This window comes from Mya arenaria, chromosome 6, assembly GCF_026914265.1.
Source record: "Mya arenaria isolate MELC-2E11 chromosome 6, ASM2691426v1".
NCBI lineage: Eukaryota > Metazoa > Mollusca > Bivalvia > Myida > Myidae > Mya > Mya arenaria.
In genome coordinates, this window is record NC_069127.1 from 30,370,447 (window position 1) to 30,504,221 (window position 133,775).

Genomic DNA, 133,775 nt, shown 5'->3' on the forward strand with positions numbered 1-133,775 from the left:
ACGGAACGGGTAAGTCCAGTGACTAGTCTTGCAGCCTCATACTGAATTCTTTCTAACATGTCTTTCTCATATTTAGTGCAATTGTCCCAGATTATTGACCCATATTCTAGAATTGGACGAAGGTATAAAAAAAAATATTTGGTTAATAGTGTTCCACTTCAGTTTATATTTAAGTAGTCTCATAGAGCCCAATACTTTGCCTGCGGAATTAATTATAGAGCTAATATGTTCATGCCATTTTCCATTCTCACTAAGTGTTACTCCGAGATGTTTATGGTGTTCAACAAAGTTGAGTTGGCTGTTATTGAAAATAAGAGTTGGACGGTTATCATTGGTTCTTGAGAAGAACATAACTTGCGTTTTAGCAGAGTTAAAAGTTATAAGCCATTGCTCTGCCCAACGATGTATTTTATCAAGATCATGGTTCAATGTACGTTCAATGTAATTAACATCAGTTGAAGTTACAGCTAGCGAGCTATCATCAGCGAAAAGGCGCGTTATACTTAATAACGGATCAGCTATATCGTTAATATATATAAGGAACAATAAAGGGCCTAACACGGACCCTTGGGGGACTCCAGCATTTATTGACATTTTTTGAGAGAATGATGATTTTACAAAAACCCTTTGTGATATACATTGAAGGTAACTTGAAAGCCAATTTAAAACATCACCATTGATACCGTATTGTCTTAATTTAAATAATAAACCTTTATGCCATACTCTATCAAATGCTTTACTAATATCAAAGAATACAATACATGTTGACTTTTTGTCGTCAAACGATTTACAAATTTGATAATACATATCTACGAGCTGGTATATTGTCGAATGTCCTGGTAAAAAGCCTATTATGGATATGTCTATGTATTACTCTTTCCATAACCTTGCCAACACAACTAATTAGGGAAATTGGTCTATAATTTGAGGGCAAATACTTTTCACCTTTTTTGAATAATGGCAATACATGAGCTAACTTCCAATCGCTAGGAAAAGTGGTCTCTACTAACGATTTGTTGAATAATATTGTGAGTGGTTTGCAAATTGTATTTTTTGTTTCTTTTAACATGCGGTGAGATATTTGATCAGGTCCTGTTGCTTTATTTATATCCAGAATACCAAGAATGTCTGTGACTTCTTGTTCATTAATAATAATATTGGTAAAAGAGGAATTGGTTTAAGAGGCAAATGGAGAAAGAGAAGAAGTTGAATCATCAACAGTAGATATTGACGAAAAGTTATTATTAAGAGTAGTTGCTTTATCGGTGTCAGTAAATGAAAATGACTGGTCATTGTTTTGCAGTGGTGGTATATTCTGTCACAGTTTGTATTGCTATTAGTTAAGAGCTTTACGGTCTTCCAATATTGTTTTTGATTGTTGTTTTTGAAATCATTTAAAAACTCCTCAATGTTGTTATAAGAATTTGTTTTAGCGTACTTTTTCATGTTATTAACTTTGTTTCTACAAGTTTTGTATTTATTCCAATTTAATGTATTACCACTTACGGTTGCTACCTTCTTTAGCCTGTCGCGTTGTCTTGAAAACTTTCGAATCTCGTTTGTGTACCATGGTTAGTCGTCGGATCGTATAGTAACTAAATAATTTGGAATACATTGTTTGACTAAGTTTATGAATATTTCTGTAAATTTACGTGTTGCTGTACTTATATCAAGCGGGTGTAAAGAAGACCAACCATAATTATTAATTAGGTCATTTAGTTTAGTAAAATCTGCGCGTTTATAGTTCCAGACTCGCCTTTGGTAAGTATTATTTTCCGGAAAGTTAAAATTAATGTATGCAAAAGTACCTAGATGATCACTGATCGAGTTATTTGAATTAAGTATGCCAGCGTGATGCAGTTTTATGTTATTGCTTATCGCGATTGGGTCCAAAAGTGTTGCAGAGGTATTTGTCACTCGCGTAGGAGCATTTATTATATTTGTCAAATTATTTAAAAGAAGAATATCCTTAAATTTATGATTTGAAGTATTGAGTTGATCTTCATTTATGTCACCTACGATGATGATTTGGTTCGAAATTTCGTAAGCTTTCTCAATGCCTAAATGTAATCTTTCCCACATTTCAGCAGATGTATTGGGTTGGCGGTATACATTACAAATTATATAACTACTTGATCTGTCATAAACTTGCACCCAAATAGATTCTGGTATTATTTTTTCAATATCAAATAATCGTTTCGGTCTGTAGACCGATGACGTATAGATGAGAAGACCGCTTTTCGAAAGACAGTATCAAATCCTTCGAGAGCAATATCTTCGTTTAGAATTTCGTGTGATAAATGCGTTTCCGTAAAGCAAAGTATGTTAAAATCTGACAGATTGTCCCTGACATAATCGATTTTATTACGTATACTACGGATATTTTGATGAAAAGGTGAGAAGCTGAAATTGTTTGTGTCTCCTGGACCGGGGTTTTGTTCAATATCACCAGATATAATAAGCAGCCTGTATAATGCAGTTGAAACAGACAAAACCAAAACGCAAAGAGGGTCGTTTAAATACATCATATCCGCAAAATCGTTATCAATACGATTTGGTATTGACAACGTGCCAAACAAAGCAAATATGCCTGAAAAGGACGCGGGAATATTAACGGCCTGTGTATGCAGCCAGGTGCTCAGGAGTTGTTTTATGAATAATATATAAAATATAAGTTTCAGAACAAGGCTACCCAGCGAATGTACTCGTATACTTGAGGTCGTTGGAAAGCTTTTGAGTATGATTAAATGTTTTAAGCGTGCATAGGTATAAGAGCATTTGTTTTGTTAGTGTTTTTTTTTAAACAGGAAATGTATTGTAGGGCAGTCTAAGACCATTTTTCATCTTAAAGTACAAAATTGGGTGATGTTTGCGTCTACTTTCCGCCAGCGTATTCCAGTTTAGGCCACCATTTATTTACATATTAGTCGATCAATACTACAAAGTTTGGTAGCACCGGTTACAATTTTTGAACAGCTTCTGTGTCATTTTTTAGTTCATAAATACAATTGTCCCAGACAACATTCTAGATAAGAGGTCTAATAAAAGTGATATACATTTTATCTAAGGCTGCATGAGGAATTTCAAACTTAAATCTCCTAAGAATACCAATTCTCTGTCATGCCTTGTTGATGTTTGAAGATATGTTTGATTACCATTTGCCATCTGAAGATAAGGTTACCCTCTGATGTTTATGGGTGTTGATTTAAGTTTTGGGAACATTGTCGAGAAAAAGGTGTGTTTAATTTTGTTTTTGACCTTAACGTGAAGAAAAAATTACAGATTCTGTCTTAGATGGATTGAAAGTAACTAGCCATTTCTTCGACCAAGATGATATTTGTGATAGATCATGGTTAAGGTCGGCTGCAGAAGTTACGGATCATTGACAACAATGTAAAGACTGGTGACATATGCGAATAAGCGGATGTTTGCCTTAATGGAATTGACAATGTCATGAATGAAGATAAAGGAGGGTAAAGGTCCAAGGATAGGTTCTTGAGGAATCTGATTAACAGAATCGCCTTAAAGTTTGATGAAACCAGATTTGAAGGATGCCGGTATTTTCGTCGAGATGACGTAGTTGTAGACGTGATTGTGGATGAAACGCTCCATGAGAGTTTGCCAAGACATCTTAGAAGTGACATTGGTCTATTGCAGGGACTACATGGATCAGTTTTTTTTTAAATTGGGCAGACATTCGCCAACTTTCAAGGAGAAGGGAAGTTTGTCAGCAATTTGTTAAAATTATTCGAGAGCGGTCAAGTTCGTCTTTGCCCTCTTTGATAAATCTAGGACTAATCGAATTAGGACCACTGCCTTTACTAGGATCGATACAGGAAACTGCATCTCGAACGTCCTGACTTGTCAAAAATAATTCTGAGAGGCAAGTGGATTTCTCAAATGTAAGTAGAGGCTGTTGTTGGGTTTCTATGGTTGATTGTTTGCTAAAGTACGAGTTTAGAAGGTCTGCCTTTTCTTCATCGAACTCTGCCTTAGTTGTTCAATCAATAAGAGTTGGTATAAGTGAAGATGTTTGTTTTTTAGTCAGTTGTTTTGTTAGTTTGAACCATTCTTAAGTTTGTATGTTATAAGAATTAATTTTGTTTATTATTTTATGTTCGTATTTATTTTTATTTTTTTCGAATTATGTTGTTTAGTTGCGATAATTTCTGAATTGTTCCCAAGTCAGCGCATTTGTTACGCTTTCTTATTTGTTGTTTTACATCTTTGTTTATCCAAAGGACTTCCCCTTGACGAATAGCAACTTTTTTTTGGAATGCTCTCAGAGGCTGATTGATCGATTTAGTTAGAGAATGTGTCTGCGGTAGATTTTGATTGTTTTCTATGAATGACCAGTCGGTGGATCTGAGTTTATCATTATATTTTTCATAGTCGCCTTTGTTTAAACCACATTTCGCACTGACAGTAAGTCTGCTTAATTAGGAAATGTGATTTTTAAGACAGCAACATGCGGACAGTGAAACCGGACAAGATTTGGAACAAAAGGATTTACTACGAAACTTGAAAGAACTTGATTGGAGTGTTTAATGAACATGAGTTCAATATATAAGTGAACTAGAGTTCTCGGTGAAGTAAGTCGGTGAGTTGATGAGCTGTTCAGGATATGAGGAGTCTATCAATCTACACATTTTATTAGACGGATACAAATAACACCTCGTACTAAATACATGAAAACATCATTCACAAATTATAGCAAAAATATATGGAATGACATTCCTTTACATACACGTTCTTTGAAAACTCTTAAAACGTCCAAAGGAAATTATAAGCTTAATTTATTGTGTGAATGATAAGTTTTTATACATGTTTTTAACATATTTATATATTTAATGTATAGTCATGTCCTTTGAGTGTCTGTCAGTGAATGTTTAAGTATGAATGCATTTATTAACAGAATGTTTAATAGTTTTATATGTAAATGTATCTTTCTAGTTTTAACATTGACAGGTGACTTATTTTCCAGAATAATGTTTTTTCTTTTATTTCGTTACTTTGAAGGCCTTATTGAAAATTAGAATATATGTTCTCATATGTCTAAATGTGTAACCTTCGGTAAATAAAGCTATTATTATTATTATTATTATTATTATTATTATTATTATTATTATTATTATTATTATTAGAATTATTATTAGTATTATTATTGTTATTATTATTAGTTGTATTATTAGAATGAGTATTATTATTATTATTATTATTATTATTATTATTATTATTATTATTATTATTATTATTATTAATGTAAACAACTGTATCTGTATAATTCAATTATGAAATCATTCTCTGATGTAATAGCACATCTGTCTATATAGTTAATAAATATCAATTAATGCAAACAGTACATTTTACAAGAAAATGCAATGAGCGATATGATTATTTATATGTATTGATAGCAACAAACTAATAAATTGTAAGATGTTCGATAAGACTATATAACTTCATTTTCAATATTTCTAGTATCGTTAAAAAGGGGGTAATTTATAAAGTCAATAGAAACACTAGTTTGCTATCGGCGCTGGTGTGAATAGTCTATCCATAACACTTGGTAATCGAAGCGTAAGAATTTTATGTAAACTGCAGAACAGACAGTTACGTCTACTAGTTGAATTTAGATAATTTGCCAATCAACTCGCACCTACGAACTCTGTTGGAGTTATCCTTATTCAGAATGACGCCATTGGATGTCCAGGCAGACTGGACCCGATTGTTCTTCTCAAGACGTCTTGCGTGATAATATACTTCACCGCGTGTTTTGGTAAGTTCCCCGTTGATAAATACGATTCGATTGATTCAGTTGAGAGCGATGAGTGAAGACGACTTGCCTAGCTCGGCAAGCTGCTTGTTGGAAATAGTTGACTGACCAGTGGAGGACGTCACGGAGGATGAATGTGGTTTGCAAAGACGGTGCATGTTGTCAATGTCGTGATGACCGATTATTATGTATTTTCATCAGAACAGGAGAAGAACAGAATATAAATTATTTCACGTAAACTATAAAGTGTTTAATATACATATTGAATATATTACTTTTACAATCATAAAATGAAATGTGAAATATTAAATCGATATCATAATCAATCTAAGGATGAAATGGAATAGTAAATCACAAATCTATAATAATAGTTTACTTTTTATATACAAGTATATGTTGGAACAAATGATATTCAATTGACACTTTCTAACATTAAAACAGACTAACATTGCCTATATATACATAAATGGTAACACATAGTTACAAATGTTAACAATACATACTACTGATTGAGATAAATTTGTGTATCAAGGCTTATAATTATAGATTCATTAATAAAATAGAACGAACTTTAAATGCTTCCGATATATATATTTGCTTAACATAAATGATTGAGATGTGTTCTGTGTATTAAGCAGTTGCTCAAGTTTAAACATACTGGGTCTAATTATATAATAACCTTTAATATAAGTTTGTATTAATTCGACATGAGGTGTACACTTATATATAAAATGAAATTCGTCTTTTATTTCGTTCAAATCACATATTTGACAAAGACGTAAGAGGCGCTCTAAGCTATCATATCTGCCAGAATGAATTTTTAAATTATGCGAACATATACGTTTTTTGTGATAGCGATTCTATGATTTCTTGACACAATATTTTCTAAATAGGATTCAAACTCAAATGCAGTTTTAAGTACTCTATAAACAGTTAAATCACCATTTTCATTAAGAATTCCATTCCATTGTTGTAAATATTCGTCTATCAGACGCTGTTTAAAAATACAAACGAACTGGTTTTCGTTTAGCTGTGTGTCATTACACCATACATAATAAAAGCCATATCGGGTGAGATAGTTCTTAACCCTATTGAAGCAATTATCTTGATTGGTATCAATATCTAACATATCGTCTTCTATGACAGAATGAATAACATTAACACTTTTCTCAAGTTTGAACCAGTATTTTACAATACATACATATCTATTTATATACAATGGGTATCTACCCAATTCACCGTATACAGCAACATTTGAAGACGATTGTCTAACGCCTAGTACGGCTGTGTAAAATTTTAAATGTATCTTCTCTGGCTTGGTCGACTTCATAAATCCCCAAATTACACACCCGTTTGTACTAATAGATGGAACAAAGGCATCAAATAATTGCAAAGCTACCCTAGGTTTATATTCATACTTTTTTAGATTTGATAACAAGATGTTTACTGCTTTCAAACCTTTACCATATAATGTTTGAGTATTAAGGCTAAAATTACCAGTATAATTTAATGGTACTCCTAGATAGTTAAAATAATTTACAATGTCAACATCTTCGTTTGCATACACCCATTTAATATTACGTTTTGTGCCACGTCTTTTAGGAAAAAATACAATTTTTGTTTTTGCAATATTGACTTCTAAAATCCAGGTATTACAATAACTGTATAAACGGTCTAACGACCTTTGTAAGTCTTCCGGGGTTTCACCAAGAGCAACCATATCATCAGCATATAACAGTAAAATCAAACAAATATCACGTAAAGCTAAACCACAATATTTTCTATTTTGTAGATACAATTCTAAGTCGTCCACAAATAATTAAAACATAATCGGGGAAAGTATCTCCCCTTGCCTTAAACCTACCGCAATATCAAAAAATTCTGAATAGCTATTACAGTGTTTTACACAAGACTTAACTGACTGATACATAGTGCGTATTATGCGTAACATTTTACCATCTAAATTGAATTTATACAACTTTAACCATAGCGCATTGAGCTATATGAAATCAAAACAATGTTTCATGTCAATAAAACAGCAATACAAACGTGTATTTAAGTTAACGTATTTTTGCACAATTGACTGAATAATAAACACTGCATCGACTGTAGACCTGCCTCTTTGAAAACCAAACTGTGCATCAGAAATTACATTATTTTCTTCACACCACTTAGTTATCCGCTGATTAAGTACACATGTTAAATGTTTTGCAAAATTGCTTAACAATGTTATGCCTCTATAATTTTTAACATCAGATTTATCACCTTTCTTATGTAATGGTATGATTATACCTTTAGTCCAGGCGACTGGAAAATTCCTGGAGTTTAAAATAATTTTAAAAAATTCTGTAATATATCCACCCAATATGTCACATGCTTCTATAAAATACTCATTTAGCAATATATCTTTTCCAGGTGAGTTATTCTTCTTCAGCAATAAGATAGCTTTACAAACTTCATCGTATGTTATTGGGTGATCTAAGTATCCAAATACAGTACTAAAATTATTGAAATCATGGTTGGTATTAGATTTTTTAGCCTCCTTATTTATAACATGGTTTATATCAGCTCGAAATGATTTTTGAAATCGTCAAAGGGTACATTTATATTCTTTTTACTTGACTTTTGTGAATGAAAATATCTCCAAAAATCTTTAGGTTTTTTACGTTTTAAATTTTCAAACTCTTTACAACGTTTAAATCTAAAAGCTCGGCGTTTCTTTGACACAGTAGTTTTATACACTCGTTTTAATTTACACAGTTCCAATTTGTCTATATCTCTATGTGAATTATTATAAATATGTAAGGCATTTTTGTACAAATTATTAGTTACAATACATTTTTCGAAACATGGAAATTTTATGGTATGCTTAACAAATAAAGGGTCTGCTACCTCACGTACAATATCAGTAAACGTATTTACAATAGGGTCAACATTTTGTACATCACTATTTTGGACTAAATTGTTAAAATCATCAACTTTAGTTATCAAATACATTTATATTCTTTTTACTTGACTTTTGTGAATGAAAATATCTCCAAAAATCTTTAGGTTTTTTACGTTTTAAATTTTCAAACTCTTTACAACGTTTAAATCTAAAAGCTCGGCGTTTCTTTGACACAGTAGTTTTATACACTCGTTTTAATTTACACAGTTCCAATTTGTCTATATCTCTATGTGAATTATTATAAATATGTAAGGCATTTTTGTACAAATTATTAGTTACAATACATTTTTCGAAACATGGAAATTTTATGGTATGCTTAACAAATAAAGGGTCTGCTACCTCACGTACAATATCAGTAAACGTATTTACAATATGGTCAACATTTTGTACATCACTATTTTGGACTAAATTGTTAAAATCATCAACTTTAGTTATCAAATACATTTATATTCTTTTTACTTGACTTTTGTGAATGAAAATATCTCCAAAAATCTTTAGGTTTTTTACGTTTTAAATTTTCAAACTCTTTACAACGTTTAAATCTAAAAGCTCGGCGTTTCTTTGACACAGTAGTTTTATACACTCGTTTTAATTTACACAGTTCCAATTTGTCTATATCTCTATGTGAATTATTATAAATATGTAAGGCATTTTTGTACAAATTATTAGTTACAATACATTTTTCGAAACATGGAAATTTTATGGTATGCTTAACAAATAAAGGGTCTGCTACCTCACGTACAATATCAGTAAACGTATTTACAATAGGGTCAACATTTTGTACATCACTATTTTGGACTAAATTGTTAAAATCATCAACTTTAGTTATCAAATACATTTATATTCTTTTTACTTGACTTTTGTGAATGAAAATATCTCCAAAAATCTTTAGGTTTTTTACGTTTTAAATTTTCAAACTCTTTACAACGTTTAAATCTAAAAGCTCGGCGTTTCTTTGACACAGTAGTTTTATACACTCGTTTTAATTTACACAGTTCCAATTTGTCTATATCTCTATGTGAATTATTATAAATATGTAAGGCATTTTTGTACAAATTATTAGTTACAATACATTTTTCGAAACATGGAAATTTTATGGTATGCTTAACAAATAAAGGGTCTGCTACCTCACGTACAATATCAGTAAACGTATTTACAATAGGGTCAACATTTTGTACATCACTATTTTGGACTAAATTGTTAAAATCATCAACTTTAGTTATCAAATACATATATATTCTTTTTACTTGACTTTTGTGAATGAAAATATCTCCAAAAATCTTTAGGTTTTTTACGTTTTAAATTTTCAAACTCTTTACAACGTTTAAATCTAAAAGCTCGGCGTTTCTTTGACACAGTAGTTTTATACACTCGTTTTAATTTACACAGTTCCAATTTGTCTATATCTCTATGTGAATTATTATAAATATGTAAGGCATTTTTGTACAAATTATTAGTTACAATACATTTTTCGAAACATGGAAATTTTATGGTATGCTTAACAAATAAAGGGTCTGCTACCTCACGTACAATATCAGTAAACGTATTTACAATATGGTCAACATTTTGTACATCACTATTTTGGACTAAATTGTTAAAATCATCAACTTTAGTTATCAAATTATTTCTAAAGGCATCCTTCTCCTCATCATTCCATTTAAAAAATTCACCCAAATATGGTTTTTCTTTAAATACATGTGTGTTACAAACAATATCAGAAGACAATCAAGCATAGTCACTGAAATCATTAAAATGACAAACAGTCAAGTTTTGAACAAAATTTAAGTTATTTTCACACATTCACTTTTTTATTTTGTCACGGTAACATATCGTTACAACAGACATGTAATAACATATACAGGAAATTGGGTAAACAACATGACGGAAAATAACAATTGAGGCAATTTTACCACCGGGTACAGTGACAAATCGCTAACAGGCATGATTAAGGAAATCAATGTAATACAAAGTTGTACAGCTTAAAATTTGGCATGTATACTAACAGATCTGTTGTAAAAACAAGTCCCTTAAACTCGGGATATTTTATGAATGGAAATTCGCCTCGTTTCGTTGGCTAACGGTACAAAAAGCACGTGCAGAAAATTATGAATGGTGTAAGTGGTCTTGGACTACAAATTTAATATGAGATTATTTAGATTTAACTAGTTTCGTTAATTAACAAATAGTCAATAACACGGGAACCTTTGGTATTAAAACATGTATATTTACCTACGCCACAGTAAGAACCAAGGCGGCCAATTACTATCCTTAATGTAGTGGCTTTACATAATTCAAATAATTTGTTACCGTGTGAATAACTGCCCTTGTCCATACAGTATCTTGGTAATGGGATATCGCATACATAATTTTCATCATCAATATCAGGTACATAAGTGTCACATGAAGTTCTGGTATTAGAATATCCAGCAATCATAACAATGCCTAATGAATTATAATGATTTATATCATCACCGAGGTATTCGAAGAGATTACCGTCGATAAAATTTGCGATAGTTGATGAGTGACTCCACATACACACTAATGCAAGATATATATCGTCATCATTATTAAAAAAAAGTAGTTCGAATCCATGCGAGTTGATGCTCCCGTCTGGTTGCTTTGAATGTCCGCATTGCATAGATACCTGTTTTCCTTGTCGCATTTGTCTGTTTCCAATATCAGCGTGCAGCCTTCTTTTGTAATTGACAAGCAAGCTAGAAAATCTTCCGACTCGAAATACTCCCCAGGAGTTTGTGGATTAAACGTAAGGAAACTATCCTGAAAGTACAATCCGTTGTCCAGATAATGGCTGATACCTTGATATAGGTAAGGTGTCAATTTACCATTGTAATCTGAACATTTCTTCTTCGTTTTATCTTTGATGAATATTTCCGGCGGTACACAAAAATCTCGTCCGATCTCAGAAGATTGAGCGTAGTACTTACTACAGTTACTTTGGAGCTTTGATTGCGCACTTCGATCCACACAAACTCCTGAATGTATATCAGTACATTTAGTGCTTGTGTAACCAAGCTGCCTGTTATTCAATTTAGCAACAATGCATCTGTAATTTCCTTCTTTCACATCAAACTGAAATTTGCGGTAAATGGCAACACGATTTGACCCCGGACATTCTAAGTGAGAATGGTCATCAGCCATGCAATAACACTGATCATTATGGAAACTAATGTAATTCATGGATCCACGAGCCAAACACTCTTTCGTACATTGAAACAAGGAGCGTTTTCCTGTCAAATTCAACTTGAAATCCTGTGGTAATTTCGTGGAACAACCGGTCTCTGATATATACGCCCCTAGGTCAGCTTGCCGATGTATCCACAATGCTTCACCATCGTTAAGTCCTAACTTGCTCGCGAGATTACAGTTGTTTACTTTGTAATCCGTAAGTAGAGAAGTTGTCACAATATTACTAAACGCCAGTCCTCCGTGTTGGGAACAGTATTTCCTGGCATACTCAAAGGTACCATGTGTGCTGTTGTTTGCAATTGCTGCTATCACCAAAGGTATGATGATAAATGGAAGAGCCAATATTCCGGTCACATTCATATTTCTGGAAGCAACCAACAACAATGAAGATCAGGAACGTGAATAAATAAGAAGCACCTTTCGATTTAAATGAACTTATACATCAAGGTAAGTTTTATTTAAACAAGGGTGAAGCTAATAGTAAGGATGATTTACAAAATAATATTATAAAAGCTTTCACAAGCAACATAATGTATTATACAGTCAAACAAATGGTGATCACCTCATTATAATTTACCATATCGATAGAGGGGTACAACACGCAAGGAGTTATGACATCATTGTTTATTTCAATATTGCGCTCCAATTGGTTTGGCGGTATGCCATTTAACCAATGATATACGACCTCATTTAAAAACACCAGCTTTTCTTTTATACAAACGTGTGTTGTCGAATACATTTCTTTAATATGCAATGCTGCCAATGTTTAATCGTTATTGGCATTTTTTAAAATGTAAGTATTGATCGCATGTTTTCAAGAGGGCGAATAGGGCAAACGAGCATATGACCAAGAAGCGACTGCGCGTTTCATGAAAGTTGATCGCATACCCTACTGGAGTCATACAGCATAAACGCAAGAAATAATCCAGAATTTAAACGTATTCCAAAACTTCTATTTCAGTAGTACATAATACCTGCATTAGTTTGGATAATATATATATAAGTTGTTCATTTTAGGTACGTATACATCAACAATACATCAAATGTGTTAAGTAGTATGTCAATATTTATCACTAACCGCTTACAAATCGATTTTGAAATATTGTTCTCAAAGCTTAACAGAATAGGAAGAACTAAAGTATCATTAAATAGAAGATAACTATTTGCCTCAATATTAGATGGCGCTTTCTTTCACGCTCCTTGAAACATGGAGTTTTATCAGTGCAATAACAACAGCTTAAAATCAAGTGGTTACACCTCTCTTTTATTCAGAAAGGCTGTATATATTCCATTAACTCCTAAAACTGAATGCTCGAACATTTGCTTTCTTACAAACTCTCTACAGAACGTGAAACGAAAACAAATGCTAGAACATGACATTTTCAAATTATTTGAGTGTGCGACTGTAAAATTCACCCAATAATCAATATCAATACCCGATGTCAACACGTCAAATGTCAGAAATAAAACACTGTCTTCATTCTACAGCTCTAGAAGCGATCAGACTGAACTCTGGCATAAAGATTGGTGGAAAATCAATGTAATTGTATCACGAAACATACGCGATACATCATAAATGGCGACAAGTGTATTGGCCAATGTTTCCATGCCCTGTTACTTTTGAATTTGTTTTGTGCCAGAACTGATGATATTTGTTAACGTAAATTCGTTAATAAAAGTAAATTGGTTAATGCAAATAAAATGTTTCCACTGAAACGCGAGTAAGCAGTAAACTTTAAAAAGAAATAATGGAGAACTGTTTTTCCTCAAACGACACACAACATCGTTGGCGATCAAAACTGTGCTAGAAAAGCACCCAACGGTAAACAAAGGGGAATTCAATATATTTCCGAAAAAAAGCATAAAAAACATATTTTGTGATGGAATATCGTGATCATGGAAAAACTATATTTCACTCTTTGCTTCGCCGCTCGTGGAAATTTATTTTCCAACGATACTCGTAAAATGTAATACGACCCAAAACTAAAAAATATTTATATACATATGATATATAAGTGCAAAGTACAAATTCAGCTTGTGCTAATTCGAATTGTTAAATTGAAATTGTTATGTTAAAAAACATAGCTCGGTATACAGCGTCGTCTGGTTATTTAAGATTGATAGGTTCATACACCTGTTCAGAAATATCATACTGCTTTAAAGTGAAACTGGTCGTAGAACATTTGAAACAATTGCAGTGAGTTTTTACATTTAGTGCAGATAGGTCTGCATTATACCAAACTTTACTTGGATACACAATATGAAATTAAATGGTATTATTTTGACGTATTTGAGGTTCCGTTTAATTCTGAAAAACACTTCCTCTTTAAAGATCCCATCAATCAGTGCAATTGAAATAAAGCAAACTGAAATTAAAACGTTTCAAGAACCTGTACTTCCTAATGAAATTCGTTTCCCGTTATCCGAAGCGCACCCAGAAGGGGCAATGCAATTAATACAAAATCGAGTGTTAATATACGCCACGAGTACCACTGAACTTGAACGTAAAATATAGTGTTATACAAAATCAGTAAAACGCTTAAAATATTCTTATATTTATTAGAGAATGCGTAATATTTAGACAATAATATGATGATTATTGCGATGTAAAATATCGATAAATTGATTAAGTATTCTACAAAAGCTCACCTTCTTCAAAGCCCTCGGGAATCATTTCTCCTGCGAAAAAAAGATATATCTTTATAAGAACAATATTGCATGTTACCATCAAATCAGAAAACAATAATTACATTATTTCGCATTCATTTTTTTTTCTTTTCTTTTTCTAAAGTAGGTTGTTGTTTTCTCTTACTAAATGTCATTTTTGGAAAAGGTCTTAAACAAATATATAGTTTTTTATAATAACTGATAATTTAACTTAATACGAATTATATCGTCAAAGTATATCGTTATTATTATATCGTAGGGTCTCATCTCTTGGTAATTATTATATGTGACACCGGCTTAATACATTTACGTTCATATGGCAGCAGTTTCTGGTTTAAGGAAAAGTTTGACATGACCTGAATTGTTTTGCACGTTATTTTCATTAAGTTGATACTGGTTTCAACTAGATAAGTATGCTTATCTTATTGATACTGGTAGGGCAATGACATCTGTGAAGACATAATAACAACACCACTCCAACCCTCCATCCAATTGAACTCATGGTTTCGCGAGCCATATACGTATTAATGAAGTCATGTACATGGTGTGTAGTTGTATTGTGGTTTTGCGAGTATCTCTATGAGTTGCCTTTCCTTGAACATTGTGCCTCCTAAACAGTTCATCTTTACCGTTTGGTCACTGGGATTTTTACTTTCGTTTCCATTGTACTACTAAAACACTCAATGTAATAATAGCACTTTTGTTCACAATCAGAAGCAGGCAAAGTAAGCAAGCGAGGTGTTATACGACTGTTCGAGTAGCTTTATGACCTTATTGCTGGACATTTCTTCTTCTGATTTGTGACGAAGAACTGACTAGTGTTGTTGCTATAGGGTACATTCAGCCTAAAGGGATTAATGATTAATAAGAAAAGCTTTTAATATTGCACCAATAGACGTTCAGCGAAACCAAACACAGCGCTCCGATTTATTTGTAAAATGATTTAAATTCTGAACAGACTTACCTGGATAAACATTTGTGCTTATGATCTCTTTTATTATAACTGCAAAAAATGGACATCGTTATCCAATTATTCAAAATACATGAACAATCATTAAGTATGGTTTGTTAGCAACAACATAACTCATTAACTACAATAAACTTTGCCGATTTAATGCTAATTATATTGGTATTTTGAAAAAAAATGGCATTCTTTAAATAATGCTGATGCAATATACGAACCAGGACCAAATAAAAAAGATCATATAAGATCTTAAGAGAATAACATGATTTCTGAACAATATAATAATTTGTCAATTATATAATGATCAACCTATCCAAACATATCACTCCGTTTTTAATAATTAACTAAATGTAATAAAAATATTCACATCCGATCTTATTGTGTCTGCGTACTGTAAAAAGTGTCGTCATTCAAAATTAACGAGTAATTTATGATACAACCTTTTATAGGTTAATAAATTAAATAAGACAGTCAACAGGGTTAATTTTAAACTTTTGTATTCAGACATAAACGCCACGGAATATAACTATATCCGTTAGCATTATGCCCAACATCGAAGAAGTTTGGACTAATATAATGAATATAAAACCAAGAACAATTTTTAATTTAGAAACATGGATAACGTTAACAATTTTTTTTCATTAGTTCAAAGAATTTATTTATTATAACTTAACCTTAATAAATGCCATTACTACATGAATTTATAACTAACCGTTTGCTCACCTTCTAAGTGTCGACATTACTTATGTCTGGGTGTCCAGCTACCATGTTCCCTTTGCTTTTACTACGAGTCATTCCTGTTAAATATGTTCACACGCAATTAAAAAAAAATATCATAAATAAATACATATTATAAGATTTGTTGTTCATATGTCACATCAATATATTTACAATAATGATTTGGAAATCTTTAATCCGATTGTGTATTTAAATCATTATGATAAAATGGAGTTCCATTGTATGAACTGTGATTGCCAAAAGGGCGAGATAATCGAGCACCTTATTGCTGGTTGCATGATTGGTGTCGTTTTTTTTAAATTGTATTATTCTTTTCGTTATGAAACGTCGAACAAAGAAGTTGCATACTTGTTGGTGTGTAGGACACCAATGATTTCACAAATAGGCTTGATGCCATCAGCATGAAAGTTTATGTCTGCTTTGAGAAGGAATGCAAACGAATATTCGGATATTCGGATATTTGATCGAACGTTTGGCATTCAAATGTCAAAATCAGTATTCGAATATTTGTTTGTTTTGTTGAATCAATAAACAAATGACAAAGCTTTCACTTGCAGATATATTTGTGTGCATTTTATACGTAGTTTCTTTATTGAGATAAAAGCAAAAACAAAACTGTAATTCGGACCATGAATACTTTTTCATCCTTTTGATGTTCATATTTTTCAAAGTTACCTTATGTGACATTAATCCTAAGTGTTTGACCCATACTCTTATATTCAATACTTGAGCAATAACAAGTAGACACATGTTTTTGTTTAAAATAGGATTCTTTGAATATCGATTCTTAAAAAATCATCCACCCGATAATCGTTTTAGAATACAATATGTATATGTTGGAAGTTTTGAATGATTTGATAAATAACTAGTCTTTTTTCTAATACACAATGAAACCTCTCTCTAAATTCGGTAATACAATTAGTATCATGAACAGAATTGAATTAAAAATGTAAAAACATGTACTCATTAGCAAGCTGTTAAATGTTATCAATGATTTAAATCAATAGATAATAATTAAACACGTTTTGGATTGTTAAAGCAACTTTAACACACAAAAAGGCTTATTTATAGAATTTGCGAACAGACGTATGTGCATATGAAAAATAAACGTATTTAACTATCATTTCTCCCGAGGTCGAAGAAGGTGGAATTAGGAACATAAGACCCTATGCAGACCTGATTTCGAATTAAAATTAACATCTATTGAATGATATTTATCAGTGTAACCTATTTACTTAAAGGCCTAGTTTAAGCCTTCTATAAGTGACCCCACCCCACAAAACCGTGTATCAGATGATCAGATCTCCAATCTGAGTATTCTGCTTTGCATTTTTCGATGTTTCAGTATAAAAATGGACCCTAAATGGCCCTGAGCCAATAAACAAATACACAGGTAATTGGCCCCTACTGTGACACCAGTGCCATTTATAGGAGATGCCCAACAGGGTATTATCATGCCAGACATTCCATAAACTAGGTCTTTAAAATAAGCCCAATGCGGTTCGTAAAAAAGTGTATTAAGTTCGTACTGTGTTCGTAATTCCTACGCGTACCGTGTACTACCCCTATCGCTTCATATTCAAACAGGATTCCAACTTGATTCCATGATGTTTATCACTTGACACAAAAGGATTACTAAACGTAAGATAAATTATCTGTTAAAGGGACTATACACCTGATTAGCACCAACCAAACTTGTTTTCTGTAACGAATCTTGGGACAATTGTTTAATAAAATGTTTTACTCTTTGATATCATAATTGTAAAAAAAAATACCAAAATGTAAATACAATATGGGTCGGAGACCGTGTTTAAACCGGTGTCGCCAAAATTGCAGTCCAGTGCTGTATCCACTGCGCTACGAAGGCTAACCCTAAACGCTTGGAATATTTAAGCTATATACCTAACTTGGTAATATCACGTGATACCATCGACTAGCCAATCACGCATAAGGAATTAATTCTACTAGGTAGACATACCTAGTAATCTTTTCTTATGGAAAAAATATGAAAAAACTGCGAACAATTAATTAATTGTAAACTATGTAGTACTTCAGTTAGTTAGTTTCAATGTATTCTACACATCGATACCAAGTATATGTCAGTTTTCGCTATTTCATCATACGGAGTGCATCCCCTTTATTTCAGTTTCATCAAATTCGCAAAATTATATCAACAACAGGTTCCTTTTCCAAACATAGGGAGCATTCTCAATAGGCAGTATCTACTTAAAGGCGACCATAAATAAATAAATATTAGAATTAATTAAAATGCGCGACTTTTGTATACATGAAATTATTTCTAGATTTATCTTTTATACCAATATCAATCCGGCCTTTTTTAGTACAGTTAACATCCATTTTCTCAAATACTTACTGCTGGTTTTGAACTGTTACTATCTGCACATGAAATAGGATAAATATTTTGATAGAAATATGGTCTGAATATAATGATTTTTACGTTATTATTTCCTGTGAGTTATAGGGATAAATCAGTGAAATAAAAGTGATATTTCGCTCAAACAGTGTTTCAAAGTGTTGTACGTTTTGCCCGCTAGCTCGTACAAAAAACACCCATAGTGCTTGGAAACATTGTGAACGACATCGTTTCCAATAATTTACGTTTGCATACAATTTGGACTTTTCTGAAAATAACCTGTTATTTTATTTTCATGTTAGATATGTGAAAAAAAGGAAGTTTTTTTTTAGTTTAGGATCGCAATAAAATTTCACCTCATTATCACCAACGGTAAATATTTCGTGGTCCAGCCACGGGTAAAATAGAGCTTTTGGTATTAACTGGATAGTGAAACATATGCTATTGTAGCATGTATTTGTCAATATTTCTTTTGAACGTTATGGTAGCTTCTAGCTATTTCATGTATGAACGTTTAAAAAAATAATATGTTGATGGACTTTCAGCAAAAATCATTTTAGGACCTTTTTAGAATGTAGATGTTTATTTTCTATGTGAGTGCAAACTTCTCTGACATGTGGTCGTTGTAAAAAGAGTTCCTGAAAAAAATGATCAGTTTTTTTTTATAAATATTTCACGAGTGCTAGAGGATTTCTAAAAATTAATTCAAATATTCTGTGAGTATTACGTAGCAGTTGTTTTAATAACTATTAAACTGTTGTTATATTTAATTAGTGCATATAAAGTGCTTTCAATATTATATGTGTATTAACTTTTGTAGACATTCAAACAACCAATATCAGTGAAAATATTTTGTTATTTTTTGGACAATTTCTTTTAATTAAGGCATTTGAATTTCACATATTAACTAATATTAAAATACTTTTGTTAAACGGTTAGTAATGTCGTAATATTCTGCTCATTATGTGCATCTTTATTTGTAGATAAAGATATATAATGTTTAAATGATAATCTGTGTCTGACAAAGAATACTTTCACTAAATAACATTCTTGCAGACATCATTTCTTATATGGCGTTTATCTCCAAATCAAACGTCAACGCGCTCAGGGCTGGGACACAATTTGAACGACAAATTATAAAAATATATGTTCTTATTCATTGTCAGACAGCAATATAATTCACCTCATGTCGCCACTCGTGAAATATGATACGATCTTACACTAAAATAAATATTTATCCTTATTTAGTATTATACACTTTTTTTGGTAGTTAATAGAGTTTAATACAGTTGTATCAGTGAACTATTTTTAATATTTCACTGTTTCAAATTGGCGCGATAGTGTTAAAAGTGGTTAAAAGTAAATATTTTTCTCATGGCTACTACACTCGTAAATGTTATTTTTTGGTGCTCACTCAGTGAATTATATTATAGTTTTACACTAAAACAAACAAATATCCTCTATATAATAAGACTTATCTGAGATCCCAGAAATAAAATGTTTTAAGAATGAGCATCACGGTCTTCAAATTGACAAAGTAAACAACACATATCTTTTAATATTTTTTATTTCAATTTACGCTTTAAATCTATCACTCTTCTCCTCAAAGGAAATAAAAAAATTGCAAGATTTAATTTACAATTCAGCTTATCTATTTTGATAAATTATATGTTTCAATTCATGAGATTTAAGTAATATTAAACCTATTTTAGTCAAAATCTATTTTGTTATTGTTTTACATAAAAATAGTAACACCTTGAATTTGGAAATCTAAAAATAGCTGCATGTATTGGTTTTCCCGCTCTGGTTTTCCTGGTGTCTGGTTTCCCTTGATTACACCTTCTGGCTATATAATTCTTATCTTTAGCGTTCAATAAAGTGACCTCATTTGTAAAAATCAAATACCAGCGGTCCAGGATTTAATTATAGTGGGGGTGAAGGTTAAAGGGTATTCCCACAAGAAAAATGTGGCTAAAATTTGTCTAAAACTGTAAATGGTGCATAGCATTTATTTTCCTCAGATATATCGACATTAACGGTTTACTTTAACAAATTAAGGACAGAAGAGGGGCGGGTGCCGGATGTGTCCCTACTTCTTGATCCGCTTTTGAATACATTATCTAGTAAATAGTAACTGAATAGAAACATTGGCAACTTGAAAGAAAGTAAACAATGCAAGTTATCGCGATTTTTATCTAAAAGGCGATGTGTTTTGTTAGTATTTCAATACCCTCATACATTTGAAAATTTAGTAAACTAAAGAAATTGATGTCGCAATATTAGCTTAAACCAACAACTTTGTAATCTGTTCATATTTCCACATGAATCCTTGAACCTGACTAAAAGTTCTGACAGGCAAACTACAAAGTCGTTACAATGGCAACTGGCTTTCGAGAAACATAATTACATTTTACATGAACGTAATAAAAGACCCTACACCTCGAAATATAAAATGAAAATAAATAAACTTATATCATGATTAGTAAGACACTAGATAAACTGCAAATCATATATGAAAACATGACAAAATTATCCATACAAACTGTATCAACAATTCGCAAAAGGGATGTAAGTCGTACTAATTTGCTTAGACGAAAGGGCGCAACTTCATTGTCTATATACTTTCAACAAATAGCTGTTCTTAATAGTTCACTCTCGCTTAACAATAAATACAATGTGTTTGCATCAGTGTACAAGTTAAAACTGCGCTATTTCAATCATTGTAATAAATTATATTCGTATTAGGAAATGTATGAAAATCTGTTCCTAATTGTACACACTTACTTATCAATAAATATGGTGTGTTTGCATCACTGTACAAGTTAAACATGCGTTATTTCAATCATTGTAATACATTCGTAATAAAAACCATGGTTTTGAAACTATTCGATAGTTGAATTTCCAGGTTACGTATTCAGGAAATAACGATATGTATTCGTAAAATAAGTCCCACTTAATTGTTTTGTTATGCCGTGACATTTAATAATTGTTTTCGTATAAGCAAATTATTCATTTTGCTGAGTTATAAAACATTTTCTTCTTTTTCTGCTCAATAAAGAGAATTCTGTAACTACTGACTTGTTTCCGTTAAGTAGCCTCCCTTGACCTCAATACACAATATGCGTCTCGTTCGGTAAGTAAACACGTATCCGCTCCGACCGAAAGTCCCGACGGATACGTATTTACACACGGAACTCGTCGTTATACATGTAACCAGAAAAACGTCCTATCCTAATATCCCTTATATACTAACGGTGATATAACGTCCTGACGAGTTCCTTTAACAACCAGGATCCCATCTGAAACTATTTATAACAAGACTGATATCTTAAACACATTTCATTCATGGGATCCCAGGGTCAACACAGTAGGAGTGATAACAATTTAATGAAGCGCCATGGCTCACGTTTCAAAAAGAGTGTTTTACTTCTTAATACAGGAGGAATATGTATTCATGTACGAATTTACAATGCTAATTTATTTCTATACTTTACGTATGCTTAAAAGAAGAAACGAGAAGTATACACACGCCAAAAAAAAACCGAAATTAAAGCCATACCTAAGCTAAATGATTGTAATAAACAGTAAAAGGGCTTAAGGTAGGCTGACAAGCGAAATAGAGGCTTTTATGATGTGTTCGTTCCTCGGTATTATCTTAGGAACAAAAATGGTATTATACACCAAAGTCTTATCTGTCACACTTATTTTACAGTTTAAGATTTTATTACTGATACTGATACGTAGTTATAATAAGACTTGGCTGGTGACATATAAATGAAATTCACGTAGTCCTTTAAGGGACCTCGTATGCTTTAAACTGCATAGGGGAACTAGTATCGTTCTTACCGACTCGCATTAGTTTATTAAGTTTTCACAGTAAATTTATCATCCTTCACCTACAAAATTCATTTTCCATTCCTAGCAATCTGTTTTGATAAATTATATGTCTCGTTTTATCCGTGTCGAATGTACTTCATTTCATAAGCAAACACACGAGATTCAAGTTTGTTTGTTGTACCTATTGTATGTTTGTTTATGGATATTAAGATGATAATACAAGAAACGTTTACAAAAGATAACGTTTGATTTCACCTTTAAATTGGCTGTACTTCGTATGATGAACTAGCGGGAAAAAAAGAAAATTGTCGAAAACTGACATAAATTTGGTATCGATGTGTACAATGCATTGAAACTTACTAACTGAAGTACCACATAGTCTACAATTAATTTATTTTTCGCAGTTTTTTCATATCTTTCCATTAAAAAAGATTACTAGGTATATCTACCTAGAAGAATTCATTCCTTATGCGTGATTGGCTAGTCGATGTTATCACGTGATATAACCAAGTCAGGTTTATAGCTTAAATATTCCAACCGTTGAGGGGAAGGCTTTGTAGTAAAGTGGATACAACACTGGACTGCAATTTTGGCGACACCGGTTCGAACCCGGTCTCCGACTCGTTTTTATTTTTGCATTTTGGTATTTTTTTTCACAATTATGATATCAAAGAGTAAAACATTTCATTAAATAATTGTCCTGAGATTCGTTACAAAACTTCTGGTGTACAGTCCCTTTAAAGTGATTTCGATATTGAACATTTTAATTTAATGCGAACTATGAATGGAATAGCAGTAGTTAAACATCATCGAAAGCTGAACGTTTACTTTACCAAGGCATATTAATTTGTACTAGAAAAAGTGTAATCGTCGTGAGCGAATTCACGCTTTTACTAAGCTACTGATAATATCATGTGGCAACTGAGAACTTGAAAGGCAACGGAATAATCGGAAGTGTTGTGTAGCCGCAGCTGTAGTTTTGTATTTGATCAAGTCAAGGATAAATGATAAAGCTCAATCTTAACAGATCAGCGGCTAGACGAAATGTTTAAACGAGTCCCATACAATTGTGATCCCACGAGCGATTAAAATTAGCTACATACCAATCTGTTAACACTTATCATTGTAGCCCAAATATAAACTGCGTATTGAATGATAAGATAACAAGCCAGATAGCATACAATAATACTGATATGAAATTTATAACCTAATTTATATCAAAATACCTACCTTTGTAATCCAAATTATTTGTATTAAAATCAAGTTGTTATTCAAACCGTCCATTCCTTTTCCAAAATCAATGTTTTTGTAATGTACGTGTATGTCACAATATAGTCGAACCCCGTTGGCTCAAACTCGCTCAGCTCGAATTCCTCGATGGCCCGAACTGGATGTAAAGGAACTATTTCATTAAACTGAGGGTAAACATTCCCGCTTGGGTCGAAGCTCGAGGTATTTTTGCCGGTTCCTTGCAGCTATGGAGGTTCGACTGTAATCTGGAAAAAAATGTTCATTCCAATGTGATAGTGTCAGTTTGGTGTGTGTGCATATTGTATCTTATGATTTTATTTAAAATTTAAATGGCTGTAAGTTTTGGCAATTCCAAACAATTGGTGTTTGTTTCTTAAAACGTCTGCTGCTTTAATCAGAGCTCGCATCCGCTACAAGTGTTTTTGAAAACATTTTTATCAATTCAATGTATGATATGCAATACTTGTATTTGTATTACAAGTTCCAGTCCTGAGGTAACAACATTGAGAGGCATATTTCTAACTGTATAATTATTTATGAATATGATCGATATGCCTAATTTGCACTGTTACAAAGTCTCTTCAATATTGTAATTCATTGGTGCGGACATTGATAAAATGTATTGCAAAATAGCAACGGTCTTATCTTCAACCGAGCATGGGTAATAATGACCAGTTGATGGCTTGGTAAAAATGAAATTGTAAAACCGAAATATGCATCATTTCATTAGATCATTAAGGCTAAACAAGTTAAACAAAGTTATGCATTAAAATAGGAATAATAATGTTTGCAACAACCTATGTTGTGCCTATTTAATTTACAACCTTAAGATGTTATACGATACAATAGTTAATACCAAGGTGAGGAGCGAAATTTAAAATTGGTTTCTTAGGTTTGGCTAAAGTTAAGGAATCTAAATAAAGAAGAATAGGGCTTATAAGGAAGAAACGTGACGGGTGTACTTGTGAACTCGTTCGAACTGATTGACTTTTTTCGGACACGTATGTGTTACCCAGATTTTTGAATTTTATTCTTACAGACTGTATCAACAATTACCATTGATATGTTGGCGCTTTTCTAATTGTAAAATTTATGGCCAGTGTGCCTATTTATTAAAAAACTACCAACAGTTATACAGGCTAATATTTTGTCATTTGTACAAAATTAATATCCTTTTCTTTTCATCAACCTTGAGTGTTAGCCTTTGTATTAATTAATTTGATAAGTGAATGTTTTAAACTTAAAGTTACAAAATCCTTTTCAAATGAGTATGTGTCCGCACAAAATTGGTTTCTGAGCAAAGAAGAAGTAAAATCGCAGCTATAAAATATGGACGAGTCCCTTTAACCACCGGGTTCCAAACATAACCTTACTATAACTACACGTGTACATGAAAACACACTTCATTCTTTTAAGGGATACCAACTTACCCAATTAAAACTACATCGGTATATCAAGACACTTTTTTCCTGGGATCCCAACTGACAACGATTATAACTACACAGAGAATATAAATGCACTTCATTCATTGGATCACAGTGAGAATACAGTGTTATCGGTTAGAATTGAAAGCACTGAAAGCGTTAAAATACTATAGTCCGACTACAGGGTGATTTTTCTTTTCAAAAAATAATGTTGACAAGAAAATCAAATGGAATCCAAAAAATATTGTGAGTGCCCTTAAATTCTAACCGATAAGAAATTGTCATTGCCTATGGATAGAAAATGTGAATTGATAAATTTTCGATTAAATTAGCTCGTATCGTAACAGTGACAGATTACCCTTTATGTACTAGTCTATAGGAACATTTCTTTTATCTCGAGCGTTTTTAGCTAGGGTGCGGTTTATTGAATAAAACCCACTATTGGCTGAGGACGTTTAACTATGTCTAGTAAGTTATTTTAAGCAGTGTATTTTAGTCAACACGGTCCCCTTTTCAGTATAATTGATTAGAATTATTTATTCCCATCTGATTGTCACCAAGATTTAATTAACTTTCTTCGGATTGCTTTAGAATTCACATAAACGGTGCAATCTTATGACCGTATTTAAACAAAGTTGTCCTTTAATTCGCATTATTTAAAACCGCGTAACACCATACGTCCTATTTTGTAACCCCGGGTGCATTAATTCATTGAACATGATATGACAAAAAATGACCTAACGATATCTGATTTTCGGTACTACCAAAAACCAGAAAATAAAAACAAGAACACAAGACAGGCGACATGTATCACTTTTTAATTAGTGCATAGATTTGAAATAAAGGTTAGGTATGTGTTCATGTATAACATAATATGTATAGGTTTGTAGTGCAAATTTATTTGAAAGGAGCAACTTATCCAGCAAATAACGCTACCACCACTACTACTACTACTACTACTACTACTACTACTACTACTACTACTACTACTACTACTACTACTACTACTACTACTACTACTACTACTACTACTACTACTACTACTACTACTACTACTATATCATGTTTACCAGATTTACTACACTAGTGAGTATTGTTATAGTGAACATGTTGACGAAGCTTCATGTCATTTCAATTCATGGCTTTTCAAAAAAACGTTTGCAAGTCCCCACCGCAGTCGCTCACAATACTACCACGATTCTCTTTTCTTGGAAACTATGATTTGTTGCCAATGCATTTTGCAAATGTGACCTTGGGAGGGATTGTACAGTAATAAGTTGAACATATTATAGTGTTCAGGCTCATACCTCCGCAAAATGGAATACCGGAAAGCTTTATATCCACCCAATGTCAAAAATGTAAATAACAATCGCAATATTTTCATTAAGTACTTAATTGTATTTGTATATACTAAGTGGGTTCTTCAGAAGCTTGTTTAGAGGCATTTCGCGCTCAACATTTAGAAAGTTAGAATTTATTGTCGTCACTTTAAATGTATGGATGTTGTTATTAACCGACCTTTTATTTACAAAACATCAACCTTAAATGATATACAAATAAATATGAATGATAAAGCCATATTTTTGTCGTATAATGAGGCAGTTTGTTAAACGTTTTAAAGACTAAAAACACAAAAATGCTTATATATATATATATGAGACATTCCTTAAATACCTGATATTTATCCTTCAAGTGAATCTATCGCGTGCCAATATCTCAATTTTTTTCTAAGAATAATAAACATCAGAAAATAAATCCGACTATTATAAACTAGTGTAGATGTCATCAAGGTAAAAGCGTCTTTATTGTGATACAACAATTCAGTACTAGTTATCGCAATCAAACATTTTTTTTCTGTTTTGGCAACTGAAGAGCAATTGCATATACTTTAAACATAGTCTATTCAATAACGTCATTGGTGCGGAAGAATCAATATCAAAAGAAGAAGTTTATGAAGGCATTTTTGAATGTATTTATTATATCAGCGGTATAGGATTACAACTGGTTAGGTTATTTGTGCGTTAATAAGGAGGTTTCCTTGTGAATAATGTGTGTTGAATTGATCATTCGACGCTCAGACGATTTAAAATAAACATCGCACTCATAAATTGTTAAATCCTCAGTTCAGCATTTGTGAAATTAATAGTTTTCGATAGATTCATTTATTCATGTAAAAATGTAACTTGAATTCAAGGCAAATGATAAATAATTTATGTTTCGCTTGTAATGGGATGAACTATAAAACATATACAAAAATATCTTCGGTATAGGCTGTCCATGCGTAAAAAATGAGGTTTCTCCGTTGATCATGTATGTTGAATTCTGTTTTTGAACCTCAATACATGGAATTTGTGTTGCATACATAATGATTTAATCCTGCCTCATTAATAAATATTAACGCTTCAACTTAGACCTATTAAGAAAAATAAAATTTCTAAAAAATGATCATTAACCGAATTGATACGATGTATCCACTGGGGACATTTTGTAAATCTCCTATCGTATGATCGCTTTTTCGAATGAAAATTTATTTGTAGTCATAATATATTGTTCGAAACTTAGACCTTTATGTGTCAGTTCAGGCAAAAGTTATATAGTTTTTCAGGTACATCTTTCAATTTAATTTGTGACACTTCAAATTTACTGAAACTCTATCTTACGATATTCTATGGTACGCTTTTTGATAAGATGACCCCGACCATTGCATTATCACGTTAACATCAATTTGTGCCTAGCTAGTCATACTGGTATTCACATCAAAGAAACTCTCAAAACTTATTTATTATATAATTCAATAACGATGATCACGCAATGTTTTTTGCCATATACAGCACTTAAATTCATGTTAATATAATCATAATGATAAATGATTACGGCAATCATTTTCAATAGATATCAAAGCAAACCCGAGTGTAACCAAAACTATCTAGATTATTGTCAGATCATATGCCCATCGAAGTATGAAAAGGCTTATTGTTTATATTAAAGGCCCAAAATGTTTGCACAAAATCAATCCCTTATATACAATTACATTAATATTCAATGCAACTTAAACTTTATCAGCTATTTCAATACGATCACAAAGTTAGCACATCTAAAAAAAATATTTTTGTTGTTTACATCAGTCATGATTAGAAATGATAAAGGTTTTAACATGAATCGTCAGTTTTTACGCGATTGATGTAAAAATAACTTAAAAAAGAACATAATATTTAACTCACTTTAGCATAAACAGCTCGTCGTTAAAAAAACAAAACAAAACAAACAAAAACGCAAACAAAACAGCTTATTCGTCATAGGCAATTATCATATCTAAAATAAAAAGTACTTAACTAAGTGTGTGTATTTGTAAACCTTTTCAGGTACACGTAAGCATTTGATTTTGGTGTCCAATGTTCAATGATGCTTATTTTGAATGCCTGATGCCCCATGTTATCTGGTTCCATTAGAGGGCAATACATAGGTAGAAAATACCTATATGAAAATGTTATACCGTAACTTATATAGACCTCGAAAGTTTGCAAAAAAGGTCATTTTACGTTCGATTTCAGTTGAATCAAAGACCAAACATATAAACAGCATTTTATTCTTTGGGGAGATTTTGGTCATTCATTTCACATAGTAGTAATCATCAAGCAGTACCAGGGGTCATAGTGCATCAACATTTAACATTACGGCCAATTGCTTGTAACAGTGAAATGCTTAATTAACATCGGATACATTAAATGAAAATTATATAAGATACAAGATTAGCGTATATAAAGTCTACCCCAACATAAACTTTTGCAAGAGTTATCTAAAGTCTTCAGACACTACAAATGAGGGTTTACAAAGTGGGTAAGGTATACGGAAATGTAAGCATTGAAAACAGAGGCAAATATAATTTTCTTTCAACATATTTATCATTGCGGATGGTAGTTCAGTGATTTTAACAAAGTTCAAAAGAAGGTCATTTAGCTGACAAGATAAACACCATAATAAACATGTCGCAAAACCAACAGTAAAATATTAAAATATATATATATATATATATATATATATATATATATATATATATATATATATATATATATATATATATATATATATATATATATATATATATATGTATAAACATGTTTACTCTCATAAGGTCAATGTTTCAAGGCTTCAGCCACTATGGTTTGGGAAGTTTATCCCAAAAATCTAAAGAGTGATTGACATAGGAACATGAACAGTTTGTGTTGCCGTACGGTCAAAATCTGTATGATGTTGTATGTTAGGATATGTCTGATCTAGAGCCATTACCGAAGTTAATGATGAATGTCCTCTGAAAAAGGTAACACGTCATTCTCTAGTTGACGATTATATTAAACAAACACACACCATTTAAGACTTAACCATACTTGTTTGTAACATCTACTTGCAAAATGTCAGTCCTTGTTCTAAAAAGCACACTGATTTCGTAAAAATATTTACATGAACTTATTTATCCGATATTTGATTTTTTACAGATGTATTCATTAATGTAGCGTCATTAAATGGTTTCCCGTGTACCACCACTTTACACTGGGCCGATTTCAGATCCAAGAACTCGGTCAAATTTGACAAAAAGCTAGGATGAAGCAGCAGTAGCTCCTTGTATTTCACTCTGTTTGATTTTATAACACTTCCTGTTACTCAATTTGAGACTTTCGACTCATTGCATTGATAGCTTTTAAACACAGTAATATTCAAAAGTATAAGGTGCTGGAAAAAATACATAAATTCTAAGATACTAAATCGAATGAACTCCGGTCCACACAGACAACAACAGAATGTATATAATTATTTAACTTATGCAAATGTGGCTACGTGCGTTAAGATACATAAGTTTATCAAATAAAAATACAATAAACATGTTTTGACCGACTATTTTATTTGGTTTAGTTTACTATAGGTAGTCTACAGTATATCATATTAATGTTTATTGTAACTCGTATATCTTTAAGCGCGTTTGTGTTTCGTGTTAAACTAGCATTCTGCTCTGTCCCCTCTGTTATTATAAATATAATGATCGATTCATACGTAATATGTTGAAAAGGTTTGTGTCAATTGTAGCAATATTTTAAAAAGTATGTGTACTGTGAATCTCGGTTTTATGTTTTTAAGAGTAAAATGATATATCATTTGAAAGATAATGCGTCCAGAAAAAAAAGAATAATTTGTTCACTTGGGAGGAATGACGTAAACAGAAAATATGAAGTTCTGCTGCATGCTAGGATCAAAGTCAAATATAAAGGTTCAGACAATACCGTGTCCAATCATTACGAGATGAAATAATGGAAGAAACGATGAATCATGGTTAAATAACGCTGGTTTGTTGGTACAAAAGACTTGAGAGGTTAGAAATTTCATTAAAGTTATAGGGAAATTGAAATGATTTTTTAAAAAGTTTATGTGCAACATCTCCTCCTAGGGTTACTCATTACATTTATGTAGTTGATTTCCTCTACAATATCGCGGTTTCCCCATAATTATTCGGAGGACACGGCATTATATATGGAAATTATTATCTACCAGCTTTTAAAGTTAAAACAAGCAAAGAACACGACACAAAACGGCAATACAGCGTTCGTCAGTAGGAATTCTCTAATTATTATGATAATGTTTGCTATGAAAACGTGTAAAATTATCATCGAGAATATATCTCTACAACAGACATTTTGTAACGCTGTAAAACGTGCTGGCCAAGGAATCATTAACCTTTAGAAAATAAATACATTTTCTTCAATTCATTTAAAGCTGCACAAATTGAACGTTTTGACAACTTCTTTTATTTGTTGTCTTGGAAAGAGCAATTTTTTAACGTAACTTTTTGCAAACTAATGATAATGGTATATCCGGTTCCGGTTGTAAACAGCAATGTCGGTCATTTTTGCCACGAAGACAGAAATGTAGTTTTTCCTTCAAAACAGCGGTTTGGTTTGATCAAATGTATTACTGAATGCTTCAAAGGAAACTAGTTTACCATTCGAATGAATCTTTAAACATGTTTGACGCCTAAACGGGTAAAATATGAACTGAAAACTGGTTAGCTTTGTGTTCTGCTTTTCAAATGCCGCCAAAAAAGAAGGGTCGTAAACGAAATAAATCTTCTCCAGCTCAAAAACAAATAGTTAAAAAGTACTGTTTCGGTATTCCTGAACCATTAATAAGTGATAGTGAAGCGTCTGATTATTTCGAGGCTGAGGAAGAACTTTTCCTAAAAACCCAACACACCCCACCCACTCCGAAAACACCAACGAACTCCGATATGTCTTTCTCTGACAGCGACCTCGGTGAACTAGCCAACAAATTAGCCCCGATGTTAGCTCCTATGATTGTAGAGCTAATGAAAGATACAATAATAAAAGATATAAAACCTGAAATACATGCACAAGTTCACAAGGAGATTGATAGCCTCAGGGGAGAGGTAGAGACCCTTAAACTAGACAAAACACAGCTTGAAAACAGCCTTCTTGTACATAAGAGGGAGATAGACGATCTTAACCAATATGGCAGGAGAATGTGTCTGGATGTGTCCAATATACCAGGTGACGCCCCTGGTGAGAATTTGGAGCATAAAGTAATTGAGCGGGCAAACAAGGCTGGTGTAGCCTTGACCAGCAATGATATAGACAGGATTCACAGAAAGGGGCGACCAAGAGATATGGTAAACAGGAAAGTTATTATAAAGTTCTCGTCCTCAAAAGCAAGAGATAAACTATACTCAGCAAGAAAAGGTATGGGCCATGGTATTTTTGTGACTGAAAATCTTACACCTCTAAGGGAAAAGCTTGCCTATGAAGCAAGGCAACTTGTACGGCAGAAAGTGTTGGACAAAACCTGGGTAGCCGGCTGCAAGGTCAAGTGCCAGCGGCCAGATCAGCAAAAGATCGAGGTCATCAGGGACATGGCTGATATTCAGTGTCTCAAGGATGGCAAACCTCTACCAGTGCATGAGAATAGCCCCTAGATCTTCATTCCGAATGAATTATATTATAATACAAACTTTGTTTATATATATATATATAAATAGCAGACACTGACCTCCATATTTATACCAATGTTCCTCTTTTATCCATATACTCCGAATAGAATCAATATGAATGATCAACTTTTGATCTCTAAACACATAATTTTCACAGGAGTATTTGGCCTAAGAAATTCATAACTCATGACATGACATAATATGTAATGTACATGTATATGTATGATTTTCCTTCAGCCTTTAATTATTTGCTTTCATCTGTTCTTGATAAAGTTTATCCACAAAATTCACAAAATTTGTTTGTAGATCAATCACTATACAGATTCACGATAAGTCCATCTGCTTAAACATATATGTATATACGTTTAGGATGTTAATAGCTCCAATTTTATGTTTATGTTTTACACTTCTGAACAAATGTCAAAATAATTGTACATTCAGTACTTTCTCGAGTTGCATGTTTTTCTACAGCAAATGTATGAACAGCTAGCTATATTACTGGTTGAAACTGGTGCTTTCACGTTAACTATTTACCATAAGTAAAATGATATATAAGCACATATTCATGTTTATAATAATATGGTATTTCATTTAAATTAATTGCTGATTTGCACTTGAGTAGAATTGACTGAAAGGGTTTACTAATTTAAAACTTAAATTTAGATATTTATCTTTAAACAGTTTTTCCAAATATTTAATTTTTATAGTATATTCTTAATCATTTAAAATGGCAGTTTAGTCCAGTACTATTTATAATGTGAAAGCAGTCAGGTATAACGACACTTAATCAGTATTGGCTTATGTAAACCTAGTCTTCTTTGTGTGCGAAGTTAATGATTGCGCAATACAGTGTTTTTTCTTTATATGAACAATTGATTTTTGTATTCATATTTGATCACCAAAACCGTTGTTTATTTCAAGTGTTTATACCTTTTTAAGATGTTTTCTTTATTTTTTGCCACCATGTATTTCTTTTTTTTCGTTGATAATCTATCCCAGACTTTGTTTCGTTTTGCGCTATGGTCACCGCTTATAATCGTTTCAAATGCATTTACATAGATCCTAATGGGTAACGATATAATGGCTTGGCGGATGGCCATAGGATTTCACTACAGAGGGCTTGTTATAAAAATGCAATTACGTAAATGTTCAACACTTCTGAGCATTATGCTAGATTTTTTCGTATGTACTATACTTTCATTCGTTGTTCTTAACGCAAGGATATTCAAATATAAGCATTTTAATGCTATGATATGTAATCTAGCGGGGGTTTTCTACCTAATATCAACTCATAAAGCGGTACTTGGCATGCTTACCAATTGTATTCATTTTGACTTTCTACACAATTTACAATTTTCAATAGTGCTACAGTTACTGATTTTATTGTGTGGCGATATTGAAAGTAACCCTGGTCCATCAAACACGACGAATGGATGCTTCTCAATCGTGCATCAAACTATTAGAAGTATACGTAACAAAATACAATATATCCAAGACAATTACTCTGATTACGATATTTTGTGTTTTACTGAATCACATCTTACAAACGCGATAGGCGACGATGACGTGTCTATTGAAGGCTATGACATTATATTTCGAAACGACGGTTCAGCTCATTCAGGCGGTATTGTCGTATATTCAAGTGCACAGATATGTCCAAAATTAATTCGCGATTATGAAAATTTACTACCAGAGTCGCTATGTTTAACTGTACGCGATAAATCAGAATTATTCTTTATATGCGTTGTATATAGACCTCCACACTTACCTGTTGAATTTTGGGACAGGTTAAGCGTAGCAGTAGACCACATGAGCGATAAATACGATAAAATTATTCTCCTTGGTGATATAAATGAAGATCAACTTAATTCAAGGAATCACAAATTTAGCGACATTTTAGCAATTAGTAATATGCAAAATATAATCTCTACACCAACTAGGGTGACGGCTACATCCTCTACGCTCCTAGACCCAATTGCCATTTCTGAAACAATATGCCTATTAGACGTCGGCATTTTAAACACCCCTATCGAGATAAGTGATCATTTTGGAGCGTACCTTTTCGTTAAAAGTAGTTTTACTCATGAAAACACTTACACTCGAACTGTTTGGAATTATAAAAGAGGAGATTATCAACTATTTAATCACCTTGTTTTGACAACTGATTGGTCCTTTATTACAAATTCGTCAGTTGATTATGCATGCGAAACTTTTACTACTAAATTTATAGAATTGGCAAGGGTGTGTATTCCATCGAAAGTTGTAACATTCGACCTAATGATAAACCTTGGTTTACTTCAGAAATTCGTGGAATCTTTTGTAAACGCGACAGACAAAAACGTATTGCGATAAATTCCTGCAAGGTCGCTGACTGGAACAAATATAAACAAATACGGAATTCTGCTAATAATATGAAAAAACACGCTAAAGAAATATTCTTTAATAATATTGAAGATAATTTAAGTGATGCAAGCCAAACAAACCCGCGACAATATTGGAAAGTAGTTAAAATGTTGACAAAGAAGGAAAACAATAATACAAACGGTATTCCACCACTTTTAAATACATCAACAAATACACTTATTTCCACAGATTGCGATAAAGCGAATTTACTAAATGATTTCTTTACCTCCGTATCTAATATTGATGAAACTGGGGTCGTTTTACCCCAACTAATACGTAAATGCAATACTTTGCTTGAAGACATTACTGTAACTGAAAATGACGTAAAAGACATATTAAATAATCTGGTGATAAATAAAGCATGTGGACCGGATCTGATAAGTCATAAAATGTTAAAGGAAACGGTTTCCACCGTGTCTTATCCGTTACAATTACTGCTTAACAAATCGCTTCGTGACTGCGTGTATCCTGCTTCTTGGAAGTTGGCCAATGTTACTCCTCTTTTTAGAAAGGGTGATAGATCTCTTCCGTCCAATTACCGCCCAATTTCGTTAATACGCTGTGTAGGCAAGACAATGGAACGTATTGTCTTCAAATATGTTTACATTCATTTACATGCCAATAATCTTATCTATAAATTACAATCTGGGTTTCTACCTGGTCATTCAACGGTTTTTCAGTTGATTGACATATACAATCAAATATGTAAGGCATTTGATGAAAAGAAATCTACATGCATGGTATTCTGTGACATTTCCAAAGCTTTTGACAGAGTCTGGCATACAGGTCTTATTTTTAAAATACAAGAGTATGGCATTGAACACAATGTTAAAGATTGGATTTATCAGTATTTGTCAAGTAGGTCACAAAGAGTTATTGTTGGACAAACGTTTTCTGAAATTCGCAATGTCAATGCTGGTGTACCTCAAGGGTCTGTACTTGGTCCGCAGCTTTTTCTTATTTATGTTAACGATATTGCCGTCTCCCTTGTAAGTACAACGCGACTCTTTGCAGACGATAGCTCTCTAGCCGTTTCTTCGTCAGATACCATCCATATTGAATCTACATTAAATAGCGATCTTAAAAAGATTTCAAATTGGGCAAAACAATGGCTTGTACAGTTCAATCCCCTAAAGACAGAAGTTATGTTTTTTTACGCTGTGCAATCAGACTCTACCAAATATCGTGTTCGAGGGCAACTTGTTGAACTTTGTTCAAAACCATAAACACTTAGGACTTTGGTTTACAGCCAATGGAACATGGCAAGAACATATAAGCCAAATTATTAAATCAGTCTCTAAAGTGCTTGGGTCAATGAGGTTGTTAAAATATAAACTTGGTAGAAAAACGCTTAATCAAATAAACATCTCGTTTATGCGACCTTTGCTTGAATATTCATCTTTAGTTTGGGATAATTGTGCCGTCTATGAGAAGGAATGTTTAGAAAAAATGCAATACGAAGCGGCTAGAGTAGTAACTGGGTTAACCCGATCAGTTTATAATCATAGACTTTTAATTGAAATTGGTTGGATTCCACTAAGTGAGCGCAGGGAAATGCAAAAGTTAATTTTCATGTATCGTCAAAAGTTCGATAGCTTGCCACAGTATCTTCGCGAACAAATACCACAGACAATTGAACAAACAACCAATTATCCGCTTCGAAACAAACATAATTATGTCACCATACCTAGACGTTTAAGTATTTACTCGAAATCACCAATCCCATCTTCCATAGATTTGTGGAACCGGCTTGATGTTCACCTTCGTAACAGTAACACGCTTAACGAATTTAAGGCACGTTTAAAAGATACTTACAAAGGCACAGTTGTTCCGAAATATTATCTTGTCGGGGACAGAATTTCAAATATACACCATACAAGAATCCAAAATGCTTGTAGCAACCTTAATGCACATCTCCACATAAACATTTACTCCTATTTGTGACTGTGGACAAGGCACAGAAGATGCAGAACATTATTTCTTTAAATGTAGTAGATACGTCGAAGAACGCGTGTTATTTTTTCGAAATACTCGAATATTTCATCCTTTAAGTACATCTAAATTATTGTTTGGGATAGAAGATAACACAGTCGATGAAAATAGTGTGCTTTTTATTGAAGTTCTAAAGTACATAAAATTAACGAAACGTTTCTTTTGATATCACCCTCAATCACGATATAAACGGTCTGGGATGTTATTACATTGTATTTTCTTTTGGTGGCAACCAATTCTTTTCTTCTTTTTTCTAAAGTAATTAACATTATCTCTATTGTCTATTTACGTTTAATCATAGATTTAAACGACATTGACGCTATATTGACGCCTGGGAAGGGCTGAAACTAATGTTGTAATAACTTGTAGCCCAACCCATTTGTTCTTTTTGTTTTATTTGATTGTAAATGTACATGTAAATTGTATGCAAAATAATTCTTTACAAAAGAGCAATAAAATATGATTAAACTAAAATTATGACTGGTATACATGCATTTTCGCAAGCATTGGCTCGTTCCAAGACAAAAAATAAAAACGTTGTCAAAACGATCAATCTGTGAAAGTGCAGCTTTAACAATACGAGAGGTGAACAGTTCCTGCGATGCAAATGACGGATACGTCGAGTACAATAACGGTAATATCATACGTTTTGGCATACATACGGCCATATATCCTTGAACAAACATTACGAAATAAAAAATATTTGGATACAATGTACCTAACTGGAAATCAATACCTACATAACTCAAGTTATGAAAGGCTTTTCAAAGGAAGCCCTCTTTCAGTGACGAAATCAATGCTAATGTTAATAGTATACTCAATGTAAATGTTCTTTGATATGGTAACGGACGGTTCGTTTCAATACTTAGTTCGGATTTTAACACTGAACGTGTGACATAAAAAAAATTTAACTGATCAATATCAAAGGAAATGATTTAAAGGAACCATTTTAAAGATTTATTTTTGAAACCTGTAAAAAATAAAGAGTTTTTTCACTTACATTTGTGAACCGACCTGCATTACACAGAATATTTCATATCCAAGTCAAGTCAAGTCAAGTTATATTTATAGAATGTCTTAGTTCACTTTATGTGGCAACATGAGAAACGCATCTTCACATAATGTGAAGCTGACATTTCATTACTTGATCAATATATTACTTCACAGCGAGTTATCAGTTTATTTAAAAACCAGACAGATAAATACAGAATGTTTATTTAACTTAAACAAAAGTGGTTATGTGCGTTAAGATGGATACTTTTGCCAAATAATCAATAAACATAAGCTTTCAGAGATGTTTTGACTGAATATTAAATTTGGTTTAGTTAACAATAGGTTAAATATAGTATATCAAATAAATGTGTATTGTAACTTGTATATCTTAACGCACGTTTGTGTTTTGTATAAAACTAGCATCCTGCTCTGTTCTTTCTGTTATGATCTTAATGCTATGATGTTGAAAATTAAATATGGTATTAAACTGTCATAACTTATAATAAGAAATTAAAATAATATGAAAAGGACTGTGTCGATGCATAAGTTGTAACATTTTTTTAAAAAACACGTTAATCTCGGTCTTATTTCTTATCATTTAAAATGCTTTCAAAAAGGTGAATGTTTGATTACCTGGGATCAATGTCGTAAACAGAAGACATACAGTTCTAATACACGCTAAGATCGAAGACGAAGATAAAGGTTCAGAGAACACCGTGTCCATTTTTAACGAGATAAAGTGATGGAAGAAGCGATGAATTATGGTTGAATAACGCTGTTTTGTGGATTATAAAACCAGAGGCAAGAAATTTCATTTACGTAATGGAGAGATTGAAATGATTATTTAACAAGAAAAGAGGTTACATTTTTTCATATGGTTTCTTATTTCATTTCTGTATTTGATATCATCCTCAATGTCGCCGTTTCCCCCATTTGATTCGAGAAACCTCGACATTATTTACGGAATTTATATATTATTTAGTATAATAAAGGCAACTAACACGACCATAAAACGGCAATACAGTGCTGGTCAGTAGGAATTTTCTAATTTGTCAAGTATTTTGAAACAGTTTGCGTTTGATACTCTATAAACGTGTAAAATTATCATTGAGACAAATCTCTACAGCAAACATTTTGTATCGCTGTAACAGTCTTGTTGGCAAAATAATCATTAACGTTAGAAAATAAATACATTTTCTTAAATTTATTAATCAATATTTATATGAAAAACTACAGAAACAACTCCAGTAGTCGAAATGTTAAACATAAACCCGTTTAATGACACAGGATCAACCGCAATGACATTGAACACAAAACCAAACAATCACAAACCAGAAACATGGTACAACAACACAAAACCCCACAAACAACACACTACCTATATAATATACAAAACTAGGGGTGTTTATCAAGAAGTGAACTTAACAGCAATAGCGATATAAATTAGAGAGAATTCGAGTACAATACTGGTTATATCATATCTTGGCATACAGACGGCCCTTGTCATATATATGATCAAACAAAGACTTCTAAATGGCAATATTTTGAATACAATGAACTTTATGTAAATTAGTACCTACAGAACTCTTAAAAGTTATTGAATGCCTTTTAAAAGAAGTGTTCTTTCAGCGACGATAAGTTGAAAATTATAATCAATGGAGATGCTAATTAATATCGTAACGGAAGGATAGTTTCAATAGTATTTCCTGCTGAAGGCAATGAACGTGTGAAACCAAAAGTAATGAACCTTATCAATATCAAACACAATAATTTAGAGGAACCCTTTTACAGAGTATTTTAGAATTTTGTTGAAAAAAATTAAGATTTATTTTACTTACTTTTGGGAACAAACACCAACCTGCATTAAACTGACGTATATTAATTTGAACAGAATAGTTCATATCCAAGTTAAGTCTACTCAAGTACACTTTATGGAATGTCCCAAGCCACTTTATGAGGCAACATAAGCAATGCATCTACACAAAACAGTATACTTATGGTACACTACAATCGAATTTACGTGATGTGGCAAGGCTTAAAAGGTATAACAGTTACTAACAAATACCTAACATTACAGGTGATGGAAAAAAACAAAAGCAAAAGGAAATATTCAAAAGTTAAACATCCATTTTTATTTTAAAATGTATATGAAGTGAGAAACATTGACAAATATCTGAAACTAGGATAATTCAATTTTCAATAGTATTACCAACGCTTTTCGGGGAAAAAGAAACATTTGTTGTCATATTTTAAGAAAATTGTTAACAAAAGATCTCAAAATTAAAATTAAAATTTTGTTTAATCGTGGTTACAATCATTCATATTTTACACAGTATTATGATAGTTGTTTGTCTGGCACTATTAAACGGGAATAAATCCTTTTAAGGAAATGTCTATAAAGTGTGATTTTTTTTCAACGTAAAAACTTCCATGTTCACGCACACATAGAATCGAATTATTACTTATATTTATGTAACAGCTGTCAAGAGTTGTACACAAATGATAAAACAAGATTTTAACTTCAGCAAAGTTCCTAATGGTTCATAACGCTTGCCGATTAGGTCTATTAATAAAACTTATGTAATTTCTTATACATGGGTCATGTATTTGGCTTTAATTAAAACATTAATTATTGCTCTGTTCTCTTTCACTACACTGACCATTTCATTATCCCGTTGATATCAATCTGGCACTATCACCGTCAATTCCTTCCCAATTATTTATATGAAAGTTTCACAATAATTTACTAGTAAATCCGCAATCCACCAAATAAATCCTCAACATTAATTTAATTTAATTTAGTAACGATCAATAAGAGTAGCAAGATTCGTGCCGAAGGAACTATGTTTACATGTCATAGTATGCTATTGCTAACACAAACTGCTTTCTATTTCTAAACTTTAAATTACAAACTTGAAATCTTTTCCAATATATCGACAAGTAGATTGCAATCATACCATATACATACTAAAATAATAAGATACAAAAAGCCCAATACTCAAGATTGGTTTTTGTAAATAATATAGACCCAAAGATTACATGTCAAGATTAGAACAATACGAATCATAACAGTGTACAAATTGTACGTAATCAAACATACCAGCTACTTTATCATATAGAGACTATAGTTATTCTTCAAAATATAATGTTCTTTATAAGTTATGTTTATTTGTGAACTAAATTAGGTAAACACGAGATTTTCAATGAAATATATATTAGATAAATGATGAACGTATATGGACTAACTAAGATAATATGCTCAATAGTTTAAAACTCGACACATGCATATACTGCAGTGATATGTTTGTTAATGTTAGTTAATTTAAACTTGAGGGTGTTGTTTCATTTAGAATCATAGGCACACATTTTGTACCTGATTTACAACAGTACAGGACTACTTTTGAATATAACTCCGAGTTCTCCGAGGTTTTATGATTAGATGAATGAAGCAGCAGTATGAACAGTATGGTGTATTGAATTATAAATATAGGGTTTGGTTGATAGAGGTTCTCCAGAGTTGAAAGTTTTGCTTACTGTAATCATAAAAGGTGCATTCTGGTGCTCATTTGTATGTACCGAGTATAGAAATGTTAAAAACGTAAGGCTTGTAACGATAATTTAGCTTTTTTTTAAATTTAAGCTTCTAAGCGAAGCTTGAAATTAGTATTATTTAGGATATTAAAAACCGCTGTAAGTCTTAACGTTTTGAAAAAAGCACCAAAACATTACATCTCAAATTTGAATAAATTAAAAAGTTAAGAAAAGGGTAAAATCGGAAAATTTTATAGCTGATCAATAAAATCATTCTTGAAGTGTAAACAATTGCAAATATTCTTTCGGGCAACTGTTTCATATAACTAAAGGGGCTACTCCTTTTATAAAGCTATACTTATACAACAATAATATTTAATAAACAAGTCGGATGTGGATGGCCTTAAACTGCCACAACTTGGTTGTCTGAGACTTTATGTAAATCAATACCTACAGAACTCATAAAATTATTGAATGCCTTTAAAAAGAAGCGTTCTTTCAGTGTTTATAAGGTAAATATTATAATCAATGGAGATGATATTTAATATCGTAACAGAAGGTTAGTTCCAAATGTCCTGATTTTAACACTGAATGTGTGAAACCAAAATTAATGAACCGGATCAATGAACAAGAAAATCATTCAGGGGTACCCTTTTAGAGAATATTTTGTTAGAAAAATCAAGAGTTATTTTACAAACTCTGTGAACAAACACAAACCTGCATTAAACTGACATATATAAATTATATCATGTAAATTAAATCATATATGTCTGAGTACACTTAATGGAATGCCTCAGAACACTTAATGGGGCAACATTTGCAATGCATCAACATAAAACAGTATACAGACAGTACACTTCAATTGAATTCAGTTGTATGGCATTGTTGATCAAGTATAAAAAGAACAAAAACAATACAGGTGAAAAATAATAAACATGGACATATTCTAAATTTAAACATCAATTCATTTTTAATCTGTTTATGAAGTATTAGAAGTGGGAAATATATACTAATATCCAAAACTAAGACGTTTCGATTTTCAATAGTGTTACCAGAGCTTTTCAGGAAAATGGCATTTGCTTTCATATTTCAAGATTATTGTAAATAAAAAAAACTCTAATTTGAATCTTCGATTATGTTTCATCGTGGTTGTCTGCATTAGATGCAAAAATGTTGTCCACATTTCACACGGTGTTTTGTTATATTTGTTTGTCTGTATAAAACGGGAATGAGTCTTTTTAAGGAACTGTATATAAAATGTGATTGTTCTATATAAAAACTCCAATGTACAGGCACGCATAAAGTCGAATAATTACCCAATGTACAGGCACGCATAAAGTCGAATAATTACTGATATATATATATATATATAACCAAATAAAAAAGTAACAATAATAAATTATAAGGGTATTCTTTTCTTTAATAAAGAAAAGAGTTGAACACAAATGTTTGCCGATTAGAAATATTACTCAAATTTATATAATTTCTTATAAGACATGAATTAATAGGCGGCCCTCAAACACACTATTGACCATTTCGTTATCCCGTTTATATCAGTCTGGCACTATCACCGGGTATCAACTCCTTCTTAGTAATTTAGTTTCACAATGAATTAGTTATACATCTTCAATTCACCAAAGATATACTCAAACCTTATTCAAACAAACCTTATTTTAGTAACGATCAATTAACAGTAGCAAGATTCGTGCCGAATGAGTCATGTCAATATGACATATTATGCCAATGCTTAAAATATCAGCTTTCATTTTCTATACCTTTCTATACTTTATATTAGTGTTTGCCCGACATTGTCAGCCGATCAGGGGCGTTAGACTTTTAAATTGTGTTGTATCTTATTTGTGAGGTATCGTTACTAATTTCTGAAGAAGACTCTTAACTGCACATGCGCATATACCGCCCCCCCCCCCCCTACAGTTTGCATATGCCAAGGCGCAATTTCAGTGTCAACAATGATTAAAATGACGTCACAATAGCTTGCATTGATTGACAGGTATTGCAATTTGGGGGAGGCTAACAACGCTGCGCTCCGCTTCCTTAGGTTATTTATTAACGAAGAAATTACTTAATTAATTCTAACATATACATAAAAACAACCCTGAAAGCTAATTCAAAAAAATGTTGGGATGGCAACTTTGTTGAAACTATCGACAAATATGAGTATATTGCATATATACATATCAAGACATTGAACTATTTTAAAGTCTTTCATTTTCTATTCCTATTAAAACAACCCTGAAAGCTTATCCAAAATTTCGACAACTATTTTTATCAAACAATATACATATCAAGACATCATTTCTATAATGAAAGCCCCAATATAACCTGTCTCGATTAATGACAATTTAAATGAATCATAACCTTGTACACATTTTATGTATTCAAAAAGAACTTCTACTTCAAAATATCGAGGCAATTAATACACATTAAAAATTATATTCTTTACGAATTATGTATGTTTGTAAACTTAAATATATAATAACGAGTATTGAATTTTTCACTAAAGTATGGCACGAACATATACTTAAAGTGGCACTCTTATTCAAAATCAATACATACACATGTATAACAAACATTCATTTTGAGTAATAATCCTTTAACTACTTACTAAAAATGCATTTATGGAAAATATTAATTACTGATAACAAGATTGTAACCGTATATTTTATAGCAGAAGGCGTAAAAAATATAAAATGATTGGTGAATACTAAAGGATTTACTGTGATAAACTATCGTCTCATGAGTTGGAAATACAGTGTTTTATGTTCATTTCTTTCAAATTAAACTCGGTATCCTTCATAAGAACCATTGTTGTTGACATTATTTCATCCTTTTTGGAATATTAAAACAATATTATTATTTGTGGTGGATCTTATTTGGGAGTAGGAGTGCATGTTTAAAGTGACACTCTCAAAATCAATAAAAACACATGTATAGCAAACATAAATTTTGAGTGATAAACCTTAACTACTTACTAAATAATGCATTTATGGGAAATATTAAAAACTTATAACAAGATTTTGACTGTATATTCACTAGCTGAATACGCAAAAATATTAAATGTTTGAGGAATGCTGAAAGATTTACTGTGATCTACTATAGTCTCATAAGGTTGATATACCATGTTTTATGCACCTTTCTTTCAAATATAACTCGGTATTTTTCATAAGAACCATTGTTTTCAACCTTTTTGGTATATCAAAACATTTGTATTAATTGCGGTAAATTTATTTTGGAGTAAGAGTGCATCTTTACGGTATCGAATGTAAAAAGATGTATATTTTGAAAGCATTATGGATTATTATTATTTCAGTATCATCTAATAGCACAACATTGGTAAAAAAGGCAAGACGTTAAAGATAAACCTTAACTTATATTGGCATCGGAAACTTACAAAATATGTCAGTTCACTTCCGATTTCAGTTGAAATAAAGAACAAACATGTAAACTGCTATTACCTTTTCGATGAAGATGTGTAGGTCATTGATTTAAAATAGTAGAACAATCAACATACAATATCATTTTAATAACTTCCGAAATTGATATAGGGTCAAAAGACAACCAAATTTAATAGTATCGCCAAAGGTCCACTACACTGAGAAGCTTATTTGTAAATCAGATACCTATAAATAGTAGAAACAAGATGAGCAAATAAGAACAGTCTACAATTATCATGCAAAAATAACACGACCCGACACAAGCCCACACTAAAGAAATGTGTTAGTTAATTTAAACATTATAGTGAGATTTCATAAAGTGTATACATAGGAAGGCGTTAAAGCGTTTCAGTACCCCTAGCGCTCCTCGAATTCTAGATGAACTGACCCTTAAAATGCCTTATGGACTGAAACACAATTATAACTGAATTATAAACAGTAAGGCGTATTAATACTAATAATAAATGGGTTCATAGGGTGTTTCCCTCAACATTTTGCTTATAGTACTCTATTAAATTGTTTAAAACGCTGAAAGACTGCCGATGTGAACATGAGGCAAGCAAACACTAAGTCATTTCAAACGAATACCGATAAGTTGATTTTATGAATTCGCTTAAATGTAGATGTAATACTAGGATTAATGTGATAGTGATAAGCACAAGTATATCGTCCCGACTTAATGAAGTATCCAAATGGCCTGTAAGATTCTTAATTCAAATTTCCTTAGTTCCAACCTCTTTTGGTCAGTTTACTATATATTTGTTTATACTTATATGCTATTTGACACCTTTTATAATATATAGTTTAAGTAAGTGCTTACATGTCTTTATTATGTTTGGGTTTGTTAAACGCAATGTTTTTAAATGCAAATACAATACAAACGTGAGATTCAAGAGAATAATCAAAATGAAACTGTTAATATGCTCTTTCAATGGCTGAATTTGCCTTCAAGAACTTATTCTGTCACATAATTTACATATTGACAGTTGAAATTTTAGTTGAAATGGTGCAATGAAGTTTGATCAATGTGAGATTCAGAATATATTTCCTTTAAAGGGATACATATGTTTTCTAGTTACACCTTTTTGGTTAATAAATGTTTATTTAAATTTGCATGGTGCTGTGGCATCACTAGACAAGATAACGGTTTTAAACTTTCAAACCCGCGACGTCCATTTTGATATTGTATGAGTATCGCATAGCCTGTCCTTAGAGTAATACAGAACTATAAGAAAAAATACAAGGACAAGTTCATATTACTAACTTATAGCCAGGTATATAATAACAAGTAACATTATCTACATCAGCTATTTTCCGACTGCAAAAATAAATGTAAAAAACATAATCTAAGATCTCTTTTACTGTACACAAGATTATTGACTTATTAAATGGGTTAGATAATAACAAGAAACAATGGAACATGAGATAATTTTCAACTGCAAAAAAAGCTTCAAACTGTAATTTTAATATTAAATGCACTAAAGCTTCTGCAAGATTGTTATTTAACTGCTAAACATACAATGCTGGGTTAAATATAATTTTAGCATTACATGCAATATAAAACTTCTGCAAAAGTTCGGCACGTTAATCGTCGAACAATATGGAATTTAAAAGTAGATTATTTTCATAAATACTGTTACTATTCAACATCCTTGTTATGACTTCATCAATATTATTTATTGTGGTAGCGCAATTTTATCATTAAACGTTTTATCTTTAATAAAGTAGATTAAACAACATCATTTGGACCACGTAGTAGAAAATGACCAACAGTAAGTGCTATCTTTTCTTAGTGTTGAGCGCGAAATACCTCTATAATAGTTTCAAAATAACCCACTTTATAAATCCAATTAAAGACTAAACTGAAATTTCGCGGTTATAATATGCTTAATTGATTTTGGGTTGTCAGAGCTCTTTCAAGGGATTTTAAATTTGCGATATCTCCTTTGTTAAACTTCGAAAACGGCAACGCACAAAATCATGATGACCATACGCTCGTTAGGTTTGAAAGAAACAAACAACGAGCTTTTGTCAACGATTACTGAGGGGATGTGCAAACATTTCACTCTGAAATGACAGCATTGTCCACATGTTCATTATGCTAATGAGAACAAGTGTAGTAAATCCGATGCAGATTTATTTTGTTAATAATGAACCATTATAGATTAAGGCAGCATACGAACGTTTCGATGCGCGTACATAGCTCTTGTTTGACATTTTAGTCAGATTTTAAACGGATTTAGCGGACGATGGCGTCTTGCGTAAAAGGTGAATGAGCAGGTGTGTTTTTCGAGTTCTGGTAAACTGCACTGGGTCCGCATACATACCCTAACAACAAGTGACCAAATGTGTTTTTCTTTTATACTACGGAAAGTGGTGCGAGGTTTGGCGAAAGGAGGTCAACACAGAAAATTATACCCACAGTAACACAAGCACTGAACATGGTTAACTTTGAAATATTTATTTTATCTATTTTGCAAAGGAAGCTGTTTAAGTTGACATCAATTACCGTTTAGTCCGCTTACACTGTTGAAACGTGATTGAGGTTAAAAGAACATGTCCAATAGGGTTCCAACACTCAACGTCTTACGCAAGAAGCCTACTCCTACCACAATACCATTCTCAGACCGTCACATGGTTGACCGGATACCCGGAAAAAAACCTTCTTTTTTCATATATGTTTGATTTCTGTTTACAAAGCAGAGTAAGAAGGTTCATGTCAAATATTTCCGGCTACCTCATCAGCATAAAGAAAATCTCAAAAAACGTTGTCCCATCGAGCGTCATTGGGATAATTGAGTTTAAACGCTGCATATGATTATGATTGTGTTGATTACTACAGTGATTAAAACCGTCCACAAGCGTTGTAACCTTAGATAACCATAAATAACCTAACAGTTTACAATGCTTTACAAATATTTAATCTGCTATAAACAAAGGTCAAACAAAAATCTGAGAGATTATGTTTATCTAAGTATACATCGATTTTAAAGCCGATCTACCTCTCAGTATCACAACGGCATTTATGTATTATGAAGTTCAGTTCAGTACACAATACGCAATGAACAATACACATCATGTATCAGCCTATACAGCTGTCGTCGCAAACTTTCTAAAATTAGTGCGTCAAACTGCCTTCAGCATATTTTGGATAGCCCCCAGCATCCCCCATACAGACCGAAGAGATTATAGAAGAACACCGTGCCAAATTATCTTAGCGCCTGCTCATGCAATTCCGGTTAGAAAAACGCCATCTTCCGCCACCGCCATTCGAGATATGTCTGACAGTAACTTGTCAGATCCATTTCATTTACACGTTTAGATGATTTTGTTTTATTCCTATAAACATATCTGGAAACAAGAGCAACGAACGCGCATACAAACCTCAGTCCGTCATAAATGGACAAACATGCTTGCCAGAGTTATAGGACTTACTACACGTGTGCATTATTGTTTATATGCGAGCGATCTTTAATGTCATGTCAGGTTATGGCTTACTAAAGAATGAAATGTTTGTACAACTCCAACGCCGTTGAAAGTTCATCGAATATTCTTTTATTTGAAACCATGGTTTAAGTGCGTATATATTTTGCAAAGTGCTTTAATGAATGAGTACTGAAATCTAAAGCTGAACAATAATGATCGCGCTCGTGCCTCTGTCAATGAGATCCCAAGATATATTTAACCATTTAAAAGAACTCAGGACAACAAAAATCCCATTTAGCGAATTACAACCTAAAACATTCCATCAAAATAGCACAACTTATTATAATGCGAATGTAATATTTAAGTCTCAACTTCCATTCCTTAAATAAACTGCCTTTCGGCAATTGCGAATATATTCCGATGAACGCAACTATTCGAATATTCGGATCTCGAATAATCGCATATTAATATACATGTTTATTGAAAATTGTTTATCTTGTTATTGTTATATTGTGTCAGTCGTGTTAGAAAGTGTTAATACATAATATATTAAATGTATTGTTGGCCTTAGTGTTTCAATTTTACGTTTAAAAGTGTTTTGAAGTGATTGATTTTTCATGCGTTGATTGTGATGTCCTTTGATAAACTGTTTCTGGCTAATGTCGGGTCATTCTATTAACGGAATGCGTGAGCAATTATTACTGTAAGGTTTTCTGAAATGAAATTAAGTATTTTGTAACAATTCATGAATGAAATAATGAACTGTTGGTGTTGAATTAAGTAATGAACAGCGGGATTGTAATTATCGGGATATAAACGCAGTTGGGCTGGTTAAAGTACGCGTAGAATCCTTCGGACTCCACATACTTTAACCAAACCAACTGCCTTAATACTCCGAAAATGACCATCCCGCAATTCATTCCTTAAATACACAATAATAAACATACCTTCACATTTATACCCAATCCTTCCAGTGAACCCATCGTGTGTAACAAATAAATCTTGTAGGAGTAAGCACTAAATTCACGATCTGTATATTGTGTCAATAAAAATTCTTGTTTAAAAGGAAATGTCCATTTTTGCCTCACAATCATAAACGTTACCATACAAGGCATTTTAAATATTAAGTTTCGGTTCAAACAATCTACGTGTTTAACCGAAAGTAATGAACCTGATTAGTGTAAAAAAGAAATGCAATTGTCTGCCCTCATGGAACTCTTTTACATATTTCTTTTTGGAATTTTGATGAAATTTGACCTACTTTTGTGAACATATAGCATCCAGTAGTGAACTGATAGATATCATTTGAACATAATTTTGGGTACCCAAGCCTAAGATAATTCAATTTACAATAATTTAAAATAATTTAAAATAAAATACCTTTTATTGTTTTATCATCGTTACAATCATTAATTAACTTTTTTATGTGATCTTTTGTTCGATGTATGTTTGACCCTATAAAACGTGAACGAGTTATTTTAACGAAATTGAGATTTTTTTTATTTTTATTTTAAGCTTTAATTTACCCTCATATAGTCGAAAATGCACTGTTTTATGGAACAGCAGTCAAGAATTGAAAACAATTTTAAAAAAGAACCGATTTCCACTGAAACCAGTCCCAAATAAGTAATCTATATCTACGCTTCCACTAAGAACTATGAAGTAAAATAACATTTTCTAAAAAGAGTCATTTATTTAAGCTTAACCGAATTAATACGATGTGTCCACTAGGGATATCTTATCTACGCTCGTATCGTACGATCGTTTTTTTCAAATGAACTTTCATGAGCAGTCATAATATATTTTCGAAACTAAGACCATTATTTGTCAGTCCAGGCAAAGGTTATATAGTTTTGCAGGTACACCTTTCAATTCAATTTGTGACACCTAATACAAATTTACTGAAATTCTTCATCTCACGAGTTGTTCTCGTGCGCTTTTTGATTTGATGGCCTGGACCATTGTATTTCCCTACTGACATCAATTTGGCCATAGCTAGTCATACCGCCATTCACACCAAAGAAATTCTTATTGAATACATTTCACTTACAATGATCACGCATTTTAATTTGCTAAAACAGTAATAGACTTCAAGCTAAATGTTAAAAAAATTATATTGCTAATAATTACAGCAATGATTTTCTGTAGATATTAAAGCAAACTCGAGTCTTACCCAATATCAGATATCAAATTCCAGATCCAAAATATTGTCTGCCGATATACACATTTTAAACACTAAAGAGCTTCCTGTTTAAAATATAAGCCCAATGTTTGGCACCAGATCAAATCCAATATACCACTTAATTGACATTTAAATCTGTAGAAGGTAATTCAAAATGACTACGAAATACGCACACCTATATTCTTTATCATTATTCTTTACATGATTGAAAAAGATAATGTGTATTTACATGAGTCGTCAAATTTTACCGATGTATGTAATTAAACTTAAACAAAAAACTTTATTTAAACAGCTCATCATTACAGAACAACCAAAATACTGCTTATTTGTTAGACCAAGGCAATTGGCACATTATAAATTGAAATGTTATTAACCAAGTATATATAATTGTAAACCTTCTCGCTTATATTTTTGAAACAGGCACTTTTTGTGTATGCCACATTAAGGTGTGGCAAATCACTAGGAGTGTTCAAATTAAGATACTGAAAGCTGGAACCCTTCAGCAAATGTTGATATTTGCTCAAATATTGTCTTTGAAGACCGCAATCTTCATACTTTGTTTTTGCGGCATTGGTTATTTGATTTTTCTTGTGATGTTATTGATGTATGGTCAAAATATAAAGTTATATAAACAAGTTATATTGTAGTCCTCGGCATCTAGTGGATCAGGCGGCCTGAAGTCTATGAACAACATAGATTTTTTTTCTATTCAGAAAGTGCAAATTTCGTAATGACTTTCTGTGCGCCAAATTAAAACCACACTTAGATAATACTCTTTGTTTTGTTGCGTTTTGATATTGCATTTTTATCATTCTGGTCGTTAGTAATATCAAACAGGTTAAGAAAGGTCATTTGGATATACTTACAAAAAATATGTTTTCATCACTGAAGCATAATGAGACTTAATATAAACACAATAAGCAATTAAACTTTGGTCCAATAAATCCTGAATATGACAAATATGCTTCATATTTAGAATATGAAAACAAACCAAACACATCTCAGCAAATCTAAGAATACAATTAAACACTACGTACTATTTTTAACTAATTTATTGATATGCGGAAGAAAATACCACACACATACAAACACGCACACGCACACACACACGCGTAGGCACGCACACACGCACATCGTCAAACTCTTAAAAAGCAGTAAGGCTATTACAAAGGCACTATGGTGAAAGCAATGACACATTTTACTTATGGTAAAATAAGGACACTATCTTTCTTTTAACAGCTCAACTTCTTCTTTTGATGCAGAACAGAAATAATCATTCATTGAGAGCAACAGCGGTATGCTCTTTAATGACTTTTTATTTAGCCTAATATGCAAAAGGTGTGACAATTTATTTTATTTTCGGCGCGCTTTTCAAAGACGCCGTAAATACTGAACACTTTCGACCAATTAATAAACTGATAAGCTTGATTATAATTTTCATATTTTATTTCAAGTATGTATTATTCGCATTTTGTCTAAAAGAAGCAATCGGTTCTGATATGTCTTCTTTTATTAGAAACAGGACCGAAAATTGTGTGCAGATTTATGCCTCTCAAAATTGACATATTCACATTTTGTCATTAATATGACATATTAAGTAGATTCTTTAGAAGCTAGAATAGAGGCTTTTCGCGCTCAACATAAAGACAGTTATTATTCAATTTTGGTCGTCAACTATGACTTCGTACCCATGTTTATATTAAACCACCTTCAAAAAACAGAAACAACGTACAACGCTCAATAAAGCGATGACCCAAAACCGAGTATTACATTTTTTACTCGTATAGTGAACCAGCTTGTATAACGTTTTGAAGACTTAAACCAACATAACTAACTAACTATACCTTTATGATACAAATTAAAACATACCTTTATAAATAAATATCTATCCTTCCAGAGAATCTACCGTATTCTACAAATTAATGCTGTAGGAATAAGTTATTCACTTTACAATTGTATGCATACAAACGGTAATGCAAAAGAAGTTTACAATTTGTGCGGAGTGATTTAAAGATACATTTGAATATTATTATTGCAACTCAATACCTATGAATGTATAAAATGCTATTTTGTAATCACCCTTTGTTTGGAATCTGTTTAAATGTAAGTTAATACGGGAAGTAATTTTTGTACTTATATTCAAATGACTTCTCTTAACCTTTTTGCCCTTTTAACCCCAAGGATAACGCTTTTATCGCAAATACAAAATGGAACAAAACCGAAAGTCTAATCCAAATTTAGAGCACACAACGTCATTACCAGATTTGATTTGCATGTCATGTGACTTTCTGAATACCTAAAATTTTATGTGGCTTCATATACTAATGAGTTACATTTTTTGGTTTTAATTTTTTTTCTCCGGTTATGCATCTGAAAACATTAATTCTACTTTATGACATCAAAATTCCAGAAAACAGTACAGTTTAAGTATGGAAAATTTTTGGTTTTAGAGCGGTGTGAACCCACACCGGTAAAGTCAAGAAATAAATAGAAAACAACACCTAAACCGTTAGACCACGAAACCATCCTGAAGTATATGACGATCTTGAAATATTGATAGCGAAAAAGAGCTTTTTACAAAAACAACATTGATTATTTATCATTCGAAAATTCTTGAATCACATTTATTTAAGAAACAGGCCCCAAATTCTCGAAACTTCTTAAGTCTCTTATAACAGGATTAAGCTAAACCCACTGTTTTTGTCTTTCAATATCCTCCTTTAAATGTTTTAATACTTAAGGTTGGAATTATCGTTACGATTATCACAATAAACCATTTTTCATTGATCAAAAAGCAATTTTAGTATGAATTTTGGCTAATTGAACTTAAGCCTGTTAAGCTTAAGAAGTTTTGAGAAATTGGGGCCAGGAATTTAATTTTCTTTTTGTGACATTTCATTTGAAAATGTTCAGTATTTCTCTAGTTATTTCTCCAGTCTATTCCGGCAACTGCTAAGGTTATGTTTGCTAAGCGCTATGTTCCGTCGTCTTATTTACCTCATTATAGAGAGTCAGTAATCAAGATTTGAACTTCGTTGGTATTTCTCATTCATTTCATTTTTATAAAGCATCGTGTGGATCTAGGGATTCTATCATCAGCCATTCAATATAACTCTATCATAGCTTTATACTCACTTTTATTTATTTATCTTATTATATTATCCTATGCTTAAAAGTCTGATTAACAATGAACTATTAAACCGAACTTATTATACCATGATCAATGGCCAAAGAAATGCAATAGTCTGTTTTTAAGGAACTCTTTCACATTTTATTTTAAACTTGTTGAAATTCCTGGAGTAATTTAATTACTTTTGAAAAAAACATCGAGCTTTGAACGTAGATGTTTATTGGAACATAATTTTGTATATCCAAGCCTTAAATAATTCAGTTTTTAAAAGTATTTTAATGTTCTTCTTCACTTTTTAAATTATGTAAACGAAATAATTCTAATTTGAACTATCGATGATGTTTCATCATGGTTACAATCATTTAGTTCATTTTTTCAGATGATCGTTTTTTTCGATGTCTTACCCTATAACACGTGAACGAGTCCCTTTAAGGAACTGTGTAAATGTATAAATATTTATGTAACACCTCCATTCTATCCAAATAGACTTAAATAAGTAGTACTTTATTAAAATTGCTTTTAAGAGCTGAATACAAGTTAAAACACACTCGTTTCATTCAAACAAATGCACAATGATTAATATATTTACGCTGGCTAATTCTATTTACTTAGAACTGTCTATGGAAATAATACAATTCCTACAATATCGGTCATTTATGTAAGCTTAACCGAATTAAAACCTGTACACGTCTTGTCTACTGACCGTTTCACTATTCTCCGTGGTAACTTAGCCCTGCCTTCTCAACATTCATACCAAAGTCAAATAAATAATTTACTGGAAATTCCGTCATTCATACCAATTGAATACTCAGTAACATGCTTATTCACTTAAATTGCATATTGACGGTAGCAAGATTCATGCCTTAGGAGCCAAATTAACATAGTCTGATTGCTTATAATTAAAATCATTTTCTATAGATTTCTATAGATTCTTTGTAAGCAAACTCAAGAGTAATCAACTATATCCAGATCCTAATTATTGTCACACTATATACATATCAAGATATGGAGATATTTAAAAGCCCCATATAATGTAAAGGAGTTGTATACAGTTCCAGTCCAAAGTTTGGCACAAAATCAATACCCGTATACAAGGAAATTGACATTTGAAGCGACTAAAAACTGTCAACAAAAGAGCTTTATATGTACCATGCAGCTGTTAAATGAAAGCAGCAAGAGAAGATCTAATTATTCATGTTAAGTAACTTATACAAAGCATTAACTTCCATGCTTTCTCGAGAAATATATTTTAAAAAGTTATGCAAAAATATTACTTTTTTGCAATTATTAAAACTGTATTGTACAAGAATGATTAACCATTACATTCCAAATTTAGATATTCACTCTCAAAAACAGGAAACTTTAGTCTAGACGCATGCTCAAACATGAGCAAGTACATAAAAATCGGATTTTATAACATATTTAGCCCAAATTAATACATATCAACATTAACAGCAAGAGCGCCACCTGACAACTGCCAACGCTCGTCCGTTGTTGTACAACACATAACACTATATTTTTTTTACAAACTGACATGGAAATATCTTTTTTTCCTCAAGTATGAAACAAGAATAGAGCAACATTTAGACCACTTAGTATTAAGCAACCGAAACTAAATGTTTTCATTTTTATTGTTGAACGCAAGAAACCTCTATACGAGTGTCTAAATAACCCGCGTAGTAAATCCAATAAATGACTGAATGGAAATTTTGCGGTTGTAATCTGCCTAATAATTCATTGCTGTAGCCTTTTAAGGATTTGATGTGATTCCGTCCGGCAATACCATAGGCGGTGGCATGAGCCTGAACGTATGTTCAGCTACAGACTAAGAGAACCGTTTCACATTGCGATCTCTTTTAAGCTCAACTTTGCACAAGGCATACGCACTTAACCATTGTTTATATTGTTAACGACTGAGGGGACATGCAAACATTACACTCTTTTGTAAGCAATAAACTGAAATGACAGCTTCGTCCCTTTGTTCACTATGACAATTCGGATAAATGTAGTAAATCCAATGACTCCGGAATATTTTGGTCAATTTATGACCAATTATCGATTGCGGGAACATGCGAACGTTTTGATACGCGTACATAACTCTTTTTCACTATGCTTATGGAAATAAAGCAAACTGAATTCAAAGTTTAAGTACGACAGATGTGACAAATTATACTTTTCGTAAGATTTCGAATGTAGAAGGCGTACGGTAGGTGTGTGATACGGAATTCTAATGAGATGTACGGGGTCCACTAAACATAGGTACCCTAACAAACAGTGATCTGATTTCGTCTATAAAACACAGACAGTGGCGCAAGATTAAGCGGACCGAGGCCAACAGAAACAAAACGTTAAACCTAAAGGTAAACTAACACTGTACATGGCTAGTTTAACTTTAAAGAGTTTATTTTACATCGTTTGCAAATATAGCTGTTTAATCTGATAAACATATATATGTACTCCGCTTCCATGGTATAAATGCTTCTAATAGAACGAATCTAATAAGGCTCGAACCAACAGCGTCTTTTGAAGGAACCGGACACCTTACCGCAATATAACTCTCAGCCCTGAAAATTTGCGTGCAAAAAGAATACCAGGTCTAAAATTACCCTAGTAACAGCATGTTTACAAGATGACTTATTCTGAGAAAATGGCAAAGCTCTGAGGTAGTACCTGTCAGTATCACAATGTTATTTATGTATTATTAAGTTCAAGTAAACAATACGCAATAACAATACTCATCATGTGTTTATCAAAAGACTTGACCCGATTTTGGACAACTTTCCTATATGGCATGATTTCATTTTTCCGCTATTAAACTTGGGTGTGTCTATTTGTAACAATATTTTCAACATAACATGTATAATAATTGTTCAATCCAATTCTGGCTCAATATATTAGTCTTGCTTGTGACACAATTCTTGTTCCTATCAACAAAACGGCACCCGAAGAACGTTATTCACAACCTGTACAGTTGTCTTCGCAATCTAGCTAGAATAAATGCGTCGAATTGCATTATGGTTCAGCGTATTTTGATAGCCGCCGTCCTCCCCTACACCGACCGAAGTGCTTATAGAAGAGCAACGCACTAGAGGGCGCCTGCTCATGCAGTTCGCAGGACGCCACCATCCGCCTACGCCATTCGACATTACACGTTTAGATGATTTTGTTTTATTCCTATAAGATTATTTCGAAACAAGAGCTATGTTCAAGAGTACAAACCTCAGGTCGCCATGGGTCATAATTGGACAAACATGTTAACCGGAGTTATGGGACTTACTACAGTAGCGCGTATAGTTATAGTAAATATGTAAGCGATATTGTATGTCATGACAAGTTATGACTAACCAACGAATGAAATGTTTGAACGACTCCATCAATGTCGTAAAAACTCGACCAGTGTTCTTTTATTTGAAACCATTGTTAAGTGCGTACATATTTTGCAAAGTGCTCTAATAAGTACTGAAGTCTCAAGCTGAACAATAACGTTCGCGCTCGTGTCTCTGTCAATTGAGATCCCCGGATAGATTTAATCATTTAAAAGAACTCAGACATTACACCAAAAAACCATTTAACAGATTACAACCGAAAACATTTCATTAAGTAATTTATTGGATTTATTACGTTGGTGATTGTAAAGCTACTGTAGAGGCATTTCGCACTCAATACTAAGACAGTTTATGTCTCCAAGTATTGTTTTGTACCAAAGTTGCTTTGAAAACACTATATGATATGAACTGTTTATGACGTCATCAGTATGTATTGTAGAATCGCTAAATTTATCATTTTAGGTTGATTTTTAGTTTATTTGTTATTAAATAAAAACATTGCGTAAATTAAACAAAATAACGCTAATACTATACAATATTGATGAAGCCATACACACGATAATGTCTTACAGTGAGTGAGACAGTATAATTTTTACACTAGATTCATATATCCAGTTATTGCATTAAGGTGATGTTATGTTTTGAAGATATTTTGATATAACATTACTTTATACCTAGTAAAAAAGAACAATAGTAGATACCTTATAATTGATACCCTATCCTTCCAGTAAGGTGAAGGTATTTTCTCTTTATTTTTACATATTTTGCATACAAGTACAATAATGTAAATTCATCAGGTCTATAACTGATCGAAAAAAATTATCATTTCGGACGGTAGTGTAGTATTTTTAACAAAATTCACAAGAAGGTTATTTATCTGGCAATTTATATACAACTACGAGCATTTCGCGAAACCAACTGTGAAGTGATATAAATAAAGTTTATTTATCCTATACCACATGTAAATGTAGTGTTGTAAGTGGATCAGACAGTAAGAGTAATGAATAGACTTGTTAGGATGTGTGACATAGTGCGCAATCACCTTATTTACTCCTGGTTTATAACATGTATACAGACGTAAAGTTACACCCCCTCCCCCTTTTAGTGTCCAGACGGGAATTATTTTTTGGTTTAGTTCACGATATGTTGAATTTGGTATAATTATGTTTTTAGTGTTTATAAAAAAAATGGAATCTAATCAGTTTCTATTAAATGTGTTGTATTTGATTCAAAATTAGAACCTCGGCGGAAGTGGAGGCCGTCGGGCGAGCCGAAAACTGTGACGAAAACGTGTGATTTAACTCTATTTTCTTAATATCTTCACTGACAGAGCCCTGAGCCTCCATCTTGACCGTGGATACCGAGTGATTAATATATGTACCAGCGGTAAAACTCTCCGTATACCAGATTTAAAAAGTGGATTCCATTGAATTAAACATTTATGATATGTTCATACGTTGACTCTATTTATTAGAGGGTGTCAATGCCTAATGAAACCGAGTTTAAATTAATTTGCGAAAAATTAATTTATTTTGAACGCGCCAATAACCAAATACTTATATTAAATGCATGGTATACACTGACGACGGAATGAAAACTGAAGCTCACTTCGTAATATAATAAATCGTGGTTATATATATGTCAATATTGAGTAGAACTACTGCAAGTGCTGTTTCAGGTATATCACGGGGTCGCGGGTTATCAGCAATACGTATATGCGCATGCGTGAGATCCGTGACAGAGTGTCGCTGAATGTTTGTGCACAAAAACTCAACACGAAGGTAAAATCTTTTTTTTTTTTCATTTGGTTAATGGACGTAACAGATATTCATTTTCCTTCTTAAACCGATGTTTTAACAGTCCCTTCTGCGGTGTAAGGGATCGACGTATGGTCAACGCCTTTGCGTCGTCGTGTAATATATTGGCAACAAATATTCATGCACTTTGACGTGTCCTTATAATTATTGACGAGTATTTCGTACTGATTTGCACCGAAAAGGGACATTTTTATACGCGCGTAACGTCATTTTGGAAATATGTCATAGCTCTGTGCGCGCTGAAATTTGATTTGAAACTGACAGCGTGCTTAAATTTAAAACCGTGAAAACTATCGATGTGATAGTCATTTTTATTTAACTGATACATCTCTATAAACCACATGAAACCATATATTAAACAATATTTAAATTGAAACAAACTGTTTAATCGAATCAGTCACATGTCGAATATTTTCCATCAGGTTAAACTCTTACCAATTGTCGAACTAGAAAATACAACATGCTCTCCCCTGAAATTTGCACTTTGGATTTCTTTTTTTCATAACAACTGAGTTTTATCTGTTGTGTATGAAGTTATCAGTCCTTCAAATTTAATGTGTCTTAATTAATTTGGAAATTAAGAACACTTATGAAACCTAGTAGTTTATTCAAAATAGAACAAAAGAAAAGCATTGTCGTTTATTTCATTTTTTTGCAATAAGTCATTGCAAGATGGGCATGTTTTTTCCGTGGGCTCTGAAAACTGTTATGACTAAAATTAAATAAATGTGTTGCAAGTTTCCACCAGATCGTCTCGGTTTATATTTTTTTCAACGAAACAGATGATAAAAAAGCACAATTTCTATGCTATAATTCATTTCGGAAAGATTTCAAATGCAATTTATTAGTAGCTTAACTTTTATAAAATTACTAAGATTTATGACTTTAAAAATGAGATATGTCAAGTGTTTATCATTCATCCTATGCTCAACTTTATTTGGGTGAATCTCATGTGTACATAACTATCTACGGTGCGTTGTGATTTATTAAAATGATATAAGCATGCAATTCCATAATATTAAAACTGAGTGTAAACTGTCGCCGCGATGTGAGAACACTAGGTCTTTAATTCCCTTCATCAATGTCACGAATGGTGATGTCTCAACTGAGAAATGTATCGTATTATTGAATATAATTGAAAAAGAAGGAAACAATTTGGTTGTTTCGATTCCGTATTTATGATTGTATTGTTCGTTATCTCAGAAACGCCATGAAAATGAAACATGCATACAGGAGCTTTCGTTTTTACTCCTCGGGCAAGTTGTTAGAGTTAGGCTTCCAATATTCTGGATAACCCGGAATTCGGTATTCAGAGGTTAAACGGGCAGTTTCAGATTTATTCAAGTGTTTAACATCAGGTGTGTTTAGTTTTGAAATTATTGCTTTTTGCTTCGACGTTAGCATTAAAACAGTATGAAGTATGTTGAAATAAAAATAAATGACATTTTCAAAAGGTATCTAAGCACCCTCAACTTTGCTGTGTGCATGAATAATTCATTATCACACAGACTCTCGGCTTTCTTTAATTGAAAATCATCAGCTATTCGAATCCTTGGTTGACCATGCTATTGTGTGGGAATATGACAGCTTCAAGAGTCAAACATATCTACTATTAAACAATAGGGCGTTTACTTCCCGGTTGTGTCTCAATTTCGCTTTCATTGTCTTGCCATTGTTTGGAATTTATTGTCGACATTCATTGAATGAAATCAGAAGTTCTCATGTTGACTATTGCGGCAGTAATATTTTTCCTTGTAAGTTTAAGAATACAAATCAATGGCCATTCACTTCAAAGTAATTGTCCTGTCAAGACGCTTAATTGTTTTTGTTAAACAAATACATAGTCATAAAATGGCGACATTTCCGAGTTATATGAGTAAACAGGCACGTGGTCAACATTTTTGTAAATGTGCAAACGAAACCAACGTTTAGTAGTTGCTATTAAGTGCACTTGGCACTAACATAAACTCTACTTCATCGTCATAGTTATATCGTAATACATAGTTGAGAGTGTTATATGTCGACAGTATGGAAAAAAGGTGGTAACCTTCATTTGCTAATTCTTCAACAACACCTATGTTTTATAAATTATTTGTAATTGGATGTTATTCAAAAGTAGGTAGAAATACCAAAAAACAACTCTTATGGTTTTCATTGATTTACCTAGGTTATTACACAGTTAAGTGCTCTCTTTTGTCGAGTAAACAATTATAGTTTTTACGTTCTACGTTCAGAAAGATTAAGTTAGTTTGTACAATTTAGATATCCTGTCCGTATTTCAGAAGTTTGCATGTTGTGATACAACTTAAATGGTTTAATGGTTAATGTTAGCATTTAATCAAATGCAAATGTACATTACAAGTTGAGAAAATGAGATGTTTCGCTTTCACTCTGGATTTACAAGCATAATAGACGTTCATTCATCCAATTTTGATATAATTTGTACAAAAAAAAACAACAACAATTCTATCAACTGAAACCTTCATTACATCGTATGTGAAATACACAAATAGAATTGTTATATATCTAATATTATCCTTTGGCAATATCATAAAAATAAAAAAATAAGAGAAAAATCAATAACAAAGAAACAAAGTATATATTTTTGCACTGAAGGCAGCGTAATACTGGTATTTTTAAACTAGTGCACTAGATGCAATTAAGCAACAGAAATTGTTACGTATTGGTGATCTAAATTTTCAGAAAAATACTATTTATTGCAAATGCACAGAAAATACTGTATTGAGTTATTTAAATCAGTTTATACACGTCCATATTTAATACACATTCATACAAACACAGCCATATGTTAAACACATAAGTGGATACATGTTCACATGCTTTACACATCAGTGCATTGCCGTGCATGTGTTTTACACATTAGTTCAATAGAAATACATTCATTAGCAGTACACATCAGAACATTAACAAATGAGGTGAGAGTGGTCTAGTGGTATAGGTGTCCACCTCTCATCCAAGAGGTCATGGGTTAGATCCTCACTATGGGTACTTTCTCATTGCCTCACAAAAAGGACACAGTACTGGTTTCTGCCCAGAAAACCGACTCGAGAGTGATTCTATATGCTATCAGCTTTCGTCACAATCGAGTTACAATAAATTAGTATAAACCAAAAAAAAAAAAGAAAAACATAAACATATATGGGTTTTACACATTGGTACATACACTTACAATTTTATTTTTACCTTCAAAAATGTTCAAAATAATTGAAAATGGAGATTTTTGTTGACTCATTTTTCTGTTATCAAACATAATCTCGCTGCCGTCTTAAACGTTGAACGTTCCAGTCGTATCGTTATCATGGGCAATAAATGTTTTCCTCTTTCCTTAATCGGAAAAGGAAGAAGAGCTACGTTATAAACTTATCATCCATATCGTGGTCATCGTTTTGTTTGTTGGTTGCTGATTATACAATGTTATTTCAGAGTAGTAGTGTATGGTCGGGTACCAGGGGGCAGAGAAGGAAATGGCGGCTACCAGTGTATTATGTTAGATCCAGATTCATGACCAGTGCAGCAGTGCCATCATTTTTTTTTTTTTTTTTTTTTTTTTTGGGGGGGGGGGTGTTTAATATCAGCCTTATCGCATTCTGCTTGCTGAAGTGATTAAATAAGGTGTTTCCACTCCGTCTTCTTTTTCACAGATGACGTTCCCCCAATTTTGTGACTGAGCTCCGAGAACAAAGACGGCGTTTCGGCTTTTGTATGATAAAAAAAAATCAAACTGATACACTTTGGAAATTGATGATCGGTTACACTATTCCAACATTTCTAACCGTCTTTGTTCTGTCTAGAAGGTGCCTGTTTATTTTGTTGAAGGCAACACCAAGTTTTCCGAAGCTGTATTTTGAACCCTGCTAACTTCAACTATTTCATCGTAGGCTGCACATTCCTCAACCTGCGTTGCGTCATTCCGAACTCGCTTGTCTGTTATGGCTGTGATGTACATATCGTTCCGTAAAGTCCCGTTGTTGTATCCTGGTCGGTTGTGTAAATGACATATGTATATTAACCAGACCATAAGCAGTGCTAACACAATACCAACAGGTATCGAAATAAAACATATCATGAGAAAAGGATGCCTAATGTTTGTGTTTAAACCATCTATTGTCTCAAATAACAGGGGAAAATACAGGGGTATAACTTTATTGATTTTTTTGGGTATAATTTTTAGCCGCATTCATAATAACCAATTGGCATCATATTATTCATTATTTGCTGTGTGCTAAAATGTGACGGGCATTTCGCACCATAACGTTCGCATTTAATGAAACATAGAGGCAATCATGATATCAATTTATTGGAACTACGCGGACAAACCAAATAGCCATAAACCTGCTATTTTGTTGTATAAAGGCACACATAAACTAAAGCCATAAACCTTCTATGCTCGTGTAAAAATAAATAGCCCTAAACCTGCTATGATATCGTATAAAGGCACACATAAACGTAGCCCGAGCCCTACCCTGATATGTTTTAAAGACACAGATACACACTAGCCCTAAACCTTATATGTTCTTGTATTAAGGCACCAATCAACACTTGCCAAAACCTAGTATGCTCTTGTATCACAAACATACATAGAAAAAAGCACATAGAAAATAGCCCCTTACCTACTGATCTTGTTTGAAGCAGGGGTTCTAAAGTTCAGGATTAATATTGAGATCATTGAGAGCTTTTAAAGATGCACTCGTACTCCCAAATAAGATTGACCACAATTAATACATTCTTATAAAGGATACGGAGTTTAATTTGAAAGATAGCTGCAGATAACACGGTATTTCTACCTTATGAGACGATAGTTAATCAAAGTAAGTCTTTGAGCATTCACCAATCATTTAATATTTTTGTGTTTTCAGCTATTAAATAGTCGGTTACAATCTTGTTTTCAGTAATCAATAGTTTCAATAAATGCATTAGTTAGTAAGTAGTTTACGGTTTATTACTCAAAATTTGTGTTTGTTATACATGTGAATGTATTGATTTTGAATAAGAGTGTTATTTTTAACTTAGGACTAAAGTGGATTTGTAAAGATGTCACATTTGCATGTTTGCTCAGACATTTGCATCAAAAACAGTAGGACGTACATTGAATTGAAATAAAATAACTTAAGGAACGATTTCGAAGCCGCATTATTCTTCTTTGGGCATTAATCCCCATACTCAAACAGACCCCCTGATATTAAAAAATGACAAAATTCAGCTGATAAGACCCTGTAAACGACAATAGGACGAATAACTATGAACGAACTACAAAAACAAGTATCAGTTTACAGCAATAACAATACAATCACTATAGTATACACACAACAAATAGAGATTCATGACATCGCATTTACAAAACAATGCGGTATATGCTCGTTATAGTCATATTGTTTTTTGATTATTTTTGACATACTGTAGAAAAACAATAAGCATATGAACCGTTAAGTACAAACTTGAAGAAAGAGAAAGTTCCATTAACAAAGTTACTTCCGAGTGATCGAGTGTTCAGCATCTGGCCTTATATGGTCATTCTCTCCCACAATTCGTCCGAGATGTATGTGAAAACATATATATTTTAGCCTCGTTTAGTAGTTTTCCCCCTCCCGATGGTGGTGGTCACATAATATTTTCAGGAGAAAGATCTGAATGGTCGGGCTCGCCTACTATCATGTCTCGACTTACGTAGTTAACATTTTGTATCCATGTAGGCCCATCGGCATCACTTGAAGCGATTGCATAGTCATACAAGCCAATATAGACATGCTCGTGCTCGAGAGTCCCAAGGTTCATATTTTGTGAACAAACTTCTGCAGTTGTACGGGTGCGTTTCACATAGTTGAATCGAACAACGAAGCATATTACCAGTAATAGCAATGACGCCGAGGGAATGAGTATTGTAATAAGCCTGACGGTATTGTTATGCAAATTCAGTTAATTTTCTTCTCTTGAAGTACTTGTATGCTGACATCGAAATTTGTTATTATTTTGTTAATAATTTTCGGTCAGGTTCAAGAAATATTGTACATCCACGTGTATATAGAGAAACACAAGACATTGTTAAATTGTCAAATGTAACAGGGATATTGTCGACTAATCTGTATGTCTTCTCACACTGCTCAAATAGAACCTTTCAGAGTAATTTGTTAAATACTTATCCATGCCATATTAAATTACGGGCGGCATTTTCGCAGAAAATGATGAGCATGTCTCGTCAATATCGTTTTTGAACATAGTTCTGTTTAGAATACAAAGGTTTATTCCAATGGCATCAAATGCGTCATTATAATTCAAACAATTCGCTTGTGTTACTTCGAAACAATATTTTTTTATCACAAGTACACAATCCTTTATGTTTTCCTGAACATTTGGCGGTTTCATAATCTTCGAATTATTCTGATAGAATGCTGTTATACATGCATATGTTTCCCTCTGAACAGTTGTATCAGTTAATTTATAGACGAATGCAATAGTAGAACTATTCAATTTTGATTCGATTTTGCAGCTTGTTACTGTTGACAAGCCTTGATGGTCCATAATGTAGCACTCCTCATTTTGTATTCCAACAAAATTTATCTTTCTAGTAGATTCTTTTCTTGAACATACTTTGGAGCATTCGTAAAGCATATTAGTACTGTTCACGCTTTCTTTAAAATGTGCAGGTAGTTTCTCAGCACAGCCAAATGGAGCAATATAAGCGCCGAATTCCGCTCTGTATTGTGTCCGTAGTGATTCGCCATCATCAAGCTCCAAGCTTTCAACAAAAGAACATTTTTTTTTACTTGATGACGTCCAAACGGCATTGAGTTCATAATATCCCGATGAGCAAATCCACCAGTCTTTCTACATGAATGAAAGGCATACGAAAAGTTCCCACGGGTTGCATTCTGTGCTCCTGAAGTATATATGCAATCAATAAGCAGTTTGACTATGATAAAGCCACTAAGATTCATGACTTCAAACTTGAAATATGTCGTTTAAGCCTGTTGCTGTTTACTGATATTAATTCTTTGTCGAGCTTATTTATATAAAATTATGTGACACATTTGTTCCTTATTTGTCTATGTGTCACATGTCTTCCTTATTATGATATGTTACATGTATCTCTAGTGTACTTCTGTCTCCAATTATTTGTACGTGTTTTCTTTGTGTGTGTGTTTTTTTAATCTATTATCAAGCAATTTAATCACCTTTTAAACTGATTGCAAATTGTTCTTACAAATGATATGAGAAACGCCGCAAGGCGATAACCGGATAATTCCTGGTCCCAATATCATGCAAATACTTATGTTATATCCCAACTGAAATTTTATCAAAGTGTTGTTTGTAATGTAAAAGGAAGGGAAATACACATACTGGTGGCTTCAAATCCTTGTATAAATTTGTATTTGTCAATACTCTAAACCAAAAAAAATAGTGTTCGATATCTTAATGTATGAATAGTGTTCGATATCTTAATGCATGAAATATGCATCAAAACAATTGAGTCCAATTTATTATTTTTATGTCATGGCTCAAGTTCACATGTTGCTTAAAAATGAATTATCTTAATGAATATTGAGCATTGATATTTACTAACATGATACAGGGGATAATGTGCTTTCCAAAAGCGTAAAGCATACCTAATTTGGAATCGTGTGATGCTTTTTTTTAACAAATGACTTTCAAAAATGACTTTAATGTTTTTATGATACTGAGACGTGCAACCAAGACTCAAGACACTAGGTTTGGGTATCTAAATACAAGCAGTGGCCTTCATCCAGCCGTCCCAAAGCCTACCTTCCAGAGTTTCCGATATACCCCGTTTAATCGGTGCAAATTATAGTTTGCAATTTTATTTCAAAATGTACCTTTTCGGTGACCAAAATTACCTAACAAGCAATCCCATTTTACAAAAACCTTAGATATTTCACAATGCATAATTCCCAACTCAAGCTCTTGAGATCAATCTTGACCCTTTCTACCCCTTGTATGATCCTGGCTGTTGTCTTACCCTGAGCTTACTAAGTGAAACACTTAATCATAATATGTCATTTTCTTTATTCAAGTTAAAATATCTTTAATCCGTTTAATATTTCCAGTAACAGTGACCTTGATCAATCATAAGGGAAATCTTCAAATGAGATGCCTTTATTTCTAGCGATCAGAGAAAAAATTCAATTATGATGTTTTAAAATAAATATGTGTCATGGAAATGGAGATAAAGGATTATTCAGTGTTTGTGAAGTAAAGTTCTAAAAGATGGTGTAGGAAAATAACGCATGTGGATAACTTAAGTGTGATGAATATTTCAAGTGAGGTATTGTATTTTAAAATTTGGACTGTACACTGCTGAACATTAAAAGTCAACCTCGTTACATTTTGAGAAATGGATAAATCATCTCCAACTACTTCAACGCCTATAACCCCAGTGAAAAATAAGCAAGACCTTCCATCACCCCATCTGATGAATACTTGGCTACTAGCAAAAGAGCTAAACATGATCACCCGATTGAACGGTCTTCAATTTCCTAAAGCCTCTTGATACTGCTATTTAACGTCAGTACAGTTATCGAAAGATGATGTTACGGCAGTACAGTTATCATACCATGCTCCACACTTAATACCAATCAGTGGTAAAATTATCCGACCTAAACGTCGTGGTAATGGGTGATGGTTTGTACTCGTCTATTCAGTTTTTCTTCAATTGTAGTTGAATGTTGGATTGTTGAGCTTATCTTACTATCTGGTGATGTTCATCGAAATCCTGGCCTGATACAGTTTTATTTACATCAGAGTCAAGTTCAGAGTTATCCAAACTTCTTTTGTCACAATATCATGTTCCATTCATCCATTACAATGTTCAAAGTCTACAAAGCAAATTAGATGTCTTTTTTTCTGATCTTGGTAGATATGTTAGCATAGCTTTTACTGAAACATGGCTAAATTATTCTATTTCTTTCGAAGATATACCCTTCAATGGTTATCACACAGTTGAGAGACGCGATAGACAAGGTGACAGTCATGGTGGTGTTTGTGTTTTCATCAAAGATTCTACACACTTCTTGCGTCGTCCTGATTTAGAGCTCCAATGTCTCGAATGCCTATGTGTCGATATTACACTAAAGAACCGTAAGAGATTACTATTTGGTACATTTCAAAGAACTCTTCTGCAGCATTTTTTGCGATTGTATAGATGATTCTGTGGGACTTGCCTTTGATACAGGAATTAGTGATATAATCATCACTTGTCACTTTAACTACAACACCAGCAATATAAGATACTCAGGCGTATGCAAACTTTATGTTCATTATATGGTCCATCTCAAGTGATTACAGAGCAAAACCACTTACAAAGTACCTCATCCACACTAGATCTGATTGTCATTTCTAACTCCTATAGCTTAATAACATCGGGTGTTTGAGATCAATTTATTCCATCAAATAGTCGCTACCCTTGTCCCATATTTGGCATTCTTAAATTTGAAAAATATAAATCAACCTCTTTTTCGAGACAAGTATGGTATTACGATAGGGGTAACTACGTAGAGTTGCGTGGTCTTCTCGATGAAACTGATGGGACTCTCTTTCTGATTTGAATATCAATATATACACTGACAATTTTACTAATGCCATTTTGACTTACGCAAAAAGATGTCGTAACTCGGATGACAGTACAAGTGATAAATCTTATTCGCAAACGTAAACGTTACTTAAGAAAGGCTAAACATACAAACTCAACACAACTATTGGGTAAATTTCTAAAGCTTCGGAATGAAATAACTTTGACCATTCGTGCCGCAAAAGAAACATATTATTCTTATCTCTCAGAAAAAAATGTTCTGGGTCTTTTCAGTCTAAAGGGTGGTTGACGATTCTGAAGTCGTTTGTTAATCCTCAACCGTGGCCAAGCATTAATGCAATCCAAAATCCCTCTAACGGTTGACTCTACCTAGATGACGCTGGCAAAGCTGAAACTCACAATACACACTTTACAAATCAGTCTTTATTAGATGATAGCGGTCACGATGTCCCGCTAGCTAACAATAATTACAGTAATTGCAAAATTGACAATATCACAGTGTTACCAAGTGAGATCACTGACATTATATCATCACTGCCGGTTAAAAAAGCTTCAGGATCTGATGCCATAAGTCATCGAATCTTAAAAGAATGTTCGTACTCTTAAGCTCGCCCACTGTGTTCCCTTTTCAATATGTTTCCCTCAATCGGTAGATTTCCAAAAGAAAATGGACATAAAATGTCTAGAAACTAATTACTTTTCATACACCGTCCGATACTTGAATATGCTGATATTGACTGGGATAATTGTACGGACTACGAAACAAACGAACTGCAAACGATCCAAAAGGAAGCCAGTAGAATAGTCTGTGCGTCTACTAAGTCAATTTCGACTCCTGTTCTCCATGCGGAGCTATGTTGGCCTACTATGTCAGAAAGACGCCTAAATCACAAATTATGTCTTTTTTATAAAATGAAAAACGGCCTTGCCACAGAATATCTGTCATCCATTACACCGTTTAATATCAGTTCCCAAAATTATCCACTACGCAATGCATCTAACGCACGAACCGATATGTCACGCACTGATTCTTACATTTCCTCTTCCTTACCTTCAACTATACGTGCCCGGAATGAACTTCCACACAATGTCCGGGATTGTCGTTCTATTGCATCCTTTAATTATTCTCTTCGTAGTCGATTATCAGTCTGCCCGCTTTACTATTATCACAGTGACCGCCGATTGCAAGTACTCCACACTCGACTGCGTACCAGATGCCGTGGTCTTTACTATCACCTTTATTTTATACACATTACCAACTCTCTACTTTGCGAGTGTGGTGAAGTTGAAAGTAGTACTCACTGTTTCAATGCATTGTCCTCTATATACGGACATTCGACAAACTTTCATTTGTAATACGTCAATTATCACAGAACTAAACACTGATTTAATTCATTATGGAGATCCAACCCTAAACAACGAGAACAACTCCAAAATAGTTGATACTGTCCATAAATTCTTACAGGGCTAGAAACAATTCTGAACAATACCTGACAGGCAAAATTTCCCCCATATGGTATGCACCCACCTTCGATCCTTCCTATATTATTCCATACCCTATTTATATATCCTTAATAAAATTTGTGCATATTTTGTATCTATTATATATCGTGTCTGAGCTATCGAACCTACATCTAAACACACAATCCTTAGTTCTGTTATTTAGTAGCAATAACACTCTTCCTCGCATAAAATATATATATCGTCTAATCGTCAATCATATGCATTCTTCTCGTAAACGAGTAAATTAATTCCTACGGAGAGGATTTTTATAAGCTGTGCTTTCGTTCCATTCAATATCAATAGTATGTACAACGTGTGTGTGTGTGTGTGTGTGCGTGCGTGCGTGCGTGCGTGCGTGCGTGCGTGTGTGTGTGTGTGTGTATTCTTAGTAATAAGATTGCATATATTAAATAAAGCATGTTTAAATTAAAGTTGCATAGCTTCCTTAGCACAGAACATAGTGATCCTTACATCCAATTACAGTGTACATTTTCAAATAAGCATCCTTTATACTAAGTTGTATTACCAATATGTTGTTCTTAAACTAAATATTTGAGTAAGACGTTTTGTCTTTATTAATATCAAAGACCCCAGTGCAATCCAAAGGTGCATATACTCTTATTCTTGGCTTAACCAACAATAGTTTATATTAGGTAACGTTACTGAGCAGAAAGCATTCTTCTATTTTTGTACCAGCGATCTTGAACTACTAACCCAAAAGCATTCTTTAATTATATGTTCAAATAAGCGTCATTATTTTCCACTACTATCCATCAACAATTTTAGTTTTTAAGAAAAAAATTCCATTTCAGTTACAGTTTGACCTTAACCACATCAACTTAAACAAATATCAAACGGTACGTTTTCACTTAAGATACAAATAACAATTTCATTAATATTCATTTTGAATAGGAATTGAACGAAAACAATTTGTTCGTTTTTAGTAAAACACATCGACAATGACCCAACCAAACATTACAGACATCATTAGACATATCTTCACATCAACTACCTACATGCACAAGTTATTTGGCAGAAACCAACCTGCTAGAAGCTCTTTCGAAAGCCTGCCCGTCCGACCAAAGACCTACTAAATTCGAATGAAAAGACTTTTTCGCTAAAAAAATATGATTTAATGTTTATACGGACGACCTTCGATGGGCTTGAGGAAAGTCGTTTATATATTGTAAGTAATAAAATGTAAACACGCCGTACATTTACTCAGACTTTTACAACGTTCCTCACCTATAAAGATTGATTGTCAACTTTGCTTCAGTGAGTCGATTGAAGAAAGCCTTGATTTTCTGAAGATAGTGATTTATGTGTTGGAACAATGAATAGTAGTTACAAGGCGCAGAAATGTAGCAGGTGGATTAATCATCCTTTATGGCATAAACATGTACCAGCAGAAGTCATCAGGTATTAAAAAGGATGATATCGCATTAGCTCAATCTTAGCATTGTAAACTAATTCTGATAAATACATTCTATTTTTGGAGGAAAACATGGTTAATCTTATAAGTGTCTCATGTGTTTCCGGTACGGATAGAAAAATCCGACCCGAGGGCACGTGCGTAAGCCGGTAACGAGGCTTGCCGAGTTACCGGCCACGCAGCGTGCCCGAGGGTCGGATTTTTCGATCCGGACTGGAAAAACATGATTGATATTTTTTCTTGCATATCTAAATTTATCAATTTGTGGAAAAAATGACGTTGAAAACGAACTTTTGTACAATTACACCAAAAAGCGCGTGCGACGTTGCTTACCGACGTCATAGAGCGCAGTAATTTTAAATAACTAAAAATAGCGGGGGGGTTTTACGATTATTTATGTTCAATTTTAATTAAAAGTCTTGCAAACATATATATTTAATTGCGCTTTATTGAAATGGCATAATATGTTCATACACCATACAATAAATGAAATAAGAAGTGGCGCGTTGATGCGCGTGACTCATCTTACATGGGGTATGTAAGATGGGTTTTTCCAGCACTGGTCACATGACCGGAAACACACGTCCGGTATGCAAGAATAATGAATCTTGGTCACCTAACAAAGGAAATAGATTTCTATCTAAGATTTGGCTCAAGACCACAGTTATCTGCCGGATGTGAATACAGAAAAAAGAGTGCTTGCGTTCAAGTATCAATATTGTATTAAAATTGAATGAAAAAGAAGCAAAAAATGTTCTTTTTGCAGAGAACTTGACTGAATTTGACACTCTATTTCAGAAATTGATAGCTTGTGGAAGTCTGAAAATTAGTTGTTTGTAGCCGATTGACTCCCTGGCGGAAGGGTTATGTATTTGAACTCAATTTTGACAGTCGGGTCTATGGTCAACATGGTGTTTTCTTGTGATTATATTTTGTGTCTTGAATTGTTCTAGAGATGCCATGTCCTTGTTTTTCAATTGGAGTGTGTATAAAGTCAAAAGCCAGGTTAGTGTCTATATGAAACATATAGTAAAAATAACTGTGGTCTCACGCCTGATATAGAGGAAGCTTTTGGAGGGGTGGCCTATTTTAAATTGTTATAAATTCTTAATTTATACAGCAATCTGGTTGAAATTTGGACAGTTGACAGTGCTTAGCCATAGAATATTGGTGTTTGAGTATGAAATGTGAAAATTTTATTTTACATAATATAAATTTATAATATATAATTTTCTTATATATTTTTGACATTTAAAAAAAAAACTACTTTCACTTTCAATTTAATGTTTGGAAATAGTTCCAAATGATGGTAACTAATGAATGAAAGCCTCACTTTCAATTCCAAAGTATAAATGGAGGGATTTTTTTAACATAGGAAGCAGACCCAGGAGGAACTGTCTGTTGAAGAACCCCCCCCCCCCCCACACACACACACACCAAGCTGCCCACCAGAGGCCAAGCTGTACTTGGTGTTTGCCAACATGCTGTAATCTGTAAGTACTTCAAGATAATATATTAGAAAATGGTATCCAAACTGAAGTACAAAGTGAGACAGTTTGGTCATAAAAGCCCATTAAGACTGTTTGTTCCATTCCTAAATGAATTTCTTTCATGTTGTCAATCATTTCTGATGTGGCTTTGATAATAATATTATTTTCTAATGAAACTGCTTACTTGTATCAGTCTTTGGTCTGTATTGTGCATCTATTCACACATTTTGTTTGTTCTTTTAAGCAAACATTACATTAATTGCAAATTCTATAAGCAATTAAACAAAACTTACTGCACATAGGATGCAGAATGATGTTTTATTTAGTGTGCATATGATTTTCAGCTTATGGACAAGAAAACATATACTTTAACAATCACAGCAACACAATGAGATCCCAATTTTAAAGAAATAATGCCACCTTTCATTAATTTATTAATTCATTCTATCAATCATTCATATATATTCATTAATTCATTCATTTATTCAGTTTATTCATTGAAAAACTTGACATTTCTCAAGGCAAAATAAATAAAAAGTGAGCAGCTTTCATAAAGAATAGAGCCTTTTCCCTTAATGCATTAAAAAACACAACCTTAATACATTATAAATGTTTTAAAAACCCTAATTTATTGCTAATTTTAATAGCCAGCCTGGTTGCTGTAGCCACAGAGGAATTTTCAAGGGCAAGAACCACTGCTGGTAAAACTGTGGTCTCGTGTGGTTTTCCATACCGGCTCTCGGCAAGGATTTTCAAGAAAGGAATACCATCTCCAAGTAAGAAGAAATTCTAAGCATGTCTGGTTTGAATGCATCTGGGTACTCAATAAGATGAGATTTACCTTTGAGTTATTAAAAACTGATTGCAAAATGTCCAAAAGACTATATATTCTATTAAATTTGTCCTGAAAATCTTTGAATTCATGAACTTTTCTGCATATTTATCATATTTATGACTATATTAAAGGTTGTGTATGCCTCAAATGAGTGTTTACAGGCCTTTTTTAAACTTTAACAGTAGTGGCAGATAGTTTTATTTGTGTAAAACATTGCTTTTGTGTCTTGCTTGCAGATCATGATGTGCCAATAAGCTCCAGTTAGCTGCGGCCTTTTCCCCAGGCGGTACTCATGCAATCTGAATCCAGGAGATGCAGCTCTGAATCCAATATTTCAGAAGAATGAAGATGTTAGTCAACTCTGTAGTACTTGTTTGTGTGTAAATGATTCCGATGAGTGAGATTTATAGCAAATCAGGTGTAAATAAGCATCTTATAGACAGTGGTGAAGTGCTGTACTCTGAATTTAATGCCAAATCTAGCCTTCAAAACAGATTGTTAAAGTAATCTTTTTTTAAATGGGCATAATAATGCTATCTCTGCATTTTCTACATCATGTAGCCACCTCATACATGAAAACACTAGCAGTTGTCATGAATCTTTAAGTTTTGGTGTGTGTTTTGCCATTTCCTTTCTTGAATTGAACAGTGTGGTAAAATTATGTGTTGGACTGAAGAAGACACCGCCCGAAACTCTAAAACTTACTAAAGCGTTGTCAACGCTATATAGGTTTTCTAATGGATTCTAACCTTGATTTCTGATATTGCGTCAGTGTGAGGGAAGACAACTCCGTAGAAGAGTACCTGAGATGCTCTGTTTTCAGGCACCGGATTTCTCGATGACGTTATAACCAATAATTTACACTGAACCCGGATCAGATGCAAGCGTCTAGATGGTCGAGATTCTCAAGTCACATGATTTTAAAATGGCGCGAGGCACAAAATTAAAAAGTTAATTTTTGAATACTTGCTCCGGAGATGGCGTATGTAAAAATAATTTTCCATGATATTTTTTAATATTTATATAATAATCTTATTGGAAAATGAGTAAACCTATTCATTGAAAAACATTAGCAATATTATTTGGCCCTATTACCTTGATTCAATTTGAACAAGGGACAAAATAGTGTTGTAGACAAATCAGTTGACCAATTGAATAGACTATGCTATTTTGTGAAAAAAATGGTTAACAAACTATGACAAATGATGGAAGAGGACAGCATGAGAGGCAATATGGTTTATGCTAATCCACGATTGACAACAAAGTGTCGCCATTTCCTAATGTATTGAATGGAACAACAAGATAATGTTGCAATGTAATACCTATATAGTATATACCTAGCAGTAATACATTATGCTTGTCTCGCCTGCTTACAAGTAAAGTGTTCTATCAGCTTGTCTACAGTTTGCGGACAAATGTGTCTTACTGCTTGACAGTGACTCCGTAATCTTGTTAACGTTAACCTCACTGAATTCTTAACCACTTAGTTTTTATATATTTTCAGTGTGCAAGACTGGTCATGCCAAAATCATTGTTGATTTTGACCTGTTGCGCTGCTATGTGAGCCACACTATCGGGCCGAGTTACAACATGACTTTAACAGAAGGTGCTCTGTACTACAGCTACAGAAATGTCATGCAACAGACACTTATCAGGTGTGTTTGCTAGCAGTCTTGAAATTAAACTTTTGGTACAATGAGCCTAAATCGTTATGATAAGCTTTGCTACTTGGCCTGTTGCAAGCCAGGTGCAGTTGAGGGTTTTAACTAAAGAGTTATGGAAAGACCCTGTCCATATTTGGTTAAACCCTTCTGCCCTCATGGAGACCAACATGTGCATCCATCATATATTGTAATGCTGAGGGCTTATAATATGAAATCAGAATGTAAATATCTTCAGTTTAACACAATTCTTCACAGCCTGATACAATTTGCCCTTTTCCCTGAGCAGGGTCCCTCTTCTGCAGCACCCTGCCCTTTTAGATCTTTGTAAAACTCTACATGTAATACTACACATACATGTTATTGTAGATTTTGTCAAGCATGCAAACATTTGAACAATTCAGGTCTTGTGGCCTAATTTAGACCACTGTTTTAAGTAATGTTCTAGCATACAATTGTAAATGCCAATTTTCTATTATCTATACTGGGCGAGTACCTAAATTGGAACAGTACCTAAATATGGAACACCCATTATAAAAGTGATTTTTCATTCGAGATCAGTTTATTTACGATTTCAATCAATAAGGACGCTTGCTTCAGATGCAGCTTCCAAGGAACACAATTCTCTGGTAAGTATTTCAAATACTGCGATTATTTTTTTCATGTTCAAATGTCAATACATAACATGCAGGGGAAAGACTTCATGCTTGCCACAATCACAGCAAATTGGTACAGCCTGTATTTCACTGAAATCATCAAAATTTACTGATAAATATGACAAAAAAAGACAAGCTTGAAATAACATAAATTGTTAATTTACTTAAACAAAACATGGAGCAATAATTTTAAAAGAATACATAAAAATTAATAACGAATTAAAACTGTTCCATATTTAGGTACTCCGAGGACGAAAATGGCAGTCCTAGATTGTGCGGTTAAGAAATTACTTTTTATGCAGGTAGTACAGTACACTCAATGCGTAAGACCCACTTTCCGTTTCCCTCCGCGGATTTTCGCTATCGTGGCCAACACATTGAATTTATCGATTGTCCGCGTTCCTCGGAGTTTGAATTTAAAGCCCTCGGAGGGTGATCAGTCGACCGAAGAATAACAAACACGGCGTTCCTCGGAGGGGTTAACTCCGCGAAACTCTGCAGACACTTATAAGAATCTACGCTAAAGTTATTTTTTTATTACAAAACCGATTATGCCGGCTCCAGTAAATTGCTATTATTCTTTTTCCTCTGCCCGTTTTGCATGAAGTTAGCTTACCACAAAAATGCAGTCGTATTTCACTAGTTGCTCTTGCATCTTATAAACATGTTTTTGCTAATGACTGAATACATTCATGATTAATGAACACATTTCACCCGAGAAAGGCTAGGCTTACACATTTTCGGTAATTCAGGAGGTCAAACACGGGTTCAAAGTTCACAGCGCATGTTTGAAGGCCTTCTTACCTCGTTTTCTGTGGAAAATTCCCTAAAACGTCATAGCTATTTTTAACCACCAATAATAAATAGTATATTCTACATTGTATTGATCACACACTTGACGTCAGAGGTCATGGTTTAGAATTGTGGAAAATGTCTGCTGCTTTATGATGCAATACAATTAGTGGCAATTCTTTAATGATTCAATGTTTATTATTCAAGACAATATTCAATTGGCGATAATGGACACAAAGACAAATTAAACGTTGGTATGAATCTTTTACGATTAACAATGTTCATAAGCATAAAAACAAATAACTTCTAAACAAGAATGATTTCTTGCTTATCTGATTAGACACGGAGTTCAGCCACTGGATCATAAAATCGGACGATTTCCAACGCTATCGTTTATATTAAACATGGCGGTAAGCCAGCCACTCGGAGGAAATCTAGGGGGATTATAGCGAGGGCAACAGTTTTACCCTCGGAGGAAGTCCGCGATAATGGACTTTATCCCTCCGAGTTAGCGAGGAAAGTGCGTCTTACTCGTTGAGTGTACTGTATTTTGAAAAATGCCATTTGTATCAACATGGAAAATTTTGTAGTTGTGTTCCGATTTAGGTACTCACCCAGTACATGTGTTTTGTTCTCTACTTCTTCACTCTTCTGAATTAGCAGTCCTGTCACGGATTTCTTTTTCTTTTCTTTCACTTCTAGATATTTTGTTTACTTAAGATAAAAATTGATACACGTAGAGACGTTTAATTTATAAACAAAATATGATTATGACATATTTTTTATTTTCTATATATGTTGTCAGGTATGTCAAGGGGGCAATTGTTTTACTGATATTTATATTGCAAATAGATAATTTCAATAATTCAAAGATTCATTTTTAAATTCAAATGTCTATGTCATTTCTGTTACAGAAAGAATTCCATCCGCACCTTGGGTTTATGATGTGTGCATTCTGGTAAAACAGGGTACCCACCTAAAGAAGGCACTCATATTGCAATACGTAAGTGCAGTATGACATTAGAATTAACTTGAATTGTCTTATTACTGTTAAGCTTGTCTATCTTTTTGAGAAATGGAAGTATACTGGACTTTCACTCTTGATGTTGTCAGCACTTCATTTTAACCTTGGCCAATAATTATATACATGTACACCCAAAAACCACTTAAGATATTCCCATGAAGCTTTATAGTACACATGTCAGCAGTGACAATATAACATATATATGGGCATGCCCGCATGTAAAATAATCACCATAACCCATTACTCATACTCTTCATACTCTTCATTAATAGGTGTAATAAAGCCCTTGATCAACCTTTAGGCCACAACAAATTGATCATTTGTTCTACGGATTTTGCAAAAAAAAAGTAGGAGCGAGCGAGCGAAAAAAACAACAACTTTTTTTTAAATTTAAGGCAAATCAGAGGCGAGCGAAAAGCAAAAAATTTAAAAAAAAATGTATATTTCTTACCAAATTTATCATACAACTGAAATGCTTTTTAATTGCAAAAAAGGTTCTCAGTTATAATTGAAAAGGTTTTGATTGTATCACATGTTAATCTGTCTCAATATTTAACAAATGCAATTAAGATCCAGTGCTTTACAATAAACTTTCATTGCATCAGCAATTTAAATGTGGATACTATTGTAAAGACAGCATTCCTCACAGTATTTAAACGTGCAATTATTCGAAGACCAAAAAGAACAACTATTGTATTCATTCTGTACTAATCTAACTTACTATCACAAAACACATTTTAGACAAGTAAGAGTAATTTATCATTTGAGCATTTCTAAATATTGGGTCAGGTCTAAATTTGAACCTCTTGAATCACACGATATAATTGTAGTGACATTGACATGACAGAATATTGAAAATGTAAATAACAGAACTTTTCTGAAAAAAATATACACTGTGAATTGAATTGTGGGAAAATATGAATGAAGCAGTAGCAAACAAATCTGCAAATGTGACACTGGTCATTATATTAAGTGCAGGTGTTGAATTAAAGATATTTCCATTTCAAGACCTCACCTTGACCACGAACCTACGGTTTATAGGTCCGTGCCTTAAAAAGAATAACATGACAGCCTCCATAGCTTCAATGCCTGTAAGAAACAGGCCACTTTATCACTAATTGATCAAAGAAAATAAGTGCGATAATGCACCAGTCAGTTGTAACCACGCCCCCCTCCTAGGCCCGGGGAATAGCGGGGACTTTGAATTTCAGGCCAGCCAAGCCCGGGCAAAGTCCTCGCCCTGCGGGGACGTACTGCTTGTGAAACCCCCGCCAAATGTCCACGCACCCAAGGGACTCTAGGTAAGGCCCATTCCACGCTGTATTTGGCTTGAAGACAAAACCACTGCATTCACCCAGCGAGGCCACCTGGAAGGTAAAAACACTGAAAGCCCATTTCCCCGGTATACCCCTGGACCTGAGGAGGTGGGGGGGGGGGGCGTGGCTACAATTGGATGGTGCATAAGAACAAAGAATTTAGAAAATTAAACAGTCATTATACTTATAAAAGGTTGTATTTTCTGGTTTTACTGATGTTATTATAATACTGTATGTGTACAGACTGTTTCTTAAACATTTACAAGTCCTACTTTTTTATCTGTTGATAACACTTAAGTTAATGAATACTAAGAAATGCATTTTAGAATAAAAAAAAAAAATCACGAGAACATGTTCAATGGTTGTAAGTTTTGTGTCCGGCGTGTATTTGAATAGAAGTTTTGCACTCAAAATCAGATTCAGGTATTATTTACCACTAAATTTTGAGTACAAAACAATGAATTATTAAAAACACACATAGATAATTATTGCCTTCGACGCTGTGAAACTGCTATTGTTTACTGAAGACTATAATCCATTGACTATGACACTGATTTTCAGTTAAAACGTGTATTTTACATTACGAAAACTGATTTAGTAAACTGAAAATTAATACTGGAAATGAATAACAACGGTACGTCCTGCAAAATATGCCCGACAAAAAAGACTGTCAACAAATATGGCACCCACAAATATCAGCTGTTTTGCGGTTACCCGGACCTGATTTTGTCCTGACACGAGGAAAGTTAGCTTGCGAAGAATGTAAAGCATAGAAATACCTTCAAAAAAAGACGAAGTCGACGTTGCAGGTTTAAATTTTAAGTAAAAGAAATTCAGAAAATAGGGGAAACTGAGAAGTATACAAAAAAATCCGCAAGGCAAAATAATATGTGCGGGCACAGTTTTTTTGTTTTTTTTTTTCGAATTTTAGGTGTGGCAAATCAGACGAACAAATGATCAATTTGTTGTGGCCTTATAAGAATCATCCATTCCTGGAGCTGTTTTTAGAATGATCCATGAAAAACTCTTATTGCTAAGTTTTATCTTCAAATTTTGGTCAACATATAAACATATGCCCAATAACACATTAAGTTGAGTTATTGTCAAAGGTTCGGTGTCGCCGAAATCATTATGTAAAACTGATTACTTCAGCCATAGCTAAAAACCAATCTATATTTTAGAATGAAACTTTGTACAAGTGTTTCCAGAGATTACTTCAGCCATATAGCTGAAAACCAATCTATATTTTAGAACGAAACTTTGTACAAGTGTTTCCAGAGATTACTTCAGCCATATAGCTGAAAACCAATCTATATTTTAGAACGAAACTTTGTACAAGTGTTTCCAGAGACAATACACTCATGTTCAGCAAGTGCCATAACTCTGGCTTGAATGATTGTTAAGGTATGTACTATTCGAAGTCATGCAAAAACTATAACTTGGCCACATAACCACATAACATAAAACTTTGTATAAATAGGCTCTGTGTTTTTTTTGCCATTTAAGCTGCACTCTCACAGATTGAACAGCTTTTACAACTGTTTTTATTTTTTGTCTTGGAATGAGCTATTTTTGCATAAATATCAGCAAACCAGTGATAAAGGACTGCTGAAAAAAGATCAGATCACAGATTTTCCTATTTCCGTTCCAAAATAAATGTTTTATGGCTAAATCCGTTACCAACGATTTAAGAAAAATGCATAAAACATCACTTTTTATAACTTAAATATAAAAATCTGCAATCTAATGTTTTGTCAGCTATCTTATATGACTGGTTGACATGCATTTCTGCTTAAAGTGGCTCTTTCCAAGACAAAAAATAAAAAGGTTGTCAAAACGTTCAATATGTGAGAGTGTAGCTTTAAAAAAAATTCCTTGAATTAGCATAACCATGGCTATTGCTAATTAACAATATATAAATTTGCTCAAAGCCTTGAAGCTTTTTTATTATTGTTTCTTTGATTATTTTTGTCATGCACTAAATGATGAATCCTTATTCAGGCAGGCGGACTGAATTTTGAACTTGCCCTTTAGCATTTTGACTTTTCCCTGCCATATGGCAAGTGGGTTATTGTGAAGTCTGTAATAAATAGAATTTCCCACTTGCATTGTACGTGCTACAATATAGCAGATATGCAAAACATATATATTTCAGGTCTAAAAACCTTGTTTGTTATATAATTTCGGTATTAATTTTGGTTTATTTGGTTTAATATGTACTAACACATTTTGAAATAAATATATATATATTATATATATATATATATATATTTGACTGCTTAAAATTTAAGTATAATACAATATGTATTGTGAACTGCTGTGGGTAACAATTTTAGCTGTTTCCTTCCGCACTGTTACCCGCTGATGTCATTGGCAATGCTATAAGTATATACAGGTTTTATTAGCTCGACTATTCGAAGAAAAGGTGGGCTATACTACTCGCCCCAGCGTCGGCATCGGCGTCCAGTTAAAGTTTTAGGGCAAGTTGGGATTTTCACTTATAAGTCCAATACCCTACATTCAATTGACTTAATACTTCATGCAGTTGTTCAGGGCCATCACATGATGAGGTTAGATAACTCCATATTATTTTTTACACAGATTATGGCCCCTGATTGACTGTGGAACTTAGGTTAAAGTTTTAGGGCAGGTTGGGATATTGTTTAATAACTTCTATACCCTTCATTCAATTGACTTAATACTTCACACAATTGTTCAAGACCATCACCCAATGAGGTAACATAGCTCCATATCCTTAATACAAATTATGGCTCCTGATTGACTTAGGTTAAAGTTTTAGGCAAGTAAAAGTTAAGGGCAAGTTGGGATTTTAATAAAAAAAACTTCTATACCGTTCATTTAATGCACTTTATAAAATTCAAAATTATTTATGACCATGTTACAACAAGAAACATAACTCCCTATAAAGCCTAAATACAAATTATGGCCCTTATTTTTTTATTTTTTTTTTATTTCCTTTGAAAGGCATATTTGTATAATCTTAACCACATTTTTATAATGGGATTTGATGTTATTTGAATGACTTGCGTCACTGTTAGGGAGGCTGGTGGGAGGGCAGCATCAAAGTCACCTTATGTATCGAATAATTTTAGTTAGGTTTGACATAAAGAGACCAAACTTGGTATTATTACATCGTTATTGTATTTTAAGTCAAAGCGGCGTAGTCGAGCGCCCTGTCTTACGACGGCTCTTGTTGATATCATAATTACTGTTATTACATCAACCAGAATCTATTTTTACAAAATGCAGACCGAATGATTATCTATTCTTTTATCTTTTACGGATGTTTTAAGAAAAGAAAATGCTAGCCTACGGGAAATAAAACTGGCTATGGTGCCATTGAAACAAAGAAATTTGTTCCATGTTAGGCTGAAAGAAATTTTTAGACTTAAAATAATAAACTATATGAGTCAGGGCAATATGTTTGTCAGGCTGATTCGTTGGAGTTTGTCATAGGAGGAGAAACGTTTACTATTTTAATTTTGGCTTTAATTTGGTACTTTTTTACAGGAAGATCCTTGGTTGGACGTTTGCAATGCCAAGCAATTCCAAGCTGATTTCCACAGAGAACAAAGTTGCCAGAAAGAAACTGTGCTCTACCGATGCGTGCAACAAATAAAAACCTTCCAATGATGTTATGTTATCAGGTAACATTAACACGCAAGTACACCACAACAGCATGAACATAGTCTCCAGTCTGAGCTGTTTATTACTAAATACAGAATTTTTAAAAGGTTTTAAGATAAGAATAATGTGTACTGAATAAACCTGGTATATATATAGCAATCTCAAATACAGTACACTCAAAGAGTTAGACCCACTTTCCGTTTCCCTCCGCAAAACTCTTGCTTATCTGATAAGACACGGAGTTCCGCCGCGGGTTCATAAAATCGGACGAATTTCAACGCTATTGTTCATATAATACTCTGCGGTAAACCAGCCACTCGGAGGAACTCGGTGGAATTTTAGCATTTTTTAGGCAACAGTTACACCCTCGGAGGAAGTCAGCAATCATTGACTTTATCCCTCAGAGTGAGCGAGAAGTGGGTCTTACTCGTTGAGTGTACTGTATAATATCAATTGGCATTTTTCTGTGCCCATGAATTACAAACATTTAAATTTTAATCTTCTTGTTATTTTCAGATTGCAGTATTGTACAAATCGGCTTCCTGCTCTGAATTCCTGGCTTGTTCTAATAGAAAATGGCAGATGAGGTATATGGTTGTGCTATTTTCAAAATTCAGATAATAATGCAACAAGTGCTGGTTTTATCTAAAATATTCCTGCATGTTTGTATAGTTTATCTCAGAGCACAGTGGATTCAATTAATCTGTCAAAGCGTTTGATTCAGTTTTTACTACTTTTCCAACTTTCCTTTCATATTTGGGGAAAGGCGTGCTTAAAAACAAGTGGTAATCCGCCTGCATATATCTATGATCATATAGCATTGTATATACTAGGCAATCAATGGAAAGATTTTACAGTCAAACCCTGAGGTCACAGCAGGTAAATGATAAAATGGTAAAACTAAATGATTGGCCAATAATGGAAATGATGATCTATTTTCAACTGAGCTTTAAAAAGTTTACCAAATGAAGTTCACTGAATTAGGCACATTGAATTTCCAATTTTTATTTGTCATCCGGTTTGTGTCCATTTAAATTTATTTGCATATTCTGCTTTTTCTAATGCGATTTGTTACTTGCCATCATGGCCCTCTTGTTTATATTCAACATGTTATTCAAGTCAAGCCCTGTCAAATCCACACATTATTGCAACATAAATGTAGTGTCTTCAATGCTGTTATATTCTTTATTAAAATTTAATGTAAATTTATAGTACGCAAATATAAATTCATGTAGCTTTTTTACTCACTTATTATCTGTCAGAAACATCGACATACATTCGATATGGAAATCGATACATTGTTTCCAATTAAAACAAGATTTAAAAAATAAATAGGATTCATTTGTGTTATATAGTGTTAATATAATTACTCAAGAAAAAGACACATTACTAAATTTTATTTTGCAATAGTATGTTTAAATTTATAGAGATGAAAATACTGCATGTCTAAGAAAACTAGCTATACATGTTAAAATGCCTTTAAATTACAATATTAGTTCATAAAACGCTCTAATGAAAAATAATGCTCAGCTTTATTTACTTATATACATTGTATATATATTGCACGCTCGCATTTAACTGTTAATGCCATTCCATGTGTTAATGTTATTGTAACAACAGTGAACTGTATATGTTCAAGTTAATAATAACTGTTCTGTTCTGTTCTGTAAGTGAAAACAACATTATTCTGTACTTTTCACTCAATTTTGCTATACATGAAATAGTGCCAAACATCACAAATATATACATTATTCAATATTCAAAGGTCATTTATTTGGTATACATGTTTTATAGTATACTTTAACTTTCTCCCTGTTAAATGGTCGAGTCTGGATCAAAGTTAACAGTTACTGATATCTAGGACCCGGCTATTAATATTTAAGATAATTTCTGAGCTCTATTGTATGCGCCTCATTTATCAATATGATGAGAAATTTCTAATTTGTGTATTTAAGAATGAGTTATTTGTGTATTTTCAGGCAGCGGATCTTGCCTACTGTTTCATCTGCAGAACAACCATGCAGGCTTGTAAGGCTGGGAACACCAAGGCGGAGGGTGGCTTTATCACTGTGGGATTAAACAACTGGCGGGACAGACCAATGAAGTTGCTAATCAACAAGAACTCTGAATGCCACTAGGAAGTGATGGAAAGACACATAAAACTACCCTGACAGACCTAGGTCATTGGAAATGTATTTCAGGTAGATTTATATACACTTCTCAAACACTACAATAGACAATTGAGTTAAATTGCATTACTTCCCTTTAATCATCAACTCTTTTTCATGTATTGTTTATTATAAACTGATGTTGTACACTTTCATAGCTCTTGTTAATCAGACTTCACAAAGTAAACAAGTAACTATAACCATGTGTCTTTGTACGTATCACACCCATCCCCAGGAATACAACAATGTGCTTTATTTATTTATTTGCTAGTCATATTGTTCATTAGCAGAATTAAACTGAGTAGATAAATAAAGTCAAACAGTTATGTTTCTTGGTTACTTGTAAGTGCTGGAAATTGAGTCAGTGTAAAGAAACGATGTTTAAATTAAACCCTCAAATATAGGGGGCGGGTGCCCCACCACCACCCACCCCATCCACAGTCCCAATATTCAATATGTTCCTGTGCAACTTGTGACAAGCTGAAACTCAGACCTGTGTGTAGATCATTGAGAACTCTATTAAGTCAAGGACTAATACATTGATTGAATCAGTCACATACACCAATAACCAAAATGGAGTGCATGGTATACTTAACTCTCCAAAAAAATCTCCAACGATGATGTGTTGTCAGGTAACATTAACACGCAAGTACAGGATGACAGCATGAAAATAATCTCTACACTGAGCTATTTTCTACTAAATACAGAAGTTTTAAAAGGTTTTAAGATAAGAAAATGTGTGTACTGAATGAACTTGGTATATAGCAATCTCAAATAAATAGGAATTTCAATTGGTAAGAATTGCGTAATTCAGATGTGCCAAAACTGGAAATTTCACAAATGAAAAATTATTGCTTTATGCATTGCAGCATTTCTAGTTTCAAAGATTAATTGGGAATATATATCCATTCATATTGGGAAAAAATGTATGGGATAAGGAATCATGTCACCCAAATGCAAACGCCCCCTCCCCCAAAAAGCCTTGTCTACTGACATAATTCTTCTTTCACATGAGTATATTGATTGGCTTTGCGGTGCTCTTGTTAGGATGTAAGTCTGTGTCAAAAGTGTACCTTTCTATTGTAGAATGAATGTCATGTATTTTATGGACTCTTATATGACCAGAATAATCAATAATTTCAGTTGAAGCTTCTGTTTAGATGTCATCAATGGGAAGGTTGATGGTTTTACCAGAAAGGACATGGGTTTGACAAACTGTCAACAAAAGCTTCAAAGGGAAACTTCCCTATGTGTACAAGGTAAATATTGGTAGTCGATGTATTTTTATGCCCCCCTTCAAGAAGAGGGGGTATATTGCTTTGCACATGTTGGTTGGTCTGTCGGTCGGTATGTCCAAATAGACCAAAGCTTGTCTGAGTGATAACTTGACAATTCCTGGACCTTTGGTTATCAAACTTGATATGGAGGCTGGGCCTGACCAGTAGATGACCACTATTGATTTAAGGGGTCAGTGGGTGAAAGGTCAAGGTCACAGTGACCTTGAATGTGAAATGGTTGTCCGAATGATCACTCGACAATGCCTGCACCCATGGCCCTCAAACTTGAAGTGGAGGTTTTGCCTGACCAGTAGATGACCACGTTTGATTTTATGGGTCATCGGGTCAAAGGTCAAGGTCACAGAGACCTTGAATGCAAAAAGCTTCTCCATGTGATAACCCGACAATGCCTGCACCCATGGTCCTCAACCTTGTATTTAAGTTGGGGGGTGATCAGTAGGGATAAAACAATGATCGAGTATTGTCGAAAGTCGATTATTTGTGTCCGAGGTCGGCTATAATCGATTTCATTATTCCATAATCGATAATCGCTAATGTACGGCAAAGGGAAGTAACCGTGTTGTGTATGTACTGATTTTCTTTAAAACGGGAAACGGTACGGACTTATACGGGGTTATACGCCAATTAGAAATCAGGTGAGCTAACTCTCGCAACACCCGTTTCAAAATTTCAGCTCCCATGGACGAACGTGTCTTTTTAAAGTAAAAATTCATCTTCATTGTAATATCAAATTTAAAATAATTTATCAAGTAAAATGATTATTTATTCAGCATTTCCCCATGTTACGTATATCTATCAAGAAAAATATTAAATTCATTTCAACATGATGTCATGATAATTGAGAAGTATTCATGTAAAAGATTGGAACATGTTTTAAAGTGATGAAAATGCTGATAATTATGTAAATAATTCATCAGTTTATGGTTGATCTTTTTAATAAATATAAAACTACTGTCTGGTACATTGTATATACTTGTAGTGTGGAAAAATCAAGTTTTTTCCTCAGTTATTTTAGAATTAAGTTATCTCCTAAAAACATTTTACTAAATTATCAATTGTAACCTAGAATGTATAACAAAACAGCATATAAAACATAACTGATTGTAATATGTTTATTCATTTAAAGACATGTATGTACAAACCAATATAGATTTAGATATATTTGTAATATATTCACTTGTTCCGTTTCGATTATATAATCGATGATTGATCAAAATGGCTCGTATTTTCGATGATCGATTATGACTTTGGTCCGATTTTCAATCCCTAGTGATCAGTAGATGACCCCTATTGATTTTGAGGTCATAAAGTCAAGGTCAACATCACAACTCATATTGGTCATTAAAATTCACGTCATATGTACTTATTCCCTGCTGCTAAGAGGATACATGTTTATCTGCAAATATCAGTCATCATCTGAACATGATTAAAAACTGTACCTACTTTGAATGGTTATAATCTTAAAATTGCCTGAAAGGCATCCAACGTCATTGACATATCAGCTGTCATTTCGGTCCATGCATATGTCATTCAATTGTCCAAATATTCCTGGTGTCAGTTTAGCAGATACAAGAACAAATCTAAATCCATTATAAGATTCTGAAGTTTTAAGATCGCTAAGACGAGAGTAAGAATCGTTTTTTTACATTGTGTTTGTGTGACTGTGTGCTTTTTCTGACCAATTTAAGTCCGCACTTCAGCTTCATTTCCAGGGTTCTCCTTGGGTCCCTAAAAGTTTTCACCAGTTTGGATAAAAATACAACATGGGGTCACGATTGATCGACAACAACAATATGGCCAACTCCCCCTGTTTTGCTTTAAAAAAACATCTCCTCTAAAACTACCTGTCCAAATTCAATTAAACTTTACAGGAAGCCTCATTGTGTGACCCTCTACAAAAATACAACAATGGGTCATGATTGATCAACAACAACAACAACAACAAAATGGCCGACTTCCTGTTTTGCTTTAAAAAACATCTCCTCTGAAACTACTAGTCCAAATTCTATGAAACTTTACAGAAAGCTTCCTTGGGTGACCCACTACAAAAATACAACAAAAGGTCACGATTGATCAATTACAAAATCAGCAACAACAACAAAATGGCTGAATTCCTGTTTTGCTTTAAAAAACATCTCATCTGAAACTACTTCTCCAAAGTCAATGAATCTTTACAGGAAGCTTCCTTGGGTGACCCTCTACAAAAATACAACAAGGGGTCACGATTGATCAACAACAACAACCACAATAAAATGGCCAACTTTCTGTTTTGCTTTGAAAAAAATATCTCCTCTAAAACTACCAGTCCAAATACAATGAAACTTTACAGAAAGCTTCATTGCATGACCCTCTACAAAAATACAACAAGGCATTGAGAATGATCAACAACAACAACAACAACAACAAAAAGGCAGACTTACTGTTTTGCCTTAAAAAATCTCTGAAACTACCAGGCCAAATTCAATGAAACTTTACAGATAGTTTCATTGCATGACCCTTTACAAATATAAAACAAGGCATCGTCATCAGTAAAGATATATATAAATTGCAACATTTTTATTAATGCTATATCACTGAGTTGTGGCCCTTTGCTTAGGCGAGGGTTTTAGGGCCATTATGGCCCTCTTGTATTATTATATGACATCATTTGGACAAATTTGTGAGAAACATAACATTGTGATGTCACCTTGGTGATTTCATTTCATCACATGATATTTCATAGGAAAGCATAAAAGAAATTTACATTGTGTTTATGCTTGTGTCATTGCCAAACGGATTGACTTACTGTTTCTGATTAAGATACAAGGCCTGCTACATGACTGAAAAATAATTAATTAATCTGAATATTTATCCTTTAATGTGTCATTTACTAGGGGTCCCTCCAGCTCTCAACAATGGGTTCCTTAAGAGAGTGCAGCAGTTTTTCAAAAATTCAATAAAAGAGGATGAGTTTACTGTTACAGAAACTACATGAATGTTGTTTAAATTATTGTTATTGATATTGTTAAAATATCATGTTATTCACACTTGTTATTTTCGCTGCAATGATTTTGTTTCAATTTTGAGAATTTCACTGATCTTTACAGATATTGGTTCATGTATAGCATATTTACAGAAACTTTGCAGGATTTTGTTTTTTTTAAAAGTCTTCACCACAATGATGTCACACAAGTTTCCAATTTACACTAATTAAAACAACATTTTGTTTTCAATATTTAGCTTAAAGCTGCACTCTCACAGATTGAACGTTTGACAACTTTTTTTTATTTTTTGTCTTGGAACGAGCAAATTTTTGCGTAAATATATGCAAACCAGTGATACAAGACTGCTGACAAAATATCAGCTCGCAGCTTTTTATACTTCCGTCCCAAAATTGATGTTTTATGCATTTTTATTAAACCGTTAGTAATGGTTAAAGCCATAAAACATTCAATTTGTAATAGAAATATGAAAATCTGCTATCTGATCTTTTGTCAGCAGTCTTTCATCACTGGTAATTAGGTATTTACGCAAAAAAAATCTTTTTACAAGACAAAAAATAAAAAAGTTGGAAAAACAGTAAATCTGTGAGAGTGCAGCTTTAAAAGAAACAGGTTTGTTTAATTCCTGTGTAAACTAAAAAAATAGTTTACTCGTGATCAGAGAAAATCATGTTTTCTCTTGTAATTGTGCTACTCTTGAAAGTGCTTCTATGATTACTCGTTGGAATACAATGAAAATTCCCCAAATATTCTCTATATCTTTTGTTCTAAACTATTTTTATATTATGTTCATTATCTTTCTATTAAATGAAAGAACTCTTTAACTGCTTGTTTGACTGTAAGCACTTACTGAATTCATGCATAAAGGATAGGACATACATGTATATACAAAATGAAATACATTTTTAAATGATGTATTTTTACTTTCCATGGATGTAAAAATGATATAGCAGTGTATGACATTTGAGTTGTTGATTCTATGTGTTTCATTTCATTGAATATTTTAGAAGCAGTTTCAAAGTTATTCAGTCATGTAGAATTTTATAATTATACATACATATGATTTATATATATGAGAAATTATGAAATTAGTAATTAATCATGTGTTATTTCAGTGTTGATGGTGTTTATCGTGACGGTGCACTGCTAGTTTGCCATCTGTGTGTGCCACAATGCTCGGAAGAAGCAGCCCCTCCTACTGGGTGGATACCCGTCGGGAATCTACAGCACTTACACCATCTCCTGCAGGACAACGATGACGATGATGAACTCTGATCTTATGATCTGTTGTTAATTATTTAAAAGGCTGTTTAGAATTCATGTTTGAGTTTTGTTTTTTCAAACATGTAGTGTTTTTTGAAAGATAAAAAAGTTACGTGATGTCAAAGCCTCGTTGTTGTTGGCTTCTTTTTCAGGCCAAAGTTTTATGTTAATTGTTCTAGTCCTAACTTAAAATGATATTAACAGGAAACTTGGTACGTGTTATCAGTGCAAAGTTATTCCTCCTGATGAACTCAGAGGAAAATAGATGAGCATATTTGTGGTGCTATATTGATAGATCATCTATATTGATGGATTAACAACCAAATGCATTACAGTTTAAACTAAAAACTGTCACTGAAAGTGCTACCCACTAAACATGAAATGTATTCATTCCAATTAGGACTAAAATCAAGTGCAGTTTGCAGAAATGTAAGGGACATGTACAGTATGCATCATTTTAAGCTGGTCTGTTTTAGCATAAAACAGTTAAGGTTTTGTCATTGCCTTGGTGTTGTTATCAGCGGATATGTTGTGCAGAAACTTTACCCTTGGCCATACTTTCCAAACCATTGAAGACAATCCAAAGTCTTTTCACATGTATAGTAAGGCCCATAACTCTGGCTTTAATAACTGTTGAGTTATGCCCCTTGTTTGTCTGAAAATCACCAACAGACAAACATTGGGCTGGTGTCACTGCTTCTTGTTAAAATTGTTGTTATAAATTATTTTGGGGTATTTATTTTGGTAATAATTTCATTGCTTTGATGTTCCTGTACCCGATTGAACATGTGTCTAGAGTATGGTTTCCTCTCTACGAGATTGAATCTCCTAATTTGGTGTGTTATATACATATAATACAAATTTAAAATATTGGACCACTTGTTCAGAACTTTGTTAAAGTTAACAATGTGGTTAATGCCTTTGTTGTTAACCTTTAAAGGTGAAGTATTTGATATCATGCTCTAAAATTTAAATGAAATAAGTACACCTGAAACAGATGTTAAAAATACTGCAGATCAAAAGTATATCCATGAAATTTGCACAGCTGTTAAAATTAGAAAGCTTACAACATGATGTTAACAAGGCTGTTAAAATTAACAAAGTTCTGAACAAATAGCCGATTATTTTAATACTTCGGCAAAACATTGTATGAAGTTTTATTCTTAGAAGCCATCTTCAGAGTATATAATAATTGATGCTTTTTATATATATGTTAATTTACATGAAAAATAGGATCTAAGTACTATTACCACTTTTATTGTACACTAGCATGCCACATATTATGCTCTTTTGTAGGACATTGTTGATTCAATTTTAAGAACTTTTATAACCTACTATTTATTGAGTGTTTTAATTATTTAAATGAATTATTGTTTATATGATTATCATGCAATGACTTATTTGTATTTTCGCATATATCTAGCACAATATTATCAAATTTACCAACTTAGATTGACTTTGATATTGCTGTAAAAACATTTAGTTGCATAAGACTTTCAATTGATACAGTATTAAGGACATTTGAAATGTCTGTCTGATGTTTGCCTGCCTGTCTGTCTGACTGCCTGTGTCTGATGTCTGCCTGCCTGTGTCTATGACTTGTCGATGTTTGTTTGTATGTCTGTCTGTCTATCTGCCTGATGTCTATCATATTTTGCCAGTCTGTCTGCTATCTGTCTTTCGATGTCTGTTTTATTCCTGCCAGTCTTTCTGATGTGTGCCTGCCTGAGTCTGATATCTGTCTGTCAGATGCCTGTCTGTGACTGGTAACTGTCTGTCTGATGTCTGCCTGTCTATTTGTAATTCTGATTGATTATATGTGTTGATGATATGATCAATAATGTATTATGTCTGAAAGCAAATACCTTTCTTGTAACTATGATACCAAATTATTACCCAAATGTCCAAAAATAAATGAAATAAAGGATTTTGCTTGTCTTAAGATTAAATAAAATTGTAATTTGACTGTAAAATTCTTTTCAATTTTGTGATTGAATCCAGTAAATGACACATTAACAAATTATCAAGCTGATTATATTTTGGGTCTTACTACCTTAATTAAGTTATCTCCCTTTAACCATGATTGGTCTTTGGACAAGAACCATAATCCTGCCCTGCATATTTATTAGTAACCTCCCTTTACCTGATATTTAAAAAAATGGGTACTTGTCCAGACCATATCTTGGAAAATACTAAATTGATTCATATGAAACTTGAAATGAAGATAGATGGCAAAATGAGGAATAGCATAAACAAAGAACCATAATCATGCCCTGCATTTTTTAGTTATTCCTTACCGTTTATGAAAATCTGATGTCCGGGCCATATTTTGGATATTTAAGAATTTCCATAACTGCTTTTTTATTTCATTTCTTGAAAAATACTTTTATATTTAATTCTTATACCTGCCCATATCTTCATTCCATGTCATGGATTCTTCCAACTGTGTATAATAATGCTACAACAATTTACCTTCTACGAGCAAATTGAATGACATATTTCTGCCTTTTCATAGAAAATCTGAAGAGCATCGCTTCCAGCGATATTCTTGTGAAACGAAGTCCTTTTAAGCTCGGCCGTACTAAGAATAAGGTGGCTTTACTACTTGCTCCAGTGTCGGCGTTCGTTAATGGTTTTAGGGCAAGTTGGCATTTTCACTTGCAACTCCGATACCCTTCATTTTATTAACTTAATACTTCACACAGTTGTTAAGGACCACCACACAATGAGGGCACATTGAGTCTGGTTTTGAGTTTTATAGCAAGTTGGAATTTTTTAATGTATTCTATGACCTTCATTCAATTGAATAAATACTTCACATTGTTAAAGGTCATCACACAATTATGTTACATAACTCCATAATATCCTTAATACAAATTAAGGCCCTTGATCAACTTACTTTCTTAGAAAGTTTTGATTAAGTTTTTGAGCAACTTTATTTTTACTGAGATCTTAAATACCAATCATTCCATCTACTTCATACATAGAACCATCACATAATTAGGTTACATAACTCTATATTAACCTTATTACAATTTGTAGCCCTTGATTAAATTCTTTTTTCATTGCTTTTGATGGCACATTTTTTGTTTTACCGAAGTGAAACATGGGTATTAGAATGACGTACGTCGTTGTTCGGGCAGGCCGCTGGGAGGGCTGTGTAAAACTAACTATGATTTCGAATAATATTTGATAAAACGGAAAAAAATAATCACGTAATTGCCGTTTTATTTGTTATTTTCAGTACGATAAGAGGGACGAAAAAATAGAAAAACAAAGAAATTGAGTACGAATAAGATCAGTCGTCATTGGTCGTTGAAAGGCAATTGACACCAATGATAAGGCTTTTAGCATACATATGACATCAGGATGATGGCGATGATATCCGTTTATTTCCGCATTCATTTTCTAGTAAAAGGCAGTGTATTACAGGAAAAAATAGATTATTAGGTGAGTAAAACATGTTAGAAACATCATTTTATACATTCTTCTATATATTTTGACCGTTTTGTGTTAATGTCAATGAAGTTTTTTATGTTTATACTCAACTTCACTACACCCTACAAGTGGGTGGGGTAAAATAACAAAGAATGTAAAACTTAGTTTTCCTAGCTGTTGTCAAATACATAAAATACATGTCGATCGTTATGAATTATGTATAAGATTGTTGTTTATTGAGGTTGTTTTAAATTTATTAAATGATATATTGCCATTTGTGTATGATGGGTAAATTATGCAACTATTGAGCAGTGCATTCATGATGACAAACGTATTTGTTTCATTTCAGAGATGTCCATTCTGTTTGTTAAAGTCGTCTGAGTTGCTGCTGAAGAGGAGAAGGCAGTTGATACTTATGATGTGCTTTAATCTTCTACTATCTGTGGTTGTACAAGATGTCTTGATAAATAGGGTGAAGCTGTCCATGTCTTCCTATTGTTTTTGCAAAACACAAGACACAGATTCGGTTCAAGAACAGACCTACAATAAATCAAGTGTGATCAATGTGAATGAAAACTATCCTTGACCGCAAGCACTAAAGAAATGCACACAAGTGCATACATACATACATTTGGAACAAAAATTAAGACGTCTATATAAAACTGACATTATGACACAAGATGTGAAACAACATTTCAAATGCTAAAAATAGTCCAACTAGAGATTTTCATAGAGTATCATGACTGTTTAACCCTTGCAAAATTAGCTTTTAAAGGGTCTGTGTATACTGAAGACATTGTTACTGTTTTATATAACGTTTTATCTTATTATTAAATTGTAAAAATTAGTAATTAATATTTTTGTCCATGATCTTTTAAGTCCAGTGTCTGTTTAACTCTCATGGTTTTTGAAGACATAAAAAATCCAGGTAATGTTTGTGGGCAAGAACTGGCCGCCTGGTTAACTTTGTTGGTTACTAAAGAGCACCGTGCTAGTGTACCTGCAGTCCTCGATTCGAGCCCCACAGCGGAAGCACATTTTCCTTACATGTTACTTTAGTATTGTAATAGTAAAAACGCATAGGTGTTGTCAGTGTAGGCATTGTTGTGCAAAACATAAACCTTGGTCATAATTAAGAAACACACTCTTAATATTCAAATGAAACTTGGTAAACATGTAGCCCGAAACAATACACTCATGTATGGCAAGACCATACATGATATTTCAAGACAAATGATTCAAAATACCTGCCTTAATTTTCATTACTGATTTTAAGCATTAAAGATGCGGGTCTCCAGTTTAAAGGTTCAGGTCAACTGCAACCTACCACTAGGTACCAAGAGATCTAATTACACCTAATGACGCATATTAAATTGCTGCAAAATACCATTCAATGATGCAATTAACTTATTCATTTTGATGAGAATCTGCATATGATAACCACCATGAACTCTTGATTTGTTTGCTGTGCAAACTTTATGACCAATTTATCATTTCTGAAGAAAATGTCTGATTCTATCATTACAAATTATTGAAAAAACAAACCAAAAATCGTTGGACAGAAATATCTATTAAAAATATATCTCTAATAAAAGTATTGTTTATAGCATAAACATTATGTTGCATATTTCAAAGTCTGCTGGTGGAGGCACAAGGTGGGCCCTTAAAATATCTGTCTGCCAGCGTTAAAACGCATACAAAGGATGAGTTATTTACACGAACAGGTATATCAAAGAAAGTGCATGTAAAATATGTTGATGTGGGGACATCCCAATCATGTCACATTCCGAGTGATGAACATTTAATGGTTTGTGCAGTTCCTTCTTACTCTACATTTTTCACTATTCTTATTATTCAACTGATAGTATATCCCCTAAATATTGGGACTCTTCATAATAGTTTTGTCTTGCTTGCTAACAATTTGATAAATACTTATAATGAATAAAATCATTGTCCGTACAGTACAATTTCTTTCGTCCACCCAGTGGACATTTCTGCCAAAAAAAGTAAACCAAAAAAAGAAGCAGTGGCCTTATGGTTGACATATTGCGACCGAACTTGGTATATAAGAGAAGTTAATAGAGACCTTTCATGGGTTTGTCTTTGCCCCCCCCCCCGAGAGTCGTGGTCAAGGTCACTGTTACTAAACATAGAAAATGGGTAGACTAGTACTGAATAACTTTAGTTGGGGTTGACAAAATGTGTCCAAACTAGATATAAAGGAAAAAAGTTTATGGAGACCTTTCACTGGACTGCGTTTGGGGCCCCTATGGTTAAGTTTACTGTTACTAAAAATGGGAAAAAGGTTGGTACTAAATAACTTTAGTTAGGGTTGCCATATTGCGACCAAACTTGGTATGCAGGAGGAGTTTATGGAGACCTTCCATGGGATTACGTTCCGGGCCCCTAGGGATAAGGTCAAGGTCACTGTTACTAGAAATAGATAACCGTTTGGCACTGAATAACTCTAGTTAGGGTTGACATGTTGTGACCAAACTTGGTTTTTACGAAGGGTTTTTGGAGTACTTTCATGGAATTATATGTCGGGCCTCTAGGGTCAATGTCAAGGTCACTGTTACTAAAAATAGAAAAAAACGCTTGGTACTGAATAGCTTTAGTTAGAGTTTGCATATTGTGACCAAACTTGGTATGTAGGAAGAGTTTATGAAGGACTTTCATGGAATTGCATTTCGGGCCCCTATGGTCAAGGTCAATATCACTGTTCCTAAAAATAGAAAATAACAGTTTAAACTGAGTCTCACATTGAAGGTTGAAGTTCTTTAGTTAATCATTGAAAACTTGGTTTCGTCGTGTTGCATACCTTGTTTACTTTTTAATTTGACCCTTTTTGCCCTTGGCAGGCATCACATGATTTGTGTTGTCATCTCTAAGACAAAAACGGCGTATAGTCCTACGACAGCTCTATCTTGTTATACACGCATGTGCCTGAACGAGCTCCGCTCTGTTTCTAACCCGTATTAATCAGTGGGCTCATTTTTTTAGTGAACATTGTTTCAACTGTAGTTTCTTAATTAAGTTAAAGTGCAGTATTTATTCGTGCAATTTACAGTTTTGTGCCCATTTTTCTTTAGAGGGAATAGTTCAAGTTTTTATAAATTCAAACATATATATCGATAAAAAACATATTCAAAAAATGTAACCATGCTAAATCAGCGACAGTTGGAATTAGAGCTCTTTTGTTTTTAATGATTTTAAAATGTCGAAAAGTGTTGGTAACGATTTTGCAAATTGAATTAACTGAATTAGGAAAATATAAACTGATACGTTAATGAGTCTCTTTAAAGCAGGCCATTGCATTTCGTCTGACATTCTTTGTCATTAGTTCTGATTCATACGTACCTTGTTAAATCAGGACTTAATATATTTATGTAGATTTGAACAGCTGATATAGTTCTTGTTTAGTTCATGATTTTCTATAGGTATTGATTGATTCATAGTCATGCATAAAAGATAGGATCATTTTAAATTGTGAATTTTAAACCCGATACTGTACTCGTTTTGTCTCGCAATAAAGTATTTTCTGTTTATTTAGAGGTATAATAGAAATCAAACGTTCAAGCCTAGCGCAGCTAGGCAAAGGCATATTTTTCATAATGACCTCCAACTAATTGATAATGTATAATTATAATGGTGAAATCATAACTGTTTACTGAAAATGCGCGCCCATTTCAACCGAGCATGTTTTCGGCTCTACAGCTGAAATATGTGACGTAAGAAATCGCATCAATATGAATAAATGAAGTTATTGATTGTCACTTTTTGAAAATATGTTTTCTTACTTGGTTTTTAGGCTGAACTAAATTGTCATTGGATTAAGTTTTGTATGAATGTTTCTTTATCGCAATGAAGCTTGTTGTCGTTGTTCGTTTTTTTGCTTTTTTGTTTTTCTTCAAGGAAATTCCCGCATTCTTGACATCTATGGTGAGGTAGTTGTCTCCATGAAAAGATGTTAAACATGAGATGTTTAAAACATTTAACACTAATTTATAATAAAATGTCAGGCCAAAACAGATGTTGACTTGTGCGACGGACGGATGTTGCATGCAAAACTCTTTTTGTCCATGTACTTTTTCTGACGCTTTCTCACGAAATAGTCAGCCACAAAACATTTCATTTCGAATGTTATGTGATATATTGGCCATTGAACCAATAATATGGAATTTAAATGTGGTATATTTTCAATAAATACTGCCATGCCATTGGTAAAAAAATGTTTTTTACCATATCGTCGTTGCGGAGTCAAAACCTCGTAACTCTGTTTTTTTGTGAAATGGGTTTTTTCATTCAGCGGGAAACAAAAACTAATTCCGCGCCTTCTGACAAAATCTCGTAAGTGAATGCCAATGGGAAATGGTCTTGGTAACATGTGACAAAACCTCGTACTCGGATTGGTCTTTCATCACATGAGTCACAACCCGCGTAACTTGAGTTACGAGGTTTTGACATTGTTACTTTAGTGTGCGATGAAAAAACAGCATTTTGAAAATTGTGGAAATATTCAATAATGATGATTGAAAGAGCATGTAAGTTGTTTTGTTGCTTATTATCTTCGTTATTTCAAAGCATAAACAAATACCATGCCTAAAAACTTACACTGTTTCTAAAGAAAACTTATAGATTGCAAGTTGCTTCATCAAAAATAATTTATGTTTTTAAAAAAGAGGATAAGTCTGTGTCTGGATACATTGTAATCCTACTGCTCTTTTTAAATTTAATATTCTGCTTTTGTACTTATGATTTATTGGTACGATAATTCATTTGGATGTCGAAAGAACCCCTATTTTAATGTTGAAATGAGATTCGAGAATTTGACATATATACTTGTGTAGATAATAATTCAGTTATAGTACAGATACGACATTTTGATTTTGGCTTCTGAAGTAACAACAGATGATAATCAAACGCAAACGTGAATAAATAAGAAAAGCATAAATGTATTTTATTGACCAGATTGAACTATAATTTATTGGAACATTTCCATGTAACAAAACCTTATTTTAACTTAGAAAAAATACCAGTTGCACAAAAATGAAACACAATTATTAATTTATAATATTTGCGAGGAAGGTTGGCCTTATGATATCAAACTTATCGTCTGCAGTTATAACGTATAAGTTTCCTTGACGTCCTTTCATTGCTACTCGGAAGAATCTCAGCATGCTTTTCTATAACTGTGCCTCCAATAAATTCCATGTTAGAATAAAAATAAATAACATCACTTCATCAACCATCAACCTTTTATTATTTTGTAGGTAACCAAAATGTCTGGTGAAAGTGACACTGAGTCTACAGGAGAAACAGAGTTACAAACGTATAAGTGTCATATATGTAATTTTAAACCGGGATTTTATGAACTCATTCACATTTTAGAACAAATAGTTTTATCAGGACCGTATCTAGTTACACTACGGAACGGGCAACCATATGTGCGTTGTGAATTTGCAGATTGTCAACGTTATTTTCACGTCAAATGTATACACCCTAATTTTCCAAATGAAGAACTAAACTACTCACATTTACAAAGTCTTTCAGAGTCAGGTATTCACTGTCCCGTTTGTGAACCTGGCAACAAAATATTGAATACAGATACAATTTATTTCATCATGTCAAACAGAGGTAAAATAATGGTTGCTATGGCATTGCAAGCCAAACAAACTGCAAACACAGATATCCAGTGTAAAATTCAAGGATCAGATATTAAAGTGTTAAGGCCGAACACTAACATTTCTGATAACAGAATCAGTACCGGACCATTCACAAATTCATATGACAACAGATAATGGTGTACAACCTGAAGTCAATGATCCCGCAATTACAGAACGTATAACATTAACTAGTACAAGAAAGGAGACAGATATATCGCCACATGATATTAATAACAATGGTGGAGTAGAATCTTCTGTTTTCGACATTGCAACAGATATTGAAGATGAACCATTTGCAGATCAGATGATAGAAGAGGCCGATTTTGATGACGATGTACGAGACCCATCTTACGTACCAGAAAGTAGCTCGTCAGATTCTGAACAACTAGATTTTCAGATAGATCAAGAAACTGTTGAAAGTATTAGAACTGGTACAAGACGAGAACTTGATATTCAGATAGATCACGAAGAAACTGTTGAAAGTAATAAAACTGGTACAAAACGAAAATGTACAGGAGTTACTCAGCGTGCTAAAAATAAACAGCTACGAATGAAACGGAAAGCCTATAGAGGCATGAAAAAAGTAGATGGACGATGGGGTAATTATGTGGAAAGAGGGGAGCGGTTTTTATGCCCAAGAAATTGTTCCAAACGTTGTGAAAAAAGCAGTGTTAGATTTTGTCCTACAATTACAGAAGAAACCCGACAAGAAATTTTTGATAAGTTTTGGGGCACTTTGGACTAGGACGAACGTAAAGTGTACGTGAATTCATTAGTTGGATCCGGTGTTCAAAATGTAAAAACGGTTGAAAACTCTAGACGAAGTAGATCTTTTCAGTACTTTCTATGGCAAAATAATGCTCGTGTACAGGTGTGCAAAAGTTTGTTTCTCACTACTATTGGAATCGGAGAGCACACTGTTTATGGATGGTGCAACAACTCAGCTAGTCGTATTCCGAGTAAAGAAGACAAGACAGGTAATTGTATAACGTATTATTTATTCAAAATGCAGTTAAATGATTGTACACATAGTTTACAAATATTTAGTGATAACAGATGTGTAATAGTTATCAAATATATAAATGATTATTATAATAAATTAATGTAAAAAAAATAAAATAACATTGCTACATGTATTCACATATTAGTTATACAACAATTAGCAATACAATTCATCCATTCATTTATGCCGTCATTCATTCATTCGTTCATTCATTCATTCGTTCATTGATATTTACACTAAAATTTATCCACCTAAATTATATTCATTCACTTGATACAAATAAATTGCATTCAAATAAATTTTGTTTTCAGAAACTCGAAAAGCGGAACAGCACAGACGGCATGATGAGCTTCGTCAAGGTGTGCGCCAATTTCTAGAAGAAATTCCAAAGCTAGAGTCTCACTATTGTCGAGCGTCTTCAAGTAAATTGTATCTTGAGCCTCTTTTTGACACGTTAAGTTCTCTATACAAGGAGTACCTGGCTTACTGTAAGGTAAGGTAAGGTAATGTTTTTTACCATGTTTTACAGCAACTGCTATAACCTCTTTACTTGTTAAATTTTTTTTTTTTAAACGGTATTAGATATAACGTCTCACTGTACGACAAATTTGTTATAGCTTCATCAATACTATATTGTGGTAGCGCAAATTTATCACACTATATTATCAATTAATAAATCCACTTTGGAATACTTTATCCTAAGCTCAACTTTGCAAAAAGCGTATGCACTTAATCATGGTTTATGTTAGCTCGTCGTTTTCAAAGAAACACACATAGAGGTATTGTCAAAGATGGGGGACGTGCATACAGTAACCTGCAATGACGTGCCTCTTCGCCCAACTGATCATTTTGACATTACGGACAAGTGTTTTTAGTCTCATAACTCTGGCAAATGTCACTCATGATAAATTCAGGAAACATACGAACGTTGTTATATTCGTGGGTAGCTCTTGATGATTATGGAATCAAAGCAAACTGATCTCAAAGTGTAAATAAGACTAATCTGACAAATGAGACTTTCCGTCCGATCTTGAATTTAGAAGGTGGACGATGGTGTTTATCGTGAAAAAGCAAGTGTGCGATACGAGATTTGGTGAGATGCTCGGACTTGGAAACCTTTACGAAGAGCGACCCATTATGTGTACTCTTTTATAAACACGTCGGATAGTGGCAGGAGTTGGGGCGGACGTAGGCCACCAGGACTACGCTTATCCCAAAGGTGTCCATGTGCTGTTCAACTTTTAAAAAATTAGTTTAGCTCTATTGCGAAGATAGCTGTTTAAGCTGACATGCATTCATCTGTAGTATGCTTCCGTGGTAGAAACGTGCGTGTGGCTAATAGAACGCGCCTTATAATTTTCGACCCCCCTGCGTATTTTGCAAGAAGCGAACGTCCTACCGCAATATCACTCCCAGCCTTGTACATGTTTGACGGAGGAAATCATCATTATTATATATGTGTTTGATTTCTGTTTTCCAAGGCGGATAATAAGACAAAAACCTATATTTACTCATAGCTTACTATTACAAGCATACCATTTATCAGCGGATTAGGAGATCTACCAATAAAGTTATAAACGTGAAGTCTTTTGGAAGTTGCTTAAAGAAGTTTGTTAAAAAAATCTTGGTTACGAAGCTTTTGGAAAGATCATGTTACATTGACATGCCCACAAATATACACAAATACGCAGCTCCATTTTTCAATCGAACTATCGACCTTTTAGTTTGTTGGAACATTTGTCTTGGACTTCGACCCGGGCAGACTTTCATGTTTTCTGTATACGACATTGATCACAGGTGGCCAAATATTTACTTTGATGAAAGCAATATTCTTCTTTATATTTCAATTTATTGATCATTCTAAACGGAAGAAAATTGGGATTCACATTACGTGAAATTATTATATAATTTTAAGATAAGACCTTTATACAAGCAGAAAGAAGAAACTGTGCCTAATAAGAAATTTATCATAAATAACGTCAAGCCTTTAAATGATTATATGATGTGTAAGACATAAATGTGAATGTGATACAGAGAGGTATTACCACAAATATTGTAATATATTTCAGAATTAATTCAATAAGAAATGCTCCCTAGGTTCAAACCACACCTGGTTATTTTTAGGTGCAGAATGGATTTATTCCGCTAGTTTATTTTCTATTTATATTATTTGTTTCCGACAGTTCAATACTTGATCAATACATTGAGCTCAAGATAGATCAATAAGTTTATAATACCTGACAGTCGCAAACAGAATGTTTATTTTACTAAAGCTCATCGGATTACTTAAGATAAATCTAATTCAAATATCATCAAAATATAAACGAAAAATCATAAGCTCTCAGATATGTTTTGACCGACAATTATATTTAGTTTGGTCCACGATAGGTCTACTTTAGTATAAAATATGCTTCTAGTGTTTTGAAAGATAAAAAGGACTTGAACCTAAAACAAATTATTATGTATATTTAATTAGAAAGCTACCAAAAACAATGACCAGGTGTACTCGGACCTCGGCGGAAGAGGAGCGGGTCGGGCCAACCTAAAACTGATAAGGTACGAATTTTTCTAAATCCTTTTAGTGAATCAATGCTTTATGCTCTTAATATGTGATGATGATAATAATATAAGATATGCTTTAAGTATCCCTTCTGACAGGGCTCGGACCTCCACCATAACGACTTTGTTGGTCCGGTGGAGCCTTGGCGACCCAGATGTGGATATTTGTACTCGCTAAAAAAACACTATCCGTTTACCAGCTTTAAAAAATCCATTGAACTTATAGTGAATGCATGCTTTACGCTCTTAATTTGTGGTGGTCATACTTTATTTATAACTATATGTATTAAGACAAAGAACTTGTGTATAAGTCTAAAAAAACTGTTCGTGCTGTTCGGATAATAATATGAATATACTTTAGTTATCTCCCCTGACAGGTCCCCGGACCTCAATCATAACAACGTGGAGCTGTCGTCCCTGGATCGACCTGGAAGTAGATATCTGTATTCGCTGTAAAACTCTCCGTATTTTAGGTTTAAAAATAATAATAATGATAATAATAATAATCATAAAAGCTTTATTTACTGAAGGCTACACATTTAGACATATGAGAACATATATTCTAATTTTCAATATGGCCTTCAAAGTAAAGTAACAAAAGAAAAGCATTATTCTTGTAACTATTTGATCCCATTATATTGAAACAATTGTGATATAGAGGATAAATGTTTGTTCCAGTGTTAGATCGCAATACATTTCACCGTGTGAGTAGGGAAACCGATATTAAATTAATTAGTTACTTTTGGTGTTCACCAGGTGAAATATATAACGATCGTTCGCTGAAACAAACATTTTTATTACATACTAACAAGGATATAAAACGTTTCTCTGCCCTCTGTGCGCTTACATTTGATTTGAAATTGAGAGCGGGCTACAATTTCACTCAGTTAAACAACAGTTAAAAATATCAAAATATTATTTCACTGTTTGGAAGAATGCAATGCCATTTCACTGATATGGTGATGGGCTCAAGTGAGATATGCGTCAGCAGCCCTACTGGTCAATCTTTAAAACATCCGTGAGTGAACACCAGTCACAGTCGTACTTTAGTTACTAAGATATATGGGAGGGAACATTTTGGGTGTGGCACTTGAGCCCATCACCATGACTTTGTGCTTCGGAGAATCTCAATCAAACTTCACCTTACAGGTAAGTCTCGTTTAATTGATCAATTCTCCTTCAGCACAAAGTCACGTGATGGCCCCAGTGAGATTTTAAAGGGTGTTCACGAAACGTTACAAACCAAGAACATTGAAAACTATTTTGGTTTATTTTCTATGTACAGTAATGCATGTAAAATATTAATCAATATTGCATTAATCGACAGAATTAGTATTATCAGCAGCTTTCAAAACACCTTCTGCAAAACTATGATCAGTCAAAGACTGTTTATTATAAAAATTATTAAATGTACATTCTGAAGACCAACCAGCGGCATTCATTATAGTTTGTATTGATGTGCCTGTCCCAAAAGCAGCGCTAGTTGCGGCTGACCTAACACTATGACCTTTAAATTGCTTGGTGTCAATACCGGCACTGGTTAGTACTGATTTTAGCCATCTGGAGATAGTTTCAGTTGAAACTCCTTTATGTGGTTTTTGGACACTAATAAACAAATCACTAACTTCCCCTCTTTTGCCGCTGCTTTGTTCTAAATAAACATCTAAGGTTTTAACTACACATAAATCAACATCATACGTATATCGTCTAAATGTAATTGGCTTTACATGAAATCCCGGCCTTGTCTGCTTAATTAGCTGATTTATCACAAATGTAACGGTATCTCCCGCATGGCCCATGTTCTTAATATCTAACATCTGTAATGATTGGGCTCTTTGACCAGAAAGAAGGGCCATGAGCATAACCAATTTCATGGTAAGTGGCTTAAAAGACAGTTTCTCTGTTGGAGACTGCTGTTTGAGATACCTAATTACCACAGACACATCCCAAGTGTTTACATAACAAGGCAGGGCCGGCCGCATGTTAAAAGCCCCTCTCATGAATCTAGAAATAATTGGGTGATTTCCTACTGAGAATTCACTGTTTTGTAAACAAATAAAGGAGGAAATAGCACTCCTCGCAGTATTAAGCACATTGTAAGTTAATCCCTCTGAGAAAAGTTTGTCAAGGAAATTGATAACATCACATACAACTGGACTAAAAACTTGAACATTATTTTCAGTGCAATACATATTCTACTTATTTATATACGTTGTATATTGCTTTTTCGTTGATTTCCTCCATGAACTCATAATTACATCAATGGCATTGTCTGATAAACCCTGATCTTTGTATTGTTCCCTGACACATGACATATTAACAAACTTAGTTTCTGGCATAAGGGGTGCAGTTTGTCTTTCGCATATGGCAATGTTAGAAGACGTTTCTGTGGTGGAACTCGCCGGGGTGACTCGACACACATTTTCATTAGTACCGGATACCACATCTGCGTTGTCCAATCTGGCACAACCAACAAACCATCCGCCTTGTCGTGCGCAACTTTTTGCAGTACCCTGCCTATCAGACTGAAAGGTGGGAAAGCATAAAATCTATATTTTGACCAGTCCCAATTACATGCATCGACACGTGCAGTCCCTGGGTCTGGTCTCCAGGAAATGTATTTGTCTACCTGGTGATTCAGCCTAGAAGCAAACAGGTCTATTTCAGGTGGAAAAAACTGTTTTGAAATCCTGTTAAACACAGAAATAGATAGCATCCATTCTGTATTGTCGTGAAATACTCTACTTTCTCTATCTGCAAGGTAATTATCTTTGCCTGGTACATGCTCAGCAGTTAGCCAAATATTATGCTGATAAGCATATTCCCAAATTACACGTGCAATATCATTGCATTGTTTTGAGCGGGTACCCCCCATGTCATTGATACATGCAACTGCAGTAGAATTGTCTACTCTTACTCTGACGTGCTTTTCTCTTAGGCACAATGTATAAGCTTTTAACCCAAGTAACACAGCGTTTAGTTCTAAATAATTGATATTGTCTTTAAAAGAAGCTTCTGCTATAGTCCACTGGCCACCTGTACTGTTATCTTCACATACTGCCCCCCATCCTTTTGAAGAGGCATCGGTTGTTAATGAGATCCCTGTAAAGAGGCGCCCCGCTGTTCTTGACAGCTTTTAACCACCAATCTAGATCAATCAGAGATTCAGCACTTAGTGTCATATGGGAATCAAAATTGCCTTTATTATATTTCAAAGCACTTGTTTTATCCTGTTCTAAAACTTTTGTGTAAAGTTTCCCATAAGGTATTGCTATACTATACGAAATCATTTTTCCTATTATTTCTGCTACCTGCCTAATTGTATAATTAGCAGAGTTCTGTAAAGTTTGTATAGCTAGCGTTATTGTTTGCACTTTTTGTTCAGTAAGTGAAATGGTCATAGTATTTGAATTAAGAATGAATCCCAAAAAGACAAGTTCCTGTGTTGGTATAAACACTGATTTTTCGTTGTTGATAACGAAACCTATGTCAGCAAGCAACTCTTGTGTGACAGAAACATTTTCTAGACACTCCGCGTACGTAGTGCCTTGTAAATACGAGTCATCCAAATACACCACAGACGGAAAACCTTTCATACGAAGACAAGAAAATACAGGCTTGAGAAGTTTAGTAAATTTCCTTGGTGCACAGGCTAAACCGTTTGCAAGACATGTATATTGATAAAGCTGACCTCTCCATATAAATCTCAAATATTTCCTAAATTCCTCAGATACGTTCACCGTATAGTATGCATCTTCTAAGTCTATTGACGCCATGAAACAACCAGGTGTTATAAGCCGTATAGCCGCATGTAAACTTTCCATTTTAAAATGTATGTACTCAATTGACTCATTAAGAGATTATAAGTTTAATATCACTCTGTATGAACCATTAGATTTTGGCCTTAAAAACACTGTTGAGATAAATTCTCCATCACAATGCTCTGTAGTCTCAATTACGCCTTTAAGTAAAAGGCCCTTTATTTCTCTATCCAGCACTATTGTCTCTTTTGAATTTAATTTAGTTTCACGTACATGAGTCTGATTTGGCGTGTCAATAAATTCTATGGTACAGGCATAAACAGTCTCTAAAATACTCTTGTCAGTGGTCAGTTGTTCCCATTGGGTACCGAAATGCTTTAGTCTGCCTGCTAATTTAATGCAGTTAATGTTAGAGTAACTCACCTCAGCTACATTGCAGGTTGAGGTTAATGTTTGGCATGTTGTTTGGGAGTCGCACTGGACTGTCCCCTGTGCGGTCCTCCTCGAGGATATCCCCTCCCCCTCTGTATTTGAGGAAAACGCGGTGGATACGGTCGTTGTCCTAAAAAAGAGCCTGATTTCCGGAAGGTACGGTCTTTCGCGTAAGGTGTCTGCCTGAATTTTCCTGCACGTACTTTGAATCCAATTTTGTTTGATTTAGTTATTGATTTCAACTGATCAGTTATATTGTCTCCGAATAACATCTGTGTGACTGGATTAGTATTGGAACATAAGGCCTGATATTCCTCGTTCAAGTCGCGCTTGATTGACTCACGCCTGCAGGCATTAGCATCTGCATTTCCCACGGCAGTCAGTGCTACGGCATCCACTAATTTTGTGACAAGTTCATCGAAATTCAAACTCTCCTGGCAATCCCGTCCTGCAACCAAGCTATCAATCACCTGCATGATCGGCACCATAGCTCTTAGTGTGAACTGCTGAATCTTTTGAAGCTTCACGTCTTTTAAACGCGTTTTCGCTTCAATTATTCTCCATATTTCAGGATTTACTTTAGGATGATTTAACTTCGTGACGTTTTCTGGCACGGGGTACTTATCTGCCAAATCATTCCGTTTTTTGACTTCCATTGTCTTGTCAATAATTTGGCCGTCAAACTGGCAAGTGGTCCCGAAACTGGTGAGCCTTTAGCTTCACTCAATGACAAAGCCGCGGCAATGTCCTCAAATATACCAGCCGCCGTAACTGGCTGGCTGCAGCTGGCCTGGTCAGCGACATCAGGCGTTGGCATTGAGGAAGACTCGTCTTCACTCTCATCGCATGGTTCTTACATTTGTTTGCGAAGTCGATCAACGTCTGACTTCAAATGCGCAAAATTTTGCATCATCTCTTGCATTAATGCAATCTGCTCCTGTTGGCCTTTCTTAATGGCCAACAAATCATTCTGTGGTGCCCGAGAATTATCCCGTTTAGGCACGTCCGAACTGTCTTCCTGATTACAGGGTATGTCTGTTACAGTTGGACAAAGTTCTTGTGATATTTTTTGCAAAATACCACCATCCATGATTAGTGTGATACACAATAACTGTTTATTTCCAAGTGTCTAATTAAAAACTACAATTATTATAACTAAAACTATTTAAATTCACAAATAACATTTTATAAATCCAATGTATCACTAATTCTTATAATCACTATGAGCTATCACTCTACAGTTAAGATAATATTGATGTGTACTCAGCAAGGGCTAGAACGCAATTGACCAGTAGGGCTGCTGACGCATATCTCACTGGGGCCATCACGTGACTTTGTGCTGAAGGAGAATACTCTATAAACCACAGAAACGCATATAATCAATTTACTTATATATGCTGGTTGTTTTATGGGTATCAAGGTAACTCTATTGGTAAAACACTTAAAGAGATTTAAGACATGCTCTTGAATATGTATTTATATGCATTGCTTCAAACCAAGTACAAACGTTATTGCGGAAAACCAATTGATTTTGTTTGAGCGCGCTCGAGAATAACCAAATAATTTATATTTATCGCATGTCTCATATTGTTGTAACGTATGATATGTCAATAATGGAAATACCGATTTCTCGTGTTTTTTTCAGGTAGCTACAACGTCGTGGGTTTATCAGCATTACTTCTGAGCGCATGTGTGAATGTCATGACAAGGAGTTGCTGCATGTTGGTGCACACAAACTCAACAAGAAATGCAACTACATAGGCAAAAAGGTATTATTCCATTTGGTTAATTCCACATGTGATCGTCACATAGCTTGGTCACTAAAACATGGCCCTTCAGTCATTTGATATTGTTTAAAAAATATGTGGCCCTTCAGTCCATTAATATTGTTTAAAAAATAACAAAAATAATTAAACCACAGGTAAGAAACACAATCTTTTTGTCGTCAATGAAACCGTCTGCCCGGTTCTATCCGGATGGCGAGGGTATTCACCCATCCATCGCGCGTCAAAAAAATCATGATACCCCTTAACAAGATCAATTCGCGTGTGTCGGCATTGACCTACACCATTGGCAATGTTGAAGAATATGCGTTAAGTATTAGTAAAAACAATCTTATCACGATTTCATTCTTTTCAAGAATGTTGGTACTTGTTTATAAAACAGACACCTCTTTTTAACGTACCGTTGTAGCTGAAATACTTTCTTAAAACTGATGAACGGGTCGCTTAAATGCAAAATTTATTTTTAAGGATCAAATTCTTTTAATCTTCAATCTTTTGAAGTTCATTATTCATCAAGCACCGTACATGCATCCTTATACACGCATATGCTTAGGTGTGTTATAGAGGGGAGAAAATTACGAAGAGTTTTTAAAGATCTTTATGTTTTCATAATCTGCATCTCAGAAGGGCTTCAGGGAGAGGGATGGTCTTAGGAACCCAATTACTGCACACTATCCAAACAACAATGCCTTGTGCTTTGTGATGGTTGCCCCTGTTATAAGAACGGCTTTTGACTTTGTTAACAAGGAAGAATTCATTATATATTTATTTATTATATTTATCTCTATTAGTTTCAATATTTTGCGTATTTGAACAGCTAGGAACAGTCCAGTAGGGCTATGATTATTGAATGGTCTGAAGCATGTTGGCACATAAACACGTTCATATTGTCGAAGGACATTTGTTTCGGTCAACTTCGGTATTTCCAACAAAACTCTGATAAAATCTTCCGTTATACAATCAGCTCAACTCGAAGAGACTTAACGAGTGTCTGGTGTTTTTGGTTATTAAAATGTTCATATTATAACATATTACTTATATCGAAAATATCGTTCACACGTAATAATTTTTTCTGCAATAAATCAGTAAAACAAAGTTCAGACTAAGAGTTAAAACTCTTACCCAGTGTCGTACAAGTAAAATAAAACATTGTTCTCCCTTGAAATTCGCACATTTTCTTTTTTGATTTTTTTCTTTACAATTTTATTTTGATTGTTTTGTTTGGGGTGATCATGTTTCCAAGTGACGCCAAAAATTGATAAGAGAGACTCAAAGGGACTTGCTCATGTTTTTTGGCCAAAAAATAGTTTTCTGAAAAATGAATCCTTAACCACTTGGCCACCAGGACTTATACAACATCTTATAACAACCCTTTGGTGAGTTGCGTCGTAAAAATGCATATTACAAACTCTAAAAACATTCTCACAATTATATATATATATAACAATTATTTATATTCTATTGCATGCTTGTACTTTTTTATGTTTATAATGATGAACAATACGTGCTTGAGTGAAATAAAACATCATGGTGTGTTTTGTTCTGTTCATCCATATATCACTACTAAAACTGCGTTTTATATGAAACTATTTTATGAAATACTGTAGCGGGTACTATTTTTGATAATTTCAGAGGAACTGGTAATTATCAAATGCTGGGCCGACGAGTTACAACACTAAGAGATGTAAGATCTATACGAAAGTTGGTTTTAAAAATAAGAATTTGAAACTTTCTGATAGATAATTTAAACCAACCAATGTAAGCCCATTATTTTTCCAATTTGAACCGGGTAGTGTTATATTATGCATGAAACTGTATATGCCTTTAACATTATTTTTATACTTGAAATGCGCAGCTTTAAGTTGGGATATACAGGTTTGGAAATCAATCAGTTACAACGCAATGTAAACTAATTGTCTCCCCCTGTATTACACAAAGTGAAAAATCTTAACGACATGAATTTTAAAACGGTAATTGATATGTAAATGACCGACGTACTTATATTTGTTTGACAATGTAACACTATTTTGTTATATTGATTCTTTAAATTTCAAAACACGTTCTGTACAGGCAGTTTTGATATGTATACATATTGTTATGTCCCTGCAACATTCTTGTTAAGTTGTTATATAAAATCATATTGTTTTGTTTCAGGCATCGAATACAAAACCTGAACAACTGTAATCAAATATCTGACAGAAATTGCATTACATTGACTAGAAAATTCAAACAATATTTTGTAACTACTTTAATTCTAATACCCTTCTCAAAAATGCTAAACCTTCCGATATTATTTATGTTTTTTACAAAGATTATTATAAATGAGGTGTCGCAACCACTTCATGGCGTAAATCTACATGTTGTCCCATAGAAAACACCTGATATGGAAATTCGGCGTTCGGTGGAGTAATTGGCCTTTAATGCACTGAAGAGACCGTTGGTATGCTGGAATTTGGTGCCAATATGAAAAAGTCGACTGTTATGCATCACTGATTGCCTATTACGAACGCTTGGATTAGCTATCACAGCTATGGAATTGAGGTAAACAGATACCGAAATTAGCATTGATAATAACATCGATATATAATGGAATTAATAGAGGCTATTTGATGATTTCAGTGTAAGATCGTATTTTATTTCAGAAGTGACATAGAAAAACATATGTTCATGAACTATGAACCCACGAGTGAAATATGAAGTACACTTTTACTATAAACTCAGCATTAAACACACCATTAATTTGCAGTTTCGCCCAAATACTTTATGTTGTCAGTCAATTATATATGTTTTGTATTGGTTTGTCCATATTTTATACATTTTCGTCACCTTGGCACAAAAATTCATGTCAATAACATATATTTAGACATACACTTTTTTGCATATTTAAATCAAATTGATCATATCCTGTGAAGGTTTTGGAGCTACATTTTGCTTTAAAATATGGGTTTTATTTTGAAAAAAAAACCACAATGATTCTTTGTCATACATTTTGCGCAAAATGTCATGTAATTTGCCCACTTTATATTTTGTTTCATTTCAAATTTGATGAATTGTCATGTACAATGCTAAATTCAGTTAATGTTTTATGATAATATTGTATGGAATTACGTCTTCTGCCATGCCAATCAGAAGAGATCTGTCTTCAGACTCATCTGCTTGTTGTGGGGTGTATTACTGTGAAATACCTATACATTAATACCGACGTCGGCAAATTCACCATACCACAAAAGCGAAAACAGTAACTGTTGGTCAGTAAAATCAGTATAATAATGGCCATAGTGTGTGTTGTTACATCATTTGTTGTCTCAGATTCTTCTTTGTTAAATGCTTCTTGTATATCTTCCGTACAAATGAATGAATATGTATTAGAGCAATTATATGTCCAGCTAATAGTTTCAATTAATTGTGTGATTGATAAACACGATCAAGTTACACTGCCATTGGTTTAGCCACCATCCTCAATAGCTTTGAAAGTTCAAAAGCATTACTGAAAAATGTAATACTGTTATGCCTGAATTAAACTGTATAAGGATTCCGTCGTAGAGCCAACATTTTCGGTAATGCTCAAGGAAAGTTCTTATTTCTTCGTTGAAACAAAAGTCGTCTAGCCTACGTTGACATTTGTTACTCAGATCACTATGTTTCTTGTAAATCATCCATACAAATAAATGCAGTTTGATTAGAACAATTTTCTGTCTCCAGATAAATGGTTCATTAAAGTGTGTGATTGATAGACATGACCAAGAAGCATTGCTTTTACATCATCTTCAATAGCTTTGAAAGCTCGAAAACTGCCAAGAAATACGGAATAATTTAATAAGATATTGTTATTCCTGAATTGAACGGTATAAGCGTTCCATTGTAAAGCCAACAGTTTCGGTAATGCTTAAGAAATGTATGTTGTTCCTAGTTGATACAAAATATTCTGGCATAGGTAGACATTTGTTACTTATATCACAATAAACATGTGGTGTGCATATGCTAGATACACCTTTAGTGTTATAGTACAACATGTTTCCACTTTCCTGAAATGAATCCCAAAGTCTTTACAAAACGAAACATAGTACATACATTTTAATCGATAGAGTTATGAGTTGGACACTTTGTTCAGACGATCCATAGGACATAAATTGCACTCTAAACAATTATGCATTTTTGCGCTTTACAAAAACCCCCAGATAGGACATACATTGGGCCCTATTCAGTTATGAATTGGACGCTTTACAAACGATCCAAAGGGGAATGCATACTTTAGATTATATACTTTTATCACTTGGAAACGACCCATATGATAAGCATTGAACTCTAGTTCGTCCCTGAATGGGGACATGACTTGGACTCTAAATAAACAATTCACAGACACTGCAAGGATATATGTTTAACAGACGTTGTTTGAAAATACACTGTATCCTTCGACGATCTCATTGAATGACTATGGAAGGCATGTCTTCGACCCTACAACAGCTGATTGAATAACTCCTTGGACTCTGTACCAACAATAAAGGGTATGCCTTCGACTGAAACATTGACAAAACATGGAGTCTCTATACTAAATTCTAAAACAAACCATGGAAAACATACATTGGTTTTTTATACAAACAGTTAATTGAACAACCATGGAGGACTCAACTTGGTCTCTACTTTGAACAACTATGCTGGACATGCCTTGCTAACTATTTAAACAGGTTTTTGGTTGATCATAAAGGACATGCCTTAATATCCATTCAACCAGTTTTTTGACCAAACTTGGACAACATTCATCGGTCTCTATACAAACATTTCCTTGACCAAACATGGATAACATTCCTTGGTCTCTATACAAACAGTTATTTGACCAAACATGGAGGACGTGCCTTGGTCATTATATAAACAGTTTTTGACCAACCATAGAGGACAAACAGATTTTTGTTTGATAATAGAGGACATACCATAGTCTCTATACAACCAGTTTGTTTTACCAAACATGGAGAGCATGCCTTGGTCTCCATAAATATAGGTATTTGACCAACCAGCCTTTGTCTCTTTACATACAGTCATTTGATCGCTATAGAAGACATACTTTTGACTATATGAATACATTGCATTGTTTCATGCTATTGGCTCGATAACAACAAGGCAGGACATTGATAATTTTATGCTTGGTTCGTTCAGAGTTATTTGTACATATTTTAGGCATTCATCAAACAATTACCAAGTAGATAAAACCACACATTATACATGTTGGAGACTTATCCTTTAATGTAAAGTTGAACATAAACATTAAATGGTAAGGTGCTTGATTTTATGCACTTTGGGAACATATTATAATTGCATTAATAAAAAAAATATAAACCAGATTATTCGCATAACTACTGGAGTACATGATGCATATCAGTTTTTAACACATTGTACATTGCATTTATGCAAGTGAATAATGATCATCATAAAAAGCTAAATATTCATTTTTCAAAGAGTATTATGAAATTAGTAATACTTTCATACACTTTGGTATATGTACTGTTTCTTACAGACTGTTCGTTTCAGTTAACAATACTTTTGTTTATTAAGTTTGCCACCTCTGTTCGGGATCACTTCTTTACAATACCAAATGTACTCAAAATAAGCAAAATGTTCACTTTTTATTCAAAGGTTTTTGAGACGAGGTTAAATTAACACTCAACACATACAGGCTTGAATATAAAACAAAAAAGCTGCAACTACAGAACCTTTTTAAGAGAATTTTACTTCTTAACAATGGCATATTAATACTGAAAGTTAAAATCATAGTATCGAAATAGCAATTAAAATAGAATAAACAATAGTTCAATTCCTTATTCAGATGATGCAGGAGTTCTAGGTTTAGGATTAATCCTGGAATCAGAATTTATGTTTAACCTTTTAGCTACTAAGCTTGTTTCTGTAGTTTTTCATATAAATATTGAGAGTTGTTTTTACTTCAGACTGTACAGTTATAAACATGGTTTCTTGCTCGGACATTTGCATTAAACCTGCAGAAACAACCTTGAAATGAATATCATTGACCTTTTTAACAATTTCAAAAATTGTTTAATACCCTGTTTTTGGCATGAATGCCCCATAGTCAAACAGACCCCAAGAAATTTTTCAGGATTGAAAATAATCAGCTGTTAGAAACCCTGAAAATGCCAATAAACTTCATGCTGGTCTAAAGCTGGATTCTTTATCCAAACATAATTGCCAGAATATACTTATTGAATTATAATTATTATTATTATTATTAATGGGTTTGTTATAACCTAGCTGGTCCCATATCTTGATTTCGAACCATTCTAGAGGGGTCTGGGGTCATGATTCCCCTGAATGTTTTTATTGTCTATATGGTCTCGGGTGCTTTTTGGCGTATATTTCACAACATAGAAATAAGCCTAAGTAATACTATAATGACGGCATATATATACAACAAACCCTTAAATCATTTGCAGCTTTAGGATTTTATTTCTAACATGGACTGTCACTTCAACAAAAGTGATATAGACGATGAGTTACTGGTAAATTTTAATATTTGTCTGGGTGCAGAAAAAGCCCGTAAATGAATAAGTAGGAAATGTACAGCCATATCTTATCTTCACCGACCACACAGTTGTTCTTTGAAGACGATTACATTTTAAAAATTATAGAAGGTCTTGAAATTCAGCATACTTTGTAAAAATGCCGTATTAGCTTGCGCGCAACTGCGTATTTTTGATTAGGTCAATAGTGTTTGCCCACCAGCCTTGGTTTGAAAACACATTTATTATCAAACGAGGCTAATGTCTCCCCCTTCAATGGTGCTAAACGAACGTTCCGCAATGGTGGTCGAAACAGGCATAACTAGTAAAATTTGGAGGCATGTTGATCCGTTTTGGTATAAAAATGTTTATATGTGTGCCAATGAGTCACCTAAAGCGTCAAACACAGGGCCATGACCATCGCACCTAGTTATCCGACGACACACTTCAATCAGACGGTCTGATACTTCCTTTGATAGGTGATCAACAAACGTTAAATATATGTCCCGTCGCAAGTACTATGATTATTATTGTCTGCAGGCGAAATCTTTCAATGCTCCTGCCGATGATTGCTGTTTGCCCATTTGACTTTGATGGTACATTCCTAATTATATGGGCCATGTCAACGGACAAGTTATAGAGGGCATCCCATACGACATTTTTGTTTAGCTGCAACTTATCGGGCTAACCTTCACGCTTCTTTTATGGCTTCCACCTGATTACAGTTTTGTTTCTTAAAATCTGATATATCGGCACCAGCACGGCACAGCTCGACTACCACGAGGCCAATGATGAAGCCGAACTGAATGATCGCAGCTCTAGATGTCCCGGCTTTGGCAGCAGCAGAGTTAAGGTTGAGATTATCTAAGGTATGAACGATTGTCGTATACGAGCACTTGCAAGTGTTGATTCCGACATATTAGATGCTCAATCTCATTTTTACAATGTCTACACCGGCTTGTCTAAGATTTGACTTGGTTGTACGGTCGAAGTGCCTCAAACAGAGCGCCATTTTTTTCTCAGATGACATCTCCTTGGTTTCGTCTTCGAACAACCCAAAGAACGGAGGACTTTTGCATTTGCATACAATTTACCGTCTGATTCGATCCCTGCTTAATGTAATCATTTCATTTTGTATTTCGGGTGAAGTGTTCTTTATTCTCGGGTCACTATTATCCAACTGAGTACGCAACACTGAATCATATTTGGCTTGGTATTCTAAAACGCTGTATCCTCCTAATGTCCACGTATAGCTAGATTTTGTTTACCACATAGGACAATTACATCAATTGAGCCTTGTTATGTATCTGTATATTCTTGTTAACTGGGACATCATGCAAAGAAAACTGATTAGACCATGTTCTTCTTCGCCCCGAACATGACTGCAGCGACGTTTTCAGTCGCCTCGAGGGAATCCACATGGTCGTGCACTTTATATGAACGGTGCTGACATTGCCAGGATTAATTGGGTCGGTTGATGGTTTCGACACTAGCGATCGTTTCTCAGATCCAAATAAATGACAACGACCACAATGATTTTTCCGAACTCTCAATTGATGCACCTGTATAATAAAATTATATGCATATGAATACAAACTATATAACAGAATAGTTTGTATACGTAATCCATTCATGTCGCTTTAAATTAAACTTCAAAATCTATTTTCTAGATATTTTTTTATAATGGAGTTCCTAATAGTTGTTTTTTTCAAATTTGATCTACTAAATAAATGAACTCTGCGTTATTTTTATAACATTTCGAATGAAAGATAAACAATAGTCAAAATATAGAACCTCCCAGCACTGGTATTCGAATACCCAGATACGTTATGTAGTCTAGAACCGTAAACAATCGGCCAACGGGTATAATCTTCATAGAAAATCTACAATCTATACATTTAGATGTTTCATCAATCAGAGCACAACGGCCATTATCTTTTGAAACAATCTTGGATGGATAATAATGTCAGTTTTTCTAACATTCAGCTACACTGCAATTTCAATTTGGCAGTTAAGCCTAAGAACTTTACTCCGAGGCATGTTTATGGTTAATACAAACTTGCACTTTACTGGGAACCAATTTGAAATTAATGATGAAAATAACACGTAAGACTCTACGCTTAATTGATTTCTTTATTATTAATAATACCCTTTGCATTGTAATTCTTTCCTTCATACATCCCATTTTTCATCTTTAACCTAATTAGAATGCCCGGAAATCGTGTGGCAAATCACGTTGAAATGTTAGACGACATTATGCTTATAACTGTATAGAATCCAATGTCAATGCTTGAAGCCCGGAACACTTATTGGACCTCCCGCCACATGAAAGTCCATAACACGCCCTTTTCTTCAGAAGGGGCGTATACAATTAAGTGCAGTGAGGGACGAAAGTTTGGCCCCTTCATATGTAATGTTTTGGTTCTACCCCTGTTTCTTACATTATTTTATTGACAATAAGACCAAGGTCATATAAATGAATGTTATGGTGGTTTGACAATGTTGTTCTTCGTCTAAACGTAAACACAAATCTCTTGACATCAACACATTATTAAGGGCAAAAGTGACATTTCCAGTACTCAAGTCGGTAATAATTGTATCGTATTTCGGCAATTTTGTAGTTCCTCTAAAAGGTAATACACTACCTTTTTTACCTATACATTTCTATGTAAACAGGCAACACTTTAGATTGGGAAAATATGCTCTCTTTCTAGCGTTTCACGTACATGACAACCAAACATTTCCTTAAAATTCAATTAAAACCAGTTGATTCAAACAATACGCAGCAGTTTGCAGATAAACACATACGGCTCGAAACAAGAGGTTTAGACCATAGGCCTTTCAGTATGAAACTTTATTAGTTACAGTGGCTTCTCTCTTGCATCTTTAATGGTTGGAACTTTCCTTCCTCACCAGATCGCCTGCTTTATTTCTACACAAAATCATACAGCGATAGATAAAAGATCCGGAAACCTTTCAGTATATAAGTTCAATAGTTCCCTTGCCTCTATAATGATAGGTTATGCCTCTCACTTGGACGTTCTCGGGATTGCCCCATAGCCAATATACTTTTACACCTACTGAATAAGCTTTAAACTCTAAAAAGCCTTGATTACCGCAGCGTTCTGTTAACCCAGCTCCAAATGCGTTTACTGTTGCACAAAACCACTTTGTCTTTGATAGAACAGTATAAACACGTAAAGTAATCCAACGCCAACATGCGTGAGAAGCAAGAAACCAACAGTGTGAGAACAAAGAATTTACGCTTTATAAGTGAGTGTCATATTTGACCCATCGGTGTGAATTAACTAACGTTTTCTTCCAGACCAGACTTCAGCATTCAAACAGAAAGCAGACACAATGTAAAAACTAAGAATTATCATTTAATAACTGATAAACAGTCAACTGTCCCATTTGAGATAACCGCTTACACTAATTATACCAAACGCTAATGTAAGAGGCGAAAATATAAACAATAAATGTCTTTTACTGATTTACATTTGTGTCGAATGTAATCGGAAAGGACTATACAACTATTAAAAAACAAACTGTTCAAAAATTGCATTTGTTCTTCTACATACCGATATGATGACACACTATGGTCTTGGTTTTTGGTTATAAATGTATTGAACTGTATTAAAACACACATTCAATAACCTTTCAGATGTCTTCTTCTGCAATCGTTCAGATTGTTTCAGACTAAGACAGCATGATTCGTACACATTCAGTCAGTCCAATTGTTTGCATGTTATGTAAATATTATAATGTACCCTAAAACAACTGTTTTTCAAGATAATGTTTAATTTTGGACATTTGACTAAAATGCAGTATGCATATTTTATTTTTTATTATATAATAATCTATTTTCATTAAAATGCTTGTTTAACATGTTGTCACAATCTTATGTGTTAATATTTGATTTCATTTGATCCGAACTCCATGTGTTTTCCATGGCACATTATTGCTGTATTTTTAGGAGCATGCACAGAACAAACGATAGTCAGATGATACACAAAGCATCATAGAAGGTAAATACTTGTACATGTATAATGCGTATATATTATAGCTTCATGAAAACCAAATAATACATATTTAATTTCACTACCATCATTTGATATGCTTATTTAAGGTTATGACATTATAAATGTTATAATATATGGCCAATTAATTCTCACTATTACCAAACTATCGACGTGTTAAAGCGATGAACTTTTATTACACTCTTGAAAAAAACGTGTACTTAATTTTGATAATTAATATGTGCATGTTTCCATTTTCGATTTTTAATTAATATTCATTTAGATGATGAAACAGGAACAAGTGATCATGACAGCCACAATAAAGCCTCTGGTGTGCTAAGAAGATACCATCCATTTATGTCCCTTCACAATGGAGCGCTGTAATAAATATGTCAAGGATGTCAAACCCATATCTCACAGGCTCTTTGAACCGTGTTCCCAACTTCAAATCGCTTGTATATTTTTTTTTAGCTTTACCTGCAAGCAACTTCAGTGGGTGAGAAAATAATTGGCTTAAAGTAAGATGAATACGAGATGAACAACAACAACAACTGACGACTCTATTGATCAACTATTCTTCTGACCGCATCAAATTAGGAAAATGCAGACAATATGCAAACATCTTCAGTGAGTAAAGGTTAGTCAAAGTTCCTGCCAATTAAGGACTCTGAATTGGACGTGTGCTACCCGTCGCGTCTACAACTATAAACATTGAAAAAATCTATTGCATAAATCAATAACTTGTCAACCAACAAAAAATGCAAGGACACCATTACTGAAGACTAAGATAATGAAAATAGCGAATGTGAATGACTGAAGCATATGTGATGTTATATGCAGATGAGAAAAAAAGCTTAGAATAAGCATAATTACATATTTAAACATTTCAATTATTGGTAAACTACTGACATATCAGAGATAATTTTCTTACATTTGAATTACTCACTATCTTTTTTAACCTAGTATAGCGTATGTCATGCTTTTTCATTGAACACTTAAGTCATTCAGAAAAGAGCATATTAACATTATTGATTAAATGGATTCACTTATATTCAAATAATTTATTTACAAAAGTAAAGATTTAATTACAACATATACACACAGTCTAACCCCTTTGCCTCGAACTCGCTTTGCTCGAATTCTTCGTTGGGTAGAACTAGATATTAAGTATCGATTTCTTTATACTAATTACAATATTCCCGCTTGGCTCGCACTTTCCGAGGCTCAAAGTATTTTCGCCGGTCCTTAGGAGTTCGAGCCAAGAGGCTTCGACTGTACTCAAAAATATTCTTTATACCTATTTTTTAGATAATGTCTGAACCTTTAAACTCGAATTTCTCATAAGTTTCTCAAAAGAACGATTTAAGTTTTAATATGGCGAAATTAGCTTTATTTTCAGTTTAGGTGTATAATAAGCTATATAACAGTATTTTATTTGTGGTGTTTTCATATTCTGGATTTAAGTGTTTCTTTGGACTACAGTCCTTATGGTGTTTATATTCCGTATATATCTATAGTGGTTGTGATGTTTTCGTATTCCGGATTTAAGTGTTTTACTGGATCATTTAAGTGTTTAGTGCTCTTACATTCCATTGGCACAAAGCCTTTTGTGATTGGACACTCGCAGGTGAAGGTCCTTGGACAATATTTGTGATCAGGGAAATATACGGTGTTTTCCTACCCTGGATATCGCGCGTCCTGGTTCCTGAGGGAGACAGTGACAATCGGCGTCGTGCCGGAATTTTCTGTAAGTGTTTACATTTTCTTTCAAATAGTATGGTCTAATAACTTTTTCGGATAACTGTTTTTGTATTCGACATATAGCCCAAGTGTAGTCAGAGCGCAGTCAAATATCTTTATAATGCCTTGAAATGTGGTTCGAAATCTTAAATGTTTTGATGCCTTATATGCGGTATTAAATGTTGCAGTAACAATTATATGTTAACAGGAGTTAAAGAAGTATAACATTAATACAACCAGTAAGTTTTTTTTTGTTTTATCGTATGTATCAGAACATTAAGAGTAAAAACAAAATAGAATTAAGTAACTGTTGTTACTTGCTTTGAACATTAAATAATTCATATCAAGGCATATCGTATGCATATCATAATAAAACAGTCAATCAAAACAGATTCTTATAAAAGTTTGAAATCATAATATAACATGTAACATGAGTAAAGTGTAATCGCAAGACTACAAATGATATCACATATGAAGCAAAATTTGCAGTTTTGGTTATCATAAAAGGTCCATCAGATACCAGTGGATACGAGTATAAAAGCACTTACTAGAATGTTGTACTTTGTTTGAATGTGTAAGTTGTGCGTTGAATCATTCCCTGATATGGGAAGAAAGAAAAATTTAAGCGATTTCTGGGCACTGTTTTAAATTGGGGGCCATGTAGCTATTAAATAAACCAAACACCACTTATATATATCTTATATGTACACAAATCTTATTCTTCGGGTTGCATAATTGGAACTTAAGGCAGCACACCCCTAATGAAAACCACCACTTGAAAATCTTTAATTTTATTGCTTTAGCCTATAGTGTTAAGCACAGGACTACAAATCTTTTGAGGGTTTCAAAGTAATGGTTCGAATCCAGCCTGAAGCACAAATATCTTTTTTTTTCTTCTTTATTTTCATTATCTGTTGATTTGCCTTTACCTTTCGAAAAGGTCAAAATGAATTGTGGAATCTAGTCATTTCATAAGTATCACCATCTTTGTCGTGTCATGTTTGTAAATAATTGCCTATTTTGTGGACTGTGGTGCCTCTGTGATGGGTTATATTCTACCTCTGTCATTATACTATCGAATTGAGTTGAGTTTCCTCTCCTCTCTTCTTCTTCTTCGTCTTCTTCTTCTTCTTCGTCTTCTTCTCTCTCTTCTTCTTCTTCAAGCTCAGCTGATTGCTGCAGTACCACAATACCGCAGTAGCAATAACTGGTATCAAAAGAATGATCAGTATAATAATGGGCACAGTGTATGTTGAACCACCATCTGTTGTATTCGATTCGGCTTTATTAGATGCTTCTTTTATATCATCCATACAAATAAATGCATTTTTATTCGAACAGTTCTCTGTGTCCATATAAAAAATTCCATTTCTTTTTGTTATTGACAAACATGGCCCTGAATAAGTGGCCTTGTATTTGCCATCATCCTGATCAAAAGCTTTGAAAGCTCGAAAACTTCCAAGCATTACTGAATAATTTAAAGATACTGTTATGCCTGAATTAAACGGCATTAGGGTTCCATTGTTATGCCAACATTTTCGAGAATGTTCAAGGAATGTACTATTTTCTTTGATTAAACAAAACTGTTCTAGTCTATTTAGACATTTTTTACCGAGATTACTATCAACACGTTGTGTGCAAATGCCTAATCCCGCAGATACACATTTAGTATTATAGTAAGATGTTCTACCTTCATGAAACGAAGCCCCAATGCAGTTGAAATCTGCCGTGTTTGATTGAACATCGATATACTTGTTTCTAATCAATCTAAAAACGATTATCCCTTTTTTTATATCCATGAAGTCATTTTCAAGACATTCCGGTGTATGTGGAAATCGAAATGAATCAAACATACACAGACACGAATCTTGGTATATCCCTAGATATCCCGTCTTGTGTGAAATCTTGTCACAGAACACGCTGCATTCGTAAAGGATGTTGGAATGAAATGTCCTGTTTCTTGCGAAACCTCGCATATCCTGATTGCTAAACCTCATGCAAGTATAGAGAGCTATATAGGGTCCAGTTTTGGCCTGCCCTTGTACCCACACAGACTCCCCGTCCTTTAAAACACCGGTGTTTTCACCAAGATCACATGTGGTGTTCATTAATCCATCATATTTACCAAAGTCCTGTGTAACAATTCCCCCACGATTGTTACAGCTCACTCTTGCATTTGTGTAGTTGCTTGAATGTTCTTTCCCTTGAACATTCATGAATAAATACACAATGGTCATTAAAACATGCATTTTACGTGGCTTTACGAGCATGATGAAAACCACGGCCAGGTTTTGTTGATATACAGTTATGGCGGCAGGCAATAGTTCTTTTTATTTTACCAAAGGGCGGCGTATGATCCGAAACGTCAATTGTACCTGAAATAATCATGAAAAAGAAAGTTTTTAACTTTTGCCAGGCTATGGTTTTACAAAAACTGCTGAAAAACCCAAATTGCATGCATACAGAAGCTATTATAAAGTCAAACAAACATTATTAAGTTTTCAAATCATAATAACCCGGTCAATCAAATTTCGTGCAAAGCATATCAACACACGCATGCCAAGATTTTGTTCAGTGGCCATTGACAATTCAAAGAGTGTAGTCCATAGGGAGGGTTATCCATCGAAAGAAAGGTCAAAGTTTGATTTTTAAAAACACATCGGCAGCAAACACCACGTTTTCAGCCAAACCTCAGATTCGATTTCAGGCATGTCCATTTGCAGTTTTGAATAAAAGCAGCCAACTTGATGCGGCTGAAATGTGCCCTTTTCACTCAGATGTTGTCGTACCTGTATGTAGAGTCTTGTGCCTTGAAAGCTCTGTATAACCAGTTTAAACACAATACTGCGCTTAATTATTATGCTGATGACCAGCGACAAATTTATAAATAGAAGCTTGAGGCAAAAACCATACAAACTACAAAAGCATATTTTGGTCATTTTTATTCGCAAAACTGCAACAAACTGAAAGAACAAAAAACGTTGTCTTTTGTCTCTAAAATACTCCATATTTTGCAGATAGTAGTGTTTAAAAATAAATGCCTAATGCAACTGCAGTGTCATAACTGTGAAGAAAAGCACCGAGAATTGTTTTTGAGTCCATATCAAACTCAAGAAATGATGCCGAAATTTTGTTTTTGCGCCAAAGGCAGGCCCAATGCTAAAAAACAACTTACAAATGAAAGGTTTACCTCAGCAAATTAATAATATTTTTAAAGCAAATCATACGCAATTGATTAAACTAGAAAAGACAAATAAGCTATTTTGAAAATGTTGGTGTGGCGGTAATACGTACCTGGTTACACGCAAATGTGCATGTCATATTTATTGGGTGAAATAAAACGACAGAAAAGATTAGATAGCCAAAATATATGATGGAAAAACCCCAATAAATATTACGAATGGGATCGTAATAATTACTTGCAAAGGTAGACGACTAATTCATTTCAACTCCCTAAACAAAAAATCATGAATATACCATAAACTTACTTAGATATTAGTGGATCCCTTACTTTTACAAATTATAACAGCCTTATGGTTCAAACAAAGTTGACCTACAAGGCACAGACAATGCAGACTGGTATGCCTTTACTTTTGTGTACTTTAACACTGGGACATAGTTGTCTCCCCTAGCAAAACACACCCCGCAACAGGGTGTTATTCAAACAACATACACATTCGTCTCTATCATCTTTATCAACACCTTATTTGAATTATAATTACATGAACGTTTGCAGATTTCTTATATTTACAAATTATAACAGCCTCATAAGCAATGAAAAGAAAGTGACCTACACACAACAGACAATGCAGACTGGTGTTCCTTTACTTGTGTGTACTTTTACGCTGGGACACAGTTGTCTCCCCTAGCAAAACACACTCCGCAGAGCATGCAACATACACAATTGGTCTCTATCATATTTTTCATTACCTTATTTGAATTATAATTACACAAACGTATAATCTTTAGATAGTCGTTAACCCCAACCTTAAATTTACCAATGACGATATTTTGATAGTGTGTAATGTTTGTTGCCTTTTGACACTTTTTAACATGTTGTAAGATGTTCATTTGTTTTGAACCATGTGCCTTTATACAGGAACTTAGTTATAATCAGGCTGGTGGAGGCTGTGATAAGGTTTACATTATTTTGCAATTGCGATTGTTGTGATGCTGAGCACTCGCAATACGGTTTACATTTCGCACTGTAAGCAGGTCCGTTAAGTAGATATCAAGTACGACGCATACGCCATTGGAATTGCACCACACAGGTAGCCCAGGTAACAAGATCTAAGAAGTAAGCCCTATGCAATTCGCCACCCGTGTACAAATTCATTGGTCATTGAATATATAATAATTATTCAGTACCGCCTTAACTGGAGCTAGGTATGTTTTAACCTTGAATGTCATCATTGGATGGGTTTGAGGGGTTTGAACCCATCCAAGGGTTATCAAAATGGGCACCAGTACTGGTTACTAAATCGGAAACGGACTCAAGTGTGATTTAAAAAGAAATTAGCTAAACTAAATAACAAAAAACTTATTAAACCGAGAGTCTCATGTTGATGTTCGTATACAATGTATATCGTATTACGAATGATCCTTCTTCAGAATATATTATTTTCTAAATTGTCAAAACGATATGGGTCTAAACTATTATTCAATATACAGTGGTTACAGTTATGTTGAAATGTATAAAAACTTAATGTATACACTTATAATTTTACAAATGTTTTGTAGACCAACTATCGCGCTCATTATAAAAGAAAAGCCTCGCCAGCACGGAGATCAGTCACTGGCATGGTTCTTAGAGAAGTTTCAGCTCATGGACTCAGATACATATGCAAGACATTTTCTGCAGGTTTGTATCCTTAATAGTTTTTATTAATTTGAAACAAATTTAAAACACCATGCTCAGAACTTATAATATATTCGATTAAGTGTGTCTGTTTAATTTGATTTAGTTTCTTTAATTTGACCCAGACATGTCTAAAAACATGCATTCGTTGTTAAATAATTGAATTGTCTGTTTGATCAATTTTAATTATGCCTAATTCATTGCTACTTATCGTTGTGACTAATTCATATTTATTTGCTTTTCGTACAATCTGCCCCTGTATTTTAGATTATTTTATTGACAAACTGCAATTAAATTCTAGTTGTAATAAATAGATGCCATATTCTTTTTGACCTTTTTTTCCATGTTCAAAAGTGTTTCAAATAGATACTTCGCTATATTGGCCTGCATGGTTGAAAAAGAGCCAAATGCATTGATCAGCGCACAGTGTATATAGAGTCCAAGACATTTCCGCAATGGTTGGTCAATGAAGTGTTTGTATAGTGTCTAAGGCATATCAACAATGGTTGATCAATGAACTGTTAACATAAACATATCCCCTGGGTAAGGCAATTAACTAATATTGTATAGAGATTAGGAAATATCTTCAGAGTTAGTCAATGATATGTTTGTAAAGAGACAAAGGCATATCAACAATGGTTGGTTAACTACTTGTTGTATAGAGACAAAAGCATGTCATCAATGGCTGGTCAATGAACTGTTGATATAGAGACACAGGCATGTTTCACATGGCTGGTCAATGAACTCTAAATATAGAGACAAAGGCATGTTTCCCATGGTTGGTCAATGAAATGTAAATACAGAGACACAGGCATGTTTCCCACGGTTGGTCAATGAACTGTTTATATAGAGACAAAAGGCATGTTCCCCCATGGTTGGTCAATGAACTATTTATATAGAGACACAGGCATGTTTCCCATGGTTGGTTAATGAACTGTTAAAATAAAGACAAAGGCATGTTTCCCAGGGATAGTCAATGAACTGTAAATACAGAGACAAAGGCATGTACCCCATGGTTGGTCAATAGACTGTAAATATAGAGACACAGGCATGTTCCCCATGGTTAACCAATGAACTGTTTATATAGAGACACAGGCATCTTCTCCATGGTTGGTCAATGAACTGTTAATGTACAGACAAAGGCATGTTCCCCACGGTTGGTCAATAACATGTTTATATAGAGACAAACGCATGTTCCCCAGTGTCGGTCAATGAACTGTTAATAAAGAGACACAGGCATGTTTCCCATGGTTGGTCAAGGAATTGTTATAATTAAGACACAGACATGATCCCCATGGTTGGTCAATTAAAATGTTAATATACAGACAAAGGCATGTTCCCCATGGTTGGTCAATAAACTGTCAATATAAAGACTAAGGTATGTTCCCCATGGTTGTTCAATAAACTGTCAATATAAAGACTAAGGTATGTTCCCCATGGTTGTTCAATGAACTGTTTATATAGAGTAAAAGGCAGGTTCCCCATGGTTGGGCAGTGAACTGTTAATATTGAGACACAGGCATGTTCCCCATGGTTGGTCAATGAACTGGTAATATAGAGACAAAGGCATGTTAACCATGATTGGTCAATGAACTGTTAATAAAGAGACACAGGCATGATCCCCATGGTTGGTCAATAAATTGTAAATATAGAGACAAAGGCATGTCCCCCATGGTTGGTCAATGAACTGTTAATATAAATACACAGGCATGTTTTCCATGGCTGGTCAGTGAACTATTATAATAGCGACAAAGGCATGTTCCCCATGCTTGGTCATTGAACTGTTGATATAGAGACAAAGGCATGTTCCCCATGATTGGTCAATGAACTGTTAATATATAGAGACACAGTCATGATCCCCATGGTTGGTGAATGAACTGTTTATATGCAGAGAAGTCATATCAATAATGGTTGGTTAACAACTTGTTGTATAGAGACAAAAGCATGTCAGCAATGGCTTGTCAATGAACTGTTTATATTAAGACGAAGGCATGTTCCCCATGGTTGGTCAATGAACTGTTAATATAGAGACAAAGGCATGTTCCCCATGATTGGCCAATGAACTGTTAAAATAGAGACAAAGGCATGTTCCCAATGGTTAGTCAATGAACTGTTAATATAGAGACACAGGCATGTTCCCCATGGTAGGTGAATTAACTGTTTATATAGAGACAAAGGCATATTAACAATGGTTGGTTGACTGCTTGTTGTATAGAGACAAAGGCATGTCATCCATGGCTGGTCAATGTACTGTTTATATAGAGACAAAAGGCATGTTCCTCATGGTTGGTCAATGAACTGTTAATATAGAGACAAAGGCATGCTCCCCCATGGTTGGTCAATGAACTGTTAATATATAGAGACACAGGCATTATTCCCATGGCTGGTCAATAAACTGTTAATATAGAGACAAAAGGATGTTCCCATTTGTTGGTCAATGGACAGATTATATAGAGACAAACGCATGCTCCCCATGGTTGGTCAATGAACTTTTTATATAGAGACAATGGCATGTTCCCAATGCTTGGTCAATGAACTGTTAATAAAGAGACACTGGCATGATCCCCATGGTTGGTCAATAAATTGTAAATATAGAGACACAGGCATGTTTCCCATGGTTGGTTAATGAACTGTTAAAATAAAGACAAAGGCATGTTTCCCAGGGATAGTCAATGAACTGTAAATACAGAGACAAAGGCATGTACCCCATGGTTGGTCAATAGACTGTAAATATAGAGACACAGGCATGTTCCCCATGGTTAACCAATGAACTGTTTATATAGAGACACAGGCATGTTCTCCATGGTTGGTCAATGAACTGTTAATATACAGACAAAGGCATGTTCCCCACGGTTGGTCAATAACATGTTTATATAGAGACAAACGCATGTTCCCCAGTGTCGGTCAATGAACTGTTAATAAAGAGACACAGGCATGTTTCCCATGGTTGGTCAAGGAATTGTTATAATTAAGACACAGACATGATCCCCATGGTTGGTCAATTAAAATGTTAATATACAGACAAAGGCATGTTCCCCATGGTTGGTCAATAAACTGTCAATATAAAGACTAAGGTATGTTCCCCATGGTTGTTCAATAAACTGTCAATATAAAGACTAAGGTATGTTCCCCATGGTTGTTCAATGAACTGTTTATATAGAGTAAAAGGCAGGTTCCCCATGGTTGGTCAATGAACATGTTAATATAGTGACACAGGCATGTTTCCCCTGGTTGGTCAATGAATTGTTAATATAGAGGCAAAGGCATGTTCACAATGGTTGGTCAATGAACTGTTAATAAAGAGACACAGGCATGATCCCCATGGTTGGTCAATAAATTGTAAATATAGAGACAAAGGCATGTCCCCCATGGTTGGTCAATGAACTGTTAATATAAATACACAGGCATGTTTTCCATGGCTGGTCAGTGAACTATTATAATAGCGACAAAGGCATGTTCCCCATGCTTGGTCATTGAACTGTTGATATAGAGACAAAGGCATGTTCCCCATGATTGGTCAATGAACTGTTAATATATAGAGACACAGTCATGATCCCCATGGTTGGTGAATGAACTGTTTATATGCAGAGAAGTCATATCAATAATGGTTGGTTAACAACTTGTTGTATAGAGACAAAAGCATGTCAGCAATGGCTTGTCAATGAACTGTTTATATTAAGACGAAGGCATGTTCCCCATGGTTGGTCAATGAACTGTTAATATAGAGACACAGGCATGTTCCCCATGATTGGCCAATGAACTGTTAAAATAGAGACAAAGGCATGTTCCCAATGGTTAGTCAATGAACTGTTAATATAGAGACACAGGCATGTTCCCCATGGTAGGTGAATTAACTGTTTATATAGAGACAAAGGCATATTAACAATGGTTGGTTGACTGCTTGTTGTATAGAGACAAAGGCATGTCATCCATGGCTGGTCAATGTACTGTTTATATAGAGACAAAAGGCATGTTCCTCATGGTTGGTCAATGAACTGTTAATATAGAGACAAAGGCATGCTCCCCCATGGTTGGTCAATGAACTGTTAATATATAGAGACACAGGCATTATTCCCATGGCTGGTCAATAAACTGTTAATATAGAGACAAAAGGATGTTCCCATTTGTTGGTCAATGGACAGATTATATAGAGACAAACGCATGCTCCCCATGGTTGGTCAATGAACTTTTTATATAGAGACAATGGCATGTTCCCAATGCTTGGTCAATGAACTGTTAATAAAGAGACACTGGCATGATCCCCATGGTTGGTCAATAAATTGTAAATATAGAGACAAAGGCATGTTCCCCATGGTTGGTCAATGAACTTTTAATATAAATACACAGGCATGTTTTCCATGGCTGGTCAATGAACTGTTATTATATCGACAAAGGCATGTTCCCCATGCTTGGTCATTGAACTGTTGATATAGAGACAAAGGCATGTTCCCTATGGTTGGTCAATGAAATGTTAATATAGAGACACAGTCATGTTCCCCATGGTTGGTGAATGAACTGTTTATATACAGAGAAGGCATATCAATAATGGTTGGTTAACAACTTGTTGTATAGAGACAAATTTATGTCAGCAATGGCTTGTCAATGAACTGTTTATATAGAGACAAAGGCATGTTCCCCATGGTTGGTCAATGAACTGTTTATATAGAGACACAGGCATGTTCCCCTGGTTGGTCAATGAACTGTTTATATAGAGACACAGGCATGTTCCCCATGATTGGTCAATGAAGTGTTAAAATAGAGACACAGGCATGATCCCCATGGTTGGTTAATGAACTGTTTATATACAGACAAGGCATATCAATAATGGTTGGTTAACAACTTGTTGTATAGAGACAAATTCATGTCAGCAATGGCTTGTCAATGAACTGTTTATATAGAGACAAAGGCATGTTCCCTATGGTTGGTCAATGAAATGTTAATATAGAGACACAGTCATGTTCCCCATGGTTGGTGAATGAACTGTTTATATACAGAGAAGGCATATCAATAATGGTTGGTTAACAACTTGTTGTATAGAGACAAATTCATGTCAGCAATGGCTTGTCAATGAACTGTTTATATAGAGACAAAGGCATGTTCCCCATGGTTGGTCAATGAACTGTTAATATAGAGACACAGGCATGTTCCCCATGGTTGGTCAATGAACTGTTAATATAGAGACACAGGCATGTTCCCCATGGTTGGTCAATGAAATGTTAATATAGAGACACAGGCATGATCCCCATGGTTGGTGAATGAACTGTTTATATACAGACAAGGCATATCAATAATGGTTGGTTAACAACTTGTTGTATAGAGACAAATTCATGTCAGCAATGGCTTGTCAATGAACTGTTTATATAGAGACAAAGGCATGTTCCCCATGGTTGGTCAATGAACTGTTAATATAGAGACACAGGCATGTTCCCCATGGTTGGTCAATGAACTGTTAATATAGAGACACAGGCATGTTCCCCATGATTGGTCAATGAACTGTTAATATAGAGACACAGGCATGTTCCCCATGGTTGGCGAATGAACTGTTTATATAGAGACAAAGGCATATCAACAATGGTTGGTTAACTACTTGTTGTATAGAGACAAAAGCATGTCATCAATGGCTGGTCAATGAACTGTTTATATAGAGACACAGGCATGTTTCACATGGCTGGTCAATGAACTGTTAATAGAAAGCCAAAGGCATGTTCCCCATGGTTGGTCAATAAATTGTTAATATAGAGACAAAGGCATGTTCCCCATGTTTGGTCAATGAACTGTTAATATAGAGACGAAGGCATGTTCCCCATGGTTGGTAAAGTATCTGTTAATATAGAGACAGAGGCATGTTCCCCATGGTTGGTCAATGAACTGTTAATATAGAGACACAGGCATGTCTTTCATGGTTGGTCAAGAAACTGTTAATAAAGGGACAAAGGCATGTTCCCCATGGTTGGTCAATGAACTGTAAATATAGAGACACAGGCATGTTCCCCATGGTTGGTGAATGAACTGATAATATAGAGACAAAGAAATATGTTTAATCAATGAACTGATTGTATTGAGGCATATGCACAATGATTGATCAATGGACTGTTTCATAGAAACCAAGACATGTTGGGCAACTAACTGTTTGTTTACATATTAAGACATGTCATCCAAAGATAGTCAATGAACTGTTTGTACAGAGACAAAGAGGTGTCCTCAATTCTTTTCAACTACCTGTTTGAATATATACCAAGCCATGCCCTAAATGATTGGTCAATGAACTGTGTATATTGAGATCAATTAATGTTCTGTATGGTTGGTCAATGAAGTGTTTGTATATACATCAAGCGATGGTTGGTCAAAGAACTGTTTTTGAGGCATATTCGCAATGTTTGGACAGATACTTATTTTTATTTAGTCCAAATCATGTCTTCAATTGTTGGTCAATGAATTGTTTGCAAGGGACCAAGTCATGTTCTTCAGGGTTATTGGTCACTGAAATGTGTGTATAGAGACGAATAAAAGTCATTTATATTGATGAAATGACTGTTTGTAAGGAGTCCAAGGCATGTATTCCGTGTCGATCAGAAGACTATTTGTATAGAGACCAAAACCTGTCCTCCATGGTTGGTCAATGGACCGTTTATGTAGAGACCAAGGCATGTCCTCTATTTCGATCAATTGGCTGTTTTTATAGAGACTAAGGCATGGTCTCCATGGATGGTCAATTTTCTCTTGTATAGAGAACAAGGCATGTCCTCCATCAATAGTCAAAGAACTGTTTGTATAGAGACTAAGACATGTCAACCATGGTTGGTCAATGAACTGTTTGTATAAAGGCCAAGGCATGGTCTTTAGAGTTGGTCAAATAACTGTTTGAAGGCTGTCCAAGGCATACTCTAAAGTGTTAGTACAGAGTTCAAGACATGTATTAATGAAATGTTTGTCAAGAGTCTAAGGTTTGCACCACTCCTGATATACAATAAAGCATTAGCCCACTGTATTACATATACAGTGTTTCTAATCTGTCAAATGTAAGTCCTTGCAATGTATGTATAACGTCCATTGTATGTCCGTGAGGTGTTTGCACGGTTTCAAAAACCTATTCAGGGACATCACAGAGTACAGTGTTTTCATTCTATGGGTCATCTGTAGTAAGTCATGCAATCTATAACTTGGAGAGTCATGTATGTACTTTGGTCGTCCTTAAAGTGTCCAATTCATAACTGTATGAATTCCAATATATATCCTATGGGCAATCTGTAAATAATCCAATTCATAATTGTACAAAGTCAAATGTAGGTCATATGTGTTGTTTCGTTAAGCATATGATTTACATATGTATAGCGTCCAATGTATATCCGATGGGCTGTTGGAAAAGTGTCCTATTCATACCTGTATATAGTCTAATCTATGGCCTATGATATGTTTCTAAAGTGTCAAATTCATAACTGAATACAGCCTGTTCTAGTGGTCGTTTTGTAAAAAAAATCAAATTTGTTAACATATGGAGTCCAGTGTCTCTTCTATAGGACGTGTATGAAGAATGCCCGCACACCTTAAAATTGATGTAATAACCGTACAAGGCCAACTAACGACACCACCGCATGGATAGCTAATGATCCAGCATGCCAGCTGTGGAACCACTTAGTATAGTATGGCCCCACATCGTCTGGCGTTCAACCTAACTGCCGTTATTTGCTTGATATTATAAATTCAAACGGCGACTGTTAGAATGTTGAAAATTTTGTCATTAAACCAGTTCCTCATCAATTTCTCTAAATATACATGAACTGACCAACTCCATAAAGTGAAAAATACTTTTTGTTAGTAGGTTTATGTAATCACTGCTTTCACACATAATGACATGATGGTGATCAAAATCGTGTGACTGTATTCAAAATCTTGAACACAATAACTAATATATTATCTGGATTTAAAACTGTCATTTCTTTAAAGATAAAAAG

The 133,775-nt window shown here is 33.8% G+C and overlaps 1 protein-coding gene and 2 long non-coding RNA genes across 6 annotated transcripts; 2 read left to right on the forward strand and 1 right to left on the reverse strand.

The window, feature by feature from the left end:
* Nucleotides 1-6,154: 6,154 nt before the first annotated feature.
* Nucleotides 6,155-50,207, reverse strand: LOC128238553 (uncharacterized). Of its 4 annotated transcripts, none has more exons than XM_052954597.1 (6): nucleotides 50,147-50,207; nucleotides 23,738-24,003; nucleotides 16,282-16,355; nucleotides 15,559-15,597; nucleotides 14,577-14,606; nucleotides 6,155-12,291 (listed from the first exon to the last, which is right to left on the reverse strand). In XM_052954597.1, the coding sequence occupies exon 6, from the start codon at nucleotides 12,285-12,287 to the stop codon at nucleotides 11,259-11,261; it is 1,029 nt and encodes a 342-aa protein (XP_052810557.1). In that variant the 5' UTR covers nucleotides 12,288-12,291; nucleotides 14,577-14,606; nucleotides 15,559-15,597; nucleotides 16,282-16,355; nucleotides 23,738-24,003; nucleotides 50,147-50,207; the 3' UTR covers nucleotides 6,155-11,258. The 4 variants fall into 4 exon arrangements, with proteins under 4 accessions (XP_052810557.1, XP_052810559.1, XP_052810558.1 ...); XM_052954599.1 differs by lacking the exon at nucleotides 50,147-50,207 and adding an exon at nucleotides 40,222-40,234; XM_052954598.1 differs by lacking the exon at nucleotides 50,147-50,207 and adding an exon at nucleotides 32,233-32,608.
* A 22,850-nt stretch (nucleotides 50,208-73,057) lies between these two features.
* LOC128238554 (uncharacterized) lies at nucleotides 73,058-94,596 on the forward strand. Its single transcript, XR_008261722.1, has 11 exons — nucleotides 73,058-73,191; nucleotides 73,487-73,600; nucleotides 74,074-74,232; nucleotides 74,755-74,905; nucleotides 77,274-77,362; nucleotides 82,231-82,367; nucleotides 82,864-82,934; nucleotides 84,327-84,548; nucleotides 85,659-85,774; nucleotides 89,910-93,507; nucleotides 93,845-94,596. It is a non-coding gene; the product is annotated as an uncharacterized LOC128238554 (long non-coding RNA).
* A 7,915-nt stretch (nucleotides 94,597-102,511) lies between these two features.
* LOC128236612 (uncharacterized) lies at nucleotides 102,512-111,615 on the forward strand. The gene is made up of 4 exons (XR_008261394.1): nucleotides 102,512-102,720; nucleotides 108,562-108,685; nucleotides 110,333-110,384; nucleotides 110,855-111,615. It is a non-coding gene; the product is annotated as an uncharacterized LOC128236612 (long non-coding RNA).
* The last annotated feature ends 22,160 nt before the right edge of the window (nucleotides 111,616-133,775 follow it).

Coding starts and splice junctions, on each gene's coding strand:
- LOC128238553 (XM_052954597.1), bottom strand. CDS start 12,287: ATGAATGTGACCGGAATATTGGCTCTTCCATTTATCATCATACCTTTG.